General features: G+C 40.2%; 3 protein-coding genes across 16 annotated transcripts; 2 read left to right on the top strand and 1 right to left on the bottom strand.

Annotated features, from left to right (window-relative positions):
- The first annotated feature begins 18,532 nt into the window (after positions 1 to 18,532).
- On the top strand, positions 18,533 to 61,117 carry ST8SIA6 (ST8 alpha-N-acetyl-neuraminide alpha-2,8-sialyltransferase 6). 5 transcript variants are annotated; one of them, XM_017817203.1, is made up of 9 exons: positions 18,533 to 18,635; positions 18,872 to 18,991; positions 28,151 to 28,249; positions 33,298 to 33,384; positions 44,441 to 44,585; positions 46,721 to 46,833; positions 47,968 to 48,060; positions 50,997 to 51,469; positions 58,059 to 61,117. In XM_017817203.1, the coding sequence occupies exons 1-8, from the start codon at positions 18,541 to 18,543 to the stop codon at positions 51,463 to 51,465; spliced, it is 1,221 nt and encodes a 406-aa protein (XP_017672692.1). In that variant the 5' UTR covers positions 18,533 to 18,540; the 3' UTR covers positions 51,466 to 51,469; positions 58,059 to 61,117. The 5 variants fall into 5 exon arrangements, with proteins under 5 accessions (XP_017672692.1, XP_017672694.1, XP_017672695.1 ...); XM_017817205.1 differs by lacking the exon at positions 58,059 to 61,117 and adding an exon at positions 55,709 to 56,039 and having other exon boundaries at positions 18,872 to 18,970; XM_017817206.1 differs by lacking the exon at positions 58,059 to 61,117 and adding an exon at positions 55,709 to 56,039 and having other exon boundaries at positions 44,501 to 44,585.
- Positions 61,118 to 80,977: 19,860 nt separating this feature from the next.
- VIM (vimentin) lies at positions 80,978 to 89,568 on the bottom strand. The gene is made up of 9 exons (XM_017817208.1): positions 88,930 to 89,568; positions 88,687 to 88,747; positions 84,598 to 84,693; positions 84,291 to 84,452; positions 83,666 to 83,791; positions 82,720 to 82,940; positions 82,587 to 82,630; positions 82,083 to 82,168; positions 80,978 to 81,599 (listed from the first exon to the last, which is right to left on the bottom strand). The coding sequence occupies exons 1-9, from the start codon at positions 89,469 to 89,471 to the stop codon at positions 81,558 to 81,560; spliced, it is 1,380 nt and encodes a 459-aa protein (XP_017672697.1). The 5' UTR covers positions 89,472 to 89,568; the 3' UTR covers positions 80,978 to 81,557.
- Positions 89,569 to 102,190: 12,622 nt separating this feature from the next.
- TRDMT1 (tRNA aspartic acid methyltransferase 1) lies at positions 102,191 to 132,075 on the top strand. Of its 10 annotated transcripts, none has more exons than XM_017817264.1 (11): positions 102,197 to 102,309; positions 110,322 to 110,431; positions 112,100 to 112,176; positions 113,816 to 113,887; positions 117,959 to 118,024; positions 119,524 to 119,593; positions 120,485 to 120,568; positions 121,042 to 121,415; positions 125,433 to 125,490; positions 126,526 to 126,655; positions 131,306 to 132,075. In XM_017817264.1, exons 1-11 carry the CDS (start codon positions 102,246 to 102,248, stop codon positions 131,404 to 131,406), a joined length of 1,206 nt encoding a protein of 401 aa, XP_017672753.1. In that variant the 5' UTR covers positions 102,197 to 102,245; the 3' UTR covers positions 131,407 to 132,075. The 10 variants fall into 10 exon arrangements, 9 of the variants coding, with proteins under 9 accessions (XP_017672755.1, XP_017672753.1, XP_017672758.1 ...); XM_017817261.1 differs by lacking the exon at positions 102,197 to 102,309 and adding an exon at positions 109,311 to 109,482; XM_017817263.1 differs by lacking the exon at positions 102,197 to 102,309 and adding an exon at positions 109,851 to 110,052.
- The last annotated feature ends 2,317 nt before the right edge of the window (positions 132,076 to 134,392 follow it).

Here is a 134,392-nt window from a genome sequence, read left to right as displayed (position 1 = left end):
GAATAGCCTTGGTGATAAAATGAGTCACCTAACCCTCTGCCAGCAGTGAACATGATGACTGATGCTTAAACGGCACCTTTCATGCTAAGAATGTTTAAACCTATGTGTGGAATCCTGCCCTGGCTGCTGGCTGTGCTGTCAATATGATGCCAGAGCATTTCTACATGCACAGATCAGGGAATCTCTGTGTGAGGATTCAACACCCTTCACTACTGCTTTGGAAAGATCTGTGTGTGAGCCTATCTGACCTGGCTGGCAGGCATAAGTATTACATAGGGAGTTATGGTGCTCACGTGCCACGCTGCAGGGAACAGCAGTGGAAGGGAGTGTGCAAGTTCTCAGATGAGGGTCCTACAGCCACATCACTGTCAACTCTCCTCATCCCTCCAAACAGTGAAGTGCCAACAGCTCCATCCTTTAGCACACCAGTGCTCTCTTGGGTACTGTGGAGATCCAGGCAGTTGAGCATGAAAAGGTACGTGACGTGAGCTTTATGTTCATACTGTTCCTACTGGCTTAACATAAGCAAGACTTGACTGTGTGCCTTAGAAGCATGAATTACTGTCTCAGGAATGTGGTGCCACTAATGTGCATTTATTCAAGCATAGCAGCACTAGAAATAATCAGGCAAAGGAAAGAGATGTTGTTTGATGGGAGTTGATTATGTTGGGTCTATTATTTATGTTATATATTATAGTCTCCATTAATTTCTAGTAATATCTTTGAGATATTTACTTATCTGTGTTGGCCAAGAGTACTTTTGCTTTATTTTTCATTTACATTCCTTACTAATGCATATCCTAATTGTACACAGGATCTGGGTGGGAAAATGTTTCTAGCTCTAATTTTCAGAATCACCTTCTGTAGCCATTGCTGAATTTACTTGTAATTTTTCTCACCCAGCTACTAACTAGTCCCAGCTCAGTAAGATGCAATATGATGAATTTATGGAAATTGTTACTGTAGCACTGCAAAGTTCCTGAAAAATAAAGATGGCATTTTAGATCAAATATGAAATAAGGTAGAATGTGAATGCCCTTCCTAAATTTGTCATTCTGATCATGCACCAACTGAGCATCCCTAATGCTTTAATTACAAAATGAGAGCTTGTGGGGCAAAACAAGAGGTTCTACAGGAGCCTACAGATTGGTCCATTATGTCAAAAAGAAACATGATTCTTAATAAGCATAAATATCACTATTCCTACCTCTTTGTGCAAACAGCCAGGACTGATGCCATGGATGCTGGTAAGGAAAGCTCTGAATCAAAGAGGGATACTTGAATATTTAAGTGTAAAATACAGTTCAGAAGCAGAACTGTTTATATGTGACCAAAATAAAAGGCCTGGGCTCTGTACTTCAATCACAGGCCACTGCCTGTGTCTCAGTGCCATTCTAATTTCCTAGCATGCTTAAAAAAGGAGAATGATAAATTCTTTTTGGCTGTTTAGCAGCAATTTAAAAAAGAAAAAGCCACTAGCAGTTTTTAGATGACAGACCGAAGACTGGCATTATTTAATGATAATAGAGAAGCCAAGGGTCATGTGCAGATGTCAGAGAGAAGACTAAGTATTTAATATTGGTAGTTTATGGAACATTCTTCATGGACAGAGTTGCAACACAAAACCATCTGAGGAGCAAACAGCTCAGCTGTTCCTTCAGCCAGCCTGCCAAACTCATCTTCAGGTTCTATACCACAAAGTACCTGATTCAGAGAAACCTGTAAACTGAAGGATTTAGAAAAGTAAAATTGAACTTCATTTTTTCTTTTATGAAACTTGAACTTCTGCAGAGCAGATACATAACTTCTTACAAAAAATATTGTGTCAAACAAAAATACAATTTCTTTACAAGGGAAATCAGTTTTTCTGTAGGCACGAGAAAGCAAAGGGTTCAAGAGAGAGATTGAAGATGGTGGTGTCATTCACTGTTGATGGGAGCCCTGGTCTTTCAAAAGCCTGTGCACATCTGCCCAGCAACATCAGTAGTTTTCTATTTAAAGTCAAGCACTGGTTCACTGAACCTGACTCAAAGATAACCGCAGCTTGTTTCATAAAACTGGAAAATTAATCGGTGTGAAATGTATTGGAAAACAGAATAGTTATTCATGTGCCTCAGCAGTTTCCTTATTAGGTAAAACAAGCTTTTGATTGTTCTCCCAGGGCGTACAGTACCTCAATATGCTGCAAAATGGGCTGTTAGAAAATGAGCCAGCATGACTTGCATACCTCAGTGACCACTTCTGTGACAAATGCAAATGAATATTTTGAATCCAAGGTCAAAGTCTAATCACTGAAATGACAGAGGCTCAGTCTTTGATGTTCTTAAGGTTTTTAGATGTATGCTTCACCATACATCGAAGCGTTGTCCTGGGCTGACTGGGATCCAGTGGGGTTTGCAGAGGGCAGGGACCACTGGCTGCCCCTATGATGAGTTCCCTAGAAAGTTACATGCAAATTCTTCCCAGCAGATGCAGAAGAAGCCAGCATGTGATCAAAATATTCCTATGGAAAAGGAAGGCACTGCACATTAAAATAGAAAGATTAGAAGCTCCTAAAACAAAAGGGTGGCTTAGGGTTCCAGATATATCATATTGCAAATGGTCTTTCACAGTTGGCTCCACTCCTTGGAACCACTGAATCATTTCCTAGTTGGACACGTTTGGAAATGTCAGCTTTTTCCAATTCAATTCCATCTGGTTGCATCAACTGAAAATTCAGAGTGGCTCAGTGACAAACTGTGGTAAAGGCAGTGGCATAGAAGAATATAAATGAATTAATTATCTCAGCAGAATTAAGCTCATTTAAATAGCAACACCCTCTATCCTGAACAATGCTAGAATAAAAATTAAAGGCAGGTCCTTTAGCAGGAAGAAAGTGTCCCCTTTTAAATCTACATTGCTTTTCAGCAAGTAATGATAATAACACCTGTAATAATATGGATGCAGGAGATCAGGATGCTCTCTCCCTCTGTCCCTGAGGAATGGGGTGATAAGAAATTATGTTGACTTAACAATATGTCCAGAAGGATTCATTTTGATTCTCCAGTCTCAGTATCAGCTGCCAGCTCAGAGATGAGTGTGATGGTGATTTTTCAAGGCTACTGATAACTTTCTATCCCTGATTTGAAAAATGACGAGGGCCCTGATTTTACACGTCTCCAGCCTGACTGCAGACTACTGCTAGGAGAAAGAACTATAAGAAATGGTGAGGCTGCTTTATATACATCTTTGCATCTGGTCTAAACACAGATTTCCTAGCCCAAGGTGTGATTTGATGGTGTCAGTTCAATCAAATAATATCTGGGATGAGGTTAAGTCGACACCATGTAGTGAATACCACAGCAAAATCCCCATGCAAGCTGGCAGAGCCTCCCTGGCCAGCAGCACCTGTACAGACATCAGATCTTCTGAGCCTCAGCTCTTAACTTACATGTCCGTGTTATGTGAGCAATATACAAAACGCGATATGCTTGATGATTTTGGAATGCAGACAAGTCATTTTTAAAACCTTGTCAGTCTGCCTGTGGTTTGTGCCCTCCCTGGGCCTGCCTGCTCATACCAGGCAAACCTCCAGGGTGCTCCCAGGCCAGCCCCAGCAGTTGGTGGATGGACTTCACATGTGGGCAAGCAGCTGGTCTGCCACCTCCTGCTCCCCCTCCCCTTCCCCACAAACACCAGCCAGAGCAGCTGGTGGCTAAGGCTGCTGTGCCATGGTCCTGGGATATGAGCTTCTCTTTGAACACTGCCCAAGTGACTGGTATTTTGAGTGTCTGATTAATGCCACTGCTACAGACTAATGCGAAAACATCTTTATACAAATAAGTTGTAATAATCTCCAAGTGGCTAATTTCTAGTGGTTTTTTTAAATATTTTTAAATAAAGCAACACCACAGTTCTGGAGGATCTCCACATTGTGAGTGGACTGTTTCACTATACAAAGGGTTAACACTGATGTCTGTCTGCAGTGGCAGTGAAAAGAACTTGGCCACAAAGCAGCACCCATGAACACATAATTTCTGACATTTACTCTCTAACCATATTGTTTGCAGACATTTATTTGTAAAGATTTTATTTTTCTCTTCCTGAAAAAATTGCATTCTTATGAATAAAACAATCAGTGAAGGTGGCCAGGGTGCCACTGTCCCCTGTAAAACATCAAAAATAAAAGACAACCTAAAATTCTGTGATGCGCAGCTACTTTCTGTTTGCTATCTATTATTCATATGCATTGTCAATAGCTCATCAGTTCTGGTCTGTTTTTCCATGTCAAAAAGCTTGTTTTTCATGCATAGGGCCATGCAGTAGAAAAAATAGAGTAATCAATGACCTCAATACAGTGAAAATAAACCACTTAAAATGACCTGTCTGCAGTCAGTCAACAAGCTGAAAATTTCACATCCCATTTATGCAAAAAACCCCAACCCAACAACATTTCAGGGAAATTAAATTTATTTTCAAATAGAAATGCATTCTTTCTTACTGTTTTGAGTGAGGTATTTGAATGAATTCCTGCAAATAACAAATACACTGGCAGAAATTGGGATGAGTTTGTAAACAGCCCGAAAAAAAGGAAAAATTGCACTCTTCTGATAACATATCCCTCTTCATAAAAATTGCAGCTAGTCCTACCTAACCAGGAACTGTTTGTGAGCATTTCTCAGTGATGAATGGTATCTCAGCATTTCCTTCTCTTTCTCATGATCTGTTATAATGACAGCAGCTTTTATCATAACTCTATTTGTGAGGGCCCCTGGCTTCCTTCTTTCTTTTACTATAAAGGCCCTCAAAGGAAGCCTTTGTGTGTCAGGAGAAGCCACATTAACATAATATGCAGCATCTACAAATAGTTACTTCAAATTAGACTCTTGTACAAAACCTTTAAGTGATATTTCTTTGCTTTTTTTTTTTTTTCTATTGCTGGTAAAAGATACAATCTGATATCACATGTTTTCTTTTATAGAGCATTACTTTTTTTTCTTCTGCTTTTGGCTATTTTTCAATTTTTTTATCCAGCCACAGGTGAAAGATAGCCAGCTCCCTTTTGTGGTATTTTGAATTTGTGCAAAAAAGAACTTGTTAGAAATGTGGCATGTGGTACCTGCAAAATAATTACCAAGGACAATGCAAAATTGTCCTAAAGACAGATATTGGAAAAAAGGCATTTTCATAAGCTGTGCTCCTAAATTTTTTCAAATCTTTTGAGAATTGCTTCCACATGTAAAAAAATTGAGAAGAAGAAATCAGCTGAGAAGCATTAAGACAAGGATAATTAAATCACTGTCTGGTTTGAGGATGGTGAGAAAATATTAGTCACTATTTGCACACCATACGGATCACGTGGTGAAATTGTCAGATATTCAATGCAAATGAAATAACAGAATATTTTTTTTCCACACTATTACCAACCAAAGTGCAGAATTCCATGTGGCCAGTGAGTTCAAGAGGAATTTGGACCAATTCCTGGAAGAGAAAACTCCTAGTGTTTTTTAATAAGACAGTTGAGAGATAACCAGTAACTTAGAGACTTCACAGTGCTGAGGGATTACACTTAATGGGAAAGCTTTCTGGCTGCATTCTCTTCTCCTTATGCTTTTCCTCTTGGACATGGTTGGAGAGAGGCATTGAGGCTACCCTAAGCACACATGGTGGTTGTTATGGTCCTAAATGTCTGAGTCATTGCCCAGGTTTCACTCTGGAGGTGAAGACCAGGTGCTATCTAATACATGTTGGGAAGGTGTGTGTGTGCATCAGCCCTGAGCTCCCTTCCCCACATCTTTCCTCTTGCCTTCAGGACAGTCCGACATAAACATCAGGTCCCAGAACATGAGCACAGCTTTGAGATCTGTGGAAAAACATTGAAATTGCTTGTTGATTGAGGGTACTTGCCTTTGAGTTGTTAGCACTGTAAATGTGAGTCACTGCCAGGGAGGAGGCACCAGTTCGCTCCTACCTTCAACGTGTGCCGCTTGTTCTCTGCTGCAGTGGGATGGAGCAGGCTCAGGGCTTTGCACCAACAGAGGCTGGGGCTCTTCTGCCTGATCTTCATCTGTTTGGGGCCTTCCTCTAAGGACCAAGGGGTGCAAAATGGTGTAAAAATTATCCCTGTGAACTATACAATCTCTTGTCTGCATCAGTTGCTTACTAATGGCTGATATTATCAAATACAGCTTTTCAGAACCTGCATATGAACACATCAGTTCTTCCAACATATTTAATTTTTTTTTTCCCTAGGCAAGTTTAAGGACTAATAATTTAGTTTTTAAGGAAAAGGTTGGCTTCTCAGAATCTCATGATTCCAATGACTGAGTAGTGGAAAAAAACACTAAATAACACAAGATGTATAATTAAATCACAGGCATCCTTCAGATTTTGTCCTGAGAATTTTTTCTTGATCTCCAAAGCAGCTAACATTTTAATCCTGGCCAGGGAAAGGCAACCATCCCTAATCTAATCTAATTTAATTTAGGGTGTACACTGAAGCTAACTCATGACCAAACTGTTTGCTTTTTAATTCCATGGCAGTATAATCCATCGCTGGGCAAATTGCTGATCCCAGTTCAGGTATAAATATAAAGGTTATTTACATAAAGCTTAGACTAAAGTATTGAATAGCTACTCAAAGAATGTCTGTTTTGTTCAAATTAAGAGTAGCATGGGCATTGAAGAAATCCTATGAAAACTGTTATTTCAAATTAACAGGGCTCCTCAATAAATATTTTTTGAGAAAAGGCAATAGCTGGGGAATATGAAACAAGCTCTTTGTGCAGCCAAGCTCACTATGCTTCTGAGACAGCACCGTCTACATTAATTACTAGTTCCCCTTCCCTGCAAGAGTCACTTCTTCAGGAGGAATTTACAAAATTAAAATAGCTTTGAATGTTTTGCATGACAGAAATTCTTTTAACTCTTCCATTTCTGTAACTCAATACAATGACTCACTCAAATACAACAGACAAAATTTCTTAAAACAGGTTCTCAGGAGGGGTTTAAGAGCAGCTTTCTTACCGTGCCTTAATTTGACTTAATTTGACATTTTCCAGGAATTGCAGAGTGAGACTTTCTTCTTTTTTTTTTTTTTTTTTTTTACAGCTTAAGAGGGATTTTTATACTGTTGCCAACCCTTTTTTTAAAGAGTTTAGCTTCTCTTTGTTCAGTGAGACATTCCGGCTGTAATGCCACCCAGGAAGGCCTCCTGCATGGCTGGGCTGTGTCTGTACTCACCATGCCTTGTGGATCTCAACTCTCTTTGTGCCTGGGCCCATGAGCCTGTCCACGGCCTTTATCTGCTGTAATCACCTTGCACGTTTATGCTCAGTACAATAAAATCTCTGACAGCTTGTTTTCTTGAAGAAGCATACTCAGCCTGACAGAATTTGAGTTTTAAAAACATGTGACAGTGAGGGGCATGGTTTAGTGATGGACTTGGTAGTGCTGGGTTAACAGTTGGACTCCATGACCTTACAGGTCTTCTGACCTAAATGATTCTATGTTTCACTGATTTGAACCTAGTCATTTATTAGGTTTTTTTTTCTCATGAACATAAATAAAAATTTAACCCAATATTCCTTCCAAGTCTCTTATCACTTTGAGGAGAATGGGCTTTTGGCAGTTGAATCCCCAAAGCAAGCACACATGTTGTGACCGTCTTAATATAAACACGGTGAGCAACAAGCCTGGTGGTTCTCTGCATGCCAGTGCTGTCCAGAGCCCTTCACAGATGATGGATGAGTTACTTTGGTGGATGCAGAATTTCTCTCAGTAGTTCATACCAACTATTTCTGCTCTCTGGAGAATTCAACTGCCTTTGATTTCAGTGGTAAGTGCTTGAAAAATTCCACCCTGCAGTAAGGTAGAGGTTGATGTGGGAGAGAGTGTGGCAGATATTTTCTACATGAAAAGGATAGGAAAGGAAAGATAAGGACAAATTTTGGCTCTAAATTCAGGAGAAACTGAAGTAGGCAGAGTGAATATAGCAGGGTGTCCACTGATAGGATGACTCACTTCAATCCGGCCATGAGAACATGCACTGTAGCAAGTCTATAAATTATTTTTCCCACATAATTAAATATGCAAGTGTAATTAAACTGTAGATTTGTCAAGCTTAGTCCATGTCAAAATATGACTTGATTCAACCTTGTGTCTCCAGTAGAATTTGTGTACCAGGCTATGTAAGAAATACTCATTTAAAAGCTTGCTGCCATCTCACAGTACAATACGTTTGAATAAATGAAACAATCTGTGTTTTCAGATGAGGACAGGAATGCTTTTAATTCCCCTAAATATTTCTCATTGTAAGGGAGGAGGGCTTTACCTCACCTGTAGTGCAATCAGTCTCTCTGGTATCTTTTTTGTACACGTGATAATAAATCTCAGCTTAAATATGTTCATTTCTGGGTGAAATAAATTTCTCCCCAGAAGTGAGTATCTTTCCACTAAGTATAAATGGAGCAAAGGTGAATGGTTCAGATGTGGATGTATATATTTCATATGACTATATCTGATTCTATTAAACTCATGCCCGATTTGTGTCCCATAAAAGTAGACTTTTGTGCCTTTTTTTTTAAAGATCTTTAAAATAGATATAGATATAATGAGGTCCATGGTTTTCATGAAAAATGTATCATTTCAGCTTTCTTTTAAAAGGAAGCCCTTACAAGGTTTTATATCTATAACTGGTAAAACCAGCTTGTTTGTACAACATTTAGTCATTTTACATCCTGTCTAGGAAAACACAGTATATATAGGCTATTTAAAAAAATTGTGAATGGGAAGCTAAATTTATATGTAATAACTTAATTTCCTAAAAATGTTCTCTGTGCCCAAATAAAAGAGAAGTAACTAAATATGGACTTGGGAATCTAACACAAACTTCCAAATTTTATACAACTTTAACCTTATGATTACAGAATAGATCAGTTCATTAAAAGGGCCAAAGGGAGAGTTCTGTCACTTTTTTCCTTATATTACCTTAACCTGGGAGTGCAGGTGCTGTAGTCTACAGAAAGTAATGCCTGTTTACTATAACCAGAAAAAAAAACTCCAAAGTGATCTGATCCTCATGTGCCCACTGCAGAGCTCCTTCAGTACTTCTTTACCCAGAGCCTGGAGAAAACACAGCTCCCTTCCCACTATCTCCTCCAACAGCTGCAGAATGTGATTAGGATGATGCCTTCTGTGGGGGAAAGAAGTGGGCAGCTCAAAGCCCTGCCACTCATGTCACATCCACCTTAGCACCTCAGACAGCTGGTATCCAGGGCATGGCTTTGTACCAGAGCCCTACCAGTACAATTCTCCATGCTCCACTAAATCTTCCTACCCACTCCTTCACCAGTTTCCTGTGGGATATCTGGCAGCACCTTCTCATCACACACTGGGAGGGTACTCACATTCTTGATTGTGTTTAGCCTGAAAGATTTTTGTGTTTGTTAAAAATGTCCTGTACTCTCTTTATGAGTCTAGATAAAATACATGCTCAATAAATGTAAAATGTCAGTAAATGGTAAAACAGTATAACTGGGCCAGTCGTTAAAGTGCAAAACACTGAGTTATAGTGCTGTGTTGCAGCTTTATGAATTATATGGTGTCTGAACAAAGAAATCAATATGTCACAATTTTGAATTACTTGGCACCTTTTAATTTCCAGAGATCATCTTGCTTCAGATCTTGACATGCATCACTGGGTCAGACAGGAAACAGGTCCCATGACAGCACTGGTTCCTGTCTTGCAGGGCTCAGGAGGCTACATGCAAATATCCCATACAACAGATCTTTGAGATACCTGCCACAACACATTATTCATCCTTAGCTACATGCTAACATGCCAAAGAAATGCAATTCGGTGCTGAAAATCTGGTTCACTGTGGTTGAGAAAGGGAGCTAACTCCAACTCACCAGTGCTCCAATGTGGATTGAATTTGTTGTCTCAATCTCATTCCTAGTGAAAAAATTACTGGTTGGGTTTTTTTGTCTCAAAAGTTATTGCACCATACACATTACTGAAAACTGAGCCACACAAGAAGGAAAGAAGTGGTGCAAAGGCTGAAGCAGCATCTCTTATTGAGACAGATCCAGGCAGAGTGGTTTGGGGCAGTTCAGGGAGGCACTGCTGTGTCTCCTTGCTGCTCTCTCTGTTACTCTCTCGTCAGCTGTCAGCAGGGTTCATTCAGTTTTTCATGACCATACCCAACAGTTATAAAAAAAATCACATATTGCTTACTTGTTAAATTCTCAGTTTGCTCTTAAGCACAGCAAAGCTGAGCCTGAGTACATCTGGGAAGCCTGAATAAATTTTCTCCAGCTGCAGGTTTCAAGTGATGATTCCTTGCTTCAAAATTGACTTTTACACACACTCAGCTATTCGGTCAAATGCATACTCATGCAATATGCAAACACGGCATTAAAGGCGAAGGATTTTAAATGTTGGTATTTAAAATGCACATCTCCCCAGCACATGATAATGGTACTTTAAGCATCAGCATTCCCCTCAGCTTCTTCTTCCCTCCCCTCTGCCCTTAGGGCTCATGTTCCCCACGAGCATGGTGCCCCCTATGCTGAGCCCTGGTGGTCCTCATGCACCTCCTCACCACCCCAGAGCCTCCATCCTCCCCTGCTTGCTCCTGCTCTTCCCTTTTGTTCCTCCTCCCAAACACTGACACATTTTTAGATTTCTTCAGATCTAATGGTGAGGCTAAGGCTGTTCAATAAAGAAGACTCAGAAATGATATATGCAAGCCACATTCTTAATGAGCTTAGTCTGCTTAGATGGACTTGTTAACTGTGGGGTATCTCCAAATAAGTAGTATGGGTGTTACAGCTCTTAAGGTTAAAAATCAGGTTGGTCAATCTGTAAGAAGAAAATTACCATGTGCTGCAGAAAGTCTCACCTGGGAGCCAAATACTGAATGCCTTTTCTGAAAATAATGCTAAATATAATAGCTGCTATTGATCCCTTCTGTTCAGATGGCACTCACTCTTCCTAGGCTACATTTGGTTTTCCCCTCTGCTAGACCTTAATTCTCTCCTGCCAGACCATCAAAAGCACTGGACATAATAAACCAAAATGTGCTTTCTCTGGAAGTACAGTAATTGAGAGGGAGACAAATAGATAAGTGACTATCTGAGGACCACAAGAGAGACTCTGGCTTACCCAGCACATAGATTTTGCGGGAATGGCAGTATATTTGCAGAGCCTAATGAAAGTGAGCCAGGAGTGCAATACGATCAGCAAGCCCTGTCATTGAGGCGTGGGATATCAGCATATTTACTGAAGACGACTTCTACCTAGCACTACATGTTTAGAGGAGAGAGAGACAGAGAAACAGAGAACTGAGCCCAATTGATGATGATCTGCAACGAGAAGGAAAATGTCCTAGCTCCCTCCCTTGGCCTCTACTTGCTGCCTTCTGCACTCCCTGGCCACGGCACAGGCCTTCCAATGTTTCTCACTCGCTCCCTATGCCAGAGAGGGGCTGTGCTGCTCCACAGCTGCCAGGGACAGCCCCAGTCCAGCTCCCCCACCAACAGCCCCCTTCCCAGCTGTACAGCAATGCTCATGCACCAGCTGAGGTGGCTCTCTCATATGTTGGCATGAATCTCATCATGTATTTGCCCATTTTGGACTCTGATGTACAACTGGTATCACTCAGAAAATTACTTCAGAATGGAGAAAAAAGATATTAAAGACAACTGCAATTTACAACAAGCCTTCCCAAATGCCTGTGTATCTTGCTGGCTCTTAAAGAACACTGGATGTATTTCTATCTGAAGATAAAGGCTTTCAGTTCCAGTTTATAAATGGCTCAAGACGTTACTAGACAAACCAAAATAAAGAATTGTGTAGAGTTTCTTTTCCCTTTGCTTTCACTGAGGATCCTGAAACAGGAAGGCCACCTTGATGCTAAGAGGTTTGGGGTTTTTTTGTATGGCTTATTTTCCTACACTATTTCTCTTCCCAGAGTGCTGAAGGTTTGGTGACTATCTTGCTTTTCTCCATCACTGCATGGATATGCCCCTTGCCCTGTGTAAACACTGCAGACACACACTGTGCTTTCAGAGGACTGGGCAGGTACCTCACCAGAAGCATGAGACTGGCCCCACTTTAACAGAACTATTCATATGCTTAAAGCTGCATCTGAGCTAAAGGACCTTGCTGAACTGGCTCCCTGGCTCTCAAGCACCCTCATGATTACTTTCCTACACAGCCCCATGACTTCTGGGGCACTGTTTCTCCTCCAGGTGATCCCATTTTCTCAATGAGGTATCCCACACTCACAAGCCCTGTCTGTCTGTCCCCACTGTGGATCCCCGTGTGCCTAACCTGCACCCATTTGGCACCTCCCTTGCACTGAAGACTTATCAGCATTAACATCACAGTGCTGCAAACAGCTTAAGAAGTACCTCATGATGAAAGAGGAAAAATCTGGAATTTGCAGCCACTATGTTTCTGCGAAGTATTCAACAGTGTTTACTGCAGAAGAGACTGTGAGAATCAGTATTATGTAAGAATATGTTTAGGCCGCAATCTGGGCAGTTATATTTTTAGCTCTATTTAATGAGGTTAATGGCTTTTCCCCAGTTTAAAGACAGAGGTCCCGTCTTTCTTCCTCCAAAACTCATGGCGCTGAGTATCACTTCTGTTGTTTTCTTTGGTACCAATGAAGTAGTCTATTCCCATACATCAGCACACAATTCTTCCTTATTTTTTCATTTACTGTACTCAGGGAACTTCAGCAAAGGAAATGTAAGAATGCAAAAAAAAAAAAACAAAACAAAAAGGCTCTAGCTTTTTTCAGTGCATTGTGATCCCAAAAAGACAGTTTGGAGCTGAACTGTCGGACCACCCTCCTGGATCCAACTCAATAAACAATCTTCTCTTCCCAAGATTAGGCCTTCATACAGCCATCTCCTTTTTTTTCTCCTTCCAAGTAATCCTTGCTATTTGCTTACATCATGCATTTATTTTCTTAAATTGTTGCTCTGATTTTCCATAAACATAGACATTGCTGACTGACCACTGCAGCCCATCACATGTATCATAAGGGATGACTCTGAACTCCACTATGGCCTCTCATTTCTATCGCTGTGTATTTTATACGCACACTTCAAAGAACACGTGATCCCAAATTGGATTTTTCTACAGATAAGCAGCTGGACACACTGTGCCACACTCACTGATGGAAAAAAAATGTTTAGCTTGACATAATTACCTCAATCATTGACCACAGTGTCCAATGAGAACCCTTCCATTATGTGACATCCCTGGAGGCATATTCCCCCTTCAGCCATGCAGGCATTTGAAAAACCTCTGGGAGCTGTACAGTCAGTCTGCACGCTGATCTATGATGAGTAAATGTTGCTCCAACAGTTTTTGTCAGTGCTAATTTACTTCCTTTGTTTGTTTGCTTGGGGTTTTAATAATAGTATTAAAAGTCTTTGCTCCTGGTGTATTTGACATTGTGCCATTGGTCCATTAGGATTTAGTTGAGTGTTGTGCATTATTTTTAATTTGCATTCACAGTATGCTCTGTAATAACTCCCTCTGAATTCTAGCAATGGATGCTGTGAATTTGTATTAACAGCAGTGCTGTTTTGTGCAACTGTAGTGAAATTCTTTGCAAAAGAATACTAACACATCATGTCCTTTAGCAAAGGGGATCAGAGTTTCTAAATAACAACAGAGACTTGTCTTAGCAAATTGTTCCTGGGCTAATTGTAATGGAAGGATTTCAGCTTGGATGGAAATCATTGACACAAGTGACTGTCGATGCCAAAAGTTTACATGGTTTTAAAAAGCAATTAGACACAATTATGGAAGAAAAATCCATGAAAGGCAACTAAACACACAGCTAGCTCTGGTTCAGAAATTCCCCGAGCCATTGATTGCTGGAAGATGAGGAAGAGTCCTAGGGATGGATCACTGCACAGTTCTTCCCTAGGACTCTGCTACGGGGCACTGCCTGAAGAACACGCTGTTCTAGTCTGACCCAGTATGGCCTTTCTCATGGTGTCACGTTAAGATGTCTCAAGGCTCAGAGCCTTTAGGAAAAAAAGACAACAGTGAGAAAAAAATAATCTCCCTTCAGGTTAACAACTTGAAAGTTTTAGGGTTTCTGCATTAAAATCTTCCTTTGTATCTAGTTGTAATTCAGATCCTCTTGTCCCCATCAGCTTCCTTTGGAAAAGCACACACACCAGACTGCACTACTGTCACAGGCACATCAGTGCCTGCACTGCCCGCAGTTGAGTGAAGGCTTGCACAGCGGCTGGCAGTAGAGCACTCATTTTCAGTAGTTACTGGCCTAGACTTTGCTTATGCTACAAGATGCATTTTTATCAATGAGCATTTTTCTGCTGTGGGGCTGGATCACGATTGCTAAAGAGGAGAAGCTGGTTTCTCAGTTAAATTGAATAAAGAAATCTGGTGAAGCACACACAATACACTACTCTGACAAATAAAAAACCCATAGTTTACAACAGTGAAAAATTTGTTAATTTTGTGCAGAAGAGGCATGTCCTACCGTTGGTTAGAGCATGGTGCTATTAACACCAAGGTCATGGGTTTGATCCCTGTATAGGCCATTCACTTAAGAGTTGGACTCGATGATCCTTGTGGATCCCTTCGAATGCAGAATATTCCGTGATTCTGTAAGTATGACATCTTATAAGACTCCGAGAAACTTGAAGATTTCTCCACATGCTCTGATTTTTTTCACCCTGACCTTCTCTGGAGAGTGAACAGTGCCTGACTGGATGAGTCATCACTGGCACACTTGACAAACATCTCAAAACCGGGGTACAAATAGCTACTTTAAAATACCTAATACTTTAGCTATTTTTATGTAGATCTTAACAGACTGTTTACTAGCTGAATTTAGTTATTAAATTATTATTTTAATAAAGCTAATTTGTAAACTATGGGACACAAAATCCTGCCCTCAAAAAATAGTGAAAAACATTAGGGCAAGAAAAAAAAGCTAGCAGCAACAGCCACACAAGGTAGTTATTGGGTTTGGACTCGACTTTTTTTTTTGTTTTTGTTTTAATGGGGTATAGGAATGCACTGCTTTTTTCCATTTTTCTTTTGTGAAATGATTGGGACAATTTGATGTCCTGGAGTTTGGCAGACAGCACCTCAGTTCTTTCTGCTTATCATTATGTGGAATCACGTTGCCCAAAACTGTGGGTGGAAATAAATGAAGAAGTTGTGAAACGCAATGAACCAATGACTTTCTCCCAGTTTGAAACACATATGTTTCGGTTTTGTGAGTTTGTTGGAAATTTTTTTGCTAAAAGCACTCACATTAGTGACTACACTGAAAATACCAAAATAGTCGTCTCGCACCAACACCTCGCTCTGGGGACTCTCATGCTTTGGCACAACGTGGGACTCCAGCTTCACTGAATATCTTTAGTTTCTTTCTCTTCCTAATTGTAACAGTCATCTCTCCTCCTATTTGCAATAACTAATATCTCTATGACAGCCATTGCTTAGATGAGAAGGCAGCACTAGGAAAGCATTTAATGAACATTAATTGCTTCTTAATATGATTTAGCTGCTGGAAATAAGAAGGCTAAACTAGCTCCATGTGACCAGCAGCCCTACAGGCACCTCCACCAGACTCCTTTTGAGGTGTAATCCTGCCAACCTGGGGGGGGGGGCAGCAAGCTATTCATGGATGATACCCAAAGCTGCATTTTGCTTTTCCAAATTAGCAGCTAAGCAGGGCTATAAGAACTCAGCAACAAAGTCATGATGATACCACCTGGCTGATTAGTGATCTCTTCCTTCTGTGCAAGCCAGCAATTATCAATTCCCACTGACTTCAGAAGCTAATGGAAATCAGAGGATGGGGGATGCTAAGATGCAGCAGCTTCCAGCTGTGAGCAGGAGGATGAGATGGGACACAGTCTCTGTCTTTTCCTGTGTGGCATCTTTGGCACCTGTGCCTTGATCATTTTGACCTTCAACGTTACATTACCTGACCCCATGGCTTCTGACAGGACAACATCATGTAAGAGAAACTTGGTCTTTTTAATCCAGCATTCCTAAATTTGAATCCTGATTTACCATGAATTCTCATCTCTCCCTTTAGCAAGGTCACTTAACCTCTCTACAAAGCTGCTCTGCCAGGAAATTAAGGCTGGTAAAACTTAAAGATACTGTGACAATCAATCAATACATGTTTGTAAATTTGTTGGTAAACAACAAGCACCAAGTGCCAAGTCTAATTTAAACAGATGTGATTTATAATCTTCCCATTTTCTTTGCAAGAACTTTATATGACATAAAGATTAACCTTCTGATCTTGGAAAAAAAATCTTTACTGGTATTATAGACTAGTGTTGGCAGCAGACCTCTAACTTGAAATACGATGTCCTCACTGACATCACTAAATAACCCATGGATTAACTGACAGTGATACTTCAGGACTCATGGGAAAACCATATTGCAGAAGGAAATAACAGTGACAGAAAAAAAAAAATTGTTTTCTGGACTGTAATTCTTAGTCTTCTTTCATTCAGAGCTGAAACCGAACACCACTAGACTTTCTAAAATGAAAGATTTATTGTTTTACATAGAATACTTAATGGATATTATGAAATAGTTGATGCTATCTGTGGGTGGGCTGTCCACTAACATAAGTAGGAGCCTTCAAGTTTTACAGACGTAATGGTGAGATTGAAATTTCTAGTATCTGCTGATCAGTGAACACATAGGTACCTTGAAAAGCTTGACTGTTGGCCCCTACATGTTCATATACAATGCCACCTGGTCTTATAGGATAAGCCTGAAGCAAGCTTTTGGGAAATGGTGATGAAACATCTTCATGTTCAAGACATTTATGATTCACAACAATCACAAACTTTTTCAGGACTTCAGAAGTCTTTACACCGGCTTTGTTTTTCTATTACAACTAAGTACCTCAAAGCCAAGAAGACAACTGAGCTGTGCTCTCAGGAGGACTGTGCACTGAGCCAGACAGATGCCTGCTACCCCTACCAGCCAATGGCTTTTAGCTCCCTCCCACCAGCACCCACAGTACTGCTCACCAGTGTGCTAATGAATGCCCCCAAAAATCATCAGGTTTTTCCCTGCATACCCCATCACAGCTGGTGCTGTGTTCTTCCTCTGATGCATCGGAGGTATGCTCCTTCTGTCATATCTAACCACTCACAATATCAAGTCCATGTTCCTTTATTATTAATAAAGCTGTAGCAGTGCTCTTACTTTGATGCTTTCCAGCCACTGTTTGAGAACAGAAGAGCAGCAGCTCCAAGGCTTAAGGGAATGCTCACAGATACAGAAAACAGGAAGGACAGGGAAGAATCTGTAAAAACAAGGTGTCAGCTGGCTCATGACTGAACGGCTGCTGTAAGTCACAGCATCTCTACTACCCACTCTTTTAATAAAGGGGGCCTAGTTAATGGCACCTTGTCACCTTACTAGGTTTCTCATACCAAAGGCTGGCTCGTAAAAGCAACATTGATTGCACCACTAGGTAGAGAGATAAAAGCTTACTACTGAAACATTTCTTTACCAAAACCACTACAAATCATAGACTGGTAGTGTTTTGGGTTGGAAGGGACCTTAGAGATCATCTAGTTCCAAGCCCCTTGCACAGGCAGGAACACCTTCCTCTAGACCAGGTTGCTCAGAGCCCCATCCAACCTGGACTTGAACACTTCCAGGGATGGGGCATCCACAGCTTCTCTGGGCAACCTGTTCCAGTGCTTCAGTACCCTCATAGCAATGAATGTCTTCCTAATATCCAATCTAAATCTGCCCTCTTTTTGTTTAAAGTTGTTTCCCTTTGTCCTGTCACTATAGGCCCTTGTTAAAAAGTCCCTCTCCAGCTTTCTTGTAGGCCCCCTTCAGATACCAGAAGGCTGCAATGAGGTACCCCCAGAGCCTTCTCTTCTCCAGGCTGAAAAACCCCAACTCTCTCAGTCTGTCTCCATAACAGAGATGCTCCGGCCCTGCTCTAGTAACCTTCGTGGCCTCCTCTGGACTCGCTCCAACAGGTCCACCTCCTTCTTACCTTGGGGACCCTAGAGTACCCCAGGTGGGGTCACTTTTATACAATGCACGACAAGTAGCAGCGACTTCACCCCTACTGCCACAGGGCAGGCAGGGTTGGCTACCCTTGCCGGGTAAGCCCCGCACGCTGCTCCCGCCGCCGCCCGCACGGCGCCCCCTTCCCCTATTAAAGTTCGGGCAGCTTCAACTCCCTCGCACTGCTGGACGAGCGCCCCTCAGCCTTCGCTACCGACAACCGCCCTGATCGCCGCTCCAAAGGCCGCCCCGGTCCTGCTCTCACGCCCCGTAGCTCCCTGAGCCAGGGCAGTGCCGGGCGGGCAGGGCCCCGAGCGGCGGCCGCGGTGTGAGGCGCGGGGGGGGCCGATGGCGGCGGCGCAGGGCTGCGGGCGAGGGGCGGAGCGCAGAGACCCTGTGGCTGCCATGGCCGCCTCCCCCTCCCCGCAGCCTCCCTTAAATACTATGGGACGGCCGTAGCTGCGGTCGGTGCCGCTGCCGAGCGCACCATGCGGGCTGTCATCGCCTTGGCCGCGGCGCTGGGCAGCCTGCTGCTGGGCGGCTGTCTCCTGCGCCTCGGCGGCCAGCAGCCCCTCCGCGCCAGGTAGGGCGGCCGAGGGGGGCCTCGCCCCCGCTCCGGAGCCGGCCGGGAGGGCGGGAGGAGCGGGATGAGCCCCGCGGGGCGCGGCGGAGCCCGGCGCGGTGCCCCGGCGCGGGCGGTGCTGGGCTCGGGCGTTCGCGGCGTGCGAGCGGGTCGCGGGGAGGACAGCGGCGCCGGTCGCGCCGGGTGATGTTCCATCGCTGGTTCTGACAACTTTGTTTTCCCGTCTCGCTTGCCAGGGGCTGGCAGGAGGAGGAGGCAGGAGTAGCTGCTGTCACGCCGAAAGTGGTGCGAGCCCTCAGATCCCCACTGACGCCCCTTCCTCAGACCGAGAACAGGTACGGGCTGCCCGCCCGCAGGTGGGTCCATGAGGACGGGTCTGCAGAAGCAGAAATTCACCTTCGCTGCAGTTTATTCTTCCTTTTGTTTTGGCAGCTTAATCAGAGAGAGCGTTAGAGGTTATTAGAGAAAATGACGATTTGCTTTGTAATGAATTATTTGCTCATGGGCCCTCTTAATGACGGCTGTCACTCTGCCGTTAGTTTTGAGCCCAATAAAATGTTGCACAGAGCAGTTTTGTTAATGTACAATGCAAAAGGTTCTTGCTGAATGACATGTTCCAGGTATCTTGTATTCTTCTTTCCAGGAAGGTGGAGCTGGAGCTGGGTAATACTGTTTCTGGTTTTGTAATGTGAATTTAGTTATAAATACAGATTTCTCGTTTAAAATCCATAGAGTGAAGGTGGGACATATGAAGCCTTTTTTGTTTGGTGTGGCATCTTACATCGTGAGAGCCCTTTTGCTTGATCCTATGTCTTGATCTTTACATCAGTGTAGATCTTTGCTTTACAGCCTGTTATTTTATACTGTGCAGTATAATAGGATGATAGCTGGTAAAATTAGCTGTGAAACAAGTCGTGTCTTACATGCAAGCGACTGTTGTTTTCATGCTCTTGAGTCTTCACACACTGTAGGAAAACTAATAGTGCAGAAGAGGGTGGTGTAATCCACACATGAAATAATACGATGTAAGAAGTAGTTTGCAAACATTTTTTGCTATTCTCTTTTATGTTGTATGGCCTTTTTAACACTGCATTCGAATGACTACTATATGTTAATATATATTATGGTCAAAACCACCCAATAAAAATTAGAAAGAACTTAAGAATTGCATCTTTCATGGTAACTGTGATGTCCTGGTTGTACTGAAGTCAATGGCGACAGTGCAGTTAACCTTATTGAGGCCATCATCTCACCCACTTTACCCAAATTTGAGTCTGAAATGGCCTTTGCTTTCTCTAAGTGAATGCAAGTGATGTTAGTAACCATTGCAATGTACCCTAACAGTACATTTCTTACACATTTCCAATGAGAGACCCTTTTGCTCCCTGCCTCAAAATATAGAGCTTTCACAAGCTGTAGGTGAAAGCATCTTTCAAAATTAGAGTGAAACAAAAGGAATAGAAGTATTTGGTAAATTTTGTCTGCTGTTATGTGCTTCTAGCCTGCTTCTCTTTCCTGTGCTCATTTTTCCTCTTCCTTTTTTCTCTTCTTTTCCACTTTTCATAATGTATTGGGTTTTCAGTGTGTACTCAGTTCTTCTTTCTTTTTTTAACTGTCACCCCATTCTTCTCTCCGCTCTGTTTTGGGTTATGTCTGTGGTTTTCCCCTGGCCCATCTTCTCACACTCTTCCCTGCTAGTTTCTGAGCTGCATCTCCTTCCACTCAGCTCTGTGAGCTAAACCATGGAGTCAAATTGACTAGAAATGCTGGCAGAGAGCACTTCAGAGAACAGTCTAGCTACTTCCCATCTGCTGTTAGTACACTCACAAATGGAGCAAAGAAAGTGGAAGCAACACATTCCAAAGAGAGCTGAAAATCCATGGCATGTTTTTAACCTCTGTAATAAGGCGAGTGAGCTTGAGATTTTTAAATACATGTTTTTCCTTATTCTACTTGGAGGATTTTAGCACCAATTTGGATCTATTTTTGATCAACTTGAAACTGTATGACTAAGTTACTGCAAAAGTTTGACAAGGAAATAGCTCATCAAAAGATGTTGCATTTTACTCTAGCTCCTATAACTGTAGTGTCTTTGGAGGAATGGCTTGCAAGCTCAATCCAAGAGTGGGTATACTTTCTTACTTGTGTGACTATGCTCAGTAAGCTGGCCTGACAAGAGTTTGTGGTGCATCTTTGGCATATGAGGAAGGACAGAGAGCTGCTAGACTGACCAGGAGCTGTTACTTAATCCAGAGAGCAGCTAGACTGGGCAGGAAGCCATGCTGGAGGGGTTTGATCAAGGTAGCAGCTGGACTGGGCCTGGCTAAAGGCCATACTGGAGAGGTTTGATCCAGAGAGCATCTGGACTCGTTCAGGAGATTCAGACGAATCTCTCCGTGATAGAGATGAACGGTCTGGTCAATAGAAATTAGATTCCAGTTTGCAGTGGGGTTTTGTTGCAGTATCCATGAGTACATCAGAAGGACAGAAGAGTTCCTTGTTGAAATAGATTGTACAAGGGTTAGTGAACTTTTGAATTGCGTGAGGCTACATTAGTATATTGATGCATAAAACTGGGAACAATCTATTGGTGCAGACTTCCCAAAGTATGATTCTCTTAAATTACCCTGATCATTTGAATGGCACTGCTGTGTTATTGACAGCAATGTCCTTTTCTGCATAAGAGTAAGAGGATGTGCGTGGATGTTTCCAGGAAAGAAAAAAGAAAAAAAAATCAAACCTGGTTGTTATCCTTCTTGATCTCTCACTATAAGTAATCTACACAATCTTGACAGTATCCAGCTAATCTTATCATGATTTCCTTTGCTGTTGGAGGCATATTTGTAACCAGACATCTCCTGAAAAATCTCTAAGGCCCTATTATTCTGTTGCCTCACCGTATTGAAAGATAATCTGTTCTTTTACTTTGAGTAATTCTTCTAAAAGGATAAAACTGCGAGATGAAAGGATGAAAAGCGAGGAATTGGATCAGACTGTCATAGATATTTAGGCAGCTATTATGCACAGCAGTGTTTAATTAGGTGGTGACCAGGCACCTAAAGTTCTCTGAAAATCTGTGTCTTAGTAAATAACCTTGAAGATCCTCTTACAGGACACTCCTTACCACTTCATCTTGTTAAGTGTTAAATAACTTGAGCAATGTGACTGCCCCTAGAGTGTGACGCCCAGTTTTTGTCTTGAATTTATTTCCCAGCCTGTTAGTAGGGTTTTCGTACTGAAAAAAAGGCCACTTTTAGTAAGATCTGTCTAATAGTCCCCAGATTTATTAATGAAATCAGTATCATTTACACTGCAATACTATGGTTTTCTGGCAAATTCTCATGTCTCTGCTTAATCCCACCCTCTCAATTTTTAAGCTGTAACTGCAAGTACAGCTTAAACTTTTTAAAGCCAACAGTACAACCAAATGAAGTAGTCTTACACTTTTCCCACCTTTAGACACTTGGTCTTCCCTTCCTCCCTCCTTCCCTTCTCAGCTGTGTTTGTGCCAGCATATTTGTTTCTGTAGTCACAGCATTAATAGCAAATCAGAAAGCTCAATACTGCTAGTGCTTATCAGGGGAAGGTGACAATAATAAGAGGAGATAGGTAGTCTTTTCTTTGTTATGAGGCTCAGGGTGTGCTACATTAAGCGTAGACAGAAATTCTAGCTCCTTTTGTACTGCTGAGAATATATAGCAGATAAATAATGCTAGCTCCTGCAGGGGAAGTGAAAATAATTTTCTGAAGCACTATTTATATATCCTTTACATACAAGTAACAGCAAGGCAGCAGTACCCTGAAGAACTGACCACCTCTGTTATTCTGTTTGTGTTGCCAGTTGCATTCACTTACTATTTCTGTAGCTTGCTCTGGTTTTGCATGTCCGAGGCAAGCACAGTGTAGAGACTGTTGGGGTAATTGAACAGTGGGAGGAAGTGATTGAGAAGCTATGAGTAAACAAGTTAGTATTAATACAGTGTTCCATAGTGTTGATTTCTCCAATTCCTCTCTTAGCAGGAGATCTTTATGAAGGCCTAGGAAATGAACAGCTATACTTAATTAACTATGCTACAGAGACCTGTACATTCTGTCTCCTGTCAAAATATTGCATTCGGGCACTCAGAAGGGAAAGAAGAGACAGGCTAATACCACAATTATGAACAGTAGCCTAGTGTATTGCACAAATAATTTGTTACAGTTTAGATTAGTCAGCAGTGGTGTCCACTTCACTAATTTTACTGCTGTCTTAGTGTTTTGTTCCTTCATTCCCAAGTGACGCATACAGACATATTTTAGGAGCACATTTTAAACACGTCTCATGTATTAGTTCTGTCTAAATGAATAGGTGTTCAGTCAAAAGCTGCTGCCAGGACATATTTATGTTCTGACAGTGGTGAAAGGTTTCCCAGACTTTCTGTTTACTTGGTCCAAGTGAAACTGCTCTGTCATTCTGTCTATCATGTGCTGTTGTAACATGATTTTAGTGTAAGTACCTTATTCTTTTCACTTTACCCACCATGAGGCTCTGAATGTTGCTTGTCATGTTACCTGCCATGCGGTTTACGGATTTGGTAAATAAAAAGTGTCTGATGTTATGCATAACTCTGGTGAATGCACTGGAGAGTCTTTCAAATAATTTAAAAATGCAACTTGTCTTAAAGACCTGAGTTAGCATTTCTTGGATAAACAAAACCTGCATGGGAACTTGAACAAGGATAGTAGGATCAGTCTCTTTCACAGTTACTGTGATTAATGTCTCAAGACAAATTCTTACTGCCGTGGTTTGATAAAGCCATTTTTATAGTCCATTTCACCAGGAATTTAAATTGTGTATTGCCTTATTAATCAAGGTGTTGTGAATTTTAAAAACATCACTATATTCTTATCTGAAGATTAATCTGAAAGAGCATCAAAGACAGAACACTTAAAAGCACCCTTCCTAGGGAAGTATGGATTACATTTTTTTAATAGTATTCAACTAACAGATGATGCGATTCAAATATAAATTAGTCTCTTCAAGAGAGAAATTAAGACAGAAGGTATTCACATTCTGGATAGCATTATTCAGTGCCCCTTTGGTAGAAAAATATGAATATGCAGTTTTGCATACAGCAGTTATCCATTTTAGCTGGAGATGCTCATCGGGAATATGTTCAGAGTTCCTGTGCTGCTTCAAACATACAAGAACAAGAAGCTATAAAAAAGAAAGAGCAACAAGTAGATCTGCTGGGAATGGAGTGTATAAAGCCAATGAGTGGGATTATCCCTTACTTTCAGTGTGGACTTATTAGGGAGGTGAAATTCTTGTTGCTTTCACTGCTGCCAGACAGTCCAGTTATGAGCTCTTTGAAAATCTCATCTCACATTCTTTCAGTTGTTTCCAGCTGATTTTATGGGAATTCTAGAGGAATGGTCTTTCAGTCTTGGGCTTATCTTTATGTTATGGTACAATATACAGCACTGTATTTCCTTTTTCCATCTGCCTTTTTTTTTTAATTTCCCTACCATTTATCTGTCTTATGCCCATCCCTTTTTCTACTCTGATAACTGTTTGGGATTGACTTTGGTTTTGTTTTTAAAAGGTTTCCCTTTTCTTTCCCTCCCTGCTTCCCCAGAATTCCATGGTAACTGATGTACCGCTCTGGTAATTCCCTGCACTAAGGCTCCCCATTGTCTCAGGACAGAATGCTACAGGAGTTCTCTATTTTTTATTCTAAAGGTGGATGTTATCCTTCTCTTAAAAGAATTTTACAGTTTAAAGATCTACTGTTTTCCTGAGAATAAGATATAGAATAAAAACATGCTGATAAATATGGCATGTGATCTTAATATACTGTAGATTTATTAAAGTACAGATGGTGTACTTTCTGAGTTCCTAGAATTACCATAGGAAGTATGTGGTCCTCAAGCTGTTTGTAATGATTAAAAAAAAAAACCTCTGTTTTTCAGATTTTGGCCAATGAGGTTGGCTTTGAGAACATCTAAACCCTAAGGGAAATGCAGCTGAAATTTCTCTGTATCATCAGTTTTATGAGTTCTACTCAACAGAATATAACATGGTTTCTACTTCAAGTTCTCATTTACCTTAATAGTTTGCAAAATTAGTTGAGTGTAGGCTGTTATGTGCACTGTTAGGCATATTATCTGATTTCATTGCAGAAGTTTTAACGCAGTTCTAAGTATTGAACAAAGACTGTCATCCGCTAGATCAGATGAATTCGTTTAGTGATAAATGTTGCCTAGCATAATTGTCCTAAGCGATCAGAAATTTAATCTGAGTCTGATGTCTGCACAACTCTGCCATAAATAATGCAATGGAAGTCTGGACTGCCCCTTGCACACCCCTTTTTATCTGAATGCAAAAAGATTTCACTCCTGAAGCAGAGGCCACTCTGCTTCAGAAATTTATAGATTTAACTTTTAATAGAATGAGTCATTGTTTTGCATTGTCTTGCACATAAAATGTCTTATTTTCATACCTTTTTCACCATATGAAAAGCATTGAGTAAATTTTGTGTGGAAATAGCCACAGAAGAAGCATTTCGGTTATCTACCATGTGTCTGCATTATATGAATAAACAATTTTGATTAAAATGCCTGTCTGGTTTTCCCTACAGTTGTGTCATTTTAACCAATCTTTACATGTGTCATGGAAAGGGAAGGAAAGACTCCTTGTTCCTTTTTTCTCCCCTTGATGGCTGTAAAAGTGATAGTGAGGATTTAATGACAAAACGTCAGGGATTTATTTTGCTTATTTTTTTTTCTCTGAATTCTTCCTTTTAGAATTTTTCAAGTCTTGAAAATGTGTGCATAAAAAAGCAATTACTTATAAAAAAACGAGGCAACTTGCTTGTGTTGATCTTACATATTTAAAAGGACTAAAAGTCTGTCGAGCAAAGCTTGTATTGGAGAGAATATTTATTCGTAGCTCCACAGACCTCAGGACATAAGTTATTAGGAAGCTGTAAGGGCATGGTAATGATTTTCTGCACCGAGTTGAAAGCCACTTCTGAAAGAATGTTGGTTCTCCACCGATGCCTGCAAATGCACCTCTCAATGAGCTGATCAGATCTAACGGCCTGCTCTGACTTGGTCATCCCAGCAAGCTTCGTGTGTTAAAGAAATTCTCCTCTGACCCTCTCAGGAGGACAGGGGCCACTTCTCAAGTCAGCATCCAACATCTTAGGTTTTAGTTATAATGAAAGACTTTTTCTTTTTTTATTTTTTAAGATGCTGTTTAGGCAGCTAAACTTTGCCTGTAGCCATTTCTCTTACTTTGAGCTGCAACTGCAGAATAATCATTTGAGGTTACTGAGTTAAAGAAGCAAGAGAGAGGAAACATGATTTAGTGCTAACCAAATTTGTTTGGTAACTGGAAAGGGCCTACCATGTTCTTCAGGGCCTACCAGAATCATTCAGACCAAGCTGCAATAAATCTGTGTGCGTAAATGGCATAGGCAGAATATTTGCTGGCACTTGCTGTGTGAGATCTGCTGAGTTGTTAGCTCTGAACTGTGTGCTCTGAGAGCCTTCTGCCATTTGTATGTCACTCCTTGAGAAGGAATTAAAAAAGGAGCTGCATACAAAGGCAGCCAAGGAGCTCTCAGTAGGCAGTGTGAGCTGTTACTATCAAGTCACTGCAGAACTGAAAGGACAGAGTCGTATGTTACGTTGTCTTACCGTTGCTCTCAAAAAGGGATGTACACACTGGATACTTCCTTAGGGGCACTAAGTGTATACTGGGAAAAAGTTCTTGATGGTGGAAGGAAAGGAAGAGAGCTCCTGTGAAGTGACTGATTCACTAGAACATTCGTATGCAGTGGAAAGATGGTTCATTCCTTTTCCTCCCATCAGCTATGAACGTGACAGTCAGTTCAGTAGCAAAATAAACAAGGATATGTTCTTCTCTTCTTCAGTCATTCTTCTCATTTGAAGTGTTTAAAAAGAGAAGGCTCAGGGGGGACCCTGTTGATACCTGAAGGGAGAGTTCAAAGAGGATGGATCCAATTTCTTCTTAGAGGTACTCAGTGACAGAACAGAGACAGTGGGCACCAACTGAAACACAGGAGGTTCCCTCTGAACATCGGGAAACACTTTTTCACTGTGAGAGTGACTGAGCACTGGTACAGGCTGCCCAGAGAGGTTGTGGAGTCCCCATGCTTGGAGATATCCAAAAGCCATCTGGACACAGTCCTGGGCCACTGTCTCTAGGTGGCCCTGCCTAAGCAGGAAGATCGGATCAGGTGACCTCCAGAGGTGCCTTCCAACCTTGGCCACTCTGTGGCTTGAAATGGCATCTTTCCCAAGTAAGGTCTTCAAAATCAGCTTGTCAGAAATCTTCTTCTAAGTGGTCTCCATGTTTTAACAGATGAAGGCAATGGAGTTTTGGTCCATTTCACTAAAAGCAGTGATGGTTCAGAAGCAGAGTGCATTGTGTACAAAGTAGAAAGACCCATTCTCTCTGTGTGTGAGTGCCTCTGTACTGAGATGTCTCAGTTCTCTGTTTCTAAGAACAGCATGAGTTCTGTTCTGTGCTGCAGCTCACACCCAGGAGTGAATGACGCAGCATCTCTGTCTTCTGCATTTCTACTTCTAGTTTGGACAAACAGGTTGCAACGTCCAAGTGCTCTGTAAATAGTGAATCAGTGGAAAGAACCAAAAAGGACAGGGAGGTGGCAGGGAGGAAGATGGTGAGGGGCAAGGAGAATAAAAATACCGGAGGAAAAATCTTAATGATAAATGGCAATCCACACAGCAGAAGGCTGATGGCAGAAGAGGGTGATTATATGAGATGGAACATAGATAGGGGGTGAACTGAGGTGAATGCAGTAAGACCTTGGTATCTTAGTCATTTACTAATTTACATCTCAGTCTTTTACCAGGGCTGCCAGAGCACAAGGACCACACAGGAGTTTGGTTAAAATAAGACAGGAATTAAAGATCAGTATCTGGCACTTGCCTTAGTTCCTTTTACAAATATTTACCCTCTCTGTGTAAATAAAGAATAAACAAGGCAGGAAGTATTACACTCAAGTCAGTAAGTTAAGGTCCAAGTACAAAGATCCACTTCACCTGTGGTGTTTTCTGTACATATTATATTGGCTCTGAACATTGCATTTCGTGAACAACTTTAGGAAATCACATCTGCTTAATATTTTACTAGTGAATATTTTAAATATCTTCAAAACATGATGTACAAGATGCTTCCATTTACTTTATTTTTTTTAAATTACATTTGCTGATTACAGTGTAAAGCACAAAATATAATTCCAACTATGAAATAGAGTTCTTTCAAAGAATTGAACATTTTGTAGCTCCTAGCAGCAAACTCCCCTTTTATAACAAAAGCTTCATAAAAGCAGTCAATAAGATTTGTTTGGTAATGTTTTCAGCTAAATCAACAGTTATTAATCTTATTGTCATAGCAAAGTAAATGTGACAGCATTGTTAGAATATGTTCTCTCTTTTAACATTTGTTGCTTTATCTCCTACTCCTCCCCCCTTTTTAACAGAACAACTGCTAATAAAAATGGAATTTACCAGTTTGAACAGGCTTCAAAATGTAAGGCAATTCAGGACAACATTTTGTCATCATCTATCAAGAAGAAAAGGTAGGTGTTTTCTGTGCTTTCTGCTTTGTTTGTTCTAAATTGAAGGATAAGAGATTGTCTTTTTTACGTAACTACTGATATATTAATCTGGAGCTATACAACAGGAAACTGAAATTGTTCAACAAATATTTTCCACATTTTTTCTTATACATGGATAAAATTTATTCAAGGTTGGATTTTATTTTTTTTTATTTTAACAACATAAGTCAACAAAATTTCTCCTTGTCAGTTAGCAACATTATATTCCAAATTATTCCCAAAAAGATTGAGTAGAATCTGTGAGGTCACTTTAGAAAGTGACGCTTTAGAGAGTGATAAGAATTTGAGCAGGGCTGATATCAAAGTTGGAGGTTTTTTCATGTAAGAAAAAGACAGAACAGCAAGTTGAAACCCAAAAAAATTTTCTGTTCTCTCTTCTCTTTCTCATTGCATTTAAAGATCTTTCACCTGTTTCTGTCACCGTACTTCCAGCATTCTCTCTTTACTGTTACTATTTCTCTATTTATTTCTCCTTTCTCCCCCCTCCACTCTCTATAATATCTTCTTCCATGAATATTTCACCTCATCAGCAACACTATCATTAACGTTTTTACTCTTTTGAAAGGTGGAACACCAGTATGTTAGTGAGAACTGAAACATAGACTGGCAAACAGAGGTCAAAGAATGCTGAAAACTTAAGTGTTTGACACCAAGATAAGAACAACCAGTCAGTGTATTGCCTTCAACATCCACTTAGCAATATATCAATGCTGTTGTTTACCCCACACATTGCAAAGATGTACAGGCTGCAACAATGGAGATGAGCTCTTCATATCGAGAGCATTTTGGAGCTGAGATCATAGCAGAAACTTTAGAAAGTGCAAGATGTTTATCCTGTGGCTAATGATAAAGGGACTGCACCATTTAATGAGGCAAAAGAGGAATTGGGAGCGAAGGAGCAAGGGATTGCTTTTTGCCACAAATATTGTAGCTATTGCCCTTCACTGAGAGGAGCTGTAGGGATCTTTGTTGCTTTTTCAAGGTGTGACCCACGGACATGGTATATAAATGCCCTATACTGCAGTTCTAGACTTTCAGGGATGTTCTGGACACTCTTGCCTCTTAAGATGGCAGAAAGGGAAAAAATTACTAGTTTAAAGGTTGTCAAATGATTTGATAGTAAAAAATGCTGTGTAAGTGGGAAGTTACTATAGCAGGTATGCGCTGGTGGTGATAAAAAGCCTGAAATAATGAGTTTGGCTGGCAATTTTCCATTTTTATTCTAGAGCAAGCGCTGTGCACACTGTCCTGAGGGTTTTTAAAACTGATGGTTTTTTTTGTTAGTAGTAAAGTGTCCAAAGGCAAAATGGATCCTCCCCTTCTCTTGCATATCCTGCCATTGTATTTCTTATTTGTTTTTTTTTCTTGAAGATAAGCTGCTAAGTAGGAATGTATCCTTTTTTCACTCCTGCTGCTCAGTCTTCCTTCTAATTCAAATAGTTTTTTAACAAGTAGGTGTTTAGTTTTAGCAAGTAACCAGTGGGGCTGCATCTGTCTCTCTCTTCTGACATTTTACCTGTTGTCTCCATACTATCCCAATGCTTCTGTCCCTGCTGTTGTCCAACAGATATCTGCCAAAAATCAGAAGATACTTATATTTTGTAATATTTTGTCATTTTTTGACTATGCATAATAATTCCACCTTAGCCACTGCACTTAATGTAGAAGGTCACTGTGTACCTGACAAATACTGCAGGCAACAAAAAAAAGTGGCTTCCAGATGTTATTTGTCAGTAAGGCTCATACAGTATAAGTTTTCTATGACAGGAAGTTATTATAATGGTTGTGGTGCAGGTGGCAAACAAAAACAGGACAAAACATGTTTCATTCACTATTCTCAGCACTGTAATAATTGTCTTGTCCAAGTATTTTTATAGTTCAATTTACCTAAGCCTTTTTATTTTAATAATAAAACCCTTTTAGCATCAGTGAATATGTGCTGTAGGCTCCTGGGTGTCAGTGGAAATATATGTATTGTCCCAGCTCTTTAAAATGGATCAGTGGAGAAAACGACTGTCTGGGTTACAGCAGAGCCATGAAATGATTCCCTGATGACCTTCTGGTCTGACTCCATTGGAGGAGTGAGTCCCCAAGGCTTCTTTAAAGCAGGAAGTGTTAAAATTGGCTTTCTGAGAAGAAAACAAAGCTTTCTGGGCTGTAAACCCAGCTGCAGCAAATCTCAGAGCTTCAATTTGGGTCTTTAAAAAATTATCTATAGGAATATTGTCTGTATTCAAGTAGAGTTCATTTCATGGAAGCCTCATACTGATGTGAGCAGATGCCTTGCAGAGCTGCCACAGTTGGGAGCTTCTGTCCCCCAGGACAGTGTGCTGGGATGTCTCTGCTCCCTGTAGCACTGTGCCAGCTGGCAAAGATGAGTTCTGACAGTCTGGAGTACCTTTGTAAGTCACAAGAAGAGCTAAACTGGATGCACAGGGGAGAGCAGTATTCTGACTTGTAAAGACCTGGAAGTGGTGCTTTTCTGGGTGAGCTGGCTAACCTCTGAGCAGGAGTCATTCCATCCAGCAGACAGCAGTGGAAAAGCTGCAGTGTTCTTGCCTTTATAATTGATGTTCTTACCCTGTGTGCATCTTCTGTTATATGTGTAAGAAGGTCCTTAGTTTCTGACAGTGAGTGCCTGTGTTTCCCATGAGCCATCAGAACCAGCATTATGGATGATGTTTTCATTTTTCTCCTTACCAAATGTTTCCCTGCAACTTGCTAATAACTTGTCAGTCCATGAAATTTCTTTCTGAGCTGATGGTAATTTTTCTTTTAATTTCTGACTCTGATCTTCATCTTATCAATGTCTGTAGGCTAGACTTTGTTTTTTCTATATTTTTTTTCTCCTGGATGATGATAGCCTAAGTAACTCTTCATGCTCTGTTATCCTGGTTATTTTTGGAATTTCTTCATAAGTCCCAGCACCTAAGAGTTATTTGTTGTTTAGCCTTAAGGAATAAAACTAGATGAGTGATTCAACATCAGAATAGGCTATTTTGGTCCTGTGCTTTTATCTCATCCTCCCCCCATATGCACTCCCTGCCCTGGCCTGTGCTGGTACTGACACTTCTCTGACCTCATGGTGAGTCAATTGAGGTAGCAGCTTCAGCAGGAAAGTAGTTCCATTTTCTCTGGCTGCAGTTCCAAGGCTGATAATGCGGCATACCAGCAGGCAGCTGCCAAAATAGGAGGGTCTTCTTCCCAGTTTTTCCACTCCCATTACTTGTTGCTTATACTGGCTGTGGTGTTTGATGGAACCTCTCTTGATCTGGTTTAACACAATGACTAAGAAGAAAATGTATATGCATATTTTTTTCCTTCTATTTTTTTTTTTTGGTTGGTGGGTGAGTTGGTTGGTTGTTTTTGCTGTGGTAGTAAGTTAAAGTGGCCTATGGAAGCATTTGGCAAGTGCAAAAACTGGCCAAAGGGAAACAGAGGTGGAGTCAAGTAAGTACCAGCTGTGACACAAGGGAGAGAACTGATTTGGAGTTGGATTGGAAAGAGGAAGAATGTACTGCACCAGGTCAGATGAGCTACAGCTGCAATGAAACTAGTTTGCTCTTCTCCCGCTTCTGCCCAGTCATTCCTCCTGAGTTGTGCAAGGGCTCAGTAAAATCAGTTTAGTCATAATCATCTAGTTCCTATAAGAGTTTTCTAAGTGTGGAGGATGAAAATCACACATGTTGTCACAGATGCAAACTTGAGCCAGAGACCAGTTCTAATGCAGTGTAATTTATTTTATTATATTCATATAATTTATTATATTGTACTCTTAACAGTATCATTTATTTTTCCAAATTGGATATGATTTTGCTCAGGGGTAGTTACCTTTAGCAGTTACCTTTAGCAGTTGCAGTACTTTTATGAAGGAAACAAAAAAAGAGTTCTGTTTTTTTCAAATGTTGAACACAGAGAGGGAGGGAAGCTTTCAGATCACTGACCTGTGCTGCTGCAAGCCACCACAGTCTTCCTTTTTATCAATTCTCATGCTCCATTTAAAAACAAGCAGGGTTTCTTGCCATCCCAGGTCTTGTAAAACTGTTCGCAATACAGACTTGTAAGTTCCAGCTTAAATACAGTAGTGATCATCTGGGTTTGGGCCAACACTATGCTATTTTTGCTAAAATAATACATGGTAGATATTTTATGGAGAGCTGAGTACCACAGAATTCTTATTCATGGCATCCATACCATCTCTTCTTCTCATTCCCCCAGTCCTCTTTATAAGTCAGTTATTGTTTTTTACAAACCGTATTATGAGCCAAGCACAAATGGGAGAATTAGTAACATTGAACCTGAAAGGAAAAAATGTATCCAATCTTTTGACTTATGTGTTATAAAGTATTTCACTTAGGGACAAATTTAAATCTCTTGAAAGGTTTAAAAGGAGCAGAGAGCTCTTTGGTTACATGTAGCAATGTACATTGCTACACGTGCTGGTTGACTTAAAATAGCAGATTGTTTTATTTAATAATAATTTAAAGGAAAACTTCCATCTGTAAATATTGGTCTATAGTTTTAGATGATTGAATTGAGCTTTGGGGACTCTTATAAAGTAAATGAAAGAAAAAGCATAAGAAGTGTGATGTTTCATCTTGACTTGCAAGAGCCACTTTTCAAAACATTTTTGAAATTTAAACCACCGAGTACAAGAGTGTTTTGTATTATTTTGAGCTTTTGCACTTGAGATGATTTTTAATAACTTCAAGACATTTATGGTTAATTACTTAAGTTTGAAACCAGTGTACTTTTGAAAGTTTCTGAAAAGAGAAGTTCATTAGGACATCACTACTAAGAAGAGATGTTTAATAGGTCATGCTAATTAAATGAGGATAGTACTGTTAAAAATTACAAAAATAAAATAGGTCATGGAGTTCTAAAAGCAATCTATTATATATGCACCATGCACATTATTATTAATGCATGCATCATTTGAATGTTTTAGAGACTGCTTCTAAATATACATACATATAAATTCTACTGTTTGATGTTGTTTCCTTTTTTAGATATTCGGAAGATTATTATCTTCACATAGTTACAAAACTGCAGAACTGCACCTGGATAAGGAGACCAGAAGAATCTACAAAATTCAGGTAATTTTCATTGACTTATGTAGAAAAACTGTTTAACCTAGACTTTTCTAACAAGCCATAAATTTAAATCTTCCCTTTTAAACAGATAATTTTGTATTGCTTTTACTAATTTCTATGATTCTTTTGATGCTGGGGCTCTTCTTGTTTGTTGGAATAGAACTGTGCAAACTGAGTAGAAGAACTACATAAATGAAGCAATATCACCTATCTTCGCTACTCAAGTAGAATGGATTAAAATATTCCTGGCACAAAACCTTCAATGTTAGAAAAACTCCAAACAATAATGTTATTTTGTCCATCTGATATAGCACTCTGGTAAAACACTATGTAATAAAGCAGTGTATTTTTTACCCCAAGACTATTCCTTCTATCACAGAAGTGCCCAAGGCACTCATTAGGTTTGATGCTGCATGTCATGGCCCCTGAGCACCTCAGCACATGGTTACATCTGTCCTTGTTTGGGGTGGCATATAAGTACATGCTCAGTAGGAACAGTGATCCCTGAAAAGCTTAAACTCTCATTCGGAAATGCTGATTTTAAAGAACAGCTTCACTGTGCCATCCCTATTTTCTCCAGGGGAAAAATCTCAATTATATTATTACATGAGTCAGATTTAAAGATTCTGTTATAATCTTTAAAAATCAATGAACTGACCTACCTTCCAACTCTTTAGAGTTAACTAGCATTAAGAACTTAATATCCCCATGCTCAGCAAGATACCTTTAGAAGAAGTAGTTTGGGGGGGTGGGAGCAGGATAAAGGATAACATAAATTGTAACATAAATTGCTGTGTTTCCTGTGTATCATAACTGACTAATAGTGTTTCCCAAAGCTGAGGTAGGGGTATACACAAATTTAAGGTTTTAGAAACCTTGTGTTGACTCAGGCAGGCTTTAGCTGTGCACAAGGATATCAGAGCATGATAAGGAGCTGTAAAGCAGCCCATTCTGTTTCAGAATGGACAAACGTCTTGCACAGAGTTGACAGAAGGTGAAGCTGCTCTCATCTGCTCATCACCCTCCTACATTTAGGCTTTTTGTTTTCCAATCTCTTTTTTACTTCTCTTCCTTCCAAACAGACCAGCCACCATGTACCAGCAATTTGCTACTGCTTCTGTTGTTCTGGATGTATGAATCAATGGCAGAGTAGCCACTCCTTGGTCCAGCTGGACCTCTTCATTTATTGCTTCTGCAATATCCCTTCCACTGTGCTGACTTCTACATCTTCTAGGCCTACTGGAATCAAACATCCAAACCATCATATAAGACTGTTGGATTTGAAGTACAAGATGCTTACTGTTCCTCCTGTTGTCTTTGGCTTCCAGCAAGGAGTGTGGGTCATGAGTAGTGAAGATGGGTTATACAACCAGTGATCAAACTGGAAATATTCAAAAGTGGAAACTGTGGGCTGCAGTAAGCCACCGAAAAAATGTGGACTGTATGTACATTGAGGTGATCTTTCTAGCTTTAACTTAGCTCAAATACCAAGCAAAAAACCGTATTTTTAAATCCATGGTTCTGCACAGGCTGGACAAACTTGTTACTGATTCCACATTCCAGGGCTGTGCTGTTATGGTTTCCTTGGGTTTTAACATCCAAATTAGCTAGAGTGTTAGCTAGGTCATAGATACACAACCCATGCTGCAATTCTGATGACAGTACTGTATATTCTTCTGTTCCTGAAATCTGATCTGATTTGATGTCATCCAAGAATTCCATTGGTAGGACCAAGGACTGGTACTTTTGTGTAGGGCATTATGGATGATTGTTTTACAAAAGATGGATACTTTTGCATAGGTATTTTCTTTCTTTTTCTGTCCTCAAACTCTTTGCTGTTGTTTTGTGGAAATAGGATATTAAAATTTTACAGTTCTCCTTCATCCCAGACCATACTGGAGACTTTCAAGGCTCTTAGCAGTTGGTCAATAGAGGCTTTAAAACAAAGGTTTAAAAAATAGAAACATTTAAAATTTACTGTCTAAATCTGTATACAGTCCATGCTTACAGCATTCCCAAACGTATTTATCACACTTAAGCCCAAGAGCCTGGAACTAGGTTTGCAAGGACACTTTGGATGAGAAATGATGCATTGACAGAGCTCTGTGGGGAACAAAGTTTCTAGAATTGTGGTGAAATAAATGAATTAATAATCCACGGGAAGTACATCTCTTTCTAACTTACCCTCCTGTTAGTAATAGCTGTATAATGCAAATATTATACAGTTCTAAAAATTTCATTAAGTAGGTAGATAAACACACCCATTTTCAGAAGAGGAAATTAATCTCAGAGGGGCTGTGCAGCAGGGATCGGGTACTACAGCCAGCCTCCTTTTGGAGGGGGACTTGAAGCTGTCTGTGTCACATTAGTCACCTGCCAGTGCCACCAGAAGTCTGCCTGCTGACTAGACTGCAGAGAAGCTGCTTGACTTCTTTTCCTGTTTGCCCATCTGTTAAATGGAGTGAATACTTAGATGCTTCTCGGGCATGGTGTCAATTTTATGACATCTCTCTATTATCCTGAAGTTCTGAAGGACACACATGCATATTTATAAGGGATTTAATGTCTTATGCTTCTGGGCATAAACTAACCTCTAATTAATAAGGTTCAAGAGCAGCTTCTCCTGGGGTAGCCAATTTTTCAGAGAAGCTTTCCTGTGTTTTCCTTTGCAGCTTTTGGCTGCCATCACACTGCTGGTGGAGTGAAGGAATATGTGATCTAAGCCAGTAACTCTTATGTTCCTAGAAGACAGCACGGTGTGCCAATGAGTACACATCCATTCTCTTTGTAAATTGCTCTCCCAGCAGATCCAGGCCAAATAAAAGAATATGAATTAGAAGTGCAGTGCAGGAAAGAAATACTTGTCTTTTTATTTGGCAAATGTGTTACAGCTGACAGGCGTGCCTCGCCCAAAGTACAGTGGTTTTGCCAACTCACTGTTGGAGAGAAGAGTGCTGGATCCTAGGTCGACCCTCTACTACTTTTATCATGCAGCTGTGCAAACTGTGTCCATTTTTTGTCAGAGAGCTGGCCTTTTCCAAATGGCTTCCTCCAAAGCTGTTCTGCTCTGCAGGTGGCTAGATTACTGTCTGGCAATGGTCAGTGGTTCTTGACAGCTACGTGATGTTTACACATGCATTTCTCAAAATCAAGAAGAACCAGGAGGCAAGTACAAACCATGATGTTCTCTTTGATAACTCTCATATCCACGGGCACTCTTCTCTGGTTGATTTTTGTCCAGTCTCTGTCAGGAAACCAATACCCTGGCCCTTCAGTTTAGTGTCTGTAATAGCGACATCAGCATTGCCAGATTTAGGCTACCCTCAGAGGAGCAAGTGCAAGCACTTGGTTCATTGCTCTTGAAATCTAGTTAAGATTTATTGTGCCCCACAGTAGCATCTGTTAGTCATTGCTAAAGAGGTTTTATCTAGCTTCACAATAGAAGCTAGTAAAGGTGATGTACCGGAAGTGGTGTAAATAGCATCCTACTAACTGTGATTTAGGGAAAATCTTCTCCAACATTTACTGGTAGGGACATATAGAAAACTATTTTTTTATTCAGACTTTCTCTTTATGAAATTCACTTTCTTTTGTTCTTTTTTAAAATTTTTTTCTTATTCTTTATGGCTCTACACATCTCCACATTATGCATTTGTTTCTAAGTCAACCTCAAGTCCAGTCTTCCTCCCTTTTCAATTTTACATCAACTCTAACTTGTATTAGACAGAGCAAGCCCTTGGATTTCTTGGTTCTAAGAGAGAAACTTGGTAGAAACTTGGAAAGGTAGGGGAAATAAGCTCACAGCTGCCTGGAAGTGTCATCCTTAAAACTCCAGGAAAAAAAGCCATGCTGGGTAGCTTCCTCTGCAAAGGCTCTTCTAGCCACACTCAGTAGAGTCTCAGGTTCCCTAGGTAACCTGAATATTAATTATTATATTAGTATTCTTCAAAGGTTTTCCACTTAAAAGAAATGTTTCATTAGGGTAACAAATTACAGAGCACGATTAGGTGCAAGCTGTAATCGTCTTTTACACCTCACATCTCTTTGCTTTACAGACTTTTAATCTACAGGTTTTTAAAACAGTTGTGACTCCCGTTTTTGCAGAAAGCTACAAAGAGTTAAAACAGCCCTCAAAATGAGGAAGGATATGGAGAAAGAAAGGCTGTGCAGATGCTGTGTTTCAGAGAAGCCTCTGGGCATTGTATTTCTGGGCTATCTCCCTGAGCTTGAAGCCTGGCAAAGCAATGCAACAGTTCCTCAGGAGTGGTATCACACTGGAATAGCCTTGTGTGAACTGTGGGTACTTGGCCCTCTCCCCGGGAAAGACCACTCCAGGCAAACCTTATTTGCATCTGATAATGAAGGGAGAAGGAAATTCCTAGATGTAAAATACAATTGTAAAATTCCTGATGTTACACTGCAGTTTAGCTGGCACACTGCTTCCCTCTACCCTCACGCAAATATTTTTTACTTTTTTTAAAAAGAAAGAACTTTACTACTTTCAAAAAAAGAACTCAGACTCTTAAAAAGACTAGTTAAAAGATCAACCCATTTTCTTAGTCCTGTTATTTTTCCTCTTGCTTTTTGTTCCTCTTGACCTCTATTACCCTTTTCCCACTTCAATATCTCTTCTCAAAAGTGTGTGTTAAACATTCCTGCAGATTAAAAAAACCCCAATCCTTCTTGAAGAGATTAATTTGTCGCAAGCTATACTCTAACCTATATAACAGTATTGCTTATCACATCTGTGTACTGCCATGAACCCCAGTTGAAATACAAATAAAATACCCTGCAAGGTCAATTTATGCTTACATAAGCTCACACCACCACATAATCAATAGCTTTCCTAACACTAAACAGATCAATAATTCCACTGTAATCTCTGAAATCTTCCAGTATACAAGCATATACAGAACTCTGAGACTATAGTGTGGTTTAAAAGTACATTTGCTGCACAGGTTTAATAGATCATATAAAACAATGATTATATATTCAAAGACATATTTTATTTCAAAAGAGGAAAAGATAGAGAGATAGTAATTTGTGACAGTTTGAAGAAATGGTTGAATCTTTTAATTGCTCTACAGACTTTTATATACTTTTCTAAAGGTTGGAGAATTCCTGTAAGCAGAACCTAATTTTGAATCAGTCTGAGTTAATTATGTCTTCATGGCAGACTCTTTAAATAGTCTTTGGTTTGAAAATTTTATTACGCTTTTTAAATATTCAGTCCTGATTTCATATTCAACCCTTTTGGCTTTCATTGTCTTAGACATTTATGATGTTACTTCATATATAGACAGTTCAAGGGCTGTCAGTGTAGTGTTCCTCTTAAACATATTCTGTTTCAGATATTAAATTTAAGCACTCTTTTCTAAAAGTTTGGAATAGGTCATAGTATGCCTCGCTGTACTTTGGGGCTATTGACTTGGATTGACAAGGGCCTGGAGAAACCTGTATCGTTGTTTAGAGCCCCCAGTGAAGTACAATAAATAATTGCTTGCTCATTGTAAAATATTACAGCAGTGGACATAGAAAAAAGGTAGTCTTGCTGTTTGTAGTTGTGCCTTTGAAATTTTGCTGTTATACAGTAGAATTTTTGTGAGTTCTTCTACTGTCATGATAGTCTCTTCAGTATGAAAACTCAAAATCTTTGATATCCTCACCTGTACAGTATAACAGCTCACATGAACTAATGATTACAAACAGCCAAGCCAGGTGAACTGTTAAAACAAGCTGTTAGGCAAGCACGGGCTTTTTTTGCTTCTTAGTAATCCAAAGCCTTTTGTCACCTTAACACTTTGCCCTTTATTCAAATGACATTGCAAACTGTGCTGTGAAATACTCTTTAGCATCAGGCTTACAGAAGTTACAGCTTTAAATATTTGCTGGTCTTACTTTGTGTTTGGTTATCTCTTGTGTGATGTTTTTGTGTGTTGGGTAAATGAAAAAGCACAAGGAGATACATCTGTATAAGCATTGCTGGTGTCAGTAATGTGCAAGTGCTTTATAATAGGACTGACTGATGTGGTATTCTTTTGGCAAACAAACGTTCACTTTATAGATGTTTGTAAAAGGTGACTTAGAATCAAATGGACTTAGACTGTTACTCAAAAAGATTTGTCCAGATATCTACTAAAATACTCCAGTTGTTGAAACTTCGCACCTTGCCTAGGCAACCTGTTTCAGTGTGCTTCCTAATACTGAACTTAGGGGGTTTTTAGAGCAAATTAAAATTATTTTCCTTACCCTCCCCACCATGACCTTAGAGGACAGTTGATCTTCTACTATTTTGAACAATGTTTTGGATAATTTGATACTTCTGCAGTGTCCACCTCCATACATTTTCCCCTCCTCTCACCTCAGTTTAGTCCAATGTATGACAGTGAAATATTTCACGCTGTTCTCAGCAATGATGAATGCCCTCTGGCCCCAGATCCACAGGCACTGGTGTCACACTGAAGTGTAGTCTACACAAAAGAAATACTATTAAGTTCACCCAGTTTTGTCAGACTCTGCAGGCTCACATCCAAGTGGGGGTACTACAATCCCCCGAGAATCACAGTTAATTGTGTTGGTCCAGTGGTCCAGCTGTAGGCTGAAGTACACTAGTTCCAGTGGTGTACTCTCTTTCCAATGTCCCAAAGTACAAAGCTGTGTAAAATTGGGTGTAAAAGCAAGTGCCTTTTCACACCAGATATGTATCTGACTAAAATATTTAAAAAATATATAGAGAGAACAAAATTACTTTAGCTAAGCATTTCTAGTTAAAGAAGATGTTTTGAAAATCATCCCGCTTACTGCAGGAGGATGAATCAAAGCCTCTTGGTACTTTTAGTACTAGTGTTGTGATTTAACTCCAGCCAGCAGCCAAGCCCCACACAACCACTCTCTCACTCCGCCGCCAGTTCAGGGAGACAATCAGAAGGGTGAAAGCAAGAAAACTCATGGGTTGGGATAAACACAGTTTAATAGAGAAAGGAAAAGTCACACACACAAGCAAAGCAAAACAAGGCATTAATTCGCTGCTTCCCATGGGCAGGCAGGTGTTCAGGCATCCCCAGGAGAGCAGGGCCCCACCACATGTAAGGGTTACTTGGGAAGACAAACGTCATTACTCCAAATGTCCCCCCTGCTTCCTCCTTCTTCGCCCAGCTTTGTATCCTGAGCACGATGTCATATGTATGGAATATCCCTTTGGTCATCTGTCCTGGCTGTATTTCTTCCCAACCTCCCATGCACCCCCAATTGCCTCACTAGTGTGGCAGTATGAAAAGCAGAAAAGGCCTTGGCTCTGTGTAAGCCCTGCTCAGCAATAATAAAGACATCTTTATACTGTTGTGTTCAGCACAAGTCCAAAACATAGCCCCATACTAGCCACTGTGAAGAAAGTTAACTCCTCTGGACTTCTGATGCTGTGACTAGATCATAAAAACACTTTGTTCAAGGGCAACCTCACAGTCTTTGTTAAAATCTGGAACTTAAACCTTCTTACTGTAAGCTACAAACCTGGTCTGACATGTATCTAAGTGGATGCTCAGCCTGTATAGCAACATCCCATCTTCCAAGAGCTGCTTCTCAGTGTTTTCTCCTTGTCAGAACAGACAACGTAGATCACTTTCTACTCTTAAAAAAAAAAAAAAGAATGCAGAGTTTGACTTTAAGGTAGTACCATTTGATGCTGTTAAGATTCTGCCCCTTGTTTCTTATCCCACCATCTGTTTAGGAACTTCTTTGTACAGTAGATTTTAACAGTTTCCCTCTCCCCAGGTGGCACAGTACACAAGTTAAAATGTTGTCTTGGCTTTGCAACACCTTGCATATAGCACTTATTAAAATAATTGGCTTGTATGATATATGTCTTAGTCTTACGAAGTACATGCTTTTTAGGGGTGTCATCACCTGATGAGAGAGACCACATATGACATTAATACCCTGATGATGATTGCAGTAATAAATTGCTTGAACTGCCCAGTCTCTATCCCTTCCTCATTATTTACTGTCAGTTTTAGATTACCACATGTAACAGCTTGTACAAAATCCTGTATGAACAGACTGCTGAATACATTGCCAGTGGGTATTGCTGTCTGCAAGCTACATGCATTCCCACTGGAGCTCTGTACAGGGATGCTTGGGCACAGTGGGATTCTGTTTCATGATTTGATCTAAATAAGGTTGCTATTGTTACCACCAAATTTTTACCACGTGTGCTTTCAAAATATATGTAATTAATCCATATGTATTCTCTTGTTCTTACTGTGTTTTTGAACTAGCCTGGCTATGTTTTACTTCCTCAGTGGATCCATAATATAAATTTAAACAATTACTTTCATATTAATTCTGATATATGTTTTTCTTCCAGGCCGTTTCTGCTTTTATTGAAGCACTCGTTCTTGTGGAATGAGTAATAAAAAGCAAAAATTTGTCATCAGTATTAATGAATGGTATCTGTCATCAGTTTGCATTTTCAGGGTCTGGTAGCCATCGCACCAAAACAGCTGTTTTACTAAAGCTGTCAAGAATATTCTGGCATTATTCCTTCTCTTCTGCATGTCCCATGGTTCACACAGATAATATTTAGGCCTGCTCCATTCAGCTTTAAGAAAAAAAACAAAGCAAATAAAAAGTATGGGTTATGTGATTCCTCATCTCCATGTGAGTGCCAGGGAACAGTAAGAGACGGCTTCTTCCTGAGGAACAGGGTGTGCGATTCCAACACAGTAACCTGGCCAGCAGAGCAGGAACTGGCAGCTGGGCTCATCCTACCCCTGGCCAGGAGTGGGTCAGCCCTAGCCCTGGGCATGGGCACGTCCACATCCCTGGGGACAGGATGGACACAACTGGAGACTGGCCCTGCTGTGGTGTTGTTGGGGCAGGGACTGATGGTTCTGGAGGGTTGAAGTAGGGTCCTGAGCCATAGACAAGATGAGGCAGCCTCAGGGTGCTGGAGAGGGGTAGTGAGGCTTGGTGGTGCCCTCAGGACTTGACAGTGATGTCTGAATCCTCTTTTTACTACAGTACATATTAAGGTTAGAAAGAACTGGTTATAGGAAAAAGTGTACAAGAAAGAAAATGAAGTGGGCTCCAGTCAAGAGTGATCCAATAACATCCAGTGTTCCCAGACTTCATCATTTGACTCTACTGCCTCATTGCTCCCTTTGTATTTTTCCATATGTTTAAAATAGGAAACTATATATGCCCAGGCCAATTGTTTTCACCCTATGGGCACCTCCTGACCTGCAGAACATAGTCTCATTCCCACCCTTGTACCTAGTGGTTTTAAGTGACCACTGACCTTCTCTATGCCTTAAGACTTTGAACAGGGTAATGGGTATCACTGAATTCAGGGGGTGGAGCAGAATGCAGTTTGTGGAAATCTGAACCCTACTCATTCCTCTCTCAGGATTAACATTTCCTAGTTACTCTCCTAGTATGGTTATTTCAGATCTGTGCCATCCCAGCACTCAGTCATTCCCAGTTTTCCTCACGTACTTTGCCTTTAAGGAGTTTCAGAGCTCAGTATTCAAAATGGGTTTATATATACCAGTAAGTCATCTGACTACTGAAATGTTACTCTTTTCTTTCTTTCCTTTGGTATTTTATATATGAATCAAACCAACCTTCACAACCTTTTTTTTTTACCCTTATTTTGACCATTTTTCCAAGAGAAGTGAGTCTGGGAGTATCCTAGACCTGTTCATTCTGTTCCCTGTCTTCCAGGAAACGTAATGCTTGGGCTCTTCTTTTGTGCTTCATCTCCATCAGAAATAAAATTATATTAATATTATTAGAATATTTTCTTTGTCTACATGGTTGATAAAGTGAAATGAAGCAACTTCTCTTCCCTGTGTCTTACCCTATTAAAGCAAGCTTACCTAGGATTTGTCCTGTAATGTTTAACTAGTTCCAACAGTTTGGTTTACCTTAGTCACTGAAAAAGTATGAAATAAAACTTTTCTGTTCCTCAGACTCTAACTGATTTTTTCTTCCCAATTAACCTTCATTGTTAGGAGAGGAATCACTATCTTTTCCCTGCTGTGGTATCTTCTTCCAAATTCCAAGCAATTCTGTTATAAATGTATATTCTTCTCTAAATTGTCAGTAGTTCTCTTAGTATCTCACCCAATGAGAAAGCTTTGTCTTAACAATTGATACATAATGTCTGGACATGAATATTTCAGCCTTACAGTCTGAAAATCAGATCCCGTGGCAGCAGAGGAAATGTTGTTGCCTAAAGCAAAATGAATTTCAGTGTTTTAGGTCTGATTTCAAAGGTCTGATGGGGCTTTGCACTGCATTTCACTGTTAATAATGCAGGATATTTGCACACATAATATTTTCATAAGTTTGGAGGTAACAGAAATTGTAAGATGAGTGATAGTCTTCACTCACACAAAAAGTTTAAGTGAATCCCTTGCACTCTTACTTATTTAAGGACTTCTGCTGGGTGTTTTGGGGAGCAGCTAGGCTGTCTATCTCTACCACAAAAGTATCTGTCTTCTTTATGTGGCAGTTGTGATCTAATTTATTTAACATCTCTGATAATGTGCACAGGAAAACTGTGCTGAACAGTTGCAGAAATTAATTATTAATTAATTGGCTTGCAACCATCTAGCTGTTCACCAAGTACTATCTCCAGTACCTTTCATCATCATTTCTTTCATCTCATTGTTTTTTTCTTTCTTTGGCCTTCTAGTTTCTTACTATCACTTGTTCTATGTTGATTGAAATCACATTGTTAATTTTGGGTTCTCAGTGTTTCTTTAATAATCTTAGCGATTAATAATATGGAGGAGATTGACTACAACTTTTTCTTGGTGGGAAAAGGAGACCAAGAAAGAAAAATAGTGTAAGTTCTTGATCTGATTGATTTCTGAACATTTGCTGTGAAAATGGTCTTGCTCTGCAAAGCAAGTCAAGGGAAATGACATTATAGAAGGTTCATATAGCCTTTTGTTGCTTAGTTAATTTGAACTGTTTTTCATTGATCTAGTTCTCCAGCACTGCTTTCCTACTTATTTGCCTGTCTTTGAGCAGGTTTTGTTTGGGTTTTTTGCAGGTCAGAATTAGCTTCCTGCTGTGATGCAGTTCACAATTTTATTGCTTCTCAAAACAACAGCCCACTGGGAAGTAACATGAGTTATGAAGTGGACAGTAAAAAGACCATCCTCATTACAGAGGACATTTTTAAGATGCTGCCTGTGGTAAGAACTGTATCTTTACCTGTTACTATAATTGCAGTATCATATTTATATATTGGGCTAGTAATAGAGCTGCTTTGATTTCTCTGGAAAAGGCCCATCAAAGTGCATCTGTATGCACTTCTTTATTCACCTTGCAATATGTTTTTTTTTTTAGCCTTCCTCTGCCGTGGTGGAGGCCTGGACAGGGTATCATAGATAAGATTAAAGGCAGAGTTGCTGCAGAACACAAGCTATAGCCCAGCTTGGCAGCCAGCTGAATTCAGGAGTGAATATTCTGAAAATATTTGCCTTGCTTTTATCATTCCCATTTTTAAAGGCATTTCAGTCTGGAAGAACATTTCATATTCTTCATATACCCATGCCATTTCTGGTGCCGTCTTGGCATGTAATTTATGAAAGCTAAACACAATATACAATAGAATAAACACAATATAGAATAGAATAGAACACAATAGAACAGAATAGAATAATTTCAATTGGAAGGGACCTGCAACAGTCATCTAGTCCAACTGTCTGACCAATTCAGGGCTGACCAACTTAAAGCAAGCACTGAATAGCAGGGAGAAGAGATCGGCACCTTCCTCGACATTTCCCCTTCTCCCTTCCCCTCCTCCCTGCTCTCCTCTGTGGAGAGCAATGAGGCCCCTCAGCCTCCTTTTCTCCAAACTAGACAAGTCCTAAGTCCTCAGCTGCTCCTCATAGGAAATTTCTTCCAGCCCTTTTCACCAGCTTTGTTGGACACTGGGGTGAGGCATTTGCAGCCAAAAACACAGGTTGAGAGAAGGAATCAGACTTTGTAGCTCAGGACTTACAAAGACATACAAGATCTTGAGACTAGACAAAGAGGTTGTATTTAATTTCTCAAAACTAAGAGCACATGGGAGCCCTCTTACCCAGCTCCGGCATTCTTGGTTTGTGAGATCCCAGCTATCAGGAGTGTAGTTCTTCCTAATGCTGCTGTGAATCATTAAGGACTTCATTGCAGTATAGGTTACAGTGGTTCCAAATTTAAACTTAATGAAAGAGAACAGTAGTATTTTATGTGCACATATATGTGCTAAGCTAGCCAGAGTTGTCTGGCCTTTGTGTTCTCCTACTGTCTTTTCAGAATTGAACAAAATATTTGGACATGTTGTTTTGTAATATATTGCCAGGCAACATGATATTTGCTGCTTTCCCCACACTTTTTGTCTTGTTTGTAACAGTGTCCCATCCTTCTTCTCTTCAGGCAAGCTGATGAGAGAAGGAGGAAGGATAATGCTTTCCATAAGCAAGTCTTGACTCAATCTTACAACTGGCTTTAATTTCTGCAGTGAAAGTTACCCAGCTGTTGGCCTCTCTGTTGAATGTCAGTGCTCCCACAGCAGAAGGGGGTGAACAAGATGTACGAAAAGTTTCAGAGGCTGGGATAACAGCCAGCTATATCAATGTCAACTGAAATAGCCAACAATTTACATTCATTTGCTAGGTTGTGATTTGTGCTGGTTCTCAAGTGGATGCACTTAGCTCCCTCTCAGCTTCCCCATGGCAAGACAGCAAGCTGTAACAAGAAGAGGAGCAGAGAGATGAACAGCCACAAACAGTAACCTCGTCAGTGAGGCCTCACATTCATCATGACTTAAGCCAAGGCACATCATTATCCTTTTCAACATCTTCAGGTTCCCCTAATTTCATTTTTTTACTTCAAATGTAGTGTGTGATGACGCAAGTGCTGAGCATTTACAAAGTTCCCTTCTATTAGCTGAGAAAGTCAATGATTGTATGAAAGCCTGCAATCTGTTACAGTGCAAAGGAGAATGGGTAAAATTTCAGCTATCTTCAGTACAAGCTAGTTCCTTAGCTTTTCAAGCATTCAATTCGCCACTAGATAGTTTTTGTGTTAAGTGTATTTAAAAGATACCCAGTTTTAATAATCCAGTGTTATTCTCTCAAAGTTCTGATGACAGAAGTAGCAGTTCTCAGTCTGTTGGTGCCTGTTTTTCGCTCTTGGCTGTCAAGGTCTGCCAACCCTGTCTGCCTAAATGGTGAATGCTTTTACTGGGATTTACCAGATTAAACCTGCAGGAGCAAATTGACACAAAGAAACAATCAAAATATTTATAAGGCATTGTCTGTGTCTTTTTATTTGTTTGCAGTCCTCACCTCTTTCAGTCTATCCCTTCAAGACCTGTGCTGTGGTTGGAAATGGAGGCATTCTGAAAAATTCCAGCTGTGGAGCTGAAATAGATAGTTCTGACTTTGTGTTCAGGTAAGAGCTGCTTCATCTTGCTGAAGAGTGTTGAGTGTTTCTTAAAACTTGGCAGGCTTGGAAGCCTACCAATGCCAGTTTGTAGCAATGAGGAAGGATCTTAACAATTCTTTCTTTCTGCCTCTCTAAGGGTACTACTGCTTCATAGTTTTCAGAATGCTGCTTCTAATTAGAGAGGAGTCTATATGGATACATGTATGATCTGTAATTGCAAAGACACTTTGCAGTGATGTGAAATGTGATCATCTGAGAACCTGAAATTTCTGCTCATTTAGGATCCCTTAGGAGACTGGTATTAAATGCCACATGTTTACCTCTTGCTTAACAAAGGATTTACTGAGCCTTAGTTTGTCTCACTCATGTAATCATTTAACTGTCCTGATATTTGTCTCACCTTCTGTTAGTTATCTAAAAAATTAAGCATCTAAGTAGGTTTTTTTATCTCGCTGTATAGATTGGGAGAAAATCAGGTCTACTCAGAGCATTATTTGGCCCACACTATCAGTAGGAGTCACACTGTAGTTCCTACAAGGGAACAGAGTAACAGAAGGAAGGTTCCAATCTGCTGGATTTTGTTTCCTTTTCTTACTTTTGGCTACTATTTGGGCTTTTGAAAACTTTTTTTTAATAAAAGATCTTTCCAGTTAGATAACTGTCCTAATAAAAGTGGGAAATCTGCATTCTAAAATACTAAACTTACTAAGTGACCAACTTTAAAAAAATGCTGGTTTTGCATTTTACGGAAATCACTGTTTCTGCAATAAGGCAAGTTACACTGTTGTTAGAAGACACAGTAGAAGACTTTCAGTAGAAATGCATTGTTTAGACAAGAGGTATTTCCTAGCAGCTAGTGTAGAGTGTTCATAGACTGGATGCTTCTGGGATTTTAACTGTGCTCCTGGTTTGTTGTACGATTTATAAAAACCAGCTCTCTGTGCCCTATTTTAACCATCTGTACAGTAGATTAAATATTTCTACTAGGAGTGCTGTAAGCCTTATTTAATATTTGTAAAGTGCTTAGACATCCCTGGGAGCTGATGTGAAAGTGCCATTGCACAAGAGAGGAATTTGCAAATAAGAACTGTAAAGCATTTCTGGTGCACATCTGTTTAAGCAAATGTTTCTCAATTCCAGGTGTAACCTTCCTCCAACCACGGGAAGCATTAGCAAAGATGTTGGCAATAAAACAAACCTGGTGACTGTTAATCCAAGTATCATAGCTCAGAAGTGAGTACCACTGCAAATCTGTTTCTGTGCAATGGTGTATAATTGTTTGACATGATTTAAATTTTGTCGGAAATTCACTGGGATACCATCATAAGAGCAGTGCATGCAGATTACCTCATTAAGCCTTAGTTCCTGTGTAAGATATGTACTAGTCTAAACGGAAATCTGTTAAACCTGGCCTTATTTGTAGCAGAAAGGAGTCAGCAATACCCAGATTAGCAAGAACCTGACACAAGTCAACAATTTGTGGCAGAGTAAAACTGATGATTGTAAGGTCAAACCTTTTTTCCCCCATGACCCTCATGACCCCAAGCATTTAGAAAGGAATTGTAATCATAAATAGGTAAAGCCTGGAAATGTATGTCTGATTCTATCGGTAGGACTGTAAGCACATGTTCTTAGGTAAAGTGCTTAGAGGCTGTTTTGGTGAAGGCTGTTTCCTGAATGGAGGTCCAGTTTCTGTAATCCATTTTCTCAATCCATATGAAAGATGCTCTTTTTTCTCAGCAGAGGTTTTGGTGGGTTTTTTTCACCTTCTTGATGAAAAGAAAATCTAATAAGGCCAGGCTGACTAATCTGACATCCTCAGCAGGCTGGAACTGCAGCTTATCTATGAAAAGGACTGCTGTGGCATGTTATTTACTGCTTACTGATCTTACTGTATCTTATTGTATCTTATTGTCTGTCATAACTGTATTGCCAAAAAGACAACATCAGGCAAAGCTTTTTTTTTTCACCTTGAAAGGAAGAAGAAAAAAGTACAGTGATTAGATAGAAATGACTAACAGGCATTTTTCATTGATTCAGGGATAGAATTTCATTTTTTGGAATGAGTACTAACTACGTTAATGCTTACCTGGACCTTTTTTATTTAAATGAAGATGAATTATTGCTTTCCCAAAAATAGATTTAGCTCACTGATGTTAGCAGGGCTGCACAAGAACATGAGGAAGGAAAAGTGTCCAATGACTCAGCATCCTTGATGACTACTGACCTGATCCATGATTTGTCTGGGCTTGATCAAAGTGTTCTGCCACAAATGACCTCATTTTTTAGCCACATTAAGGCACAACAGGGTTAATAGGAGTTACACTGAAGATAATAGGAACTAAACCTGTGTAAGGGTGAAAAGAGATCATAAGAGGACTTCCGAATTTAAAAAAAATATTTATTTAAATATTCAGAGAAGACTGTAAATGCTTTGGAAGAAGGAGCAGGAAGCAACTTGGTACCGTTTAGCAGAACTAAGTTGGTTTCGTCTTTCAGAAGACCTATTCTGACATTATGCCCTGTAATTTCTAATTCTGTGTTTGCATACCAGGTTCATCTGATGTTATTATTGTTAAGGTTAATCAGCGTTTGAACTGTGTCTGTCAGGGTGTATGATGTAGGTGAACTCTCTTGGAGAAAAGCACAGTTCTAATGTGTCCTAATGCAGCTGGGCTACACTTCTCCTTACAGTGGCAGAGCTGGAAAGAAGGACAAGACAAAGTTGGGTTGTCCAGGTTTCTAGCTAAGGAAGAACAGACATGTGAGTTCTGTCCTGGGGGCCCTTTATGTACTTTACTCTAAGTAGAAATAGAGAAATTCTTGGAGTAGAGGCCAGAAATTCAGCCTTCAGCCACTTTTCCTAGACGTAGGCTCAGGTGTTTCTTGCTTGTTTTGGCTGTGTGACTCTTGCATGCACAGAGGCTCAGGGTCAACAGGAGGGCCTGAGTCTTTCTCATTCATTTTGTTTCAGAGTCTGGTGATAATGGCACTTTTCTGGGAAGCAGAAGCTGTAAGTTTAAACCCCTTCAGGCTGAGAAGGGCTGTATCACTCCTTGCACGAATTCAGTTGTGCAAGAGGTAACTGATAATTCCTCTGTGAGGGTTTTGAATGGAAATGGCAGTAGCTGCTGTCCTCTGTCTTGAAGTGCTGCATGAGAGGAGGGTTTGAACCTGCTCAAGTTGTGAAGGGAAGTGAAACCAATTTTTCCAGTTTCTGCTGGAGCCATTCGTGAAAAGTGAGCTCTGGTAGCCCTTAAAAAGTGAAAATACACTGCTCAAATAGACAACTCCCTGCAAAAGAGGACTGAGTGCTTTGAATCCCAAAGGCAGCACAAGTACAAGTTCAAGTGATTCAGAATAGTGAGATCTATAGAGGACATGAGTTGAGTGATGCCCTTTCTTGTATCACCTCTTGGATAACTTGTGAATTTCACTATTCAGTATTTGGGAGCACCAAATTTGAATTATACAGTAGTGAGAGCTAAGTCTCTTTGCTGTTGGGGACCAAAAGCAGCCAAGAATGAATGCTCTTCATTTGTGAAGTTACAGCTCTAAGTCTTTCTAGATCTCCATATGTTCCTTTGGTAGTCGAAGCATATAAACAGACATGCCTGTATTTTTAGCTATTTTAAGTGTATATCAAATGCAAGTAAAACACTACAAAACCTGAGCACACACTAATCTTTAACGCTCCAAGACTGCTCACATACATCCTTGTATTTCCACACAGGGCAGACACACAGATTCTGAAGAGATTATTTTATACCTATTGATGTAAGAAATATGCAGTACATATCTTAGTGCATGTAGGTTTAAATAGAGGAAGTATTAATACAGTATTTTTTTTTGGATTCTCCTTTGAAATTTCTTGAATCAATCAATTCTATAAACAGGTCCTAGTCACATTAGCAGTGATTTTGATCTGCATCAGTAGCTCCTGTGTTGCCAATTCAGTCCTGTGTAGTGTGTTCTTATTATACAATAGTCCAATTTTCATAACTGCACATATGACAACGTATAATAGGGTGATATAAATTTGCAGTATAGACAGGCTGAACTGGTGCAACAGAGTTCATAACTCGTTTATGCCAGTGCATTTGTGCTGTTTTGGTCTGTAATATTTATATCAATAGTACATTCCATTCCTAAAATGTTGTACTTTGCAGATACAACAAGCTAAACGAAAAGAAGACAGAATTTCTGGAAAACATTGCCGTCTATGGAGATGCTTTTCTTTTATTGCCAGCATTTTCCTTCAGAAGCAACACAGCCACTTCTTTTAAAGTATATCACACTCTGAAAGAGTTCAAAGCAACCCAAAGGGCAATATTTTTTCATCCCGCTTATCTGAAAAGTCTTGCCCAGTTCTGGAGAACTAAGGGTGTGAAAGCCTACCGGTTGTCATCTGGTTTTATGATCACTAGTGCTGCTCTTGAGCTATGTGAGAATGTGAAGCTCTATGGCTTCTGGCCTTTTTCAAAATCCACAGAGAAGATGCCAATCAGCCACCACTATTATGACAACCAACTGCCTAAACCGGGCTTCCATGCAATGCCCAAAGAATACAACCAGATCCTTCAGCTTCATGGCAAAGGCATTTTGAAGTTGCAGTTTGGTAAATGTGAATCAGACTAAAAAGGTAGGTCCTATTCTTATCACATAAAATGTCTTTATTTCTGTAATGAGTCAAGGGTCTGCTCTTTCTTAGAGAGACGTTTCTACCTTACACTCAATGAAAGTTGTGTTCCTAAATAAGTGAAAGTTTGGAGCTTTGTAAACAAATATGTATCACAGAGCTGAGAAATGTTTTCTAATTGTGAGCATTAGATGGGAAGCATAGCTAAATACAGATTATCCCCATAAATCACAGACAGTCAGTACTGTCACCTTATCTCAGATATATGTCTCTACCAACCTATGTTTGCTTTGGTATCAGTTCCCAGGAACCAGCCCCCTTTGAGAATCGCTTTATTAAAAACATTCACATATTGTGATCTACAAGAGAAGACACCTAATCCTGGCACAGCCTTTCCAGATGTATACAGAAAGCACAGTAAGGATTGAGATTGCTCCATGAAGGAGTAGCATGCATGTGGCCTTGTTCCCTCTTGTCAGGTAAAAATCAGAGCAGTGTGCTCTTGCATCCTGGGGCTGCAGAACAGTTTGTGGGCAGCAGTGAAGAAGCTGCTGTACAGTACAGCAGATCTTGCTGAGGATTTTACCTTGAGGCAGTTCAGAATCTGGGAATTTGAAATACAGGATGAAGTATCATTCTTTTTCCTCTGTCCTTTCTATCTGTCCCATCCCCCTTGGACCTCTGCCTTCTGTGTATTGCCTCAGAGAAATGCAGCACAGTCTGGCCTCTGACCTTGAGCCAGTTTACTGTGTACAGACTACAGATGACTCTGAAAAGATTTGTCAACGTTTTCAATCTTGATTTGCCCTGTTGACAAAATAAGACCAATTTGTATAAATACTTCTTCATCTTTTAAGCTAACTCAAAAATTCCTGAGCTCACAATACTGTTGTCAGATTTGCCTTTCAGAGAACTCCATTTTTCCAGGGGGTTCAAGTTAATATAACAGTAAGTGACGTGTACAATAGAACTGCCATTGTATAGAATATGCTTTAATTTTACTGATGTAATCCCATGACTGTATTACTCAAGCTAAATAAATTAAAATAACATCATCTTGTTCAAGCCAGAAATTTTAAGTTTAAAAGCTAAGGGCTTTTCTTCTGGCTAGATTCTGAAATGTATTTGAAAATATCCTTTGTTGATATCTAGAAAACATGCTACCAAAGATACATTCACACTTGGTTTATTGTCAGAGAATGCCAAGTTTTAAAATAGGAGATTGCTAGTACCAAGAAGGCACAATTTTATTCAGTTTCAGGGGTTTTTTTAAAAATGCAGAACTAAACTGCTCTCATAGATTATTGAAATAATATAAAACCTGTGAGAAGGGACCTAGAATCCATCTAGTGAATCCGCTCTCCTATTCTGTGGCAAGAGATTACCTAGGAGGAAGTAAATTGTATATGCATGCAGTTTCATGTGGCAAAGGTATGCTTTTTCACTTGTGAAAAGTTGCAGTATATCGGAAAGGTTAAGAAATACATAATGTATTTTTCTTAGTCACTAAGCTGTTAATACCCAACAGTTTCCATTTTATTTATTATTCCTATAATACAAATCCCTGGAGACATAACTGTGTAATTTTAATTGTAGTAACTATATCAGCTAAGAAAATGAAAGACAGCTCTTTAGAAATACTTACTCTAGAGAGAAGTAGATAGAAGCCACAAAAATGTTTAAGCATCTGTATCTGTTAATTAAATGCTGTCCAGACTGAAGATCACTTATGTGGCTAAATTTGCAAAATAAGCTGTAAAGGAAAAAAAATGCCACAAGAAAAATAAGTTGTGCTGCCCTAATTTACCCTTATATTTCCAAAGAGAAAACCAAAGAAATTAAATGCTTTCAGTATGAGCTACCATTCTGTTAGTATTATCAACTATTAGAGGTAATTGAAATTCTATAATGACGGTATTTCACTGAAGATAACCTTTTCTAAAAGTTGAACAATCTCCTTTCTCTTTTCAATTTCCCTTTTATGTTCTCCCTGCTCCATGTTCTTCCTATTACTGGGTATCCGAAGGTTCTTTACACCCCTGGGTGCCCATAGAAGGCTCAGGCAGAACTTTTCTCACATATTACTGGGTTTGTTGCTGTAAATAGGAAGTGAAGGAAGCTGCTCTGCTGCAAGCACCTATAGGGAGAGTATAAATGCATCCCAATGAATCATTTTTGGCAATATTGCTCCTAAACACCATCCTTGCCATTGAAAAGGTGAACTTTTCTTATTGGACAGGGAGAATTGCCATATGTTAGAGCCTTGTAGAGTCGCCCAACCTGGGAGATTCCATTTGCCTTAATATCTGCTCCTGCACATTTCTGATCATGTTCAACAGACATGTACATGGTTTCAGTACAGTAGGTGCATACCTATCACAAAGGGTGAAATGTAAAATGCAACATCAGCAAAATCTTGAAATGTAATTAAAATAATGGTCTTTATTATTTTGTATTAGATTACCAAATCATTTTTGCTATGGCCCTGCAGCTGAAGGAAGTCTTGTTTGTTCATTGGTTTAACCTGATAAGCCTGAAGGGCATGTCATTAGCTTCAAGTAAACATAGGTTCAAGGAGGGGAAATGACCTGATTCATATTTAAAAATAGAAAGAAAAATCTGATTAGAAAAATTGTCAGATGATAAATTAATCAGACTGGCATAAATTTGATTGCCCAGAAGCCTGGTTAAAATGCAGATTTTGTCTGACCAAGAATCCATCAAGTTTACTGTTTGCTAGAAAAAGACAGCAGGGAAGATAGGTATGTGGGTTTTTGACATACTGAACAGTAACATTAAACAGCTGCTGAGAGGAGTCAGTCAACAAAAAAACACACCAAAAGAAAGAATGAAACTGAGACCCTGAACCTGGGGAAGAAAAATATTGCTCAATTGTCTGAGCAGAAGGACTGAGGGAGGAGAGGCTGAGCAGAGGTGTGCTCATGCTTAGGAAGTAAGAACTGCTGAACCTTCGACTGTGTGAGTGTATCTTACCTGGAAAGTAAAAATTAGGTATGGGGCTTTTTAATTCCAACCAGACGATTAAATGCCATCTATTTCTGAGAGAGAGCAGCAGTGACTCCCTCCACTCAAGGTGGAACTAGCAGATCAGCATCCTGTAGAGCAGAGGGCTGCCTGCTTACTTGCACAGGAATTAAGATCAAAGAGGATTGTTTTGTTCCAAACTCTGTCAGCTTGTGATATTTTTTTAATCTTGAAATTTGCTGCAATCTAAGTAAGTGATAAATACAGTTATACATAACCTATTTATAACAGTAGAATACCAACATAAGCTTAAATTCTGCTGAAATTCTTTTATGCTTGTGGTGTCTCAGCGTAGCTAGAGAAATATGAACTGCCTCACAGTTCACTTCTAATTACTTTGAGAAAAATGATACCACATTTTAAAATAAGGACTCCTGTAGATTCCTGTCAGGCTGACAGATTTCAGCCTATCCTTGACTTCAGCAAATATTATCCAGCGTGAAATTATTAGATATATGTAATATTGAGAAGAAGGTCTTCCACAATAGCACCCATGCAGTGCAGCTTTTAAGCACACACTTTGCTCATGCATTCAGTGAACGAAGTTAAGCGTTAAGAATGTCAGTAATGAAACAAGTGGAGGTGGTTTGCTTCTGTTTCAATTAAAACCCACCAGAATAAAAAAATATAGATTAAATCAAATTAGAATTTATGTTAGATTTCAATTCAAATGAAAAAGTATTTACAAATCTCCAAGGGTTTTGTTTGGTTTTCCACAGCAGAACTATCCTGTTGAAGACACAAAATCATTTCAATCTTTAGCTAATTCAAAATATGATTAAGATACTATAATTTAGAATATCTCCATATTCAGATTAGCAGTGGATGTGTTCCCATGAAGATACTGGTTAGACCCAGCCTTGGTTAGCTTAGGAAGCCTGAAGAGGGTGATGCAGGTGGGGTAGGTGTGAGCAGTTCTGGGGTTATTCAAATGAAGGAACCCTCCTTCAGAAAGAGCAAGTGCTCAGGCTAGACCAGGCAGGAGAATTTTCTCTTACCCAGGAGAATTTTGTGAGCTGATGATTCTGTATAATAGATCTCAAAGACTCACAGTCTGAAATAAGGATGAAAAAGCATCCTTGCAGAGGGTGCAATGCATACACAGAAGATTAAGCTATTGGCTTATTTCAAGTATAGCAAGCAGTTTTTCTACTATACAAGGAATATCAATAACATATTTTATTGTTTTAATTCCAGGGTGATGATCCTAAGGAATACAGTTTCTGTGTATCTCAGCAGTTCTGTGTTGGATTTGATCTGATGTGATTTTGTGAGCATTAAACTGCATTATTACAATAGAAAAATATTTTACACTTGGAGAGAAAAGGTGGTGATTTTTTCACACAGTGACTGCTACATTTATGAATTTTGAGTAATCATTTTTAAAATACAAATAATGATTATTTGGAAAATTCTGAAACTCCTGGCTATTGGTTTAATTGTAGCAAAGCACAATCTCAGGATGGTGGCAACATGTGACATTCATCATGTTTTGCTTCTTAAAGGATCATTAAAGTATTTTGATATAGGATCTCTGGTTTTGTTGGTGGCTGCGTGAGTTGGCAGTGAACATTTTCAATTAAGAACTTGATCCTGTAAATACTGACATTTGTCTAATGCAAAAAGTGATGAGAAGAGCTACAAAGGAGTAATTAATTCAGAGCCATGTCATTCTTAGCTTGTCCAAGGCTTCACAGATGATAAAATCCCTCAGGTTAGAGATAGTCAAGTGGTTTATGGGCTTTCATTTTGTGGGCAATAGGTAATGCTGTGGATTTAATGGGCTTTCCTTTTGTGAGCAATAAATGATGCTGTGGATTTAATAGGATCATTCATGTGAGTGATGTTAATTTTGGGAACACATGTATGAAGGACCAGAGCTGTACAGTTATTTATAAACCACTCTTCTTACTTGTATTCCTGTCTAAGGTCCAGTTCAGCTCCAAATGAGGACAGTGAACTAAGTTTTATGCTACAACCCCCAGAGTCCTGGTAGGGCATGACTTTGCACATATTCCTGCCATCCCAGCTGTGTGTCTTGGCTGATACATGAGATGGAATTTTCATTAGAAAGATGATAGGTACCAAACCTTTAATTTCTTCTATTTCTTTTCACTTAGTATAGCTCTTATCAATATGCAACTACAGATAAGGAAACTGCAGTAAGCATTATTAGAAGAATGTTCCTCTTACAATCAACCCCAAGCTCTTCTCCTATACCAGGGCATATGAGAAAAGTGACTACGCTCACTTAATTTATAACCTATGAAGTTCTTGAGCTTTCAGTTTTCCATATGGTCCAAGTTAGGGTGCAGGACTCTCACCGCTGTGACCTGGGTTCGATTCCCAGCCCCCCGGGCAGATGGAGCTCGTTAGCCTTGTAAGGCAATCCATCTAAGAGAAGGTCACTCTAAACAAACCTACGTCCTGGGGACCTCACTGCCAATGTCCAAGCTTGCTTGGCCCCGGCAGATGAACCTCAGGATTAAAGGGTGGGCTCAGTTCAGCGCACACTGGGTCTCACCTAAAAAATCCACTGCACAGGCTCGAAGGGTCAATGACCTTTCCCAAATCTTCGCTCGCGAAGACTGGCCATTATATATATATGTATTATTTACATGTCGAGCAACATCCTGCAACAAAAGAAAGTGAATCACATTAACATTTGCAGGAGCTGTGACAAGCAGTTGTGCCCTAGCTGTGACTGCTTGTGTGTTACTGCTTATATGCTTGTATGTTCTACTGCAGGAAAAAGAAAAACAACAACCAACCAAGCAAACAAAAAAATTGTAATAACCAGATTCTGTTAAAAGAAGAGTTTCACTGAGTTTTTTTGAGTGTCCTTTGAATGCTCAGTTCAAAGATAGTGTCCTTCTCCTCCTTTTACAGCCAGATACTGTCAGGTATTTTATTTACTAAAACTCCTTTTACTAGTGCAGCATTAAATTCCAAATCAACTGATTTAAAGAGCTTTCAGTATTCCACTCCTTGAGGATTATATCTGCAAAATTATTCCCACTTAAATGAATTGAACTTTATAAAATAAGGTTAAAAAAAACCTTTTGAATTGATAGTTCATAAGAGCATTACTTTAGTGTTGTAATATTTGAAAGCTTACCTTGCAGCAGTTTTATAATCACGTAAACACTCCCAAAAGTATTAGAATCAATCATTATGGTTACAGGTCTGTTGGTTGAGACACATTCAGCATCTGGATCCATTTCCACGATAATGATATCATAATGATATCAGAAGCCTGTACTACTCCTACTCCAGCAGAAGTGTCCATAAATCCTGGTTGCAAATATCAGCAGTAAAGTCAATTTCCAAAAATAAGGGGTTTTAAAAAATATATAGTGCTTTGGGGCATTAACTGATGGCACTAATACACGTGTGAACCTCTGAATGTCAGTAGGGCTTTTAACAGAAACAAAATAGCAGAACTGAGTCGATGGGTCCATCTGCATTACCAGCTGGTGACTGAAAGAGGCGAGCACAATGGTTTGATTCACTCTGATCTAAGTTTTTTGTCATTTTCTGGCCACAGGCACCTGCTACTTATGTGTAGAGAGCTGGCTGCTGCAAGAACCTGTATCCATGTTATGAGCGTTATGGATGGTTGCCTACCGCAACATCCTAGTTATAGATCAGAGACAAATTTGTTCCCAGAAGAGCTCCTCCTATGCCATAAATCACTCACGTGGACTGCCCCTGAGTGTTTGTAACTGGAAGCTGTGCAGTGATGTAGTTGTCCTTTGGGTGATGCAAACAGCCCAGGTTGAGAAAAAATATGCCATATTTCATACAGAGAGACAAAGGCACACCTGTGTTCAGGTAAGGACTGTAGCTTATTCCAGTGCAGTGGGATGATCTTGGCTGTGTAGCAGCTACATGGTTTGTCTTGGGGAAAATTCATACATCTTTTAGAGGTTCTTGCATCTGTTGTATCCAGAACAGTTTCAAGTGGTGGATCAAGGGTTGGACTTGATGATCTCGGAGGTCCCTTCCAACCCAGCTGATTCTATGATTCTATGATTCTAAGTGCTCCATGTGTACGTAGAGATAATGCAAAGGGCATCATTTATTGCTCAGGCTAAATTCAATTAAATACTTGGCATGAGTAAAGGGACAAAACTTGCTTGTGTGAAGTTGGAGATAGGGAGAGGAGAAAGTGAAATTTATTTGCAGCAGAGACACTTGTTAGTTAGCACCATATTGCATTATCTCAGTGAATAAATCTAAATAGTGTACCATGACACACTATGAAGAGCTGTTACTGTGTGCCTGGACTATTTCTGTGCAGTTATGTTATTTAAAACACATATGTACTGGTAACTGGAAAGATTATTGGAATACATTTTAAGAGAAGTTTAGCCAAAAAGAAGAAACCTATTCTAGCTTCCTTGATGAGAAAAGATCTTAACTGAAGAAATGTGATGTAGCACTCAAATGAGAGCAAATGGAAAGCTCTGTAGCATGGACAGACACTTTGACTTTTTAGCACTGTTTCCACAGAATTTAAACTTGCCGTTGACCTGAAGACCTGATCTTTCATGCTCTCAAAGCCCTCAGTGATTTGTGTGGAGCATAGGACTGATAAGAAGTGCATGGAGGAATTGTTAGCCTTTCTTACCCTTTTCTACAGAATGCTCTTAACTCCTTTTAGAATAAAAATATGCCCTGTTGGGCTTTAGATTAAGAACCTCAGGCCTTGCTCCAGACATGAAGTTATTATGAGATATTAGTTGCATCCACTTTTCTCTACAAGAGTGCAGACCTTGTACTCAGCTTTATTATAGCTACTGGTGCTGTGTGCTTGGTGGCTGGGTCATGTTAATTTGTGCACAGACTGGAAAGCTAATAGTGGCATTTCTGTGTGACAGGGTAGAGTTAGATTGATCAAGACTTGCTAAAGTACACTCACTGTGGGAAATTATGTTTTCCTGGGTAGCTGAATAAATTATCTCTCATTTATTTTACATCTGTGCCAGGTTAATGTTGAATAAATGGATTTTGTATCTGGCTCAGAATGTTTATGACACTTTTGCAAGACTGAGCCAACTACAGTTTTGATTAAGGATTCTTGTCCAAAAGTTAGGAAGGACCTTTCAGTTCCCTCTATTTCACATGAGGAATATTCATTTTTAGGGTTTGTGGGCCTCCACTGCTGTCACATGCTGTGGAATGAATATTGAGATTAAATGGTTTTCTAAATATAGAGACACTGACAACATGCTAATAGTTCCATTGTACCTCTGCAGAGGCTGGCAGTGTCCTTGCACATGACTGCATCACAGCATTATTACATTAAAGCCTGATTGGCTGCTTTTATTCCTTCTCCCCTTAATCTCTAATGTTGCATCTTCCTTTAGGATCCAGTGCTGCCTTGAATTGGTTTCTTGTCTTTCCCCATGGAGTACTATTTAGTCCTGTTTAGTGTCTGTTAGGGAATTTGTGTGATTATGAATCAAATGCTGCTATGCTTGCAGCATAGTAAAACATACTTTAAGTGACTTGGTTTACACTTCAAGGAAGGCAACTTGGTGGGATATTCATGTTGCCTAACTGGAGGTGCTAAATTTGGTCTGTAGCTGCATGGTGACTTAAACTGTAATGCCTGGCTACACAGTCCAGTTCTCATTCTTGTGCTGCACCCCTTCCTTTGTGCTGTCTCTGGCTCTTGCCTGATCCTACACTCAGCTGTTGTGGCACACTGAGATGGCAAAACCCTAACATGGTAACAGAAAGAGAAAATTTGTTCATGCTAACAGAGCCAGAGGAATTCAGACTCAAAAGAAAGGAAGAGATGAGACCATGCAGGTGGGATCGTAGGAACACAACAGGGGCCATTTGTTATCTGACAGCTGTTGGGCAGGTCCAGTGGTTCCCTGAGAGCTTGGTCAAGTGCAGAAGTAAAAATCTCTGGGGGCCTTCCTGGTCAGAAGGGAGAGATGGGCTCTTGCAAGGGGGGATCGCAGCATGACAGCTGTTTTGGTGGGCAGGAGCCCGTCTCTCCCTGTGGTGCCAAAAGATGATGAAGGTACCTACACTAAGAACTCTAGGTGTCTACACTGCTTGATTATTGCTCCCCATTCTCTCTTTACAATTACAGTCATTTTAACAAGCTGTTCACCACAAAAAGATTCAGAAATGATAAGTATAAAAAATTCTCAGTTCACTGACGGTAAACTTATATAAACTTGCTTGTTATTCAGCATGCCTTTGCTATCAATCACTTCTAATCCTAGCATCTCAAACAGCATCTGCAGAGAACAGAGCTGCATGAGGTCTAGAGGGTTTGGGACCAGTTACTCTCACTTTGATTCTCTTTCCTTTGTACAGTAGTGAGATGACTGACCTTAGCACCATGCTTGAAACAAGATGAAATTCTCTGTCCTGTGTGATTTGAGAAAGGAAACTAAATTATCTAGGTGACCTAGAACCCTCTGTGGATCCCAAAATTAGTAGCAAAATATTCCTGCTGTTATGTATTATTTGATTTTGTTCAGCGCAAGTATCTGGATAAGTTAATTGGTCTGGGTTAATTGATCATGTACACCTTGAACCTGCACAGACTCTGTGATGGAGCTACAGCCTGACATAGCAATCTAGTTTTAAAAACATTTGACCTCGAGATCTTTTTTTGTCCTGTCACTTGCTGATCTGGGACAAATCTGTGGAGGGAGATCCTGAATATCCGTGCAGCAGCTTCTCCAGGGACTCTCAGGTCCACAAAGCACACATCCACTTGTGTACAGGAGTCTGTGTGAGATCAAGCCCAAGGAATATTCTCTGGAGTGCTTTATTCTGAAACAACTCAATGTAAAATAGCCGATAGCTGCTTGTTGCACACTCTGGAGCAGCAGACTTCTTGCACATGAGCCTTTTCAGTAAATGTATCTTAGTCTGAAATATTCAAAGCCAGGTAATCCTTCCTCTTGTGGTACTTCAGCAGCTGGTTTCTTTAATCTCTAGGTCTGCTAGCTAGCAACACTGACAAGGGGATGTGTATTTACCATAGAAACCCAACTCTCTTTATTTGGAATTCTGTCATTTTAGGCAAGAAAATTATCCCTCTCTGAGTTTCAAAGGCTGCTGATCTCTTAGGGTAGCATGGGGAAATCCATTAGGGTTTCCAGCTACAGCGTACAACAAGTGTGCGGATTTATATTTATTAAGCTTTGTTCCAGATTTTCATAAAGTGCTTCTTAATTGGCTCAAAATTATCATTATGATCAAGTAGAGCATGAAACACTCTGCAGCATGCCACTAAACAAAGGAACTATTGATATTATTTAGTGGTCTTCTTTCATAAATGAACATTTCACAGTACCTTCCTATTCTGGGAATGCCAGCTCACCAAGGGAATGACCCCGGGTTACTGGGTTATCGTGCACTGGTCCAGCTGCAGTAGCAGCCTGTGAGTATGCTCTTGGTGTCAAGCAAATTCCAGCAATACAAGAGCTTAATGTGGTAGGAGTTTCCTATAGACCAGGGAGTAAATGTAGTACTGTGGTGTGTGATAATTGAGCTCACATCATTCTGTGCACAAACAATAACTGCCCTTTTGTGGCAGGTGTTGGCAAATGCTAGTTTAAGGATGAAAAGAGTCTGGCTGTGCAATACAAGGAGGAGTGGCATCCTTGTGTTGCAATCAAATGAACAGTCAAGTCTGTCTCTTGCTAAATCCTGATGTACCTTCAGCAATACATCAGTGTTTGTTGCTACACCTAGTACTGCTGTGTCTCATCTTTTTTCATCCCTTTTCTCCAGTGAGGGAGAAAACTCACGATGCATGATGGAAGTATTTAATGATCCCACCATGAGTTCATGGTATCAAGGCAAGAGCCCATCGGAATGAATCATGCTAATGGTGGTGACAGGATAGCCTACTCTAAGACAATATTGCTGGTTTTAAATTCCTCACTATTCACTTTAGTCCCTGACAAGAGGAGATTCTTCACAGCAAGTCTGTAGTTCAACAACCTGCTAGGCTTCTCAGCTCTTGGATTGGCTGTGATGTTTCCCTAGAAACACCTCCTCCTTGGTGTATTTATTGTCAGTGCTTACAATGCAAACCCATTCTTAAATTCTTGTGACATTGAAGTATAACAACTAACATTTCTGCATGTTTTATATGCACATTTTATATAGTAGCTTCATATGTATTCTTCATGTTAATATTCTTGATATTCTTTTCTTTGAGTGCCTAATTAAAATTATTTTAAATATTCATTATATTTTATGCCACCAGAGTAAAGTGTGTGGGAAGTTACATAATGTCACCTAAAAAACAGTGATGCAAGCCAAAATAATTTTAAGGGTATCTGACTGATTTCTGGAGGAATATTTTCACTAGTCATTTGGACACTTGCTTCTTAGGTTTACCTTTCTAAGATGGGTCTAAGAGGCCACCTTTGCTTCTAATTTAGTTCAAGATCTGCAAGTGAGAAGACAGGTGAATGGTCCTGCACAGGGCTGCTCCTAAGGGATGGCAAATGTGTGGTTTTTCTTTTCAGAGACTGTTCCATGTGTTAAAATGTAATTCCATAAAGTTGTCATGATAGCTTTTGCCCAGAGGTTTCATTGTCTCTTAAAATGTGTATTGTTTGCATTCATTTTAGCTCCATTCTTTTCAGTGCAATTATCAAAGCAGAGCTTATTCCCCATGGAGCTGGTACAATTGTGCTCCTCCACACGCTCCAAGCTCTGTGTGAAGCTGCTAGTGTAGGCTCTGCTACTGCTGTTCCAAAAAGGTTCCTCAAATTCTCTCAGTGCTGAACTTAATTTATGTTTTCAGATGTGAACTTGATATTGTCCGAGTAGAATGTGTGCAGCGTAATATAGAAATGTCTCTGCACAGGGTTTAGGAGGAGGCAGGAGCCCCTCAGCCATGTGTGTGCTTTTATTACAGAAAACCAAGATAAAGTTGTATTGTTGAGTCATCTGTTACAGCTCATTTAATTTGTACTTTGTTTTCATGTTTTAAGTGCCTGATGATTTTTTGTCAAGGAGGCAATGGTTTCACTGTTATAACGCATACTTAGAATTCTGTACTTGTTACCTATTCTGTAATAGAATATTTTTGCAATTTCTGTTTGGAAATAAAGACTTATTAGGCATAATTGTGGGGGTGTTATTCTTTTGTGAACTCCTGTGACTAAACAATCAGAAATCAGTCTTCTGAGGCAGCAGCACAGAAAATGCATTAGTCTGATTCTTCTGCAGCAGTATTAGCAACTGACAGTAGGAAGGCAGACAGTTCCTTAAAATTGTGCAAGGAAAAAAGCAAACTGTGCTTAAAAGCAGGTATAGGGGAGGGGGTTGGGGCACTGGTGCGTGTATAAGTATCTGTTGCTTAAGTAATATCTCCATGTGATTTCAGTCTTTCCTGTTCTTGAATGGCAACACAGTTAACCATCTTCTCTTGTTACTTCAAATGACTTGAAATACTTTTCAGAAATTATTTATTGAAGAAAAATCAAATGAGGAAAGGAACCAAACAAATTTGAAAACTATCTCTAAAAATAACTGAACATTTTGAAAACAATGATTAATGGAAAATGTTAAAACCACTGATGCAAAAGTTTTTCATGCAAAATACCATGAATACATGTCTGATAGATGTGTATCTAGTAGATTTCTACACATGTTTTAGTGGCTTATGTGGGATTTTTTTCTTAATATAGGTTTTGGTCACATACACAGATACTTACAGTGAACGAATTTCAAACAGATAAAGTTCAGAGAAAGAATTTTCCCTCCAAGCACTTACTTTTTACTTTTGAACAGAAGGCAGCCGTATAACTTCTGTGCTACTTACTGCGACTTCTCCAAATAGAAGCTGACTGCCTCATTAAATCAGGTCAAATATGTACATGCAGCTGTTTTGTGAGGAGGACTATTATCCTTTAGGGCCCTCTAGGGACTGAGCTGCAATTGGCAAATTTTATTGCAGACGGAACAGAGGGTTAGAACTGAAAGCTTTTATTTGGCCTCACAGACAATCAAGTGACTTCTGCCCAAAGATTAAGATTGGATCTCTGTGGCCTCCCTCCTTCCCATAGTGTATGAGTCTTTTACAGATGATCAAAATCAAAAGGTTTCTTTTGTTTGTTGTGCTGACACCTGGAATTGCATATATAAGTGATGCAGATGCAAATGTGTGCTCATATTCAGAGCAGTTTCTAAAGCAGAAGTGTGATTTCTGCTGTGGAAAGTAGATGTCTTAGATTGAGCTTAGCCATCTCAAATATTTATGAACAGACAAATGTTGACAGAGCAGCACTGCCTGGTGATCAGAACTGCTTGGTCCAAATGCAGAATAACTGAGTGCTGCCCTAGACAAAGCGTTGCCTTTTCCTCATCTCTTGCTTAGAAGGGGAGCAGTCTGGGAAAAGGCAGCTGGGCAAGAGGAGAGTGGGAGGAAAGCCACTGTGTACTGAGGTTGTGCCTGTCAAGCAGTTGTTGTACCTCTGGATTACACCAAGCACAAACTGTTCTCCTAGAGGCAGAGCATCTCCCATCAAGATGGCACTCCTGCTGTGGAAACACATGGTCACTGGTGTTAGAAGGGCTTAAGAAGGAATGTTCCCATGAGCAACAATATTGTCCAAGACCAGGTTGGGTTTTCCTCTTGGCTCAAAATACTGTTAGGCAAAAAGTGTCATGTAAAGATGTTAAAACATGAGGGCACTGGGTTAGTCCAAGAGAAGAGAACGTCCAAACTCCACAAGTTGAAAGCCATGCAGTGGACTAGAGAAGCTGGAGTCACAACCACAGCACAGCCAGCAGCTGGAAAAATACACATATGGGCTGAGGAAGTCGTCAGAATTTTAAAAACTGAGGGGAGATTGCCTCCTTCTCACAAATCTCAGTATGCCCATGTTCAGGTTACTACATGTGCCTGGGTTTTGAGATACACAGCTAAGTTTTAGCTTGCTTCTCCCATCCTGTATCAAGTGTCTGTGTCATTCTCACTGCACCAGAGCAAATTAATAGTGAATAGGAATGTTAAGGCCTCATGGCCTCTGCAGACTGATAGATGGAACCATCTGGTTAATGGAGATACCATAATGAAAGCATTAGTTTTTAAGTATAGCAATGCAGATCTTTTATCACATAAGGGATAAAAGAGAGAGCCCACTGAGGACTGAATTTAAGCTGCTGTCTGTTTTCTACAGCCCAGGCAAGCAAAGCTGAATTATTCCACGAGCTCACATCCTACCACTGTTGTTGGAGGAAGAAATGCTGGATGTGCTGGGAAAAGATATAAGCATTAGAAATGGAATAACTTTCATCTTTGAAATTACTTTTATTAGGTAATTTGAGAGACTTGTAGGGCAAAAATAATCTGACTGAATTCTAAGTGCAGTTCTGCTTGTGTAACTCCAAACCTGCAGGGACATCTTTTTAGCTTTTAATCTTCTTTGTAAGGACAAACATTGCTCTGGTATTACATGTGTGGAGTTTTAATGGAGTAAAATCACTCAGAAAAGGTCCCTCAATTTGAACTGCCCCTCTAATACTGATACTTCCCCTTGAACAATATGCATTGTGCAAAACCTGCTGTGAGCCCAGGCAGGACCCTGAGAGTGGGCTGCAGCCTCCTGCTTTCTCTGCCCTCTAACAAAACACAGGCACAGCTCCTGCCTGTGGGCTGCTACTGACCCCCACCCAGCCCTGTGATGTGCCTAGGACTCCTGCTAGGAATGTAGCAATGATGGGTCTGATCACCTGTAGGAGAGGAAGGAGTTGAGGCAGGTGGCAGCATGCTGCCTCAGTAAATGTCCTAAAGCTGGATTGTGATATAAAAGAGAAGCAAAAGGATTCTTACCCTAGATAGATTTTAAATTAATTGGTTCTCTTTTCAAAAATACAGGATTTTTAAGATCTCCAGTTTAAAGCTGGATCTCCATCAAATGATAGTATAAAATAACTTCTTTTTAAAAAGCCAGACATGTTGAAGCACTGAATGGGCCAGAGTGAGAGGCAGAACTAGCAGCTGTGACACAGGTCTACCAGTGTCCCTGTGCATCTCACCTTGCTGTAAGGCTGAGCAAGATGGCAGAAGGAAATAGCCTGAGATTCGTCTCACCAACCAGTCTCCAGTTCAAGGTAGGGAGATTTGTATGCCCAGCCCCATGATCCATAAGTACAGGAGTCTACTTCACAGTCAGGGTGACTACTTTTTATATAAATTTCTACATCATAAAACCCTTCACTTATTAGATCAGTACCATCATTCCTGTCCTGCACTTTCCCAATCTACATTGAATGTTTCTTTTACAGTGCCTTAATCATAGAGCTCTGAACTCTGTTGGCCCTATTCACTCTGCTGCAATACAGATAATAATTTCTAGAATGAAATCTCTTTTTCTGAATATATTTAGCATTTTTCAGAAGAGTCTAAAATAGAAACTCTAAGAACATTAACTTAGAGCACTTTTCAAGTTCATCTTACTCGCAGTCCATTAAAGTGAAGTGACAACTGAGGTATGACATGAAGTAATTATACTGATTGTGTTGTATATGCTCTGCAGGAGCTGAATGATTTGCTGAGGATATTAATTTCAAAAGTCAGACAGCAAGAGATCAGATGAGATGAAAGATCACTGCAAAGTGACCTCAGACCAGGGGAAAAGAAAAGGAAGAGGGGGTAATGTGGCCCAGCTGAGGAGTTCAGTGCTGAAGAAGATGCATTCTGACAGCAAAGGTGGTTTCCATGAAACTGAATGTAGGTGTCATCACTGCAATTCAAAGTCACCACTGTGGATTCCCTTTTTGGTCTTGGTGAGAAGTGGAGTATAACTCATCTGGCTTGTTTTAGGTGTCTTCCTTGGGATGTGATAAATCATGCCCTAGATTCCATGGCTTATGAAGACAGTGTAGGGTGACTAGCTGGGCCACCCTCTTCAGTGTGCTGGCCCATAATTCAGTGTTCCACCCTGAGGGACTATGGAATGGGTGAAATGCAGATACAATCCCAGACTGAGCTACCATCTACCCTATTCACACAAAGCTGTGAGCAGGGAAATAGTAACTATAACATCACTTAGAAATAGCATATGATGAGATTAGGTTGATAAGGATTCTCTGAAAGAGAATAGGGATAGATTCACCTATGCGAATAACAAACATAGTGAACATAATTTCTTTGACCTCTAAAACAATTTTCACGGTCACAAAAAGTTAATCAGAATGTAAAAGCTCTTTATCAAATGTTCACAGAAATCAGTATTGGATTTATATACTTGAACTGTTGTGCAGCCCTGAATAGATACATTAAAAGTAGTTTAATCCGATTATACTTTGGCTTTAGCTTAGTTCAGCAATCTAGCAATGCAAGTAAAACTGCTTTCACTTAGGGATTGTCACTGCTTCACTTGGATAAATTCATTAGCAAGGCATAAAGTAACTGTGAGTCTGCAGGGCTTTGGTTAAGCCATGGGCTAGATCTTCCTGAGGGAACCAAAAACTGGAGGTAAGTAATAGCCAGTTCTCAGTGTAATACAACACTATGAAGAGGATGTCATGAAGCTTGACTGGGCAGCGTAGTCCTTGAATCTGGATATCCACACTCAGAGAAAGGTAAGCAGTGGTAAAAGCATGATTCTGTGCAGGGACACTCACACTCATTATGTTCCACACGGCTTCACCTGTCATTTGCCAGAAAAAGCATCAAACTACTTTAGTTTCACCAAAGTTTTGACTTGGTCAAGAAACAGTGTTGTGGCACACCCAGACCAAAACAAAAGTCTGTAATCATCATGGTTATTGCTGCTACTGACTCATGGACTTCATGGAAAAACACAGACAGTCCTTGAGCTGAAGGCCCTGGGTTCAAGGGCTCTGAGCACATGTCCAAGGATCCCTGGTCCCTTGTGGTTTTGGCTGCTCAGGCTCAGCCTGTACTGAGGAAGAGCCTGGCCCATACAGCCTGCCCCAGGGTAACCATTTGGGCTGATACAGCCACCTTCTGTAGTGAGAAACAGGCCCTTTATCCCATCTATCACAGTGCTCTTATGCCTCCACTGACAAAAGAGAGCCAATTTGAACAAGAGGTTTAGTTTTTGGCATCAAAAGATCCCCTTGCTCACTGATTAAGGTTGTATCCTTGCATGCCACCGTTAACTGCATCAGTACTCCAGCCTGTGCAGCACAGGAACCATCCATAGGTGATAGTGAGAAGGGATGCCAACCAATTCATGGCTATCAGGAATCTTTTCTCTCTTTCCATACAGCTGGAAATGAGGTGAGACATTGCAGTTAACAGGGAAGGATGCCTTTGGAGGGATCTTTTCGATCTTCGTGTAGTGAAAGTAGACAGCAGTCCCCAGATTTTTCCATGGCCAAGCACTTAGTCCTCTATTATTCCCCCTGCAAAATGTGGCCAACAATGCTTGATCCTCTCCCAGTAGTGTTATGGGGGTAGATAGTACATCTTGAGATCTGTTTATGTCCTGTATGATGGAGATCATGTGTGACCTACAGACAGACAGCATTTCCTCTCCCTAAAAACTGCAGTTTATCTCTTGCTGCTGTTCCACAACTTGATCTATACTTGGTTGGCCATGGCATAAAGCACAACTGGACAGTTTAGATGCAGAGTACCTTTATCATGAAATTTAAATTACAAAGATAAAAACAGATCAAAAGATCAAGGAGAGAATTTAACATTTTTTATTGGCTTTTTCCCTGCATTTTCTTAACTTTAACCAGAGGTGTTTCTGTCTTCCTGTAATAATCACCCATTTCCAAGAAATGAAAATACACTTGCAAAACTAATACATGAGAATCTATTTGCAAAGATATTTATTTATGCGCCTGGCACTTCAGGGTGTTTAGAGGGTAATCTCAAACTGTGAGCTCTGCACTGTGTAAATTTGGAAGCGATTTTTCTAAATGTCAAGTATTTATTACATGAAAAAAACATTTGGAGTGTGGAGCAGGTCCCCAGTGATATACAGTACATTTGGGGTAGGGCTTCTTGGATGAACAGAAATCGTATTTGAGATACAAAAAAGCAAATCCTCCATTTGAAATTGCTTTGTGTACATGGAAAGGAGCTTGAACAAAGGTAGACGGCTAGCTCAGTGTTTTGCTTTGTCTCATGCATAAAGTAGTGGTTTTCCAAGTCTTTTATATCCATGCCTGTGCCAATCTGTCTTTTCTCAGTCCTTGGGCACTTTTGCTTCTCTTTCTTACCCCCATAACAGCTCCTGCAGGCTCCATTCAGACTGCAGGCAAATAAACTCTGCAGAATTTATTTATGTAGGATTTTACCCACGTAATATCTTACCTTATTGTCAACATATCTCAACGTGCAAAGCAGTAAAGTGCAAGTCTCCAACTGGAGGCTGATGATATGGAATATGAGGGACTCTGATCTATTGTGAGAAGCCCATGATGCCTGTTGTTTTGCTTGGAAATATGAAAATCACCAGAAGAAAGGGAAGGAACACTTAAAGGTGGCCTTACAGTGACATCAGCCAGCTTCCTCAGCACTCAGGGATGCATTCTGTCAGGGGTCAGGGGTTTGTGTATGTCCAGTCAGCTTAAGTATTATCTGACCTGATCCTCTTCCAGCAAAGGTACACCTTTCTTGCTCCAGTCTTTCGCCCTGATCTCTGGGGATTCCTGAAGTTGTATCTTTCTAGCAAAGGCTTAAGTGAAGAAGACATAAAGTACCTCAGTCTTGTCCATGTCCTGTGTCACCAGAACCCCTGCCCCTTTCAGCAGAAGGCCCACATTTTCACTGGTCTTTTTTAACCTTATATATTTATGGAGGCTTTTCCTGTTGCTCTTGACATTCCTTACCAGACTCAACTCAAGGTGGCTTTGGCTCTTTCCTAACCATGCCTGTATGCTCAGATGGCGTCTCTATATTTCTCACAGCTTACCTGACCCTGATCCTACCTTCTGCATACCTCATTTTTAGGTCTGAGTTTTGGCAGCAACTCAATAACAATCCACACAGGCCTCCTGACATTTTTGCTTGACTTCCTGTTCTTTAGGATGGATTGTTCTTAAGCATAAGTAATGTGATTGTTGAATATCAACCAGCTTTCTTGGATCCCTCTTCCCTTCAGGGTTCTATGCCATGGGACTCTTTTAAGAGGATCCCTGGAGAGGCCAAAGTCTTCTGTCCTAAAGGCCAGGGTTGGGATCTTGGACTTCACCCTGCTGTTTTCTCTCAGGATACTTCACTCCACCATCTCTTGGTCACTGCAGTCAAGGCAGCCTTTGACTTTCACATCCCCAGTGAGCCTTCCCTTGTTTGTAAGTGTGAGGTCCAACAGAGCACTTCTCACTGCTGGCTCCTCTATCACTTGGGTCAGGAAGTTTTCATCAGTGCTCTCCAGGACCCTCCAAGAGTGTGCTCTCCCTCCAGCAGATATTGGTGTGGTTAAAGTCCACCATGAGGACCAGAGCCAGAGAATGTGAGGCTGTGGAAGGCCTTATCTACTTTTTTCTTCCTGATCAGAGCAGACACCCTCTACATCAGGCACCTCCTTACCCATGGAGGTGCCTGAAACCTTGGGGTGGAAGTGCCTGCTAGGGCTGCCCCATCCATCCTTCCACACCAGCCTGACCTGTTCCCTGTCTGGGGGAGGTAGGACAGTCCCTGATGGTGAAGTTGTTCCCTCCCAATCTGTGTGGGGAGCATCTTACAGTACCTGTTCATCTGATGACATTGTAAGTCAAGGTTTGTGGATAGAGGTCCTGTATTTTATTAGTCCATCTAATAAGGTTGGGGGAAAATGGCAAGCTTTCATTAGAAAGCTTTTCTTCATCTCTGAAATAGATGCCATGAAGTTCAAAGCAATTGCTCCAAGGTCAATTAGGTGTATAGGAGCTCCACTACCTACAGGAAAAGGCAGCTAGAGAATTATGGGTTAAAGGAGAGAAAAGCTAAGAACAGATCTTGCGAAGGACAGAGCGCCAAGTAATTTACAGCCTGTGAGGAAAGTGGAGAGGTTAGTGGTGAAGAGGATATAGCAGCTGCATGTACTAAAGTTCAAAATAAAGCTAGGAAGGAAAAATTACATGGAAGTCCATTTGAATAAAGCTTTCATCAGAAGTGGACAGCAATTAAAAAACAAACCAAAACAAACGAAAACAAAAAAACCAATAACAACAACAATAACAAAAAAACAACAAACCACCACAAAAAAAAACCAAAAAACACAAAAGCCCAAAACAAAACAAAACAAAAAACCAACCAAAAAACCAAAACAAAGCAAAAGAAATAAATAAAACCTCACATGAAAACCAACAAACCCCAGAAGCTAAAAAATTGAAAATGCTGATTAAACACAATGAGATTTTTTGAGACATTTTATATCCTAGTTTCATCTGGAATAGAGTTAATTTTCTTCCTAGTATCTGGCACAGTTCTGTGTTTTGGATTCCATGTGAGAATCATGTTGATAACAAACTGATGTGTTGGTTGTTGTTGAGCAGCACTACCCTTAAATCAAGGACTTTTCAGTGTCTCATGCCCAGTGAGGAGAGAGGCGCAGTTAGTTGGGACAGAGCATGGCCAGGACAGCTGACCTGAACTGGTCAAAGGGGTATTCCACACCCCAGGACATCATGCCCAGTGTCTAAACTGGGGGAGTTGGCCAGGAGGGGCTAATTCCAGCTCAGGAACAGTCTGGGCATCAGTCAGCAGGTGATGGGGAAGGGGAAAGGGAAGGGGAAGAAAATGGAAGGGGAAAAAACCCAAAATTCACAGCCAAAGAAACAAACAAAAAGCCACACTCAAATTTGAAAGGACAGTGAAGGGAACTACTAGAAGCTGAGAGAAGTCATGTCCAAATGAGAAACCAGGAAAATTGAAATTTTTCAATACACCTAATATATACACCTAATTGACCTTGGAGCGATTGCAAAGTCGATCTCTAGTGGGATAGACCAAATACCAGTTCAAGAGGCCAATTACTAATAAAAAAACACTTTCAAACACATCAAAACCATGATGTCTGCTGGAAATTCAGAGCAGCTTAAAGCAAGACAGTCAAGAAGTAGAAGGATTAATCAGCAAGATAAGGCCATAGGAAAAAACTTGGATGAATGCAGCTCATTAAGAAAAAGGTGAAGGAGCCCCCTGAGACAGCTGAGGAACAATCTCAAGCTGAAAAGGTTTTGAAACAAATCAATACATTGACAGGTAAAGGAGAAGGCAGAATGGGAACCATCAAACAGCTCTGTAGCAACTCAGCATGGAACTGCTAATTTGCAGTGCAATGCATCTGCTGTCAGAGGAACAGTCAATGGCCTGTATAAATTCAGACTCTCAGAAAAAGGATCTGGGGTCATGCTGAAATCTAGAGAGCAACAAATCTAATGTTTTTACCTGGCAACATCAGGAGAAACTGTGTGAGCAGATGTGCTAAGGAGGATTCTACATGCATTTGTTCCTGAGGAAGTCATGCCTTATGAATCTGGTGGAAACATCTATAGGATTTTACAAGCTTTGTGGGTAAGGGTGAAGCAGATGGAAGGTTTTTGTCAAAAACTTTTCATAACGCTTACTGCAGATTCCTAAGAGATACCCTAAGAGGGCATATTCTCCCTGTTTTAGGCTAGAAAGCAGAAAGTTACAGAAATGATGGAGAGCCTTCACTGTGGAAGGAAGCTGTCAGTGGGCTACCACAAGTACTTACACACTGGATTTTACCATTCAATACAATCCTCAGTGACCTAGCCAAGGCTGCCAGGGAGCTTGACAAAAGTTTTCAGTTGGTACAAAATTATTAAGTGCAATCAGTATTAATACCAAGCTTAAAGTTGCAGAAGGGTATGGCAGTCTTGGTTAACTGGGCGATCAAACAGGGAATGAAACTTTAATGTCAATGACAGCAAAGTAGGGGGAAAAAAAGTCATAGCTATTAGTTCTTAGAAAATAAATCTTTGAGTCACAGTGGATAACTTTCTGAAAACATCAGCACAGTACTGAGCAGTGATCAAAAAAGTAGCTAGGATATTTTTACTTACTTTGAAGGTAACTGAGCACAAAACAGGAGTTCCCATTATGTCACTCTGTGTTGCTCCAATGCACGTGTCTTGGAGACTGCATGTTGTCTTAAGTCACCCTGTTTTAAATAGATTGTAGCAGAACTAAAATGAGGAGTAGAGTGATGAGGATTATTAGGGTTACAGGATGACTTCTTGATGAGAAGACACTATAAATGTTGAAACATGCAGAGGTGCTGGAGGAGAGCTACTAGAGAATCACAGAATCACAGAATGGTTTGGGCTGGAAGGGACCTTAAAGATCATGTAGTTACAACCCCCCTGACATGGGTCGGGACACTTTTCACTAGACCAGGTTGCTCAGAGCCCCATCCAACCTGTCCTTGAACATTTCTAGGGGTGGGAAGTCTGTCAAATGAGGGGTGACATGGAGGGGTTGAATACAGAATTATATGCTTCATAACACAAGAACTCCTAGAAAGTCAATAAAATAATCAGACAATAAGGATAAAACAATCAAAAGAAATGTTCAAATGTTCTTCCCTGGTATACTGTCATATTACGAAATATAGGCTGTTAGAAGCTAAAAATAAAAAACTATTCTTATCAAGTCAGACAATTTCATCAATGGTCTGGATAAAGCCACTGACACAAAAAGCCCCTGGATTTTAATTTGCCTGAAATAAAAGCTATTCCAGGGATTGGAGCCATGTTCCTTATACCATTTTTCTCAGCAAGATCTGTAGGAGACTGAGTGGATCACCGGTCTGACCCAATCGGGCTGTTCATACAGCTCTGTCTAGAGCTCTGGCCTTTACTTCACCTCCCATCTGCCAGGTCATCGCTTTCTTGGATCCTTTTTATTACCATTGAGTATAACTTGATATAATGAAGCTAAATTTTCTGGGCGAGGTGATCTTTCCCCTCTGCACAGCCCTGATAAGATCCCTCTGCAGTGCCACGTTCAGTTCTGGGCTCTCCAGTACAAGAGAGATGGATTTACTGGAACAAGTCAAGCCAAGGGGCACAAAGACAACGCAGAGGTTGGAGTACCTGACATACGAGTAGAGGAGACTGAGGGAGCTGGGACTCTTCAGCCTGGAGAAGGCTCAGAGGGATCACATCAGTGTGTATAAACTACTGATGGCAGGAATACCAAAGACAGAGCCAGGCTCTCCTCAGTGCTGTCCAGTAGCAATGGGCAATGAAATGAAAACCAAGAAATTCTGTTTAAATACAAGACTCAACATTGTCACTTTGAGAGTAACTGAACACCAAACAGGGTTTGGCCAGGATAGACACATATCCTACCAATGCAAGAATTTCCCACTTCAGACCACTCCTAGATCACAGTCCAATATTATTTAGCCTAAGGCAGCAGGGAAAGTGCTTTATGCTGTTAGGCAGGAGTGGTACAGGCACACACGTCCACAGCTGCCCAGCTGCAGGGCACTAAAGGCTGAGGGGGAAAGCTAGGGGCAGCAAACCTGTCGTGCACTCCAGCAAGCATCATGAAAGAAGGACTTCTGGAATAGAAAGTATGTTTGTAATTGCCATCTCCAATTTGAAAAATAAACTTTAAAAATATGATAGTAATAGTGTTCAGTAGGTGGGAGCCAAGGTATTTTTGCAGTATTTAAATATTAGCTAGGATGGAAACCTGTTCTGGACATGGAACACTTCAGCCAGCAAAAACTCCCCATGTTACTCACTTTTCCCTGTACAATAAAGCTGGTTATATAAAAGGGCAGAGCTTTTCTAGCTTGTACATTTTTTGGACACCCATAAAATCTATAAGGTGTCTTATGTTGGGAGATCTGGGCTTAAAACCATTCCCCTAGTTTGGAAAACGTGGACTTTGAGTCTGGGTCATTCTCAGACCTCACACATGGCCTCCACCCTGCTGCCAGGTACCCATCTGAACGTCTCCAAGATTCATGCACAGGGTCTGGTACAGATGGAGTTCACTGTCTTCACAGCAATTCCTAGGGTGCTCTGCTTTGGATTTGTGACTAAAACAGTATTGGTGACACACTGACACACTGGCTATTGCTGAACAGTGCTTGCAAGGCATCAAAGCTTTCTTTTTCTTTCCCGCTCTGAGACATCATCAAGTTGGCTGGGTGTGGGAAAGACACTGGAGGTGACAGTTGGGACAGCTGAACTGAACTGGCCAAAGGGCCATTCCATAAGCAATGCCGTGCTTAATCAGCTCAATCACCAGCAATAAAAACTGAGGCAAAGGAAGAAGAAGGCTTCCAAGGTGGCCATTGTTCGGACACCAGCTGGGCATCTGTCTGGGTGCCCAGTGGGGCATAGTGTGTGATTGCCTTTATTTTTCCTGGCGTTTTCCCCCTCTTTTTTCTTCATCTGTTATACAGTCTTTATCTCCGCTCACAAATTTTCTTACTTCTGTTTTTTCTGTTTTCTCCCCCATCCCACTGTGAGGGACGGGGACAGCAAGCCTCTGTGTAGGTACTTGGCTGCCGGCTGGGTTCAACCCACCACTCTTCTCTATGCTGAACATGTTTTTATTTGCTGTCTGCCAAGTCTGTGACACCGTCCTGGACTTCAGAATCACATCCAGTAGCAGAGAATAACCGCAGAGCAGTTCTTGGGGAAAGCAGCATCTTTCCCTTGGAGGCCATACCATCTCTCATGGTTCACTAGAGGCAAGGATCCACCGGCGAGGAGAAATGCTCCACACAGGCTGCCTTCCCCTTGCAGTTCATGTCACCCACCACAGGGAGACAGCTGCAATACGTCTATGGAAAAGAAATGTCAGGCTGAAGTGTTTGTACAGAAAGGACGACACACCACTGTGCAGAGATGTGGCTGCTGTGGAGTTGCCCTTTCCTGAAGCAGTGAGTTTGGTTGCTGCGGACTGAAGCCCATAAGCACCTTTTACCTCTGACCAGCTCATGGGCCTGAGGAATGGCCTTGGACTGGGTTGTGAGGGGACTGTTAGCCAGAGCATTGCTGCCCATAGTGCAGAAGAAGGGAACAGTGGAATGAAGGATGCAATATGCTGCAGAGAGGAGTCCTACAATTAAGGCTTCTATGCTGCTGGAGAAATATCTTTTTTCCTGTTTGTGCTATAGCCTTCCTGGCTGAAGCTGGGAATTTCACTTGAACTATGCTTTGCAGTGGTAACCCATAATGCCCAGGCTTCATTTTGTGAGGAATTTTTCTGAAATCTAAACTGTGAAAGTACCTGAACCTGAAAACAGCAAGTGTCTTAAAAGTACACAGTGCTAACAGCCCTCACAGCAGACCCCTGAGGCTAAATTCCACTTCTGAGCACTGCTGTGCTCCATGGCCCCCATTTGAAACAGGGTCGACAATAACCCACCTGTTGCAGGGGTCTTGCAAAGAACCAGGAAGAACAGCAGAGGGTACTCTAGAGGCAATTAAAAATTCAGACTCTTTAAAGCAGATAAACGGGGGGACACACATCCAGGTCTGAAATGCTCTAGGAGTGAGCAGTGGTGATTCCTGAAGTGCCATCGGGTGTGTACACTGCACAAGAACAAGGTCCATGAACTTGCAGCTGAAATCCTTAGCTTTATGCATGAGAATGAAGGGACCAAATAAAGATTGAAGATGTAATTTTATTTTTGGCACTTTCTAATTCTGCATGCATGACTGCACTCAAGTAAATGTCCCTTAGAGCAGTTTATTGTACGCAAATTACTTTAAATTTTTCAGTATTATCCAGGCTTTCCTTCCCCTGTAGAAGGATTTTATAGTTAAAATCTCTGATACTTGTTAGAGCCCCAGCAAAATTCTCTATCCAGCCACTCAACTGCTCATTCTCTTCAAACATGGAAGTTTATGTCCCATAGATGCCTTCCCTTTCACCAGTTGGTATAAGCAAACACTGGCCAGGAGCAGGAGCCTCCCAACACCAGCTGAGCTCCAGCAGGATGTGGTGTCCCTGCAGCCTGGGTCCTTGGTGACTGCCACCAATGGCCCTATGACAGGGATGTCAGTCACAAGTTTCTCCTTGGGTGCCTAAAGGTGACTGAGAATCTACAGGATATGTTTTAATTGACTAATGGGAGAACAGACCAGTCGCAAAGCGCCCAGTAACCCACTTACCTGTGGAATTTTGCACCTGCAAATAGGACTTTAAATGTGAGCCCTAAAGTGCTCTAATCACAGGCAGCACTGGGCACCTTGCCTGACATGGTGGGATTAGCCCAGACCTCATTTGTGAGGTCCAACGACAGTCTAGGATGAGTCATTTCCTGTAAGCAGTTTTCTGAAAGTTCCTCAGGTGCTTTTATGGCTTTGCATGAGGTGCATGGGCACTTGTCTGCCTGTGGGGCAGCATCCTGCAGCAATGCCATGCCCCCACCACCAGCCCTGATGGACAGCTTCCCACCTTCCTGCCATCCGGCTTCATCCAAAGTGTCCTAAGCTCTTTAAACCTCACAGGTAAACATTCAGGACCTCCGAGCAGTCTTGTAACTATTTCCTCCATGCACTTTAAATAATACAGATGTTCCCACTGAGCACAGTAGGCCACCAGTGAAAGCACCAGAGTCATTTACAGATGTAACAGCTGAAAAGAGCTGCCACAGGGAAGGGAAGAGAGAAGGCCAGAGCCTTTGGCTGGGCCAGAACTCTGAGCATTCTGTGAGCCAAATATGTGTTCAACACTGAAATACCGGACAGAGAGATGAATGAGAGGAGGGGAAAAGAGTGAGAAAGAGAGAAAGAAAAAAGAGAAAAAGAAATAGAAAAGGGAGGGAGGGAGTATATTTGCTGTATACTAAAGGAGACCCACTGGATGGCAGAAGTGCTTTTAGCTATATGTTCCCAAGAGCTTGGAATATCAAGTCTCTGTTAACAGTTGTCTGTGTTTTGCAAGATTATTAAAAAAAAAGAAAGGAAAGTAAGCTTCCAGCTACATGAGGCAAAATAAACTAAACATGAGGATTCTTAGTTATCTGGAGAATTAATATTATTTACTGTAGGAACAGCTCACACACTGGGAGGTAGTCACTCTAGAAGTTCACAGGAGCAGCTTCTTGGTGCTTGTTGAAGGGCAGGAAAAGCGCCCAGCCATCAGTCGGGCTGCACCACTTGGTAGAGCTGCTGCCTGGAGTTATCAGGATGTGAAATGCAGTTCTGAGGTCAGCTGCTGGTTCAACACTAAGCAGCTTTCAGTAATTGTTGGTGAGCATGAGGCTGGTGCCCCTAGATCAAACACCGAGGTTTACACAGTCACCATTTGCTCTCCTTTCCACCATGAGGATACTCTCACACTAGCACAGAGTGCAGGTTTTGGAGGTTTCCTGCAATATTGCTATCCCCTTGACAACTAGGTTTATTTATTTCTGTTTTTCTATTTATTCCCAGGGCTGAAAGCTCTGCCATGTGCTTCTCTGTGCTCTGAGTAAACCCAAACACAGAAAAGCCAGGAATAACTCCTTTGCTGCACTGCCAGTGCTTGATAGAGTCACTTCTTTTATCTACTGAGTGAAGCAATCAAAGGCAGCAGAAAGCAGTGAGCCAGGTAGCTGGCAGCAGAGGGAGAGCAACATTTGAAAGACTATCACAATTGAGGTAACCTCCAGCAGTCAGTGTGCATCTCAAAAAGCACACTGTGCTGTGGGTCTCTGCCCAGAGCCACTGAGGGTCCCCACTGTCCCCTGGTGGAGCTGGCTCTCCCTGCCCACATGCTGCCAGGTGCCACTGACCAGGGCTCCCACACTGCTTCAGCTGTAAAAAATGACATTAAACATTGGCCCAACCTTTTCAATACCCAGATCAAGAAATACTTCAGTAGTCTGCAATAGGCAGGACATCAGCCTCTTTTCCCACCCTTGTCCTGAAAGGGTGTAGACACTTGTGCCTATTAAGGGTTCAAAATGAGATATTACACATGCCCAGAGCTGTCACTTTCACAGAAAGCATTTCCCATGCAAGCTTGTTCAAGATTTTTTAATCATTCTGGATGTAGAAGAAAACCTGGTGTCTGTAGTCTCTGCAGCATGAAAGAAGCTGGGTTCACTCTTTCAGTTTTTAGTGAGACTATCCTACTCACCATGCTGTGGACCAGGTTGAATCTGTTCTGCTTTGTAGCAAGCAGCAGCTGAGGCTTGATGCCAGGCACTCTCCTCGGAGTCACTTCTGGCTCTTTTGCATGGAAGAGTCAGCAGAACAAACACAGGATCAGCTTCAAGACTTTTCTCTTGGGTAAGCACCTAAAGCACCAAGCTGCACATATGGATTTGCATGTTTTGCTGAACATCAGCCCAACTGTGGTGTAACAGGAAAGAGAAAACTCCCCTCTGGCCTGCTAGGAGTTGGAAGTTAGAGGCTGAAGTCCTCTGTGAACACTGAACAGCAGCACCACACTTTGAAAATTTAGCCTCTTTTCTGCTGTGAAGAACAGCTTCAGCACTTCTGCCTGGGTGGTTCAAAGCTGTAAACTGCTATCACAACCAGGCCCCAGGTATCCCACCCAGGTTGTGGGATACCAACAGGTTGTGTGTCTGAGCTGCAGAGGGTTTCAGCACATCCCAGACACTGCCCACCTCTCTTTTAGCATCCTAGCTGCAGGTCTCCTAACCTGGTGCTACAGGCAACAGAGATGGGAAAAGCAGACTCCTACTGCCCCCTCACTCCAGTGCCTGCACTGCATCCAGTTAGTTAGTCCTGAGTTTGAGCCAAGGGAAGAGCTAATAAGGATTGAAAAGAAGTAATTTGTTTTCATCCCTATCAGATAGGGTAATAGTATGTTTTTCTTACAGATGAGTTCCCAAGTGCTTGTTAGAGTGCCTGTACAACACAGAACTACTACCCTTACCTTGAATCAGCACTGAATGCTGTACATATTTACTGAACAACTCATTTGCTTTTACTCATTCCACAAAAATTGTTACCTCAGTAAAAGCTTACAGGAGGCAGGTTTTACAGGAGTGATGCAGAACAGAATAACAACTTCCATGGGGCTGTGCTGTGGTCTCAAACATTTAAATTTGAGAAGTTCCTTGCTCTGCAAAAGAGAATTTAGGTGTTCGCAGAGGACTTCAGCCTTTCACTTCTGCCTTCCATAAGACTGTAGCAAGCCAGATGGGAGCTTTCTCTTTCCCATTCTACAGCACTTATGCTGATGTTCAGCAGAGAACACCAAGCATGGCGACTCTCCGTTTTTAAAAAGGAGTTTAAATACTAGAATCAAGTCAGCAATAAGGTAAGTTAGTCTCTCCTAACCCCCAATCCATATGAAAGCTTCATTTAGCTTCTGTAATATAGACAAGCCTTTGGGAACTAGTCTTTCCTGGAAAATGAAGTCAATATACCAAGTCAGCTGTTAACTTGCAAAGGTGCTGTCTGAGATAAGGGTTTGCATGAACTATTTCTCCGCTGCATAACTAGTATGTTTTATAAAACCAAGTTTTAAGGTATTTTGAGCATTCTTAGCTCTTAGTAACTGGGTTAACTAGTATATGGAAGCAAGATTAACTTTTATTAGCTTGAAGTATCATATTTTATTCAATTGATAAGAAATATCATAATACATTATGCATCTGCCAGTTATAGTCCATTTAGTTGGTTCCAAAACCTAAGCAGTAAATGAGTAAGACAGTTTATCTAGTTAAACTGAAAAAACAGCATTCCACACAGCCAGTACTAGAGATGTCAACCGTATAGTAATTCCAGCATTATGTTGTTATGGCTTTCCAGAAAGTCATGAAGTTAACAAATTAGAACACATCAAGAGCCATTTTCCAAAGATTTATTGAAGTAGCGACAGGTTGCTCATACTGTGCTGGAAAAAAGCAGTTTTATTGAATTCTGATACTTAAAAACAGTATTGCAGCACAAGATATTGCTATTTGTAAACTAGACTCCATTGTAAACTCTAATCTTTCAGGGAGAGTCAGTTTGCAAGATCTAAGACCTATTTCCTAGCATAATCATCTTGCGCTCATGGAAAAACTGCAGAAAGGCACTTGAAAGCTGTTTCTTCCTTTAAGACATGGACTTTTTCAATCTTGCTGGTAAGAATTTCTCCTGCATTAATTAAGTATGCATCTTCACTTCAGCTCTACTCCAAGTCATCATGATGCTGGGAAGTTTCATTAATAACCTGATGAAAAACAGAAGCACTTGCATTAAGTTTTAGTGGGAAGTGGGGTTTTTTAGACTTAAAAGTGGAACATGCAGTACCACAAAAATGTGAACAAATGGGTATCAGCTCTCACTTTTAAATGAGAAGTTCTAGTTTGCAAAGACTGTGCAGAAACCATTTAAGCTTTATTGACTTAAGACGGACAACAGGATCTTGCCCCAAACAAGTACCTCTGTTTGCTGCCACGTTTTCCTAAGGAAATCTTTTGAGAACCGCTAACTCAGGTGAACTTAAATATTCAATACAGAGGTAACTGTCAGAACCTTAACCATAAAATAAGAATTTTATGAACTGTTCCATGGAAGCCTGTTTGCTACAACTGTATGTTAAGTCACACACCTTGAACTGCCAGTTTCTGTTCTATTCAATATTTACTGCAATATAAAGGCTGCACTAAGGTAACCAGCTGTGACAGAAATAAAATTAAAAGTTACTACCAACCTGTCCATCTCTAGTTTCGACGGTCTTAATTAGAAGTGTCCTCTTTGAGTGAGTGTCAACCATTGGCTGAGACTCAATGTTGGTTTCTGCAGAAGAAAGTGTATTATTACCAATAGTCTAGATGAAGGGCCTCCTCAAAGAAATGAGGTGTAATAGATTTTAGTGTCTACTTTCAGAATACCAATTTAGTACACAAAGAAGTATGTGGCTCTGAATAAGCCAGTCTTCTGCATTTCTCCCCATTGCCCTTAAAGCGCCTTCAGCAGGCATCTAAACTAATCACTTGCTATGTATTGATATTTTTAAACAAGTGTCCAGGAACACAAGAGCTTCTACCATCCAAGGTTAAGTAATTGCAAGTTGTAATTGTAGTTATATCCAAGAAAAACATTCACAACCAACTGCACTTACACAAGTTCAAAAACCAGCATAAAAGGAACTATCCGAACCCCTCTCAATAGTGACAGAACAACTGGCTAAACTGAAGTAGCAGAAACAGCTTACCTCTCAGGTTCAAAGAAGCAAAGGTTGGAATGGGCATGTTAATCCTGAAGGAAAAAAGAAATGGATCAAATCAGACACTGGTGTAGAGTGTCTTCTAGTAATTGGCATTTAGAAAGTGTCTGTATGTGATTACCTGCTCTCTTCACCCTCCAGCAGCTTTCTGTAGGTGGCAATCTCAATATCAAGAGCCATCTTTACATTCAGCAGGTCCTGGTACTCACGCAGATGGCGAGCCATTTCTTCCTTCATGTTCTGAATCTCATCCTGCAGACGGCCAATAGTGTCCTGGTAGTTAGCAGCTTCCATAGCAAAATTCTCCTCCATTTCACGCATTTGGCGCTCCAGGGACTCATTCTGGGAGAGAACAATGAAATCAAGCACTGCTGCAGTTCAGCCACTCTTCCCCACTCTCAAAACCCTTAGCATTTTAAGAAAAGTTATGCTACATTAGCATCCTTTCTGAAAATGCCCAGGCACATCCCAAATTTATCATCTTCTTATCTTCCCCTTGCAAAGTCAAGGAGGGTTATTCTGCTACACGATTTGAGGTGTGCCATGTACTTGTTCTACCAGGTGGAAAAGCAATCCCTTACAGTAAACCCAACATATGCAGTACAAGTCAGCATGCAAGCAGTCCTCAGGGAGGGGGCCTGCAGGTGTACTTAAGACTGTTAAATTCATTTCAAGACAGCCTTTAGGGCAGTCAGGTTCTAGCAGCAGCAAAACTGTGCCTCCTTTCCACTGCTCCTCCAGCTTTTTTTTTATGGTTTCAGCTGTACCTGACAGACAATGCATAAACACTTCCAGAAAGTGCTACATAAACAGTGAATATTATAGCAAGAGAATGAACTCATTGTTTATAGCTCAAATAAGACTAGTTCAGTGTATCAATCTGACCAGCACACTGTCACGCATGCAGGTAAACTAAGCCCATAGCATCCTCTTCAAAAAGTACTAACAAGCTACTGTACTGCATGGCAGATCACCTGTATTCACATCTAGATCAACAACTAAACTACAGTGCAGTGCTTAAAGCTGCAAAGGGAAGAATGCCCCAACCACTACTGTCTTCTACTTACGCTTCCCTTAAGAGCATCAACTTCGCAGGTGAGAGACTGGATCTGTCTGCGGTACTCATTGGCTTCTTGTTTGGCCTGGCGCAGGGCATCGTTGTTCCTATTAGCAGCTTCAGAGAGATCTGCAAACTGTGGAAAGCCCCAGTTTGGTTAGCACAACACTTCAACAGAAATGGTGAAACAGACTTTTTGTGGACACAGCATCTGGGAGCGACTGAAGTCGTTACAAGTGTTAACACCTGAAACATTTAAATATTGGCACTACTCTTAGAATGCTTCTCTATTTCTAATTGTTAAATTGGAATGTGTAGCAAACTTTCAGATTTGTTTCCCTACCCTGTATGTTTCCCATTTTCTCACCATTTTTTCACCCATTTGCTCACTTGTTTCTCCAGTACTTCATCCAACATCTGCTTCCAGGTACAAGCATAGGAAAGACTCCAAGTATGCACCCATTATTTTGATGCTCTAACTTATGGCACAGAATGCTTTCAGTTGTACTCTTCCCAGACAAGTTTAAAAATTACTTTGTGTCATGGCTGTGTTAATGTCCAGTAGAGGGAACACCGAGTGCCACAGCTAAACTGTTATGTACAATTGTTTTGAGCGCCTGATGCATTTCACTTACTTTGGACTTGTACCACTCTTCAGCTTCCTGAAGATTCTTAGCAGCAACGCTTTCATACTGTTGGCGAACATCACGCAGGGCAGCAGTGAGATCAGGCTTAGAAACATCCATATCGATTTGGATGTGCTGTTCCTGGAGTTGGGCCTGCAATTCTCGGATTTCCTTAGAGAGAAGCAGACGCTCAATGTTATTACACACAAGCATACAGAACGTACACAGGCAGGGACTCTGGGACAGAACCAGTAAAGAACTTACTTGCATGCCAGACAGTCAGCATCTAAACACAGGCCCTCATTATTCAGCTTACCTCATCATGAAGCTTCTTCAAGAAGACAATCTCCTCTTGCAGGGACTCAACTTTGCGCTCAAGATCAAGACGTGCCAGAGAGGCATTGTCAACATCCTGACCAGGGAGAAGAATGATTCACAGTCTTACAAAACTGGGCTGGAAAAGCCTTTTACAGCAAGTTCAGCAGCATACAACAGACTGATCTGAGCATTTTGGCAAGAAAATAAGAAATCAAAAGCTGTAAGAAACCCTTCTGCCATCTCCTACCCCAGCCTGAAACCATTATATGCACCTTTATTGTGATTTTTGTGAACTATACAGCATATGCATCTTTGCCAGCATATTGGCATGATCAAGAAAACACAGATCATGGGTAAATCCTGCTTGAAAATGAAACAGATACTTGAGTCAGAAGTCAGCAGTAAGTGCTTCTAGCTTGATTACGCTGAGAAAGAGTCTTCCAATTTACAAACTTCCATTCTTTCCAGTAGGGCTTAAAAGTGCAACCCATGTGCCTACATGACTATCAGTGGGCTTGGTTTATGGACTCCTTGGTGACCAACCACAGAGCCCTTTAAGTCCACAGACCACAGCTGAAAACATACTTGTAAAAGCTAGTGAGGTATGTATAGGAACTGCAGCATTTACTTCTCCAAGCAGTTCAAACAGGTCACCCTTGAGAAAAAGAAGGTACGAGCATAAATGCAAATTGAGTTACTCATCATTGCCTACACCCTCGTAGTTGCTGGCAAACATTCCACTTTTTGCTGGACAGAGATAATCTTAATCAACAGAAAAAATTCACTTAGGGCATAACAGAAGACACACCATGAATGTCACATGGGAGTAGCTTGAAATAGTTCAAAAACATACCTTAAGACTAAACATTGATTGGTAACTTCTTACATTTTAAATGTGTAGGACGACTAGTTTGCAAAGCGGACGGTTGTTCCTTCCACAGTAGTTACATACACAGTCGCATGCTTGTGCTCACAGGGTATTAACTTATCAGGTTTTCACAGCTTACTCTAAAGCTATTTTGGATTGCCCAAAATTCCTAATCAGCGGTTCTTACCATTCTGACACCTTTGAAATAAGGAGTGTTTTCTTTAGCCTCCTAGAAAGCCATTCCTTGGATCACTCCTACTCTGGGGTAAAGTTCTTGCTTCAGAAGAATTCTTCTGTTCTCTTTATCCAGCAAAATACCCCTTTCATGTGTTATTCCACAACTTCTCTATCAAATCCAGTTTTCCACCCCACAGTTCATACTGGCTCTGTTTTTCTGTTCAGGGAAGGAATTTCCTAATTAATTTGTTCTCCTCCCCACAAAAAACCCTCAAGATCATTCTGGCAGAAAATTACATGGCTATGACCCAACATCGTCGGTCAGATATCCCAAGCGTTTCTAGTGGATTTTACAGAAATCTGCATCCTGAAGACTAATCATTTTTTTTCTGAACAACTGAATATCTACAGGATTTTTAGGACCTTAAAATAAATTGAAAGAATCTTCAACTGAAGACACTTAATATATTGTATGTGCTTTACTATATGCTATCATTTGTATATTCCCTATCATTAAGATTCAGTGTATCAGTATTTCCTAGATGGAGAACCACATGAATGAATAAGCTACTTGTAGCTTGAACAAAGCATAAGTCATAGAAACATGAAAATGGAGTACCCACTGATTTTATCCTACGAGATTCTTTAACGCGAGCCACATAATTCACAGGTTGAGCATCTCTGTTTACTTCAGACACACCTCAGGTTAGCCAGGAGCTGACCTGTTAGTCTTGTCATAGGTTCAGGACCTTGCTGCCAATGTAGTTGACAACACTGCAATAACTTTCTCACTAATTGCAATGCTAGTTTTGCCCCAAAGGAAAGAACTCACTGAACTTTTACATTTCTTTTATGCAGTACACCCCTCAGCACATGAGTAAAATCACATCTTTGCTGAGAAGAATTAAATTAGAATTCAGTATGTGTGAGTTGAACCGTCTCTGAAGCAGGCAGCTTTTGGTAATAAAAGCTCAAATATTTTTTCACCTTATTTTAAAAAAATTAAGTATACAACTGCTCCGTCTCGTAGAAAGTTATTTTGATGCTACATCAGAGCAGCAAAATGTCTGCTGAAGTGTTCTGAATCCACGTATAAAACTTTCCAGTGGAAGAATATAATGGTTTAATAAAAAGCTGGGCTTTTTTTTTTTTTTAACAATGGAAAGCCTAACAGCTTTCCATTCAACTTCAGCATTCTATGAATTTCACTTCACTTTCAGGAGAACAATACTGAAACAGATTTAGTTTTCAAAACCTGTATGTTAACCATACCCTTCCTAGTGAGGAAAAGCAAGGTATTATTGTTGTTCAGATAAAACACATCAGCATGCAAGTTATGTCACAAGTGGATTTAGTGTAGAGTTTCCAGAGACAACGATTTTCATTTCTTATGCAAAAGCTACACTGTAGGAGGTTAAATGGATCCAATTCTGACTGTACTGCACACACAGATCTGCTAGAGGTTGAGCTCCTGAATGACCCCTTTCCAAAGTGCTGAGAAGAGCTGGAGAATGAGTGTGGGATAGATACATACAAAGCCAAGTTCACCTGAAAGCCTAGAGTCTTCATGAAGTTCAATTGGTTTGAAATATAGACACGCATAAAGTGCACCATTTAAGGATGAAAGATCACGTAAAAGCCAACCTTCAACTGAATTCAGCAATGAATCAGAGTAGATCAGGTTCTCTAAAACTTAAGTTAAATGCTTCCGCATGGAACTTCACACTATGTTAAATTGGCTTAGCACTCAAAAAACCCATAAGCTTAATTAATTAAGGCAGTATCTCAAATTGTTCTGTTTCAAACTTCTTTCCCCAGAATGCCTGGGGAGACTAAATTCCCAGGCTCTGAGTGGGAATAGGTGTTTCAGTTTCCACACATTATCTCATGGAGACACCTTCTATCCTTCAAGGACTATAAATATACTGCTGTCAAAAGTCTTGCCCGGAGAAATGCTGACAATGAAGTGGTGATTTCCTGAATGGTGACTTCTACTAATGTCTATGAAGAGCTCTGGAACAAAATCAGCCTGTACCCAGCTGCCTGGAGATAAGGGCAGTCACTTCCAGCCTGGAGGAATGCTAGCAATGCTGTTTTACACCAGCAGTTTTAGGGAAGAGACCTTGTTTTGAGAAGGCACATTCCTAAACATCTCCTAGTCCAAACAAAGCTTAATCCAAGTTGAAAGATGGTTTTGCACAAGTGAAAACTTGAGCTTAACAATTTTTGAACACTGTTTGCACAGTTGGTTCTGGTTGTCATGTAGGTTTTAGTTTATCTGGATAACATCATAGCATCCTACAGAGAATAAATTCTAATGTAAATTGTTTCCTAAATTAACAACTTCGTTTTACAGATGATTAAATCCCATCTTCTTAACAGACACCCAGAGAAGGCAGGCTCAATTGCTGTGACCTCACCCCGAGGAACAAATTGACTACTTCGTGTCAGCAGACAACACCCACATGAAAAATTTTAAATTTGAAACTGTTGTCCAGTGATGCACTGTCCAAAGTGATTCATCAAAAAGGAGCTCTGGTTTATATAAAAAAATGGACGATATACATGGTAGACACATTTTGCTAGAAATATGCCCACACCATTACACATTTAGTAAGAATGCAGCCCACTGCGCCCTCCCCTCCGACACAAAGGGATCTATTATTTCAATCTGCTGCCACCACACTTGCCAGAATGCCTGTATCTGCATTCCACGGTGAATCCCATAGAAACCATTAATACCCTTCAGCCAAGCGAGCAGATGGCCCCCTTTCACTTTTATTGGATCGGAAAGTGATTCCACGTTGGAGCGTTTTTTGTAAAACAGGCTAGACTTGGATAAAGCAAGACAATAGTTACCCTCCCCTCCCCTCAGACCGCAGCATCCCCCTAAAGAAAACACGGAGGGTTTGCGTGAGAACTGACGGAATCTCTTTGTGCGAGAAAAGCAAACTCTTGCAGTCCCACCCTCCGTCCCAGGCACCGCCACCACCTCCTCAGTCCCTCCTCTCCGACCGCTCCCTCCCTCCAGCCCCCGCTAACCTGTCTGAAGGACTGCAGGGTGTTCTCGGCCTCCTCCCTCTGAAGCATCTCTTCTTGCAACCTAAAAGGGGCAAGACAGCGGTGAGGAGGGAGCGAGGGGTCCCCCAAATCCCCCGCCCAGCCTCCTGCCGGCCCGGTACCGCTCGGGATGCTCAGGGGCCGCCTCCGCGCCAGCGGACGGGGAGGGGGGACGGCAGCGGGAGTCGCCGGCAGCCCGAACCCGCGTCCCCCCAGCACACTCACTTCTCCCTCAGCCGCATGATGTCGTCGGCGAGGTTGTCCCGCTCCACTTCCACGCGTGCCTTATCGTTGGTGAGCTGGTCCACCTGCCGCCGCAGCTCCCGCATCTCCTCCTCGTAGAGGTCGCCCAGGCGGGACGTGCCCTTGCCCTTGAGCTGCTCCAGCTCGGCCAGCAGAATCTTGTTCTGCTGCTCCAGGAAGCGCACCTTGTCGATGTAGTTAGCGAAGCGGTCATTTAGCTCCTGCAGCTCAACCTTCTCGTTGGTGCGGTTCGCCTTGAACTCCGTGTTGATGGCGTCGGCCAGGGAGAAGTCCACGGAGTCGTGGAGCCGCATGGGCGGCATGCTGCTCCGCAGCCGCACCGACGTCGTCTTGCTGGTGTACATGCCGCCGGGCGAGGCGGACACGTACCGGGCCGTGCTGGGCCGCAGGGCGCTGCCCAGCGAGTACCGGCTGCTCGACGTGATGTAGCGGGTGCCGGTGCTGGGGCGGCTGCCCCCGCCGAACATGCGGCGGTACGAGGAGTTCTTGGTGCTGCTGCTCATGGCGGCGGCGGCGCGGGCTTTGTAATCCGGGAGCGGAGCAGAGCAGAGCAGGGGAACCCGAACGTACTGCGGGCGAAGAAGGGCGGTGGCCGGCGCCCGGGCCCCTTCTTATGGGGCGGCACCGCCCGTGGCTGGGCCCGCCCCGCCGGGCACGTCCCGCCCGCCGCCGGCCCGCGGGGAGGGGGCGGTGGCCGCGGACACAAAGACGGCGAGCGGGGCGGTTCGGGGAGAGAGTGGGCAGCAGTCTCTGCCTTTCTGAGCCCCGTGGGACGGCACATTTCCGCCGGGGTTGCGGGACGTGGCAGGGAGGGCGCGGCGGGGCGGTGGCCCGCGGATGGGGGCGCGGGGATCCCCGGCACGGCGCGCCCGGGGAGGACGGCGGTGATGGCAGCGGCATCCTCGGCTCCGCGGAAACCGCGCTGAGCTTCCCCTTGTCTCTCGCTGTCCCCCTCCGAGAGTGAGCGCGGTGATGCAAGGGGGGGATGGCAGGTTTAATGTTATGTCACAGGACTGGCAAAATACTCCAATTAACCCATTAAAACGTCTCTATAGGTATATGTATATATATATATATATATATATATGTAAAAGAAACTTTCTGAGAACCTTTCTTTCTGAGCTTTCTGAAAGAGTAAGATCAGGAAAGACTGATGCTAACTATTCACAAAGGGCTGTCAAATGTTCAAAATAAACAGCCAGAAAAATAATGTATATGTTTTCTTTAGCTGCCTCCCATGACAGCAATGTCAGCTCCTACTTCTACACTAAAGACACAAACTTTACAGGCTAAATATGTTTTCCCCTCTAGCTGGGTGAACATGAGTAAGGCTTAGTTCTGCCATTATTGTAACACTGATTCCAGAAACAACTCACTTTTTTTAGTGTGGACAGTACATTATTGAAATAGCTGCATCCATGGTCTTGCTCCTGGATATTATTTAGGATAGTAGCAGGCTTGATTTTAACAAAGATTTGTTTCTGCAGTGCTGTACCCAACAGACTTTTGCTATTCATTTCAGTAGGCACATGGTCAGAGTCTTAGGAAAGCAAAAATGATAATTATTCATTAGACATGATTTGCAAATGAACACAAAAGGCCAGAAAAAAATCCCAGTGTTTCAAGAGCAATTTTACAATCAAAATGGGGCTACCAGCAGTAGAGAAGAATGACGTAGGTAGTGCAGGGCAATAGCAATGGCATATGAGTTAGCAGAGAAAAACTTCAACTGAGTACCAGCAGATTGTTTTCAGTACGAATGCAGAAGTTTGTTAAGGAAGATGACAGAATCCCTGTCATTTAGATAAATTAAAACTTGAGTGGCCAAAGCACGACTCATATTCTCTACTTCTGCACTGATGCATCAGGTAAGGAACAACTTTGTCCTCTTTGCTATGGGAAGTGAGCGATACAATGTGGAGGTGTTATCTGTAATGTATTACTTCAGCACTTAGGAGATGCAAAACTACAATTGAGTTTTAATTCTTTTTAGCTTGCAGTCCTGCAGAGGCAAGTATCTTCACTAAAAGTTTTGATAAACCTGAACATGAACAGTGGGTGGAGAGAAAGGTCATTTTTACACTCCAGTTCATAGTAAAGTCAGCTATTGTACTTCAGGCATTGTAGCTTACAAGGGAGAATTTGAATCCATATATTTTATCAAACATCTTGGTTTTTTAAAGGCAACTGTGCTTTAGTTTTATTCTGTTGGTAACCAGAAGTGCAGGAATGAAGTTTGTATCTAAATGTAGGTCCTTGAGGTTTTAGTTTCCTTTATTCACTCAAGCAAAGGAAGCTGACAAGGTTGAGCTACTGAAGTGCTTACAGCATAAGTCCTGGGCTACAGCTCATTCCATTCACCCACTGAATAAGAGGCAGAGGTCACACGGCATTCCTGAGGCTAAAGGTTCCTGAAGCCCAGCCTGGACGCTGTTGTGCTGCCTGGCCCTCTCAGAGCTCTATTTAAGCCATCAAGTTTGAGCTGTAAGCCTTTGTGAGCCCTGGCACAAAAGTACATACTGATTCTATGAGCAGGCAAAAAGCAAACCAGCACATAATCAACAGCCTCATGGATTAAAGATGTTTTACTCAGAAATGCTGATAGTTTTAGCAGATCGTTGGTTTTTTAAGGTGTGCTTGTGCCCAATTTGCTTTTTCTAACAGAAAATAACTTGCTTATCCTTCACAAAACCTTCAATGGCAGACATACGCAACAGTCATCCTCATTCAGGAAGTACTTTGCCCCTAAAATCCAAGGTGTTTATTTTAGTAAATATGATCCACCCCCCTCATGTTTCATGTGTAATTTCCATATGTTTATGTCACCGCTGCCATATGTACTCTTGGCCACCTGCCCCATTGCTTCTTCTCACTATGAAATGTTCGGATATTGTCGGCTGTTGCGACTACAATAAAACTTTAGGTGCCTTTTGCTGGTTGGCATTTACACAGATGCATAAATGGAGGAAGCTCTAAGTTTCTTGTAAGGCTGTAATAGATTTAATGTGCATTTTCATCCCAAACTCCAAAGGGGAATAAAACATGTCCCCTTGAATGCAAAAAAACCTCCACTCTCCTTTTCAGGAAAGACTCTATCTCCATGTAGTCATAAAAGTCATAGGAAGTGTGTTTTGAATGGAAATGTAATCACAGTAATCAGTCTAGTTTTATGGAAAATGCTATGGGACTCTTAGAGACTGTCAGTGATTAAGATCTTGACCACTTCTGACATGAAGAACAGACAGCTAATAGAATCACTCAGCGCCACATTGGGGATTATTCATAAACTACTAGTTTTCATCTGTGTTGTTTTCTATGATGCCTTCCTTTGCAATTCTGGTACCTAGTAGCTGGCTGGTCAGTCTGAAATATCACCTCTTTAGAGGTAGATCTGAGGTCAGACAATGGCACTCTTAAAAAAAGAATCAGGTATTTTTATCGTGAGACTTCCAGTTCACACTGCAGAATTTTTAATTTTTTTTTTCTTTTTTTCCAGAGGATTATGTATTGGTTCACTGCCAAGAATGAAATTCAGAATCAAGCCATAGAAGTTTAGCAAAAAGCCCCTGTATTGCATGTAACTGTCATTAACAGGTAAAATGAGTATGCATAGAGAGAGGGTACAAATGCACGAATGGCTTTATAGTGAATATATGTTGCCCTAAAAATGAAGATGTCCTCATAACAGAATTTCTGTGATCTACTTGAAAAAATAACCATTGTTCTGAAAACTTCACTGAAAAGAGTGGCATTCACTTCTTTTTTTTATATTTTTTTTTTATTTACCATTTCATTAAAACAGTAAGAAACTAGAGCAATTTAGTCCAAACACTGAATTTGCTTTCCAGTTATTATAAACTTTGACCAAACAGATGTGAATGCTTTCACTAATCAGATTTATGCTCCTTTTTCCAAAGTTTCTGCTTCCAGGAGGTGCAAAAGGACCCATAAATATTAAATAACCATGAAAAACATCCTGCTATGCAAATACAATCATTTTTCTTTTCAGTACCATACAGCAATCTTAAGCCAGGGCATGCATGGGGCTGTAGAGGCATTCCTTCACACTTTCCCTGTGCCATTAGTATTGGACAGACTCTGGGCAATAGGGACCCACTTTAACATGAGGAAATGAAAGGCTCTTAATGCCCTACAGACAACTGAACAGGAACTCTCTGAAGTGCTCAGCCACAGCAAATGCTGTGTCCTATCACTTGAGTGATTGCTGAACTTTCAGTGCCAAAGAGCACTTCCTCCTGCAGCCATGGCCTGAAAACACTAATACTGCTATGGCTTTGAAAACAGAAAAGTCCAAATTCCAAAAAAAATTGATTTTGGTTCTAAATCTTCACATGAGAACTGTCCTTCCCTTTAGCTGGGAGCCAAGTGGAAGGAGAAGCCTCCAAGAAAGGCCAGTGCATCAAGGGAAGAGATGATTTTTCTGAATCCAGAGATTCCATCTTCTTGCATGCCGACTGGGAAGAGCTGATTTGGGTTTGTGAACATCACCAGGCTGCAGAACATCTAAATGTTCAGGCATTGAAGTCTCCCCTTGTGAGTAACTTCCTTGACTAATTGAGGTCTTAAGAAAGAAATTGGTAAATTCTTTTATGAAATGTATTTTAAAAATAATGTTGCCTACAGTCATTGCCAGTTTTGCAAAGCATATCAAATGGGTGTGACTAGCTGCTGATTTTTTCAAGTAAATGATTATGCTCTATACTCAAAACTAACCAACTCTGTTTAAAATATTCTATTTTAATGTATAATGAACTATATGAAACTGGCAGGGGTTTCATCAGTAGGGAAGTGATTTGAACATGACTCAAGCCACCCAGTTGCATGACTTACATTTCCAAAGAATTATTATTGTCATTTATTAAGTTCCTCTCTACTATGGTTTCTAACTGCCAGAATAGAATGTTTTCTGTGTCAAAATAGGACATTTCTGTACCAAACTGAGTGCTCATTTTCAAAGCCAGTACGGCCCTATACACTGAGTTCTTCTCAAACACCATGCACAGCTCTAGCAATACGAGAAGGGAAGGGTAGGGAAGGGAAGGAAAAGTTTTTCAGCTCTGTCACTGGTATAGCAATTTATTTTATCAATCCCTTAAACAAATGAAAAACCACAGCAAAAAAGTATGACAACCTGTATACTCCATTTGTTCCTTCATTTAATAGCAATAGCACTGACTGCTGAATGCCAGCAATATGGTTAGCAATGACTGCGACATAAACGACAATGTTTTCCAAAATGACAAGAGGTTTGACATGGTTTAAGGCTCAACCTGAAACTCTTTAAGCAGAAGTAATTTCCAGAATAAACAAGGTCTCTCAACCTTGATTTGGATGCCAACAACAGACAATTTGAAATTTTATCTCTCCACTGTCCTTGTTTCATGAAATTTGTATTTTTTTCAAGGACCGATAAATTGTTCAAGGATCATGATGGGCACTTTATAAAGACCATTTAACTTAAATATCAGATAAAATATTTAAATTGATAGCTTAAGTTTTCAGCAGGATCTATGTAAAATGTATAGCGTGCATAGCTTCTTCCTGTCCTTTGTCCCTCTTGATGTTGCTCAGAGCTCAGCTGCTATCCCTGCAGCAAACTGTTGGCACAGCTAGAAGTCAACACCGTGGATGAACATTCATGTGTCATGGCATGTTACCACGGGAAGCTGTATTTGTTAAAATCACGGTTTTAAATTTTGAGATTGCAACCTTTTTCAAAGATCAGTCATCCATCCATCCATTCTCTCTTTCAGAAAAAGCTAAAAGAAGTGATTCTAGCATGCCATTAATGAACCCCATCGGTTAAACATTTACTACTTTTTGGCTAAGTTTTTTTCAAAGCAAACTGCCTGAAGAGGTCCTCTAGCCAAAAAACAATTAAATCTGAGGAGTGATTTCATTTTTCTCTCTCCCCCAGTTCCATCACTTACACAAAGCATAAATAGCATAATGTTTTCGTGCCATGATATACCAGGAAATGATGATCCTTCTGAGGAAGAGGCAGGACTCAGCAACAGAATCATTAATTGCATGCAGCAATTGTTCCATTCTTCCTCTGAGATGCCCAGGACAAGCAAAACAGTACTAGCTCCTTGAGGCCAAGTTTTTAGCAGATTCCCCAGTCCAAGTTCTCGTGCCAAATCCTTGGTTCCAATGAGACTCATAAACTGAGCGTACATTGTGTTAGCCATTCTGGGCTTAGTTGGCTCCTTTCAAAGGGAAGAGGCGGTGGTACACACACCCCAAAGCTGAGAAGACTGAGTTTCTGAGAAGACTGTTTTTACATGCCAGCTCTATGCCTAATTTCCAAGCATAAATATACTCTGTCCAGTTGGGATTAAGGAGGTAAAATGATCCAGATTTAAGATGCATAAAATGTTGTGGGCTAAAGGAACTGAGTGGAAAATTTGTTAAATACAGAACAGATAATGCCTATGGCTGGAGAAGGAAGAGAGCAAATATCTCTAAGAGTGGAGGTGTCCATCCTTTTCAGGTGGAAAGTTGTCCTGTTTCCCATCACACACAAAATTCACTATCTACTTGACATTTTCCTTAAGAATTTGGTCTTGCATATGGTCATTGGGTGGGAGAGAGTTTGTGTAGGATGACAGGAGGAAGGACCTAACAACTATTCAGGCACTTTGTAGATGTTTCAGTTTTGCTGATTCAGACTTTTGCCAATATTTGTGGCTGTTCATTTAACATGGATGAGGCATTTGCCCTGAACTCCATGAACTCCACTTACTACCATGTAAGTCCGAAGCATATCAGAATGAAACACCATACAGGTCAGATGTCACAGTTTTTCAAAGAGAGAGGCGTGATTTCCCCTGGATATGGTAATGCAACTGTCCTTTAGTTGTATCCCAAAAATAATCAAGTTCTGTGGTATCAAGAGGAATCTTGAGATATATCCTGCAGATGAAGTATACAATACTATTGTATTACAATATACTTGATGCCTGGACTGGCAATGATAATGGGAATTATGACAGTTTATGTTAATTAATTACTCAAGTTTAATGTTAGGTTTTGAACAACAGTGTCCCATACCGTAGGAGGTGAGTGCTACATCTGATTTGGCACCAAAACTACAATGAAATCATCCTCAGGGACTTCATCTGACATGCAGGGTTTCCAACAGACAATTCAGCAATTTCCCATTGTATTTTTCTTATGAATTATGTGAAACGTTTGCTGGAGTCTTAATTCAGCCCAACTCCCTACAGCTGAATTTTGACATTGCCAGTCCATACTGGCATATGTCTTCTGCAAGATGATTTCTTCAGAAATAATTATTTTAGGACATCTTGACCCTTTCAGGTTAGGTTTATTGGGGATTTCCTCTCCAGGTTGTCTTAGCAAAAATAACAAAAAATTCACATCCCTTTTTCTAAAAAAATTTTGTTTCAACTTTAAAAAAACCAAAAGCTTTTTGTTTTTAATTGAGGCAATACTTACTTGGGGAAGGGACTCCAAAAGACCTAGCAGCCAAAAATTACACTGTTATATTTTACCTAGGATTATTTTCAGAACAATTTTTCATTTTATCCTTAATTTCAGCTTATCCTTATAAAATTCCACATCTTCAAATCTGTGTTTTACTATAGACTATTTTCCAAGAGACTTTCTGGTAGATAGTATATTGGTGTGTTTGACAGACATTTGTAGACACGTACAAAGTGAGAAAGAGAATATTTACAGTACAATCCCTTCTGTAATTGCAGTTAATAAGTGGTATCAAACAGCTTCAGATTAGCTTCAAAATAACTTATTTGCAAATGCCAGCAGTATAGCCATGTTGGAAGACACCTCTGTGCTGCCTAGGCACCAAGTGCTCAGCTTCTTGGGCAGATTTTATGGTTCTCACTGTGTACAAATGTGGTTTATCTATCTGAAGGTAGCCCAGCAACTCCAAAGTTACAGCTCTGCTATGGCCACATTAAAGGTTTTCTTTCTCTCTGGAGGAAATACCCTACTACTGAAATAGTACCACCATGGCATAAAAGATCTCATTTCCTGTGCTAACTACAGTCTTAGGCAAAGACTAAACTCACCACATGGGACTGAATGAAAAAACAAAGTTTAGGTAAGGGCTGAACTCCTTAAAAGACAAGACTATGGTGTATAAAAGCTTTAGATGATACTAGATGGCCTTGTGATCAAAAGGCGTGACCAACGCTGACATACAGCTGCAAATCTTTTTCAGTTTGAACACTATAGGTTCTGCAAATCATATGGGGACACTGGAAGTGAAAAGTCCTGCCCTAAGTAAAAAGTTAAGACGTACGTCCAGGCCCACCATCTGCGCTCCTTTTCTCTCTTTTCCCTCATCACCCCCCCCCTCCTCCAGTAGAGCAGCAAGCACCACCCCATTTTCTCCTGCCCCTGCAAGCGAGCTGGGATCTCCCACGCCATTACCTCATCCTGAACTGATTCCCCCTTAACAAGGCCTGGCTCTGTGCCTGCTGTCACCCATTTCCTGCGACCCTTCAAGGGTCTGATTCAAAACACATTGGTTGCACCAGCAATCTTTTGGCTGAATGCAGCGGGCCTTTTAGAGTTTAGAGTTTGTTTTGTTCTGCCCAGTGAAGGTTTTATATGATTTTTTAAATTTTTTTTCTTTGCTTACTAGTCTTTTTTTATCCTTTATTTTTTTGGTCAAGCACTGGAACGTGTAAGTACAACAAGAAAGTCAATAACATCATGTAAACATATGCCTCTCATCCAGTCAGGATGACCACTGCAGGCCAAACATAACAAACGGGCCAGATTTACTTAGATTTAAAAGTATTTAAATCAGAAAAGTAAAGATTTAGTTAGAGAAGCAATTTCTTTTTATTCCTTATTCCCTACAGAGTATATGCCTAGCACCAGGACCTGAAAATAAAATCCTGAAATGGAGCTATTAATATATTTGAAAAGCAAAAGGCTAAAAGTGTTTGTGCCTGTTCACTCTTCCAAATAATTTCAGCTACACAAATTTCTCCTATATAGAGTTTTTAGAAATGCATTGGGAGAGGCTGACAAATCTGGTTTTATGTGGGTTTCACTTCTAGTCTTGCAGAGGCATGGCATTATAAATGAAAATCATAGGCTTCCTTAGCTATGTGGGCACGGCCCATAAGGCTTCCTGGAAACACCACATCTGTGGCTGACAGCTACTTTTACTGCACATCACTTCAGCAGAAACCAGGTCTGGTAAATTCCCTCCTGAAATATTACATCCGCTACAGATTGGTTTTGACAAACTGCAAAAGGTTTTCAGTTTTATTAGTAACCTACTGGACCAATGGTTATGGAAACAAGAATTCATGCTATCCAGTTTCAGTATTTTTTTCAGTTCAGTGGTTGCATTGCAAGGGTATGACATCCTCACATTCTTTCCTGGCCACAGTGATTTCTGACTCAGAACATGATCTTCCCTTCTAGACAGCTGAGATATCTGTATACTCTTCCTGATCCTCACTCAGATATTTAGTAGGTTATACTGGACATTCAGACACAAGCAGTATTTTTCATTGTTCAGCCATCACCACTGATACTTGCTTGTACTGAAGTTTTGGCTGACCACTGTGAAGGCACTTCTAAACATCTGGTGTATCAGCAGCGGGAGATTTTTCTTGCTCTCTCTCCACTTTTTGAATATAGAGGAAATACTCACAAACACTTCCAGCTACAAGTCTACTACCTTCCATCACCCAGCCTTACGTGGAGGGGTATATTCCTGACTTCAATAAAACCCAGTGACATGCTCTGCAGACTGGCAACCTCCTGCTCAAAGCCAGGGGTAGGCAGAGGTGTGTTCCTGTCCGCTCTGCTGCAGATGGGAGGGCAGGGAGGAGAGTTACCTGTAACTGCAGAAGGTTTGAGATTCCTGTAAAAGTTTTGTGCGTTTGTTATGCGCATTTGTTGCTGGTGTGAGTTATAGAAACACGAGAGCGAAAATCTTTCTTCTCACTTGGGGAACAAGAGTACACAGCCCAGTCATATTTTGTAATTTTACCTTTCAGTTGCCAAGTACAATGCTGAATCTTATGGCAGTAGTTTTTGCATGTTTCTGTGATGTTCCTTGGCAGCATTGCTAATTGTAACGTTTTTAACAATTCTAAAGCATTTTAAGGAGCAAAAGTATTGCAGTGGTTTCATCTGCGTGTTCCTCTTACCACGTCGCTGTTTCACTGGATGTGTTTCTTGGTAACCAGGGCAACAATTACAAATCTAGCATGATTACCTGTATCATACCACTGATCAGAGATGTGGGCAAACTTTGGAAACTTCTACACTGAGGAAATGTTGCAAGTTGGTAGGAGGAGGAGGTTTTCAAAAGCTGTCTCAATGAAAATGCTGATACCATATGCTTATGTCAAAACTTTAAACATATCGAGTGATCAGTTTGCTTAAAATATATTTTACTATAAATATATTAGAGTCAAGAAAATAACTGCTTCATCAATGCATTATCATAGTTATGTAGATGTGCTTATTTAGAATAAACTAACATAATTTCAGAATAGCCTGTCATTAGCTATTTAAAGCCAGCTATATTGTGGAGCCATAATTTGTATCTGAAACAGCCCATACTTGTGTCCTAAAAAATGTAAAGAGTAGAGAGCTGGGCATTGGACTTCAACTCTGTTATTAATCTCCTCTATTAATAATGTTCCTTGAGATTTACTATGTGCACCGAACAGAGTAAGAAGGAGCGGTCACAATATCCAAATTTCAGTAAGTTAGAGAGAACCAGTTGGGAAATTTTGCAGACATGTGACCCTTGTGGGTCACAAGACAAAGCGTGAGCAACGTTTAGCCTGCCCCATAGCAGTGGCAGCATGTGTTAGCAAGATTTCCTGAGTGAAGTATGAACAAATGCTTTCAAGGGGCTTATCCACTCTCTGCCATCATTCAGTTTTTTGTAAGAAGAAAGATATGCATGGCCATGGATTTCAGCACTTCTCGGCCATTGCCCCAGTTTCTGAAATAAGCAGCATACCTTAAATACTACTATGTAAGGTTGGATCCAAAAAATATGGTTATTATTATGCTGACTTTACATTTATAAAGTGAAGAGCACTACAAGTAACTGTTTCCAGATTCCCCGTTCGCATTTTCAGTCCTTTTTGCAGCTGTCAATTAATAATGAGAACCAGGTTAGGGCAGACACAGTCATACAAAACGATAAAACTGACTACTGGCAGTTGTTTAAAAATGAACACTAGGGAAATTTTGGTGTTTCCCAGTCTTTGCAGGAGGAAGCCAATAAAATCCAAACCTAGTTTGTGAATTTTTTTGTTGCCAGAGTGTAGGTGTTTTGATCGGATTCTCCAAATTACTACACTGGTGGAGGAAGTAGGTGGAGCATTTCTCCTGAGCAGGGAGTGTTCTATACTACCACTAGCACAGCAGAGACAGCTCTGCTGCTTTTTCCATCAGACTCCATTTTTCCTATTTGTGAATGGCAATAATACCTTGGAGTCAGGGAAAGGATAAGGAAAAACAGGTCTCAGCTCTGTCTCCCTATCTGATATTAATTGCTCCAGGTATTGGACAGCTCTAAATAAATGAACTGTCCTGGCTAACTCCAGATCCCACTCCTCAGAGTATCTCGCATTGCTGTGATCTGTAGGTTATGGAAATAGTAAGGAAAGAAGCTCAAACTTATCAGCTTTACTAATTTCAACAGTCTAAAAGCTCCCATTTTCTTTAGTTTCACTTTGCATCTATACTTTGAAGGGGTTCTACTGAAATGTATCTTCTTACCTGATAACAACCTTGTTCTTTGCAGCCATCTTCATCATCTTGAACCCTTTTCTTCAGAGCCTTCGGCATCTTTGTCCCATGACTCTTTTCTCCAGCCAGCACATTCCCGGTTCTTTTAGTTTCTCTCTGTTCTCTGCCAACCACCCGTTCAGGAAACCTGCCTACTGCTGGTTGCAATGTGTGCTGCTCTCCTCTGGTACCTCAGCTGCTGCACTTATTTTCACAAATCCTAGAAGTACACCTTGGACTTCTTGGTTTTGTCACCTGCTTATTTCCATGGCTAGCAAATAAAGAAGCAGCCCCAGACCCTGGCAGGTGAATGACAAAACTGTTTTGAAAAAACTGGCAAGGACCAATATTCTTACTTTGAAATTTTGTTTCTAATTCCACCATTTTCCACAGTTGATGCATCCCATATTCTGGAGGAGTGTGCTGAAAAGCAACAGATTTCTCCTTTTTTTGCCTTCCAGCTTCAGATAAAAATTCTTTCTCCACTGCAAGTCAAGGTAGGAGCTACTATGACATGCTGTACATATTCCTCAAATATTCCCCAAATCCAGCTTATTTTTGACACATTTCCAAGAGGCCCCACAAAAATATAATTAAATCAAGAAACTAATTATTAGAGAAACATGTTGAGGTTTTTGTTTTAATGTTTCATCTTCATTTTACAATAGGAATCTGCAAACTGAGGCATAGGTGTCTGCCTGCTTGTCTGTGGTGGCTAACCCAGGTAACAGTCTGCAAGCTATTTACTTTGGTTGAGTCATATATATATATTAATACATCTATAACATTTGTTTTAAAAACAAACTACTTTTCATGGGCAACGATGTCATTGTGTAGCCTCTTCCTTTTCAATTTAGCAACAGCAATTTTGTAGTCTTGGGGCAAATTAGTACAGTTTCACCAGTTATTTCCTTCCTTCCTGTTCCAACAGCAGTGCAGGCTTTGAAATGACTTCTCAAAAACATCACCCACGGCCGAAATCACCGTCGAGGCCATTTCCATCAGCTGCCCAGCCGGGCAGCAGACACACTCTCTCATGGGGATAAACATCTTTTGCCACCCCGCATCCCTTTTCTCCCTGTGCCCTGGTCCCAGCCACCCGAATTAATTTCGGCTGACCCCAAGGGGCTCATGGCGGGCAGCGGGCCCTGCTCCCGACCCCTCACGGCCATGAGAGCGCAGGTGGCGGAGCCGGGGGCAGCTCCCGCCCCACGGCCACCTCCGGGGGCAGCAGGGCCGGCTACGCCGGGGGTGGCTTCATCCTCCGGGTATGAGCCCGCTCCGGAGCTTCCCGAGCGATCAGCGAAGCCCGGGGGAGCTGCGGCTCTGGAGCAGCGGCTCTGGAGCAGCCGCACGACCGCAGCGGGCGGGAGGGGGGAACCAAAGAGCGGCGGAACGGGCGGGCGGTGCTCGGGGAGCCGCCGGGCGGGCGCGGCTGCCGCTGCCCCAGCCCCAGCCCCAGCCCCAGCCCGAGGCCTAGCCCCGGCATGGCGCCGCTGCGGGTGCTGGAGCTCTACAGCGGCATCGGGGGGATGCACCAGGCCCTCAGAGGTACCGGCGGGTCCGCGGGGCTCGGTGCTGCCTCCATCCCCCACCCTCGGGGGCTCCTTCTCGAGGGGACCCGGGCCTCCGAGGGAGGGCGAATGTGCAGGGTGGGCTGAGGTGGCCGCTCTTCTCCCATAGCCCCTTCCCCAGCCCGGGTGTGGGCACCAGGTACCCAGGGACACGTTGGAATGAAAATGAGGGATCCATGCGCCTTCTCTGGCCCAGGCAGCTGCTTCTGACAAGGCCTTGATTTTGTGTTTGTTAATATGTGCTCTAACACAGACGCGCCCCTGCTGCAAATGTGATCGGGGTCATTGAAGCGCATGGGCTGATAATCTAATTATTCAGGGTGTCCCATAGGCATACACGGGGACTTGGTTTTCCTGCCACGTAGTTAGGTGTATAGCTGATATGTGCTCCGATATGAGCCTGACCATCTGAGGCTGGTATAACATTTTATAAATATGAAAACAGAATATGGAATTTGAAATGGTATCGAGAGTTCACACCAGCCCATGTGCCCAGTGAGTTTTTGATCTGGTACAAGGAACCTTGGAGCTTGATTTGCTGAATTGTTAAAGCATGACCTGGGTGACCTTCAGAAAGTCCTGTAGACTCTGTGACTTGGCTTCCCTAAATTGAGGCAGTGCTATTGATTTCCTTTGTAAAGTACCCTGGGCCTTATTACTTGGAAGTCCAGGCTTCAACACACATTAGTATAATTTATGAGAATCACAATAATAATTTTAACTAGGTGCAATCCTTAAAATCCTTCAGCCTTTGGAAACATCAGCAGGCCTTATATTTTACTCTACATAAGAGAGTATTGTCATAAAAATAACAGGTAGAAACTCACCTTATCCTGTTATTTTTCCAGGGAGCTATGTAATATTACAAGTTTATGCTTACAGAGTGGAATCCATTTAGCATCATTTATTTGCTTAAAACATACAATTGTAAGTGTGGCATTTTTTCTACTATCCTATTTTTGCTTGAATGTGTATATATGTTTTATACATAAATATATAAAATATATATTTATAATATATAAAAGCACACAACAAAATAGCTTCATACATTGTTCTTAACCACCTGTTTTAAGGATGCATTTTGCTTATTTCCGGAGACATTCTTAGAATATTAAGAGGAAAGTTTATCTTTGTATGGAATTGCAGATTTTGGAGGTTTTGTAGAATTAAAAGAGTGAGTTATGCCTTGTATATAGTGTGCATAGCTGTAGTGATAACACGTTGCTTTTCTGGTAGCTGTATTTCTGAAGTGATGGGGAGCTATTTGTGTGTTGTAGACAATTTCCATATTTCCACAGACAGTGGACTGTTTCCTGAAACTTAGCCTACAGCATGGTCCTTCACTCTTCATTGAATTATCTAGCAATGTTCTTGACGTAATTATAGATGTCTTGAGGCTGTTCAGTAGTGTGCTGCAATTGATAATAAATTGTAATGCTAGATGTGATACCCCGTGGATTTCCACCTAAGAAAACACCATTTGCAACTCGGTAAATACTTAGAAGCATGGGAATGTTGAGAATGCAGCATTAGATTGTCAGAATATTGTAAACTTTTTTCCGAAAGATATGTGGAATTGGTGAACCCCCAGTGGATAATTGCTACACAAGGCTTGAAATCATGTCACCTATATTGTGTAGTTTGGACACAAGGCTGAAGGAATTAAGCAGACTCCTTGTATTATTTCTTGAAAAGGTAAATTTATTTCCAAGTTTACTGTTTCTGAACTCGCTAAACACACCTGCTTCAGTGTCAGTGTATGTTGTAATTTCTGTTCTTCTGGGTTTACATTTGACTGAAGAAATTGCATATGTATGAATAGTGAGACTGAGATTTTTCTGTAGTGGTATCAGCCAAAGAACATGAAAGGACTGTGTGTAAGACAACATTTAAATTATTATTTGTGTAAATGACCCTAAACAGTACTAAATAGTTAATTGCCAATTGAAATTAGTGAAACGAATGGACACAACGTTATTTGCTTTGCAGTTGGTATAATATTTTTCAATCTGAGGTCTTATTTTTGTGGGAAGCACATGAGAACTTAGCCCATAAGGATTGTGTTGTCTTAGAAAAGATCCAAACCATACAATTCTAGATGAAAATATTGTTTAGAGTGCTGTTAAAAATAATAGTCAGGCAATTTGAATAAAAAAGGTTCTACGGAATTTGCACTGAATTACTTATTAAATGACAGGTTATTATATAGAACTGGGTTTGATGAATTAGATTTCATTTGGTGGTATAGATATACTGGGACATTTTGATAATTTCTGCTGGTTTTTTAAGTCCCTCAGACATCTGGATTCAATTTTCTTACACAGTTTATAAAGAAACCAAGTAAAGGCAATGGGCATTATGTGTTTGCTTTTACGTGCAAGTCAAACAGAAAAAAGTGGATGTTCTTCTCTAAGTGCTTTAATAATAGGGCTTCTTATATGTTTTAGGCCTATATGTGTACATGAAACCATGCTATTTAAAAAGGTCTCTGATCTGGTTTTTTTGGCTATCATTTAGCAAATGGCAGATTGTTCAGCATCTTCCATTTAAATCAAGCATGGAAATGTTAGAAGGGTTGTGAGTTTTTCCCATATAAATATGAAGCCTGAAAGAAAGGCCTCCATTTTGCCAGTGCTTTCATAAGCCAGGCACACAAGGGATGAAGACTATGTATAATAATGTATTTTCTTGGTATGGTTTCTAGTGAATCTATACAGCCAAGAAAAATAATAGGAAAGTGTAGAAAGCAAAAAGAGCGTGGAATATTTCAGTGGCAGCACACCAGGAAATTTCCTTGTTCCACAAAAGGGATTCTGCAGCCCTGGCAAGCAGTAGCTCAGTGCTGGTTCCTGGCCATGTTATGTGGCCAGTTATGGCTAGCAGAGCTGGTCCAACTGTCTACTTTTCTGTGCAACTGCCAGTGTTTTCAGCTGGCAAATAGGTGTTTTTCAGGAAATCTGATGCTGCCTTTTCTACCTTGATGCCCATTTTGGCTGTGGTCTTCCATAAACTTAATTTTAGGATGACATATGCTTGAGCTTGCAGGATGGGGATGTTCATTGTTTCGGCAACTGTCATTAAAGTAGAATATAATTGGCACCAAATAATATGCATTTGGTTTTGAGATTCTACAGTAAGAAATAATTGAATTTTCACATATTCTTGGAATTTTATCTATCAGGAGTACACAGTCTTGTAAGTGTCTTGTGTTTATCCATCAAGAGTACACAGAAGTTATGAGTACATAGTTTCATAGTTAAATCAGGTTCTTTCTGACAGAAGGCAGTTTCTGAAATTCAGTCCAAAGCTGAAAAAGAAAAATCTTGGGGATTGTCTAGCTTGTGTTGGCACTTTAGCTGTAGATAGTTCAGCATATGCAGAATTTCTTGGTTTAGGTTTTGAATGCAACACCAAAGACCTGTGAAAAAATACAATTTAGAAAGTTGGGCTTGATTAAAGTTAGAAGTCAGTGAGTGTGTTTGCATTCACACTCTTGAAAGATTGAGGCAGCAGGGAGATGGAAGTGCATTTCTTCCTTCTTCCCACCGTGTACTGCAAAACTTATGGGATTTGTAAATGTTGATATTTAAATCATATATGTGTAAACATATGTTATTTTTTCATGTGTATGAGTGAATTTATTCTTTATACATAAAGTGCAGAGTTTCTGAAGTGAAAAATAATGCTTTATTTTTAGAAAATCTATGGCTATAAATTCATTTCCTTAGCAACTTTCCATCAAACAAACAGCCCGGTCCTCCTCATTCCCAACAAAAACAAACCTAAATTAGCTTAATAATTGAGGCAGTTTTCCCATGAAAAACGGGTTCCACATCTCTGCCACAAGCATTTGTAATCTGCCAGGTCACTGAAAAAAGTCTGCTTAAAGAACATATTTGGTGATATTTTTCCTCTGAAATTGTTACATTTCAATTTTATAGAGTAAGAATTTGGGTCTCTTGTACTCTGTCATGGCTGTTTATTCACTTTATTTGGTTGTCTCTGTGAATTGCACAGTATAATAAACTGGTGTGTGTAATTACATTGAGCATAGCTATCCCACCAGGAGAGGCAAAGGAGACAAAACTGGCAAGCAGCTTTAGGATTCAGCACAAAGTGAAACAAAAATATTGCTGGTTTGAGCAAGTTTTTACACCTAAACTCATTTTGATTTAATGCTTCTTCAAAATATAGCCCTTTGTAGCACAGGATGGTGCCAGTCGTGCTTTTATGTAAGTTTATATGGCTGAACATGAACAAATCCTGTACAAATAGAGCAGGAGAAAAAAGTTGCTAAGTATCCTGCAGGAAGTAAGTATCGAGTTTACTGACAGTCCTGTTGACTGTAGCCATGGGCAGTTCAGCCTAAGTCATGTCAGCCAAGAGCTGACCACTGAGAAATGAAATCTTTGCTCTCTATTTTAGAATAGAGAACTGACAGAACATGTGACTAATCTTCCCCTTTCCATCTGTTTCCATATACCTGTTAGAAGATAATTGTTCCGGCTCTGATTTTCCATTATGCTGAAATCCACCAGGCTGCCCTTGCTGTAACACAATGTATTCCGTGTGTTGTCTTGATATTGATGACTCTTGTTACAAAAATACAGTGGTGAATATAAACAGATCTATGTTAATTTTAAGGTCTGCTGGAAACACATGACAAAGGGATCAAATCTGGAGAGAAAAAGGGCAGATATTTTAATATCAGAAATTTTATTTTTGGCATTTGAAAATGACACCCTTGAGTTGTTTTTTCCAAATCAGAAGCTAATGCATCCTCTCTTCCTCTGTTCCAAATGCCACACCTTCCAATCATTACGGCAGTGTCCCTTTCACTCAGGAGTCTGATATGGCTTGTAAGCATTGTGTATACAACAAAGTAGAGAACTGAGACCCAAAGTTTGATTGCTGCCTCTTTAGGCAATTTAAATAACAGTTAAAAAGTTTCTGCTGTGTGTGTCCTAGAGGTTTTAAGTGCAAAACCAGTACTTTACTAATTGTATGATAAAAATTTGATTTCACCTGCTTTCAGCCAAGAGAGAATACTGCAATCTAGTCTGCCTAAAAATAAGACATAACACCTCCCTCTGTAACTTCCCCATCATATCCGTGGCTTCTGTTTGAGCTACAAATTGTTCAGAAATGTGAAGTCTCAGTTCAGAAACTGTGGAGTTGAGGAATCTTGTAAATCAAATATTCCAGCAGTCTCTTAGTTTCACTTAGGAAATGTGTACTATTTTTTCATTAGTCTGAATAAAATGTTACTGTTTTCTGCATAGTTACAATTCTCTTAAGTGGCTGTGTTTTGAAAATTGGATGTACTTGTTTGGGAGGGGAAAAAAGTCTTCAGAGCTGTATTTCTTTATTGAAGTTCTGCTATGTATTTTGGGGAGTTGATCTAACATCTCACCAAGTCAGCAATTCCTGAGTTGGTTTTGTGTCTTTTGTCAGTGGGGATAGTTAAACACAGTCATGATTCTGTTTTTCTTAGATTCTGCTTTCAGGCTTTTTTTATTATACATTCCTTACAGTAATTTTCAAGCAGTAAATATAATTGCTGTAGCAAAGCAGAATATCACAGTTTTAATAGAAGTTATTTAAATTTCAGAAGTTCTTTAAAAATGTTGTATTCTCACATTGTTTGAAATTTACACAAGCTTTTCTTTGTTGGGTTGGATGTGTGAGATCTGCTTGTCTGCTCGAGCTCCTTCATGCGTTTCCAGGGTATTTCCACACAAATAGGCTTAATCAGCTTTTAGAGGGAGTTTGTTCTGTAACAGGGACTCCCAAGTGAGCCACACCTTTTAAGTCAAAAGAAAGAGAAGCTTTGAAAAAATTATCAGGTCTTTGAATTGGAAAGAGAGGATGTCTTTGGAATAGTTTAGGAAAAGTTCCTGTCCTTTTTCCATGCTGGTTCACATCTCTAGTTTAGACTGAACATTGTATTGCAAGGGGATTCAGTAAATTACTATTAGCTATTTGCTCTCTTCCAGTGCTCTCTTCACAGGCTTTTGGACTTGTAAAGTCCCTTGATGCAAATCCCCAGTACCTCTTTTTTCTTGTATGTAGGCAGGGAGAGATTGGATTGGTGGCAGTAATAAAGATGAGGGTCTCAGTCATGAGTTGTGGGAGAAAGCACACAGCTTGCCTTCCCAGTTGTCCTTTTTGAACTGTATATTGATTTAGATAATAACTGAGGTTCTTGATTTTTTTTAATTTTATGTTTCTTCTAGAGTGCTTGGAAAATGCAGTTAGGGTCAACTTGTCAGGACAATATGTTTTAAGAATTGAAAGAATAAATTGAGAAAAGCAGTCTCTTAAATTGTATTTGAAGTTTGTTCCTGTTACTCAGATGTTACAGCTTTGTTTTAGGAAGATGATGAAAATGTTGGTTCTTGAATATGTTTGTAAATTGAGACAATCAACCAGCTTCTTTTCACGCTAGGTGTCAGTGTTAACATACCTGTGCTGTAATCTCAGGTGTAGTCATTCCGGTGTCCTTGTTGGTACACCTGTGTTTAATTCTCAGTTACAACTTATGGTCAAAAGGTCAAGACAGTAATGTCAAGTAATGATTTGTATGTTGACCCTTAATGGTCTGTAAATATTTATCTTGTGAAAACCCTTATCTTTTTGCCCTCTATCACACCAAATAAATCCAGAAGAATCAGCTTTGTCTGTGTTGAAGCATCTGCTACAAGCTTTCCACTACCCAGATTTCTCTTTCATCTTAGTTTTGAACAACATGGCCTTGAAAACCTGAAAGATAGTAGACAGATAATAATTGCATCATTCAAATTTAGGTCCACTGGGGTCATCAGTTTGGTTTTCATCCTCTCAAACTGTAAATAATTAGCTGACTAGCAGTAATTCATGAGCTGTCTCATAAGGTCATTTGTTAATGTGTTACTTGAGCATATTGTGAGACTATTCAAAGGCATGTGGCTATTTGCCTTCTTTCTTTTGGTTTACGAAATTTTTTTTAAATTGCTTGTGTTTCATCTGGGGCTTTGTAATGCTGACCATAATATAAATATCCTGGTGGTTGAAACTGATCTTGTGTATGAGGAAGTAGAGTCACTGCTTTCTGCCTGCGGCTGTAACAGTGACCACAGCCCATCTTCCTGGATAAAAAGCCTCAGTGAAGGTATTGTGGTTAGTAATAATAAATAGTGTGACACGATGAGCAGTGGAATAAACACTGTTCTTTTTATCTCTTTGGCTTCTGTAGAATCTGTTATTCTGTTCTGTTACTCTATAAATTAAACTATTGGTTATTTACATTCTTTTTAGTGTATTTTTCTTTCAGGGTTTAGCTGTCAGTAGATTTGGTACACTGTCCTCTCATCTTTTCAATAACACCTCTAAGTGTCCAGAAGCAATTCCTTCAATATCAAGAGAGGAGGAGCTCCCAAATTTGTTATTTTGGAGACCTTGAACTAAAAGGAGGCAGCAGTTGGGTTTGAGGCCTAAGGTTTTGCTGAAATATAAGCACAGATGTTTTTCAGGCAACTTAAAAGGTTTATTGAAAGAGTACGTGTACCTCAAACGTATTTATTGGTGTCGTTTTTTCATAATGGGAAGTAGTATACTTCTAAAATGACACGTTTAGTTCCTGTGAGAGGCTCAGGCAGTGGTGGGGGTGCTCGGCAGGTCGGCTTGGGCTGCGTTGCTGTAGCTGAGGAACTCGTTGGCCACAGAGACCAGCAGAGCGCAGGTGAGAATGTTGTAGAGATGCACCCTGTTTGGAGTTTATGTATGTACTAATTAACGTTTTTGGATATATAACAAAGGGAAGTATTGCCCATATGATTAGAAAAACAGTGTATTTTTTGCAAAGTTTCGGAGGCAACACAGCAGAGTTTGATTATGTAATTTGCCTTTTGTTTTTGTGCATAGCTGTAACACAACAAACACATTTTTCCAGGAGTAGTAAAGAGGAGCTACAGTTTTGGGGTTTTTTTGTTGTTTTTTTTTAAATTTTAGAAAGCTGCACGGATGCAGAAGTTGTTGCTGCTGTTGATGTGAACACTCTTGCCAATGATGTTTATAAGCACAACTTTCCCAGCACGCCATTATGGGCAAAGACTATTGAGGTGAGTAATTAATGTTTTTTTTTACTGTAGTCTGGCATTTGGAGGCGTAACTTGTCTTCACTATCCTTATTAATAACAAGAGAAACAAAAATATTTGTGTTGTTATGAATAAAGAAGCATTACAGTAACTGATTACTTGTGGTTGCTTGTTGAAGTTAGAGGGATATTCACACTGCAGTCTTTTCCTTGAAGTCTTCACTGCTGCATCAAGAAAGGTTACATAAATGTCAAGAGGAACGCTTACCAGTAATAAAGGAATGTCAAAAATCGTATTTTTAGATTAAAAAAAATATTTTCATGTACTTTGAAAGAATTTGATTAAATTATTTGGAGGCATGCCTTTGTTTTGTAGTTATAGTTGAGCTCAGGAAAACACAAGAGAATATATTGGATTTTTTTTTAATGGACTCAATAGATCAAATGTTTTAGGAATTCTGTCCCTTTCCAAATTATTTGAAGAAGAAGTAGGTAAAACTGGATTCTGTTTAAATAAATGAGGGGCAAACTAGGCATGTAATTTTTTCTGGATTTAATTAGAAATTACTGTATACTTCTTAACCTTCTTTTACAGCTTTACAACGTGACAGTAAAAGAAAGATACTGTGTCTGTTTTAAGACACCAGCTTAACTAAGAGTTAAGTAGGTGGCTAAAGGTTAAATGCTTATTCAGCACCCAATAATAACAGGCTAAACGATAGTTTACAGTTTTATAATGGAAAAAGAAGAAGAATGCTTACCTGTGTCTGCTTATAGTAGACAAGAGTGGATTATTATAGTCAGTAAGACCTTCTTCAAATTTATTGGAAAAAATATCAGTTTTTGTCTAGTTTCTGAGGGTAGTTATGGCATATTTGGTATATAGATATCCTCAAAATATGTAAGGCAGCGATTTCTTTGTCCAGTTCTTAGTTACTTGATAATTTTCCTTCTTCTGTCCTTCTAGCCCCTTAATATATTGTCCTTTTAGTGTTGGTTAAAATTTAGTCTAGAGAAACTTCTACCTGTGTAGTTAATTCATACCACAGACCTAATACTTTCTTTTCTGAAGAGAAATATTTTTGCAGAGTACACCTTTCAGCCATTGTGATATCTTTAAGGAATTTTTACCATGCAAAAACTAAAATGAAGTTAACTGTATAGGATGCATTGCTACTGAGCTCCTAAGAGTTAAACCCCATAGTTTGGACCTGTAAAAATTGTCTTGTTCACACTTGAGCTACTTTGTTTTTCAGTTATTTTTTCTTTTGAGAAGATCTGATATTTTTTCACATATTTTGAATATGTGAACACTTGTTTTGATGTACAAAGACTTCATATCTGAATAATGATACTTTATTTGGGGAGAAATAACAGGTCAGTTTTTACTGATAGAACTCCTACACACCTCTTCTGAAAGAATGAGTAGATAAAACCTTCAAGATCATGTATAGATGCTAACATTGTTAGTGTTTTGTTTTGTATTCAAAGCAATGAATGGATATTTGCATTGTATGGTTTGCCAAGGTAGAAAAGATTTAAAAATTATTAGGTCAAATGGGAGATTAGGTAGTTTTTTGCTAGATGAAGCACATAGTGGAAGTAAGCAGGGTAGTTTGATCTGAAAGATGACTTACGAGTTTCATACAGTTTTGAACACTCAACATGCTTCTATTTTTTTTCCTTTTTCAGGGCATAACACTGAAAGAATTTGACAGATTATCTTTTGATATGATTTTGATGAGTCCTCCTTGTCAGCCATTTACAAGGTAGATATAGCACACTTGGAAAAAAAGTGCAGTTATTGCAATATATAATGTCAAAGGAGTTAACAAAATAGAGTGAGATGGGACAGCTAACAGCTGTGGGTTCAAAATATGGTTTAAATTTAGGAATTAAAATATTAGGTTGAGAAAGGAACTTGCTAAATAACTATTTATTTCTGTAAGAACATAATATAAGTTGTAACAAGTTGCCTCCATTGCTTTTATTTGATATCCTGTCTCCTTTAGAGAGGGCTGTATTAGTTTTCAAGGGTGACACTATGTGTGGTTTATCTGTGTATCTTCCTGAGCAAAAATGTTGTAGCTCTGTTCACCATGATGTTTACTGAAGAAATGCTGCAAGTAGCATCTTATTATTGATCACATTTCTTGTAATATGTAGATGTTAATTCAGTTTAAATTATGTAAGCTTCTTACAGCACCTATTTTGTGTACTGTACAGTTCCTCTAATAGTGCAATTTGAAGATTTTGCTGTTTAGGAGTGCTGACTCTCCTTTTAGGTATCAATCTAATATTTTCCTGGGGCAAATCCAGGAGAAGGATTGGAATTCCTCGGTTCTGCCTGAGATTTAGGAGTGTAATCTGTTTTTATTTGTGCTTTGAAAATTGCACGTGCACACAAATAGTTTATTCTAAGGAATATTTCTGTTTTAGCCAAGACCAGAAGGATAATGGCTTGGAAATGATTTTGTGGATGATATAGAGAAATATGTTGCTGATTAAGAACTGAGTTTACTGAGGTGTTATTTGTCCTATTAGTTTGTAATTCTCATCGTTTGTCAGCAGTGACCAGTGGAGATAAGATTCTGGTAAGCACACTCATGCAATGTAGTAGCTTCATGGAAAAGATGGTGATGAAACTGCTTATGTAAGAAAGTATATCTCAGAGAATGCTCTAAGATTGAAAAGAAATCCTTCTAAAGTGGTGCTGATCTATAAAAATTTATTAGTGCAAACCTATGATGCATATAGGAATCATTTCTTCAGATTTTTTTATAATATGGTGAAAACCAAAATCTGTGTGTGACTGATTAACTTAGAGACATGCTAAAGCTCTTCTACAAAGGTTTTATTCTTTTTTTAAGAGCTAATACAAGTATAAACTAGGGAAGGGCAGGTCTGGAATCGTTATCATTTTTGTAGCCTACATAATCTGTCTAGTTTAATGTTAGATTATTGGTTACAAAGTTATTCACATGGAGCTCAATCCTGAAAAACGGTGAGCACTCAGGCTTTAATTCATAGACATAATTTAATATATTCAGTGCAAAATGGCAGGGTATTCCCAGAAACCCAGTGGGGGTTTTTTGTTCTTTCAGAGCCAAGTATGTTCAAAGGGTTTGCTGGACAAGACCAGAATGCTAAACACTTTGCAGACTGAGGAGTGGATTTCATTACTGAGTGCTTCAATTTGAACTTCTCTGTGAGCTGATGGATTCCAGGGCAGGCTTTCTTTCCTTAGAGCATCTTTTAGGACACTGCCCCGGTGAGCACATCCTCATGTCTGCACATGATGCTTTTGCAGAATCCCCTTTTGAAACTCAAAACAAAAAGTGTCAGCATTCTGTCTCAGATGTCAGTCTGCTCCAAGTAATATACAGGTGTTTCTTTATTCTCTCTTAGAATTGGCCTGCAAGGTGATGTATCAGATCCACGGACAAAGAGCTTTCTCTATATCCTTGATATTCTACCAAGGTATAAATGAACTTCTGCTCTATTCAAAAGCCTTAGTTGTAACTAAGTAGATCTATATATCTATATATCAGTGAGACAGGCCATCTGTAATATTTAACAGGGACACTACTAGTACTGTGTTGTATTCCTTGTTTTCACATGATCATATGTAACTTAAAAATAGTTGTGTTTCACTAATGCCATAATCACCTCATAGTTGCTGTATATGTTTTCATTGTCTGGTTTACTTTTTATTGTGTGTCTGTTTAAAGTGTGGCTATATCATAAATGTAAATATTGAGCTCTTTTCAGATCATCGTCAAATTTGTGTTGATTTTATGTAGAAGCAGGAGTAGGTAATATCATCATCATCATCATCATCATCATCATCATGGCTGGGCTTCGCAAGTGAAGATTTGGGAAGGGCTCTACCCACGTTACAAGCGCGCTGGTGGCTAAAAAGGCCAATAGGAGACAGGCATGTCCAGTTGCCAAATGCACAGCAGAAAGACTCCTTAGGTGGTAGATTCTGCAAGGCACGATTCTTTCTGCGTTGTCTTTTCTCCTCAAGGGTGATCCTGCGTGCTTTCTCAAAGGCATCCGCAGCGTTATAGATGGTGTGTCTCCAGGTCTCCCAATTGGAGGCCAGAGTAGACCAGTTATGTTGATCAATATGGCCAAGGCTGAGATGTTGTTTCAGGGAGTCCTTGTATCTTCTCTTCGGGGCTCCTCTCATGCGGCAGCCAATGGCAAGTTCACCATAAAGCATGATATAATAGTTTGCCAATTGGCCTCAAGGAAACATGAAAATTGTTTGAAATACCAGATTAAAAAAGTTTAGATTCAACATTTAGTCATCTTTTGAAGAGGCAACATTTATTTGAAAGTTTGTTTAAATATGTTCCTGACTGCACAATGTGATGCATCTTCCACCCCCTCCCATTCTTTCCTAAAGTCTCTGTTCTATGTTTTTGGTGATGCTTCTAGATACTGTGGAGCAGATTGTGTATTTTTGGTTTGTAGTACAAGCTCTTGTTTTGAGTAGTAATACTAAAGAATTCAGATAGTACTGCACTGTCTGAACCATGACCTTGTCTTTGTATTTATCTGTCATGTTGTGTCTGGTCAGATCCCAGTTCCTAATAAAATAGCCATAATTATTTGTATAACATATGCCTTAAATTCTGAAACAGTAAATGCAAGCAAAGTGTTTTTTGCTGATCTTCTTATTGAGACTGTTAAAAAATCAGCTGCATGTAATGCATGTAGTCTTTTTTGGGAAGAGATGCATAACACAGTAAGAACTCTTCCTGGGGAAAGAGAGCAGGCAGTTGTTTAGAGATTATCCAGCAGAAATCAGTGCTTCTGGATTGAAATGTCTAGTGGGCACCAATTGTCAGGAGCCTGAGGATTTGCATCAGTTACAGTCCACCAGACACTTACCATTCCTGGCAGTCCTGCTTCTACTGGGACAGCTGTTCTCTGTATATTCCTCTATTGGTTAATCTTGTTCTCAGGATTGGAGGAGGACAAAGGGATGTTTGCTCTCTCTTTTTCTTTTTCTTTTTCTTTTTTTTTCGTGAGCGCTTTCAACACAGAAGGAAACCAGTACCAAACAACGTTTCTTTCAAACTGCTATTAACACTGGGAAAAAAGGGTCTTCTTCCTTCACCCAGAAACTTTTTGCAGCCAAAAACATTAAGGGGAACTATGTCTTTGCCCTTGTCATCAGCAGATAGAGAACACAGACACAGAACAGCTGAGTGGCTTGGCAGGGATTACCTAAGAAATCTGTGGCAAAGAACACAGAACACAGTACAGATTCTGTAGCCCAGTAAGTTAGACAATTAATAGGTAAAAAGAATGGTTATTACTACTCCCTCTGCTTTTGGCAGAGACACAAAAATAGGGAGAGAACATGGGTTTTTCAGAAGTTGCAAAGGATGCTTTTTGTGGAACAAGGAATGTAACTCAGGTCCCCAGAAATTTCAAAACAATAAAAACCAGCAGGTAGTGCGTAAATTTCTCATTTTTTGAAATAGGAGTACCTTCTCTTAAGGCAATCCTGACCTCAGGATTCCTTTCCATCAAACCGAGACACAGTTAAGCAGCTGGCTGCTTTTAGAACACTGTTGTGCATTAATATGGAAATATTGCTGCCTGGTTGTTGTGGGCTTAGCCGGGTAAAGGGCAGAAGCGTTTCCTTCTCAAAACCAAAGCTTTAGACACTACAGGACTTCTGTTTTTCGTCATGACGATGCACAGGATCTGGGCTTGGCTGTGACTGTGTTATCTCAACACTCCATGAGAGGCTACTCCTGTTACTTATCTCCCTTGGGCAGGTTGTTTCTGGAGGCAGCACTTAATGTAAGTAGTCTGTAGTATGTTCAAAATGGTGGCTTTTGCAGTTTCTCAATTCTGGTTTTATGTTTTAGTGAGATAGCATTTGGGGTTTTTTTTTGAATATGCTATGTTTGCCAGACATTGAGTGTGGAGTATTACAGCCCAAAAAAGGGAAATTCTTAATATAGGAATTATCACTTTACATTCTAAATTGGTATGGCATGTGTGCAGTTTATGGAAACTGTAAAATAATTTCTCATCCCATGGATGTTCTTACCTTTTGTTCACCCTTTTATAATGAAATGTCGCTGGCTGAAATGAGCCTGAAAGGTGGCCTGGGAAGACAAATACTAGAGATATGGAAAGGACAATTTCAAGATCTGGAAAGACCTGGGAAATCCTTGGAACACCCAGCCATCAAACAAAGTCTGACCCAAGTTGTCCAGATAACGTGTTTCTTGTTTATTGTGTCCAAGCCATAACCGGAGAAATCCAGTGCTAAGACATCAAAGTGCTGCTTTTACAGAGACATTTGTAACATTAATACCTGCCCAGTACTTAACACTTACTCTTTGTATAGTTATTACTTGTCTTGTGATCTGTTGATCCTGTATGAGCTCTTGAATTTCAGGCTATGCTCTGGATTCATTACTGTAAAAAGAATTTTCCTAGTAGATGATGATGAGGATGAGTAAACATAACATTCAGTTTAGTATTATTTTTTTCACTACTATTTTTAGTATTTTTAAATTTGGCATAGTATCTTGTACATTTTACAGTTTCTTGTGAGATGCATTGGTTCTTTTGTTTCTTCATATGAATGTCAATAATTGGTGGTAGTTAAGAATGTGCTAATGCAAATTCTGCTGTGATTTGGAGCAGTGGAAGTCCAAAGTCACTTATTGACTTAAATAATCATGGAGCTGCTGTCTGGGAGCATAAGTATCCTGTTTCTATATGCTGTTCTGAGATCTCACTGTGTGACAGATATTCTGTATCTACATTAGCCTTACCAGAGAGCTAATCAGTGCCACTGAATGTTCCCAGAGACTTGAATCTGAATCATCTATGCTTCTAAATTGTTGGAATGGTCCCTGGCACAGTTTGGGCATGTTCATTTTTCCAGAGATTTAACGTGCTCTTTTTGGAATGTGCCTATTTCCAGACCTTTGCACTGATCTTGCTAAATCTCAGATGCCTTCTTCCCTTCCCCCCGTCAAAATGGAAAAGTTAAGTATAGAAAATTAAGATTATCTGCAGTTCGAGCTCTAAACATGTTGTATTTCTTAAATCAGTTAGATGAACACTGGTTCTGATGTGTTATCACTAAAGGTGCTGTGACATTTAGCATTGATTGCAGATATAAGCACTTGAAAACAGAAGTTTTATTGCTAAATAGGGATCTTTTTTCCCCCCAACAATTATCTTTCCTATTACAAACTCAATCTGTTGAATAACAATAATTGTACTATAGGAAATGAACAGTGGTAAGCATTTTCAAAAGTATATGCATGGAGTGCAGCTGTTTATCTAAACATAAGTAGGGTTTGTTGTTTTTACCAGCAGTCCATGTTTTTAATTCACTTGAGAATGATTTGAGGTACATTTTTTAAGGATTCTAAACTTCACCAGCTAACATGATGTGGAAATACTTTGATCTTTCTGATAGCTAAACAAATCCGTGGATGAATATGATGTACTTTACATCTTGTTACTCTGATTTTCTGATTTGCTTTTTTTTCTTCCTAGGCTTCAGAAGCTTCCAAAATACCTACTTTTAGAAAATGTTAAAGGATTTGAATCCTCTTCTGCAAGGTAAAGTCTAATTAATTTATGCAGATTTTAGTTTAATAGTAATAAAGGATATTTTCCTTTAGTAATAAAGGATATTTTCTTTAGCAGGGGGAGGTGGGATTTTTATTTCCTAGAATTTGACTTAACAAAATAGAGTGATATGGGACAGGTAAGCAGCTATGGGTTAAAAATATTGTTTAAATTTAGGAATTAAAATCTTAGGTTGTGAAAGGAACTTGCTAAATAACTATTTATTTCTCTAAGCAGATAAAATACATTGTAACAAATTGACTTCAATGATTTTGATGATCCTGTCTTCTTTAGAAAGGGTCACACTAGTTTTCAAAGAAAAATAACAATAGCACTCAGAGGTTTTAGGGTTTTATTCATGGCAGAAGCCCATGGTATCTTGTGTTAAGATCACAGTACAGTCTAGGGGCTTTCTTGAGTACCTCTGGTGATAGTGGGTTATCCCTGGTTCAGGGCTGCCAGCAAATGGTCCACAGATACAGTATGAAGACTGTATATAGTCTTGGTCTGACATGTGGAAGAGGAAAGGTGTCATTATCTAATTACCTAGTGACAGCAGGAACATTCTCCTCTCTTGTGGCCAAAGCAGGAGACAGGGGTTGCAGTCTTCCCTCTCAGTTCTTTCTGGAATAGAGAGAGTATGATCTTTCTGTAGCATTCCTTAAAGCACCAAGAGCAGCCACCCTGGATATCATACTCCTTAACGAGTTTGACAGGCAGCTGGGAGTCATGCTCACCTTTCTCATTGTTTAAGTGTTCATGGTTCTCTGCTCTACTCCCTGTGATTCCCTATGCTATGCCTTGCTGGCCAGTGCTTGGAACAAGCTGTAGTTCAGAAAACACCCAAGTTAGAAATGCTTGCTTTCTCTTATGGTGCTTGGGATGCAGTGTTACATACAGTGCCAGGTGCAGGTCACAGCTCCAGCCTGTTGTGTAGTTCCAGCCCAGTGCAGTCTGCATGGAATAGAAAAGTCTTTTTTAACTTATTTCCGTTACAGTGTTTTTCCATTGTTTATAAAGTGCAATCCTATCTCACTTTTATTATGAGAGCCACCAGTTTTTATCATCCCTTGAGTTAGCCTTTTCATTAGGCTTAGCTGGTGCTGTGTATGTGAACAGAGGGAAGTAGTGAGCTATTAGTAGTGGTTTTAATCTCTTGTTTTATGATTCCCAATAGAGAGAATTTCTTGCCCTCTGATTACTTTCCTTGCTGACACACTCTCCTAGAGATGGGTTGATTTTTGAAGGGGCATTTGCACCATAGTAGGAGATGCCTGTGAATGTGTAATAGTCACTAACACCGAATTTTTTATGTTGTCTCTGAAGTTCGGAAATGAATAGCATTGTATCTGTAGTTTGCTGTCCCAATTCCTTCAGTGAATGCCTTGGTACATATGATGTTGCATTTAGTGTGTTTTTATTTGGGATAAATAAAGGCCCTAAGGATTGTGTGAAGGGAGTAATTGATTTTTGATTCTTTTCACTGCCAGAAATCAACTTTTGCAAACACTTGCAACATGTGGATTTCAATACCAAGAATTTCTCTTGTCTCCAACCTGTGTGAGTACTAAAATTGCTCTTATATTATTTATCTGTTCAAACTTCACTGAGTCCAAGAACATTTGAAAATGATCTTTTGTAATAGAAGGGAGAGGCATGCCCAAAGCTGAAGGTACTCTTGAATTAGAAAACCATCTGAACATGACTTCTGATTCTCATACTGGCATAATCCTATTACTGTCTGTGTTCAGGTCCTAGTCCTTTGCTGCTATTTGATATTTTTAAGAAGGCATGAATTTACACTGTAACCAGGAAGGTGTTTTCCCTGTGGGAGCCTCATTGCTTTAGAAGTGCTGTGCCTGAGAATATCCAGCACAGAAACTGTGACCGTTACTTGTGGGAGGAGGAGCTTTGTTTCCATGTTTCTCTGGCAACTGAAAAAAGAGTTTGAGAGAAATTTCAGGTTGTGCAAGACTAACTGGAATCAGTAAAGTACCGTAAATATTTGAGAGAAGCTAATGGAGCGTAGCTTGAAAACCAGTTGTGGTGGGTTTATTGCATTGTTAGATGTCTTACAATTCCTTGTCCAGAAAGGCAAAGATAGACCCTTCTGCTTTTAATAGAAAACAGGTAGTACCTGTCCCAAGAAATGATGCATGTAATTTTTCTTCTTACATCACATAAAATTTTGTTTCATTCCTGTTCATTTACAGAGAAAGTCAAAACTGTGAGGTACAAAGAATAATTACCTGCTTAGTTCCTTGAAAATACCTGGGTACGGAAGTTTACAAGTGTTTAGATATTATTAGCTAGCACTGATATGTCTGAAGTCACAAATATATCAGTATGTCATAATTCTGTTATTGTTTATAATGGTAGATAACTTGTATGGTGGTGTAGACCACTTTTTCTTTATCACATGGACTAAAGGCTTGTGAATTTTGCTTACAGCTTGGCATTCCCAATTCGAGGCTGCGATATTTTCTAATTGCAAAGCTTCACCGTGAACCATTTTCCTTTCAAGCTCCTAGTCAGGTGAGTCTGTTAGTGTTAGTTTAATTTGCTTCATTTAATGAAGATTGAGGGTTAAATTTTCAGTTTAATGGTGTGTGCTGATGAATGAAGAAGAAGGATCAGTAATACCAAAAGTTTCATTCTGTCTCTTTTTTTCAGCCTGCATACGGAGTTTTTTAAGGACTGGTGTGCATGCCTGTGATTGAGATGGCTTTAAACAGCTGGGGGACTGTGGCCGATAGTGGGGTAGAAAACAGGTCATTCTGCTCCATGTTTCACACCCTGGGAAAGGTGTTTTTGCCAAGGCAATTATTTGCAGTTGTTCCTGATATCATTGCTGATAGGTCAGCAAATCTTGATGCAACTGTTTTTTGAAATCTTCCTGAAAATAACGTCAGAAGGTTACTTGCTTTATTCTGAGAATCTCTGAAAGAATTCTTACTCACCACAGGATCGGCTGCCAGCTTTTTTTTTTGGTCACAATTTCTTCTTAGATATTGACAAGATTCCCAGATCAGTATCCAGAAGACTTACGCAAGGACAAAGTTGCTGACAAAGTGGGTGAAACCAGTTCTTCCTTGTGTTCTGAAGAGAAGAATCTGGATCCAAACATTGGTCCAGATTGCAGCAGCAGCAAGAAGAGTTTACCAAAAAGGACTTTCCTTTTTAAGCTTGAAACAGTAGAAGAAATGGAAAGGAAACATGATCAGGATAATGACTGCTCTATTCAAATGCTAAAAGATTTCTTGGAAGAGGAAAATGAAGAAATGAGTCAGTATTTCTTACCACCAAAGTCCTTATTGCGCTATGCTTTCTTGCTAGACATTGTTAAACCCACCTGCCGGAGGTCCACGTGCTTTACAAAAGGGTAAGTTGCAAAGAAAATGTTTTGCTGAATCACGTCCTGAAATTTTAAGTGTATTTTTGCTTGTGTCCTGTAAAGACACAGAGATATGTTTCGTAAAAAAACTTCTAGGCCTCTGAAAGAAATCCCCTTATATAGTGTGCTTCCTGGTCCAGTGGAATGCCAGCATCAGAATCTCTCTGGCAGAACGTCATGTGCCCACTCCAAAAAGACTTTCACAAAAGACAGTTGCCATTTGTTGTTGACCTTCACAGCAGCTTAATTACCCCTGCGGAAATATGGTTCCAGTAGACTGGTATAGTGCTGATTCATTAATGAATTTCTTTATATTGCTCAGTGAAGTTACAAAGTGTCAGGCATGACAGATCCATTACTCATTAAATCTGTCTCTGCTGTACATTTTATTGATTCCTTGGATTTTTCAGCTGTGTAGATCAGAATAACTGTGGATTGGCCATATGTCATGAAACCAGTTAGATTGTTGCATTATAAATCATATTTGATGGAGCAGAACATCAGTGCTTTTCTGTCTAGTAGTTTTCTAATTTGTACCTTGCAATTTTGAGTTTGACTGCTTGAAGTTGGTGACTGTTCTGAAAGTCCATGTACAACTGGTCAGGAGCTTTTCCGCTGAATGCATTTGTATTGAAAAATGCCAGTTGGAACTAGGAAATTTGTGGGAAAAAGATTGTTTGTCAATATTGCTAATATTGACAAATTTTTCTAATTAGATTGGGGTTTTTGAATTCTCAGAATGTATCAATAAAATGGCTTAGATGATGAGTTAACGCCAGTTGTAACTTTTTTTTACTGGTTGAAATTAGACTGCCAGATTGACAGTCTTCCTGCAGATTTTGTGATTTTTAACTTTTTGACAAAAAAAAAAGAAAAATAATTTCAAAAGTGCAAAATCTGTGCAACAGGAAAGCCCTTCTCCTAGCTTTCATTGACATATATGTGCCTTCTTTTCTGCCTTTACTCTTTTGAGTTGTGGAGGAGTCAGTGTCTTGTGAGATTTGTTTCTTAACTGGAATACTCAAAAAAAACCTTGGGCCAGAATGGTCTCTCATGTATCCCATGTATGCCTTAAATGTCATCAAAACTAAATTGGTCACTTGTGGTTTCACTAGAATTTGTCGTGGTAGTTTGTGGTCAAGGTTATCAAAATCCCACTGAAGGAGGCTCCTAAGTAGTTAATATGAAGTTTGTGTGCATAGTGGTGGGAAATCTGATAGAGAACGTGACTGTTGCCTTTCTGCTGGTGTGGAAGGAGACAGGCCAGATAGTTGTGGTGGTAGTTCTTGGCTCAAAATGTAGGAATCTGGTTTTCTGTCTTTGTTCCCTTTTTTGAGAGCCTTTGGGAAGAAAGGTTGCCAACCTGGTTCTCAATTTGATTATCTCATTTACAGCTCTGCATTAAGAGAATGATTATAATTAGATCTCAGGCTTCACTTTTTGAGGCCAAGAATAGGTGCCTGCTGTATCTGTTCCAGGAGTTCTGTTTTTATGTTTCTCTGAAGCAGGGGATTTAGGAAACAGGCCCCTGAATTGAGTGGAGCAGCACTCCAGGTAGTACAGAGATTCCCTCTGCTGTTATGCCTGTCTGATGTCTTTCTTCTAAGTCACACTGACCATCAGCTTTGAGTGTGGGAGAAAAGTTTCCCTCATTTCTGTTTGGTTTTCAGATACTTCCAGCAAGCTTTGTGTGTTGGGAATAATCTGGGTATGCCTTCTCCAGGGACCTCAAATTCTGTAGTTTTGTCAGTGTTTTTTGCCTTTCTGCCTTTGTCATACCAGTTTTGTCTTCTGAAAGGCTTTGATGCTGTATAGGGCAGAATGTAATGATTTGGGATGCATGAGAGATCAAGCAGGTAATTCTATGTTCCCTTCTAACATTAGACTTATAGGCACTTGGGAAGTGATTGCAGAGCTCCTTGAGGCTACAAATACTATGGTTTCTCTGAGGAGTATGTTTGTGGTGACTGAAGTTATGGGAGGAAATTATCCATTTTAAAGGACAGAGGAAATGAAAACTGCTTCTTTAGATATAATCATTCTGGACATACTTCAAATTCCTGATATGCTGTTGACAAGAGAAGCAATACCTTCCAAAATAGTGTAAATACCAATTACAGAAATGCTCTCTCACTTTGTGGAAATTACTTTTTGTCAGTCATAGTGTAGGATACAATATACCCAAAAATAATATATGTATGAAATTAAAAGATTTTTTTTTAAAGCTTACAAAAAAAAGGGGGGGGGGAAATCTTGGATCAGATGAAAATTGAAGACTGTAATTTCTTAAGCCAACTTCTTTCATTGTAACTGGTAATGAAATGTCAGAAAATCAATGCATCATTTTTTACTGTGATAAAAATTAATTATGTTCTGGGTCCAAGGTAGGAATATTAATTTTTTTGGAGTCAGCAGCTGGAATAATAATTAATAACAATCCAGCTAACATTGCATTGGCCATCTGCTCACATCTGTGTTAAAAAAACAACACACACACGCAGAGCCCCCAAACCACATTGACACCAACTGGATTTTTTGGGATATGAGTTCTGTGCTCTACTACTAATTATTTAGACTGGAATATTTATTGTAACATGGATCCTATTAAAAGATTCTTCCCCCCCAATAATACCATTTTGAAATTTACCTCATTTATTTATTTTGGCTAAGATATATTAAACTGAAATATGATCAGATACTATATAAGGGGAAGATGAGAATTCCTTAGTGCTGTGTCTGTTACATTGTTAAACTTGGTATTAGGGAATTTTCAGAATGCAACTAACCAATTAAAGACGATGTATTTACAACACAGTTGGATTCCACATGTTTTTAATCTGCTTCAGTGTTTAGGTTTTCTGTTCTGATCCTGAGAAATATTTGTAAGTGCTTTATTTTTAATGAGTTCTGCTCTTACTGTTATTGGTAGAACTAATAGTAAGCTTTTTCAACTGAAGACAAAATACTCAAGATTGAGCCTTGCTGGGTCAATGTGTCTGTGCTGAAGGGAGAGTATTCCTTTAATCATTGTGGAATTAGAAACGCTTGAAACATAACTTGTTCCGGTGCCATTCTGTAAGAATGGGTCCCCAGGGGAGCAAAAGACCTTTATAATTGTCTTTACAGATGTAGAGATAAAACTAGAGAATACTATCTGTTAATGTAATAATTAATGTTAGTGATGACAGGTTATCAAAATCCCTCTAATACAGGGCATCTTCTGAAGTACTTTCACAGTACAAAGCCATCTGTTGTCGTGGCTCACCCTCTTTCTGTTCAGGATGTTCAAACACTGTCATAGTTAGACCAGCAGACTATGTTTCTTAAAGCCCACAATTACATTTAAATGATAGCCTTGAAGAGACTACAAAGTAAACATGTTGTTATGCAATCAACCAGAAAGCATACAAAACAGCTATCATAAGTTTGCTTTACTCTGTAGTTGGATTTATTCTTTTTCTTTCTTTCTGCTAATGCTCTGCATAGATGCCTGGCCATCCCCCTTCCCTCAGTGGAAAATCCACAAGCCATGAAAGTTAAACCTGACTGAACCACTTCATTCCTAATAGTTTGATCTGAAAGCTGGAGGCACACACTAATGGTCCTCCTTTGAATAAGGAGAGCTAATTTGAACCACTGGGACCATTGACCTTTAACACCTTTTGCCTTACTGTAAAATTGGTTTGGGCACTGTAGATGGGTCTTCTTGGTGATGTTATGCTTGACTTCCTGGGTCTTGCTTAGTTGCCTCGTAGTAAGGCATTAGTGTGGATAAACCCTTGTTTGTGCTTTGAGTGCAGACTCATCCCCAGAGAGCACATTCAGAGGGTATTGCACTCCAGGGGTTAGCGTTGTTTATAGGGAGGCCTTTTGCTTCGTCTATCCAGGAGGCTATTTGTTAATCAAGGCAAAGGAACCTAAGTAACCTCCCTGCATCTTTGCAGTTGTCAGTGCTATGAGATCCAGTGAAAATATTAATTTAAAATTGTTATTGTTGTTGTTAAGGTATGGACACTATGTAGAGGGGACAGGCTCAGTTCTGCAGACAGCAGTAGATGTACAGGTGAGTGTGTAGACTAACATACTAGAGTGACTTGTTTTAAAACTTGAGACTTGTTTCAAAACTTTTTTTCCCTGTCTTCTCCTTTGATATTCTGCATATTGTAAGAAAAAAAGCTTTTAAAAGTACATTTTACAGCAACTGAGTTTCCAATTGGTTTACTTTGTGTTCCTAAACAGCAGTTTGTTTAGACCACAATTATAAATTATATCTGTGCCTCTCTGTGGGGAGAATGTGAGTTGCTACTATTTTATTATTTGTAGTATCACACAGAGGTTTCACAGGGGTATGTGAAAATGTTTAGAATTACTAGTTCTATGCATAAACTACAGTACAGTGTTGTGAATCGAGGGCCATTCATTGAACACAGATGATCCAGTAAATATTGTCAAATGTTTAACATGTTTGCATTTCAAAATTATTACTTGTCTGGGAAGAATATTCTGAAAACTTCTAGTGTTGATACTAAGTTCACCACAGAGTGGTATTTAGGCACTGGAGAAGGTAATAATAATTGTACTGGTGAATCAGCATTCAAAGATACCTTTCACAAAGCCTGTTTTGTACACAAGCACTTTCTCCTGCATTTTGGTGCTGTTCAGTAATATTATAGGGCATTTCTAAGCATAAAAAGAATGCAGCTTTGGAATTCAGGATAATCTCAAAGCAAGTGTATTAAAACAGCTGCATCCATACAGCTTGATTTGTGTGAATGGTCTGCTGTTGAGTTCTATTGAGTCACTGTCCTGTCGTTAACAAATGTTTATAGTTCTTTGATTGCCTCATTAACTATCGGTATAGCTTGGAACTGGAGGAAGAAATGATGAGCGCCCTCGTGGCAGCATTGATTTCTTTCTTTCAAGTCTGTGTGTTGAGATGTTTGCTGAACAAATACAATGCCAATTACATTTCAAGCAAAACATGCTATTGTCTTTGGCACTGTGATAATTAAAGAAATACTCTGTTAAGATGTGACTGTAAATTTTACATATTTGACCCTGCATTGGTAATATCTTTTGTTTTGGGTATTCTTCAAAGCTTGAATCAGTGTTTAAACACATTGAGGAGTTACCAGAAGAAGAGAAGCTTATGAAATTGTCAACACTAAAACTGAGGTACTTTACTCCAAGAGAAATAGCAAATCTTCATGGATTCCCTTTGGAATTTGGTATGTGGTGCTAAATATCCATTCCTACATCATTCTTCAGAAATGCCAATGTATTTTTTTTTACTAGGGACTACTGCATTCCTTTTATTTTACAATTTTTTTGGGACTGCTCAGTTCTTATGACTGATTTATTCTTGTAATTTGGCTAACTTTGAATTTCTCTGAGTTTCCACTAGTTTTAAATGTTTTGAGAAAGCCAACTTCTGTGGTTAGGTTTATCTTCGCAAGCTAAGAGAAAAATTTTGGCATGAGAATTGGTCTGTTTCTGAATCACAGTGAAGGAATACCTTTGTTTAAAGTTGAAACTATTTGCTCAGCAGCCAGTGTTACTCACAACTGTGGTAAGTCAACATATCCTGCCAGTTTAGGAGGTCTGTTTGTGGTTCTCAGAGTTGGAGCTGCTTGCTTTCTCCCTTCCACACATTTACAGCTGCTGACAGGGAATTTCAGAAGATACAGATAGTTCTTTGTTCAGGAGTAACCAATCTATTAAGTCATCTCTATTTTCTACAAAAGGCAGCCCTAGCCCTTGATCAGTTACTTATTTTTCTAACTGTTTTTGTGAAGAAGAGGGAGTCAAGGAGCAAGATTCAGCAGTACCAGTACACTGGATACACATCAACAACAATTAAACCTGAAATAAATTCATCAGAATTCTGCTTGTAAAGCAAGGCAAGCAGGAAAGTGTAGCTGTTACTGTCTGCTAAGAAACTGGCCTGCTGATATCACAGCAGATCACTTCATTGTCACTCAGCAACAAAAGCATTCATAGAATTGTAGAATCTATTTGGGTATATCCATAGAATATTTGGGTATATCCATAGAATTGTAGAATCTATTTGGGTATATCCATAGAATATTTGGGTATATCCATAGAATTGTAGAATCTATTTGGGTATATCCATAGAATATTTGGGTATATCCATACAATTGTAGAATCTGTTTGGGTTGGAAGGGACCTTAAAGATCATTTGTTTCCAACCCTGCTGCTTTGCGCGGGGATACCTTCTGCTAGACCAGGTTACTCAGGGATTGAGACAGCACTGACCTTGAGTAATTTGTTATATTTTTCTTTGACTTCCTCAGTGACTTAGAGTTCTGAGGAGTGGAACTTGTTTCTCTATATTTCTTTCTTTTGCAGTTTTAGTTTGTCTTTTTGGTACTTGTTATATTCAAAATGGCTACATTTGAAGAACATTACCAAGGCTGCACAGTGAAATGCTAGAGTTGCCAGCCCTGAGCTTACTTGCAGGAGTGTGCTCTGTTCAGTTACATGCCAACATACAGTATTTTTTCATAGCCTCTCTTCTTTAATAGATGTATTCTTTTTGGAGACAGCCTTTTTCATGGCACAGCTCTGTTCCGTGTTGATGTAGGCTGATGTCAAGATACTTGAACTAAACAGAGCTGAATTGGGCTTGTATAGGCTTATCATGGTGTTCAAAATCTCTTTTGAGCACTGAATTGCTCATTTTCCTTTTTTTTTTTTTTTTAAATACAGCTGATGTTTTCCAACTGTTGAATTAGTCTCTGCAATATCACTGGGAGGTGCAGTAGAGTTAACGTAGCTTTTATTTTACAGAGGGAGAACTAAGACAATATAGAAATTTATGTTTGGAGAACTGTTAATTTAGGGTGAGCAGTCTGCGAAACCTGCTTTTTACTGTTACATAGTGCTTGGAGTGATACCATGCTTTCTCTTCAGAGCTCATCTTCAGGGATAGCTGTCATGTTCAATACTTTTTCAAACCAGAACTGAACTCTCAAGAGAAGTCAGGCTTCTGAATTTGAGGACCATCCAGATCATCACCATCTTCAATGTGCTCATTTAGCAGACTTGTCTTTTGTCAGCCAGGAACGAACTGCGGAAGGAAGGACAGGGGCAGATTCCACCTGCCAGAGGGCAGTACCCTTCTGCCATAATTATGGCAGTTATTATTATAACTGCTTTACAGTTCTTGCAGTTCTCTGCCCTCTCTATACTATTTTTCCAACTTTCACAACACATAAAGCAGGCTTCTCTCATCCAGTGTCTTCCTCTCACATATAATCCTGATTCACAGGCAGAACAAGCCTGCTCTGAGTCACAGGTCTGGCATTTCTTTGTGTTTAAAGCATTTCCCACTTTTTACTTAAAAAAGTGTTACTCAACTGTAGGCTGACTGAAATCTTTAGTAAATTTAGGTACTGTAATCTCAGTTTCTTTTGAGAATTTGCAAGCTGTGGATTTTTTTGAAAGAGGATATATTTGTGACTGCAGTAGAGGGTGTTTCCCTCACAGCATTTCTCCCATATTAAACTTCAACTCATTATAGTGAAATATGGTATTTTCAGAGGAAAAATGTGCTATAATTTCTCTGCTCCTGTGTTTTCTAATGACAGCAACATTTGGGCTAAAATTTTCAACAGCAGAAAGCCTAGAGATGTACCCACTGCAAATATGTTGTTGGTCCAAGAAGCTAAAGAATGAGAAAACTATAAGCTGAAAACTACAGTGAACAGACTGTCAGGAGCTTTGTAACAGATGCTGTTACTAGCTGCAGCTGTAGTATCATCAGAAGAAATATGATTGTGCCTAAATTGTTCTGTATGATTGTGCCTAAATGGTTCTGTATTTTAACAAGTTGATGGCCTTTTCCAATATGTGAGGTCCAGAGTTAAGGTCATTCTTAACATTATCAGATTTATTAATGCTTTTAACATCTAAATACATAAATAGTAATTGCACTACAGTTCAATGAAATACTGCAGTCATTAGTCTTAGTCCCTCCTGTGGGTCCCACAGCAATATCATTAAAAGTGATCAGAGCATTCTTGCACCTGTGACCTGCTTTCATGAGGGTGATGTCAGGATGTGTTTCTTATTAGCAGTGTATGTAAGCTTTTAGGAAACAAAAGCCAGCACAGTGCAGTAGTCAAGACCACAATATCGTCCAGTAGCGTGTGACCTAAACGGTACAGTGAGGGCTGTGCAGCAAGTGCCAGCTTACTATGAGTTGTTGAATCTGACCTTCTGGTGAAGGCTACTCTTGAGCCAAGAAGATAGACAGTGCAAGATAATGTTAACAGTCAGAGGGAGGAGGCTTGGGATAAAGGAAACTGTGAGATCTGAAAATTAATTCTTGGCTTTCAGTTGCCAAGAGGCAGAAGGAGAAACTATGAAATTCTCAGGGTTCAGATAAGTTTCTTGGGCTGTAAGTGCACATGCATGTGTGTGTGCATAAATACATGTTTATTTTCATATACTCTTTTAAAATGCGCTGATTCTGTACCTTATTCATTGATGGAATGTGAAAACTCCATCTAAGGAAGTGTGTGGGGGAGTGAAAGTGATTGTTCCAAAGAGAGAATGGTTGCCCAAATGTGAGTGCCAGGAAGCTAGGCAGAGTGGATGGAGCTGGCAGAAAATGTGTTTACCAAAGCAGTCCACATTCGAGGCATTAATAATTGGCAGAGAAGGATGGAACAACTCCTCCCAGACACCTCCTGCTCCTCAGAGCCTCCCTTGGCTCAACAACTGTCCAACCACATTCTCTCCTGAGCTCTCTCAAGAAAAGAATTTTTTCTGAAATGCTGTGAAAATTTCAGAACATATCACTTTTTTTCAGTATCATATCACTTTTTGCACAAACAAATGCATCCAAGCTAATTTTGATGGTGATGACCTCAGAGTTAAAGTTAGATATTTCTTTTTAGGGAATGATCAAATAATTGAATGTGGTCACATTTCAGCAGCTTAGTAAATGTCCCTCACAGTTAAGTCACCACTGCTGTTAGTCTTTCACTTAGGTTGAAGCAAATGCACTTTACCTCAAAGATGGAGTAAGGTAAGAGTACGAGCAAAAACAGTTAGAGCAGACCAGCTGGTTGTTGAAAACTTCATTCTCAGGAGCTTGGTCACCTTTGGCTGTGCACTCAGTACACAACACAGCCCTTTCACAATACCTGGACTGTTTTAATTTTTTTCTGGCCCTCCCTTATTTTTGCTGGTCCATGCACTTACCATGGAAAGATGTTTCTGACGCTGTCTGTATTTCTGAGTGTGTTTAACAGGGTCAGCATTGAATTACATGGAAAATTGTTCAGCTGCTTGATCACTCACTGAATAAGCCTTGCTCATCATTTAATCTACTGGTGGTGTATTGCACTGTGAGACTCGTGTGATTTGCCTGAACTGGTTAGGGGGGCTCAGATGGGAAGTACAATATAAAGCTTATTGGGAAGTGCAATTTAGTCTATTTGCAGAATCATGACATTTTCTTTCTGTTGTTGCCGTGTTCTTCTGTGAATGTTCTCCAGAGCAGCGGTTGTGCAGTGGTTTAGGCGGCTGCTTCCCCTCCCTGATACTGCTGGATGTTTTGAGCTCTGTGAAGGGAAGGTATATCGGCATTAATTACACCATAGAAAAATGTTTTGAAGCCTTTTGTGAAAGCTTAGAGATGGCAGTTTTGCTAACAGAAGAACAGATCCAAATCCAATTAATTGGTTAGGAATTGTTTTTGTAACTTTATGAATTTTTTGGGAGGGGATGGTGAACCATGCTGCAGCCTATGATAACTGCATTAAGAACTGTTCACTGAAAAAAGGAGTAGACTGAAAACTAGGAACAAACCCAGACTAATGATGTTGCACTATATGTTTTTGTTTTAGGCTTTCCTGAAAAAGTAACAATAAAGCAATGCTATCGCCTTCTGGGAAACAGCCTCAATGTACATGTGGTGGCAAAATTGATCTCCATTCTACTTGGATAATTTAGAACCTGAATCTGATGCATATGGACTGGTGACAGAAAATACTTCCATCTTTCAAAAGACAGATGATAGAAGCTGAACAAAAATCAGAGCTTACCAAAGTATCCGTCCACACATTTTGCTGAACAGTTCTGATGTATTTTTAATGACTTGCTTTCATGATGGATTTGAACTGTAGAGGTGTTTTATTTAGATGGACATTTCCAGGACTTGATTGCTTTATTTAAATGTCCTTTTTACTTTGCAAAATGAAAAGGGGCAGCATTTACAAATACTTCAATTAAATTGGATAAGACTACTTTATTTTATCTTAAAACCATTTTCTCATTGTGGCCTGAAAAGGCTCTAAGTGTCAAAACAGTTTTAATTAAGTGCAGAGACCAAGTTCTACGTGTAAAATGTCTTCATCTGTAAATATGAGTTTTCCATTCTGAAAAGATGTACTGTATATATGTTCTGAACTTTTGATATGCTTTTTGTAGCTCATGAAACTGTTAAATTCAGTATTTTGTATACCATTTTTAAGAAGACACAGTGTTATTCTTTACGGCTGTCTCATCCTCTCTAAATACTTGTAGGATTCTGGAACCCAACTCTATCTGTCTGGAATGCTTTGTTTAGGTGCAGCTGAATAAAAATATTTCAAGATTATCACAACCCTGACAATAACTTGCCTGTTTCTGTTCTCACATTATTCAGGGTAAGATCATTGCTCCTTACCAGATAAAAGACATATATACATATACATATAAATCATTGCTCCTTACATAAAAAAAATTTAAAAGCTCCATGTTTAGCTTCCTATGGCATAAGAACTGGAGAAAAACTATATGGCCTGCTTCTGAAAATTTCTTTATGCAACATGACAGTAGTATTGGGTGGGTTTAGGCATATCTGTTGGGATGACACTGCTGCATGTGGCTATCCAGAGTGCCATTTTACACCACCTCACAGAGCTGGACTGAATAGTTTTTTAATCAAGTCTTGTGAGTTTAATGTCTCTGAAGTAATAGAGAAAATTATGGGAAAACTGAAAACCCTCTAAAGAGGCATGTCTTTTCCGGTTGTTATTTTTCCTTACAGATAATATGATATTGGAATGTAGAGAAAAGAAAGCTTGAGGGAGAAAAAGGTGAGATGATACCTAGTAAGCATCCTTTAGGGAGCTGATGTGCCACAAACCAGAAGAATTTTGTAAATTGTCTGTTATTACTGTGCACCAAAGCAGTAAAAGTTCCCAGTCCTGAAAAAGAATGATTTTTCTTCCTCTCTCTCCCCTCTGGCCCATGGGATGACATAGAAAGAGTCATGGTACGTTGCATCTGGGCTTGGTAATGCAGGAGAAACTGAAGACCATACAGAATAGAGCTGCTGTAGAGATGCTGCAGCTGCTCTCATCTGCTATAGTCCTGAAAACCAAAAGGAGTTTGTGTTGGTATTTTTTGCCATACTTTATCTTATGTTGACTCCTGTGTATTTCCTCTTCAGTCTTGGACTGTTCCAGCTGCAAAAGAGAAATGGAACTCTGGACTAGGCTTTAGAGAAGGATGAGGTTGGCCTCTGTCTTTTCCTGGTCACAGGTAGTACTGTAATGACAAAAAAGTACTAGACTGGTGTTAGTCTGTGCTGGCTCCTAAACTGCTAAGAGCAGGTGTGGTTCTGACAGAGAACCACAGGGATCTGTTCACACAGTGGTTATTGAGTAGATTTATCAGCCAGATCCATAACTAGTGGCCATATGGTCTTGTTCTTGGGAGAAATGTGGTAATACAAAGATCTGTTGTTTTCTAGCATGATCCAAACATTGGTATGAAAACAAAGAATATCAATTTTATGTATAAATTGGAATTTCTTTCATATAAACCGTGTAAATAAGCTGTTAATTTTGCCTCACTATAATAATATTTGGCAAAATATTACTATTAACAATTAATTTTCAAATCTTTAAAGTGTAAAACATATTTTAATGATTTATATGCCACTTGTAAGCAGGCAATGTTAAAGCTGAAATATAAGTTGAAACTTACCTAGCTGCATCTAAAACTGATACAGTAGTACAGCCTAAGTTGACAGTGAATTTTAGTTCAGTGTGATTGTGAAGACTGAAATCTGTTTGCTAATCCAAGCTGTTTCTGAAGGAAATACTTTGAAAGAACAGATTTCAGAGTTGTAAATATATGTGTATTTTACCCCTGCTAACCCTGTAATACCAGCGCAGCTAAACTGAGCCACTGCTTCTTATCCCCTTGGTTTGTCATTAATGAACTGGTTTACTGGGCTCTGTTGAGTTGTACCTGCTTGACCTCACTTGATGATTGTGTTGCTTTCTTTTCCAAGCAATCTCCTAATCCTAAGTGCTTTGCAGTCTACATCAGTGCTGAACTTTGCAACTTCAGCTTAAGCATTTTCACAGCAGTGATTACAAAAGCAGATGAAAGGTGAAGGAGTGAAATCTGGAAAACAGCTTTGGAAAGGGAAGGAGATTTCCAGAATCTGATTTTTGGGTTTGTAGCTCACTCATTGTGCACATCTGAAACACGTGTCATTATCTGGGTGAGATGACGTGGTTGTGTTCCCTCAAACTTGAGAAGTTCCACTGAAAAAAAGGACGTCATATGGTTATGTGGTGTCACATTGATGCAGTCGTTTTTGAAGCTTGCCAATTGCCTTAGAAAATGTCTTCCCTACATCAGCTGGTTTCTATCTGAGTTAATCCAGGATTTCCCCACACTCATGAAGAAACCTGTCTAGCAGCAAAGTTACTAAAATACCATTTGTTTAACACAGGGAGGTTGAATATTTTTGATGCTTGAACTCAAAGTTTTCTAATGGAGGTGTATCCTTCAATGCAGTGAATGTAAGGCTCCTGCCCAGAGACTTTTTTATCTCACATTTTACTAGCCCTCATAGAAGAAGTATAAGGATTTTCAGGAATCTGTGTCACAGGCTGAAAAAACATTGATCAGTGATAACACTATGGTATGTC

Source organism: Lepidothrix coronata, unplaced genomic scaffold, assembly GCF_001604755.1.
Source record: "Lepidothrix coronata isolate B3197 unplaced genomic scaffold, Lepidothrix_coronata-1.0 Scaffold59, whole genome shotgun sequence".
In the NCBI taxonomy this organism is placed as follows: domain Eukaryota; kingdom Metazoa; phylum Chordata; class Aves; order Passeriformes; family Pipridae; genus Lepidothrix; species Lepidothrix coronata.
The sequence above is the reverse complement of the archived record's forward strand: the minus strand, read 5'-3'. Positions and strand labels throughout refer to the sequence as shown.

What these genes read in the sequence shown, in the direction of transcription:
- VIM (XM_017817208.1), bottom strand. Translation starts at nt 89,471, where the DNA reads ATGAGCAGCAGCACCAAGAACTCCTCGTACCGCCGCATGTTCGGCGGG. An exon ending in TTGATGCTCTTAAGGGAAGC is followed by an intron (nt 82,941 to 83,665) that starts GTAAGTAGAAGA and finishes GTTCTCTCCCAG; the next exon opens with AATGAGTCCCTGGAGCGCCA. An exon ending in TCGAAACTAGAGATGGACAG is followed by an intron (nt 81,600 to 82,082) that starts GTTGGTAGTAAC and finishes GTTTTTCATCAG; the next exon opens with GTTATTAATGAAACTTCCCA.
- TRDMT1 (XM_017817263.1), top strand. Translation starts at nt 109,935, where the DNA reads ATGACACGTTTAGTTCCTGTGAGAGGCTCAGGCAGTGGTGGGGGTGCT. An exon ending in TTCTCTTGTCTCCAACCTGT is followed by an intron (nt 119,594 to 120,484) that starts GTGAGTACTAAA and finishes TTTTGCTTACAG; the next exon opens with CTTGGCATTCCCAATTCGAG. An exon ending in TGGATTCCCTTTGGAATTTG is followed by an intron (nt 126,656 to 131,305) that starts GTATGTGGTGCT and finishes TTTTTGTTTTAG; the next exon opens with GCTTTCCTGAAAAAGTAACA.
- ST8SIA6 (XM_017817203.1), top strand. Translation starts at nt 18,541, where the DNA reads ATGCGGGCTGTCATCGCCTTGGCCGCGGCGCTGGGCAGCCTGCTGCTG. An exon ending in CAGCAGCCCCTCCGCGCCAG is followed by an intron (nt 18,636 to 18,871) that starts GTAGGGCGGCCG and finishes CTCGCTTGCCAG; the next exon opens with GGGCTGGCAGGAGGAGGAGG. An exon ending in CCAAGTATCATAGCTCAGAA is followed by an intron (nt 48,061 to 50,996) that starts GTGAGTACCACT and finishes TGTACTTTGCAG; the next exon opens with ATACAACAAGCTAAACGAAA.